General features: G+C 47.5%; 4 protein-coding genes and 1 long non-coding RNA gene across 9 annotated transcripts; 2 read left to right on the forward strand and 3 right to left on the reverse strand.

The window, feature by feature from the left end:
* Positions 1-948: 948 nt before the first annotated feature.
* Positions 949-10,978, forward strand: LOC144953558 (uncharacterized). Of its 3 annotated transcripts, XM_078884125.1 has the most exons (3): positions 953-994; positions 3,799-3,882; positions 8,558-10,978. In XM_078884125.1, exon 3 carries the CDS (start codon positions 8,568-8,570, stop codon positions 9,870-9,872), a length of 1,305 nt encoding a protein of 434 aa, XP_078740251.1. In that variant the 5' UTR covers positions 953-994; positions 3,799-3,882; positions 8,558-8,567; the 3' UTR covers positions 9,873-10,978. The 3 variants fall into 3 exon arrangements, with proteins under 3 accessions (XP_078740253.1, XP_078740252.1, XP_078740251.1); XM_078884127.1 differs by lacking the exon at positions 3,799-3,882 and having other exon boundaries at positions 949-994; XM_078884126.1 differs by lacking the exon at positions 3,799-3,882 and having other exon boundaries at positions 950-994; positions 8,528-10,978.
* On the reverse strand, positions 9,543-28,662 carry LOC144953579 (uncharacterized). 2 transcript variants are annotated; one of them, XR_013640839.1, is made up of 3 exons: positions 28,536-28,662; positions 9,726-9,826; positions 9,543-9,590 (listed from the first exon to the last, which is right to left on the reverse strand). It is a non-coding gene; the product is annotated as an uncharacterized LOC144953579 (long non-coding RNA). The 2 variants fall into 2 exon arrangements; XR_013640840.1 differs by having other exon boundaries at positions 9,726-9,829.
* A 13,641-nt stretch (positions 28,663-42,303) lies between these two features.
* LOC144953543 (uncharacterized) lies at positions 42,304-79,815 on the reverse strand. 2 transcript variants are annotated; one of them, XM_078884090.1, is made up of 2 exons: positions 79,755-79,815; positions 42,304-50,003 (listed from the first exon to the last, which is right to left on the reverse strand). In XM_078884090.1, exon 2 carries the CDS (start codon positions 49,961-49,963, stop codon positions 47,885-47,887), a length of 2,079 nt encoding a protein of 692 aa, XP_078740216.1. In that variant the 5' UTR covers positions 49,964-50,003; positions 79,755-79,815; the 3' UTR covers positions 42,304-47,884. The 2 variants fall into 2 exon arrangements, with proteins under 2 accessions (XP_078740216.1, XP_078740217.1); XM_078884091.1 differs by lacking the exon at positions 79,755-79,815 and adding an exon at positions 78,331-78,377.
* A 1,772-nt stretch (positions 79,816-81,587) lies between these two features.
* On the forward strand, positions 81,588-100,014 carry LOC144953563 (uncharacterized). Its single transcript, XM_078884144.1, has 2 exons — positions 81,588-81,629; positions 96,103-100,014. Exon 2 carries the CDS (start codon positions 96,116-96,118, stop codon positions 97,169-97,171), a length of 1,056 nt encoding a protein of 351 aa, XP_078740270.1. The 5' UTR covers positions 81,588-81,629; positions 96,103-96,115; the 3' UTR covers positions 97,172-100,014.
* Positions 100,015-139,315: 39,301 nt separating this feature from the next.
* On the reverse strand, positions 139,316-141,784 carry LOC144953583 (uncharacterized; the record flags this gene model as incomplete). The annotated part of the gene is given in 3 exon segments (XM_078884158.1): positions 139,316-140,078; positions 140,080-140,526; positions 141,780-141,784. Coding segments are annotated over 3 exon segments (1,215 nt in total), but the record flags the coding sequence as incomplete, so codon positions are not given.
* Between the last annotated feature and the right edge of the window lie 2,395 nt (positions 141,785-144,179).

The raw sequence follows: 144,179 nt of genomic DNA on the forward strand, positions 1-144,179 counted from the left end.
TACGACGTCTTGCTTGGGATACGACGTCTTGCTAGAACTTGTATGGGTCGGGATGAGTCACCGCGTACCCGCGTTTTCCCCGGAATGACTTCAGGAACATTCTTAGAAGAAGGCAAAAACAAACTTCAATGGACAGGTTTTTAGTAAAACTCAAACTTGGTGAGCCTCAACCAGGTCCAAGTCAAGAAAAAAGACTGAAAAGAGAATGAGAAAAAAACCCCAGAATGTCAGCTTCCTGAAGTTTTAATGGAAGGGGACTCTCCTCCAAAAAAATAACATCTCCTCCTCCTCCTTTTCCTCACCACCATCCTCGTAGGCTATCAACTCCTCTCAGCAAGGTAAAGTGATGTTACATTTTATTTTTATAACAATTTATTTTAATTTATTTATGTTTTTTTATTTATGTATGCATTTTAGTAATAAGTAGTGTCTAAATTATTGTATACAACCCCATTAATGTATACTATGCCATATAAAATATAATTTCTTATACTCTGGAATGGATTATTTCCTTTCCCTTTATTTCTTATGGGATAAATCGTTTGGTTTACGTCATTTTCGGTATAAGTCCTAACTTCTGGAACGAATTAACGACGGATACCGAGGTACCACTGTAAATGTAAGATCGGAGGGCGCCGTGAGGCCGTGGCTTTACCGAAAGACCCATAGAATGTATTCCTGCAGTCACGACAGCTTTATGTCAAGATTTAAATAAACTTAAACTCTAAACCCGCTCTCTGACATCACCAAGATGTTTTTTGTTCATGTTTTTGTTTTTTGTTTGTTGCGGTTGCACCCGATTCAAGAGCTGAATGGCTCACAGGGCTATACCTAATAAATGAACTTGAACTTGAACCACTGCATTGCGTAATCGGCGTCAGACGCGAGGGGTAGGTGTGCCCCGCTAGTGACGTCATGTCACTTGCTGCTGTCGCATGACGTCACGAGACACCAGGAAGCTGCTGCACCACGCGCGCTCTCACTGAGATCCGAGGTGAGAAGTTGACATCGTGGTGGTTGTTGTTGTTGTTTACCCGGGTAGAGCGTCGCACCTTCTCTCTCTCTCGTAGGGATATCAATTGAGTAGCAGCGAGTATGGAATCGATGTCCAGGTTGGAACATTACAACGCGGGGCCTTGCCATGCGGGGCCTTGCCTCCTGCCCTCGCCTGATTGCATTTGCTTTAATTCTCTGCTTAAGTTTAATTTGTCTTCATCTGGCTCACTACTTTGAAACTTTTTTCTTTTAAATATTAATACAGTTTTTGTTAACTTCACCAGGCATAGCCCACTTGAGCTATCCCGCTCTTTTTCAGAAGGAACCTGCCCACAATACAGTGGCTGAACGTGTGGAAATGTCTGTCGGTCAAATACTCTAAACGCGTGGTGATGTTGTCTTATTCTTAGGTTTTTTCGGTAAAGTCACGTAGGTAAAACATCAAAATTAATGAAAATAAAATAAAACAAAAAATCACGACGTTTCGGAGGCAACACAAGTCTCCGTCATCAGGTGGGACCGTCACAGCCGAATTAGCTGCATCAAGTGAGGCAATGATTCAAGATGTAATCCCTTATAAGCAAGTTGAAGGGGGGAGGAGAGGGGGGGGGAGCTCATCAGAATGTTAGTACAACTCATCGGGAGGGGGAGGGGGGGCCAAAAAATTGAAAGACGCCTTGGACGCGGTTGCTGCTGCACACGCCAACACAATGGACAGAGAGGGGGAGGGGAGGTCTGATACACATGATAGACAAAAGAACGAAAATGCCCATGTTTATACCAATGCTGGCTGAACAATGAAGAGGGTACTGTTAAAAAACAACTGGGGATGTTAACACTCGGTAAAGTAAAGTAAAATAGTGCCTGTCAGATAAGATGGTCCAAAAAAGTGTAATTAAGTCTTTTTTGCGTGGTTGATAACATCTTTCCAATGATTACTAAGTTTGTACCCATCATCACGGTTGAAATTATGTCTGTGTTTGTATATTTGTATGGCTTCGTGTACAAACCTTTGATGGTAGCCGGGAGGTTTGCAGAGAACCTTGGTCTCGGAAAAGACAATTTCATGAGAGCCCACCGAGTTGTAGCAATGATCGGCAACGGCAGAAGAATCAGTTCTGCCGTGTTTCAGATCTGACTTGTGCTCGCGGACACGATCAGAAACATGACGTTTCGTTTCTCCAATGTAGCAATCACCACAAATGCAACTCAATTTGTAGACTCCAGGATACTGTAAGTCAGGAACGACATCCTTCACAGATGGAATCAGATCACGGATTTTATGCACTGTACTGAATCGGACTTGGATCTTATGTTTGTTTAGAATTTTGGAGATCTTTTTGGTCACGCCTGCTATGTATGGTAACGTGATGGTTTTGGTCGGAGTTTCATGTGGCTGTTTCTGTGTGGTGGGAGAGACAGCTTGGCGGATAGTACGGTCAGAGTATCCGTTCATCCTGAGGGCCCGATGTAATGCCATGGGCTCTGTGGTATAGCGTTTTGATGAGAGAATTATTTTGAGATGGGTGGTGGTGGGAATCCGGTTTCAAGTAGGAATCTGTGTGGGTGGCTTTCCTGTAGACAGAATGTCCCAAGGATCCGTCAGGCCTCCTCTCAAACAAAATATCCAAGAATGGTAGTTTACCGTCTTTCTCCACTTCCATGGTGAATCTGATGGATGGGTGTCTAGAATTGATGTGGTCCAAGAAGTGGTTCAATGCTGGGAGGCCATGTGGCCAGATGACGAAAGTGTCATCCACATACCTCTTCCACAGGGAAGGACGCAGGGTGGATGTCTGGATGGCGTCTGATTCAAACTTTTCCATGAACATGTTGGCTATAACTGGTGACAAAGGGGAGCCCATAGGGGTACCCTCATTCTGTTTGTAGAAGGTGCCATTCCAGGTAAAATAGGTGTTGGTGAGGCAATGCCTAACCAGCGCAGGTTCATCAGAATTCAATCCATGTTGGACTAAGTCCTCAATTATTGTTAGGGTGTCCGGTACTGGGACTTTGGTAAACAAAGATACTATATCAAAGCTGACGAGGATGTCATCAGGAGATAGTACCATGTCCTTAACCATAGAGACTAATTGGGTTGAGTTGAGTACTGCCGAAGAGGTCTTGCCTGTGAAAGGGAGCAGAGTATCTGATAGAAAACGGGCTAGTTTGTACGTAGGAGAGTTTATCGTCGACACAATGGGTCATAGCGGGGTGCCTTCCTTATGGATTTTGGGAAGACCATAGAGTCTGGGAGGTCTTGCCGCCGATGGTTTTAGAGATGGACGTTTGCTTTGTTAACATCCCCAGTTGTTTTTTAACAGTACCCTCTTCATTGTTCAGCCAGCATTGGTATAAACATGGGCATTTTCGTTCTTTTGTCTATCATGTGTATCAGACCTCCCCTCCCCCTCTCTGTCCATTGTGTTGGCGTGTGCAGCAGCAACCGCGTCCAAGCCGTCTTTCAATTTTTTGGCCCCGCCCTCCCCCTCCCGATGAGTTGTACTAACATTCTGATGAGCTCCCCCCCCCCCTCTCCTCCCCCCTTCAACTTGCTTATAAGGGATTACATCTTCAATCATTGCCTCACTTGATGCAGCTAATTCGGTTGTGACGGTCCCACCTGATGACGGAGACTTGTGTTGCCTCCGAAACGTCGTGATTTTTTGTTTTATTTTATTTAATTTTCATTAATTTTGATGTTTTACCTACGTGACTTTACCGAAAAAAACCTAAGAATATGATTCCTTGCAGTCACGAAAGCTTCAAATCTAGAAGTGATGTTGTCTCTTAATGTGGAAGGAAAAACCCTGAGGATCCGGAGGAAAATCCACGCGACCACGGGGAGAGAGACACGCAAATTCCAAATATACATCCTTAATACAGGTTTGTTTGGGGTAGATCGTCTTAACTATGCAAATGTGTCGTTAAACCCGCCACCACCCGACACAGCCAACTATTAAGGGTTGGTCACATAAACAGCACGTGGCCAATTCGTCACTAGTGCAGCACTACACCGGTTGTGTGTTGGAGAGCCAAGCCACAACATTTACAATCTGAGTACGACGTTTGCCAGTAATCACAACCAGCTTCATCAGGCGACAGCCAAATGTTGTGGCTTGGCTCTGTGGGAATATAAATTAGGTCGCTGGGTTTATAGCGCAGCATGCTAACCGTTGTACTATCGCTCCCCACTCATGCACAAACATTATCATCGGAAGTATAGTATTTAATCGGTAATAACTAAGTTACCCGGCTTCGCACAGGTCTCAGTAATCAAATATTAAGAGTAATGTCTTTCAATGCTGGCTTTATTGGAATTATTGAATTCTGCCAATGAAGTCTGTGAATGTGTGTATATTGTCACGGTTTCTTGGTTGTGTTATACAATCGCAGGGCTTGTTTGTTTCATAATGGCAGCTTTTAAATTCGTTGCCCATGGAGAGCTTCAGGATAGACAATGTTGGATGTTTTGCCATCTGGTGGGTTTAATCGAATGAGGCTTCAATTTTTGCATAAATGTTGACAGCAGTTAAAGCTTGACTTAAAGCTATCGTGGCTGCAGGAATTCATATTCTTTGGGTCTTTCGGTAAAGTCACGTGGATAGAAAAAATAATAACAATAAAATAATAATAATGAAAACAAAGTGAATTAAAAATAATAAAATATCACGACGTTTCCATTGCAACACAAGCAATCGTCATCTCCGGTCACGTGTCCTCCGGGGTCACCCAGAGTGCCATGGCCCCTTGCAACCCTGTTCCGTGGCTGGCACCCTAGCACTCTATCCTGTAGGGGCTGGCACTGCACGCAGAGCATGATGCCATCCATTGCTCTCAGTCAGTGCTCCCCGAGCCCTGTTAGGACCGGTACTGCATCCACCTTCAGTTGTGTCTGCGATGTCAATACATCACGCGCCATGCCTCTCCCAGGCCGGCTTCACACGGTGACATCCAACGATGTCACTACACATAGCAGCTTCAATAATTATGTAGTTTGAGAAGCTCCCAATGGTCATATAAAACCATAGCATCTGTTACGGTTACAATGATACGCTAATTGATGCCTGGTTATAGTTAAAGGATTGTTCTCTGCTGGTCAACCATGTTAGATCTTACATCATTGGACCTCCTTTGCCAGTACCAAAATATAATAATAGGTTTTTCCCCCTTTTTTCTGGCAACAAAACTGAAACCTTTTTTACAAGGATTCATGTCTGTATTAACCACAATACTTGCAGTCAAAATGCAAACAAAAAACACACTCTGATAATATATGCATTGTCCGTGAAACTGATTGGTCCACACCAGAGACAGCTTTATTTAGAGCCTCATCTCAATTGGTGCTAGACCAGATGACGCCAAAAGGCATACAGCTCAAAGACAATGCACTATCAAAGTAATGAGGGCTCGGGGTAAGCATCTAACATCATTGGACCTCCTTTGCCAGTACCAAAATATAATAATAGGGTTTTTTCCCTTTTTTCTGGCAACAAAACTGAAACCCTTTTTTACAAGGATTCTGTGGCTTGATAATTCCATCATGAAATGTGGCCTTGCAAACGTTCCACGAAAAAAAATCACCTGCCTGGGAATTTAATGTCATACAACACTGCACCTGCTCAACTCTGCATTATGAACTCAACAATTAGAGTTTGTCTTCTTGGTTCTTTCGGTAAAGTCACGTAGAAGGGAAGTAATAAAATAATAAAAATAAAACATAATAAAACAATTCTCACGACGTTTCGGCCACAACGCAAGCAGCCGTCCTCAGGCGAAGAATGAGACATTATCAAGCTAGGAGCTTATATAGGTGTAGCGAGGAGGAGCGCCTTAACAAAAGAATGTGCATATGAAGAGGAATTTAGCATACCAATGGGCAATGCGTAGGAGGTGGGCGGAGGGGTTTCAACTCCCATTATGCCCATGCATTATGCAGGATCAACAGCACCACGGGGGGTATAGTAAGTATCAGTTTATATTTTAGTTTTTTAGGTAGTTTTTTACTTTGGTTTTCTACATGGTTGTTTGGTAAATGCAGCTACATATCATTAACATTCCTTTCGTTTATTAACGCTGTTCCTTGCGCCCCCCCGTGGTGCTGTTGATCCTGCATAATGCATGGGCATAATGGGACTTTGAAACCCCTCCGCCCACCTCCTACGCATTGCCCATTGGTATGCTAAATTCCTCTTCATATGCACATTCTTTTGTTAAGGCGCTCCTCCTCGCTACACCTATATAAGCTCCTAGCTTGATAATGTCTCATTCTTCGCCTGAGGACGGCTGCTTGCGTTGTGGCCGAAACGTCGTGAGAATTGTTTTATTATGTTTTATTTTTATTATTTTATTACTTCCCTTCTACGTGACTTTACCGAAAGAACCAAGAAGATGAATCCCTGCAGTCACGAAAGCTTTAAATCGAAAATTAGAGTTTGATTTTCGCCGACAGCAAACACGATTGATAAGTGAAAGCTGAACTAATTGTGGGCCTCTGCTATGTTGATTGATTTTTAATTAATTACATGGTGAAGTGAGGAAGCATTAATACTGAGCAGATGAAGGCGGCCACGCATGGTTCTGGACACACCACCACCTGTTTACCATGCCAGTGTGTGACAGTGTCAAGTTTGTATTTGCAGTAAAGTATATTAACTATTGAACAATGAGGTTAAATAAAAAAGTTTATCTCTGGAACTTTTTATAAGAATGGAAACCGGTAAGGAAAATATCTCGGCACATATGCAGCTGAAGTTAGATCTATTCAAGCATTCAAGCAAATCTGAGCCTGGCTTCACACCTCGAAGTTTTTATTGAACATTATATGCATCTTTACATAATACAAATATTATTATTTTCAACAGCCTTTGCTATGTTAGCTGATTTTTTCTTAAATATTCCTTTTGTGGCTAGACAGCCAAAATTGTGCGTGTGGAGTTTTGGGTAAACATTCATTTTGAAGATGCCAGGGCTTCCGGGCATGTTTCTGACCACTTGACCTCTCGTGTGCCTTAACAGCCCATGTGATGAATTGGGGAATATCTTGAAAATATGAATAAGTATAGACGTGTAATTCATGTGTGACTGTGTATGTATTCATTCCTCTTTGGTTCTTTCGGTAAAGTCACGTAGAAAGAAAAAATAAAATAAATATTAGAACACGGCGTTTTGATTACAACACAAGCAACCGTCATCAGGTGGGAACTGTATGTAAATGCATGCTCGGAGAGCGACATATATACAGACAGACACACAGGAGAGGCACACACAGACGCACAGAGAAACAGGGCCTCTGTGATGAGGTATATATAGAGAGAGTGGGGGGCAGAGAAATTTGCATTCAATGAGAGACGAGGGGGGGATGGGATCTGCAGCAGGGGACATGTAGAGCCAAGGGGGGGATGGAATCTGCGGCAGGGGGGGATGGAATCTGCGACAGGGGGAGAGAAATTGAAAGCTTGAGAAATCAAACCTCGTAAACTTAGAAATGTAATACAATGCAACACAGAGTCGGCTAACACAACAGTTAACACTTTACCTGGTTGATTACGTTCTTCCAAAGATTGCAAAATTTGAAGTTTTTAAGTATGAGTTGTGTGGAAATCTTCCCCGTAGAGGTGGTTCAATTTTGATTTGAAGCTTTCGTGACTGCAATAATTATTCTTTGGTTCTTTCGGTAAAGTCACGTAGAAAGAAAAAATAAAATAATTAATAGACACGACATTTCGATTGCAACAAGCAACCGTCATCAGGTGAGAACTGTATGTAAATGCAAGCTGGGAGAGAGACATATATACAGGGAGAGAGGTAAACACAGGCACAGAGAGCGACACATAGAGAGAGAGACGACCAAACCTAGATTTCCACACATCTCATACTTAACTTCAAATTTAGCAATCTTTGGAAGAACGTAATCAACCAGGTAAAGTGTTAACTGTTGTGTTAGCCGACTGTGTTACATTGCATTATATTTCTAAGTTTACTAGGTTTGATTTCTCAAGCTTCCAATTTCTCTCCTCCTGCTGCAGATCCTACCCCCCCCCCCCTCCTTGGCTCTACATGCCCCTGCTGCAGATCCCACCTCCCCCCTTGTCTCTCATTGACATGCTAATTTCTCTGCCCCAACCTCCCCTCTCTCGAAATATAATACCTCGTCACAGAGGCGTTGTTTCTCTGTGTGTCTCTATATGTGTCTCTCCTGTGTGTCTCTCTCTCTTTGGTTGTCTCTCTGTGTTTGTCTCTATATCTGTGTATGTCTCTCTCCATGTTTGTTTGTCTTTCTCTCTGTATATGTCTCTTTTCGAGCTTGCATTTACATACAGTTCTCACCTGATGATGGTTGCTTATGTTGCAATCGAAACGTCGTGTTATATTATATTATTTATTTTATTTATTATTTTATTTCTACGTGCCTTTACTGAAATAACCAAAGAGTAATTCCTGCAGTCACGAAATCTTGAAATCAAAGATTGTATTAATTCCTCTGTCTCGATACTGACGTAGATGGTATGGAATGTTTTTCTGTCTGCAGCTGATGCTTCTTCTGACGCTTCCTCTGCAGAATTGGTCTGATGGAGCGAAGGCACTCAGCGCAGCTCGGTACAAAAAGGACACATTGCGACCAGTATCCAAACAGCACGGATCGTACTGGAAAGTTGACACAGCACCAGAGAACTCACTCAGAAGAGAAACCCTTCAGGTGTAGTGTGTGTGGGAAGGAATTTTCTGATTCATCGACTCTTAAAAAACACCAGAGAACACACACAAGAGGAAAACCTTTCAAATGCACTGTGTGTGAGAAGGCATTTGCATGGGCAGCAGGTCTCCAGATCCACCAGAGAAAACACACAGGAGAGAAACCCTTCAGGTGTAGTGTGTGTGGGAAGGAATTTTCAGATTCACCGACTCTTAAAAAACACCAGAGAACACACACAGGAGAGAAACCTTTCAAATGCACTGTCTGTGAGAAGGCATTTGCATGGGCAGCAGATCTTCAGATCCACCAGAGAACACACACAGGAGAGAAACCCTTCAAGTGCAGTGTGTGTGAGAAGGCATTTTCACATTCATCAAATCTTAAAACACACCATAGAACGCACACAGGAGAGAAACCAAACAAGTGCAGTGTGTGTGGGAAGGCATTTTCAAGTTCATTTTATTTTAAAATACACCAGAGAATTCACGCAGGAGATAACCCCTTCAAGTGCAGTGTGTGTGAGAAGGAATTTTCACAGTCATCAAATCTTAAAATACACCAGGGAACGCACACAGAGAAACCAAACAAGTGCAGTGTGTGTGGGAAGGCATTTTCAAGTTCATTTTATTTTAAAAGACACCAGAGAATACACACAGGAGATAACCCCTTCAAGTGCAGTGTGTGTGAGAAGGAATTTTCACAGTCATCACATCTTAAAAGACACCAGAGAACACACACAGGAGAGAAACCCTTCAGGTGCACTCCGTGCGGGAAGGCATTTGTCCAGTCATCAGATCTTCATATACACCAGAGAACACGCAGGCATCAGAAGATCCTCAAGGAGTGTAGTCTGAAATCGACTTGTGAAAGTAAAAGTGCTGCAATGAGTCCATCCCTCCTGAAAAAAGAACCAGAAGTACATTCCAGCTTGGACACTATGAAATGTATCAAGGTGAAATTTGAAGAGGTGACAATGAAGCGCGAAGAAGTGAAGGTGAAATGTGAAGATGAAGATTCAACTCCAAAATCGGACCTTCACTTCGATGGAGGCAACGGGAAGCAGGAGGAGACTTCTGACTGTGAGGCAGAGCGAGGCAACTCCCAGCAGTTTGTGGACGTTGAGGTGTGGGTGGACTTCTTAGACAAAACAAAGTCAAATGGAGACACGGTAGATGTGTAAGCTTGAGACAATGAAGCCCCTGTAGATTGACCTTTGTCACAGGCCTTTAATGAAATAATGTGAAGTTGAACACTCAGTTCTTAGGTTCAACCTGCAGAGTAAGGGCAGCCAGTAATTGCGGACCTGTGGGTTGGGTAGATCTCTAACCAGGAGCCAGAGCCAATACGCTCCCAAGCATTCACTATGTTATAATATTAGCATTATAATGATGCTTGCTTCATCGCCTCAGCAGCTCGGAGTTTTGTATCATATTTCATCACAAACACTCGAAGAGCATGTTCTGCATATGCCTTTTCCAAAAATTTATATTAAGTAATTCTGCCTTTTTTGGTAATAATTTTGATCGGGATGTAGCGCTTGGGGCACGGAAAGGGTGAGTCGCCCTCCCCCCCGGCCTCCTGCCTTGCCACACAAAAGACAGCTGGAGGATAATTACTCACAAGCCTGCTTGGAAAGTCATAAAATGTAATAATAAAAACGGCAATCCCCAGTATACTTGAGAAGGCTGCCATAAAGGAAACAACCCACAATAAAGCAAACATAAGACAGAAACAGCAGGGGTCACGAACCTCCCTTGGACAGCGAAATCCACTCAAGAGCAGTTAATCATCATGAGCTGACTGGGGTTTTTTAAATACAACAGTAAAGTTCGAAGCTTAGCTACATCTTTAACCTCAGGATATCAAAATATAACTTGAGAATAAGAAGCACAGATCCCTGGCGATACAGACGGAACAAAGTTTAATAAAACCCTCGGAATATCCTCAGTAACAACTACGGTGTAGCATATCTTGGTTAAACATGAACCAAATAATAATTATGAAAGTATTAGATCTAGGTTTCGATTTAAAGCTTTCGTGACTGCAGGGATTCATCTTCTTGGTTCTTTCGGTAAAGTCACGTAGAAGGGAAGTAATAAAATAATAAAAATAAAACATAATAAAATAAAATAATTCTCACGACGTTTCGGCTACAACGCAAGCAGCCGTCTTCAGGTGAAGAATGAGACACTGCCGAGCTAGGAGCTTATATATAAGCTGGGTAGGAGGTGGAAGAAGAGCGCCTTAACAAAAAGAATGTGCATATCAAGAGGAATTTAGCATATTCATGGGAAATGCGTAGGAGGTGGGCGGGGGGGTTTCAAAGTCATATTATGCCCATGCATTATGCAGGATCAGCAGCACCAAGGGAGGGTGCAGGGAGTAGCATTAACAAAGGAAAGGAATGTTAATAGTATGTAGCTGCAGTTACTAAACAACCACGTAGAAAACTAAAGTATAAACTACATAAAAAAACTAAAGTATAAACTGCATAGCATCATCAGTATACTTACTATACTCTACAATAAGCTGAGTTACTAACAGCAAGTAATACATTACAATTCTACGTCGTAAAAATTATATAATATGCTTCCATCTAAACTTTATTCTCTTACATCACACGAGCATACACCGTACTATATACTGCCATAGACAAACCCAACATAAATTATATACTGTATTGCTATAAACCACCCTGTATTCTCCGCAGGGAATGGATTCTTTGCTCCGCTGCAAGTTTTCCCACCACGACTCACCCATTGACACGACGGTCAATGGTACAGTGTATAATAACAAATAGTATAACATTTATATGCTTAATACAACGTACAAAGTAATATATAGTATCGTAATTGTATAGTAAACATATAGCAGTGTGATACACATTAGGGTGGGTAGAATAATACATAGTGTTATATTAAAATATATAAGGTTTAGGGTGGTTTATAGCAATGCAGTGTCTCATTCTTCACATGAAGACGGCTGCTTGTGTTGTAGCCGAAACGTCATGAGAATTATTTTATTATGTTTTATTTTTATTATTTTATTACTTCCCTTCTACGTGACTTTACCTATTAGATCTAGGGTCATTCAGAAGAGATACAATGCGAAATATGCTAATCATACACGATCAAGATAATATGTATTCCACGGGCTCAGAGCCTCACCATCTGTCTTTGTCTTCCAGTAGCTAAGAGCACATGGTAGCAGTAAATTATGTATGCAGGGGGGCGTCTCCGCCTAATATAACAAATACCACGGAATAATTCCAAACCGCGACGTGAGTGCTGTGAACGCTGCTCAAAACGTATTTTTGAGTCGATTGGAGTCAAAACTGCGAAAAGTGGTACAGTACGAAGCTATAAGAGTTATAAAATATATGTTTTACTAACCCGTGATGAGAGGACCGAAAACATGGCGACAGCAAGCACACCCGTGCACAATAGGTCACGACTTCAAAGTCAGTGCCCCTTTTTGAGAGAGACTGCAAGTCTGATGCAAAAAATGTAACACTTCCAGCCCATGGTGGGAGTGTGGGGAACGCTGCCCAGAATGTGAACAGAAACATGGCGGTAGTAAAGACATCTGGACAACGAACAGCCCAAGCGACTTCAAAAGGAAAACAGCTGCCCCTTTATGAGAAGAAAAAGCCTGAGGTGGAAAAATTCAGATATAAGCAAGAACGCAAGAACAGAAAATCAGTACTGCTCAAAGAATCGCCCAACTGACCGTGGAGATATCCAAACCATCAAGCACATCACCGATGAATGCTCCATCCATGCACATCCTGGCGGTATCGCTGAAATCCACACTGCGTCAACCACATAATTGAACTGGATGAGGAACATTTGCATTCATTTAAGGTGATCATTAAAGATAAAAACTGTTGCTTTTCACAATGCCATACGAAATAAGTAATGTGAGCGATCATTAAAAAGAAAAACTGTTTCTTTTCACAATGCCATACGAAAGAAGAAGTTCTGCGAGTGGTAGGCTCTGGGGATTGCCCTCGTGACTGGCAAATTAATAGGGAGCTCTGCATCGACAGAAGCCAGGTTTTTATTTTTTTGCCTCATTGAGAGAAGCTGCCAGCCAAGGAAGAGTGCCGTAACATCACTATTCCCGGTTACGAGGTCGCTGTGTACAGTCAACACCATCAAAGAGTGACAATCGTTCCGATTGTGCTCCGATCAAAGTCAACCCTTGGAGGGAAAGCTGGTGCAACCACTATTTGTGAGAGTGCCCCTTTAAATCGCAACCCACAGGCGAAGTTTAATTGAGGGTCAAATCAGAGACTGACACGGAACGATATAACTTGATCTGTAGCGTGTCCTCTGTGCAGCATGAGTCGTACAGATAACTGGAAGAGGACTCTCTTGATGAGGGGGGGGGGGGAAATGACAGGCACTGTCTCTCTAAGTCGCTCCACAGTCTACCAGGATCAACAGTGTCTGGTGGCAAGGGGTGTGATGCGTGGCAACCAGCGGACGAGCTGCGAGCGCTGTCTGGCGACGGGATGATCGCGCACATCGACGCAGATGGAGCCGGACCCATCATCCCTGCCAGCACGGGCACCGCCGAAAGCGTGACCAGCGTGCTGACTCGGCAACCACCCCAGCGATGGAGAGAGACTGACGAAGCAGCCGAGAGCACCGTGTGTTCGACACATGCAGACCCAGCGCCCCTCCTGGGGACCTGAGGTGTTTTCGGTACAAGTGCAATGATTGTAGCATCACTACTGTGTCCACACACACACGTGTGACTTCACTATGCGGGGGAGCGTCACTACCACGCGGGTCTACACACACATGACGTCATCCCGGCTGGAAGCGGGAATGACGGCAGGGCTGGTTCTGGACTCGGGAGGCCACGTGGGTGGTGTGAGATTGTGGCACTCTGTGATCCCGGCTGGACACGTGACCGGATCCCAGTGAGGGCCGGGGGCACCTCGGGGGGCACGTGGACAGCAGGGGGGCTTTGAGAGGGTTCTCGAAGGGAGGCGTGGCCGGGGTGGGGCCCGGGCACGCCGAGACCCATATAAGCAGCCTCCTCACGAGGTTTGAGGCTGCCCGTATCAAGAATGAAGATGCATAGTGAAGACGCCAAGAAGAGTCGAGCCTCCAGTCAGCGGACTTGCTAGTAGCCCATCTGGCTGGGTCATGCTAGAGTATCTGAGAGAGAAGTGTGTGTTAGCTAGAGTAGGCTGGTGGTCACCACCCTATGTGTAATGTAAGAGTTAACTGTTGTGTTCAGTAATAAATAGTGTTGCCTCCCAATTAGTTGTGTGCGCCTAAATTCGAACCCATTACACAAGGAACGCTGCACCTCGGAAGCTGCTAACTCAACAGTTAGCAAGAAGACAACACACCCACACATACAACGCGCATATTAGAACGAATAAGATTGTTCCAAAAAGTTATCTTTGTGTTTTTACGAAAAGGGTTGCCATCCCAAGGTGGTGCGTTAACAATTAGTTGATCGTGGCAAGCATTGTTCTGTCCCTTGAGTTACATGAATACGGTCGTTTCGAAGTATTTTAGTCAATTGTTTTTGTTTATTGCATAACCTTACCAATGAATTCATTTACACACTAAAGATTGATCAGCATCTATGTTATCAATCTACACACACAGGAATACTATTGTGTTGAGATTTTTCTTTTTGATCACAGAATCTTGCCCGCGAATTCATTGATGTCCCATTAGCCAATTGATAAGCATCTGTTAGCCAAACAGGCACACGAGTACTCTCACTTGTTTCAGGACATTTCGCTAATTGCATAATCTTCCTAATGAATTCATTGATGTCTACTTTTGCCATTGGGCACATGTTTCTTTAGCACGTTTCATTTTTTTAAGGACTTTTCCTATCGCCGTGTATGGTCGCTGTATTCGGAGGAGTTAGCCGATTGTTCTGTTACTCAGTTTTAACAAACGTAACCATTGAGGGTTAATTGTACGGATCAATGAGTAGGACATCTTCAGGAGTATGGTTTTGACAATTCTGATCATAAGTGTGTTCGCATATTAGAGTGTTTTTAGATATTAAAGTTTTTTAACATAGAAAAGTCTGAGTGGTTCCTTCCTAAGTTCATGCATAATAATCTTAATTATGAGAACTGTATCCTGTGGTGAGGTCTGAATTCTGAGACCTGATAAAATGACACTAAAACATCAGTAAAATGAAAGCGAGAATCATTGTATTATCACGATTGGTAATGCACCCTTGGCAACGAAGCTGAGTATAATTTGCATACGTGCATACATTTACATAATTGCATATATTTGCATACTACCAACACGTGTTAACTGCCCCTTAACAGGATAACAACCTATGGTGTTGGACCACCAGGCTAACTGCACTCATTACACAGTAACTGTCTACACTGGACCGGACCCCATCTTGGGTCCCGGACCACGTGTTGGAGACTGGGACGGAGAACGTAGGTTTCAGGATTACAACAGCGCCGGTCCCTCTAGGGGACCCGGCTTATATGCTCTGCAGCATGGCCGGCTCTGCCCTTGGCCACGCCCACCCTCCAGACTCTTCGAGCAAGATCTCGACCACCCCTAGCCCCCACTTGGGGCCCCTGTGTAGGCTCAACCGGTCACGTGTCTTCTGGGGTCAACCAGAGTGCCATGGCCCAAAGTAACCCCATTCTTGTGGCCGGCACTCTCACACCCCATCCTATAGGGGTCGGCACTGTACGCCACGCGTGGTGCCATCCAGCGCTCACCGAGCCCCTCTAGGGCCGGTACTACACAGACAGTGACATCTGTGATGTCACTACATCACCCCCCCCCCCCCCCCTTCGTAGCACTCGGCCGTCCTGGCTGTCAACTCCCCCTTAAACAATTGAACAAGCCCTTCGCGTGCCTCAACAAATAAATACCCAAACCAATCTATAACACGCAAACGCTCGGAACCCCCTCCATCACCAACATCTCCCACCCTCACAGTGTAACAATACCCTCAAGCATAAAGGCCAGGTTCAGCCAATAACCGATACGGCCTGCCGAGTGCTACAACCAACCGACGGTGTGGGAATGCGCGTGCATATGGATCATGAAAACCGAAGAGTTTTTGATAGAGTCCTTGTGGCCGGGCCCCCAGGGGAGGTGGACTCACTCTCCCTGGAGGTCCCGGGGGGAACATGGAAATGTCCCGTTGAACCCGGCTCCTCACGAAGAGCAGTCGACCGGGCGGACGGGCTGTCCTCTCTCGAATCCAGTGGAGACGGCGCAGGTGGTGGCTCGGGGGACGTTAAACACGCGGCACCTGAGGACGGGATCACATGACTCCGCAGAGGACCAACCTCAGCGGGTACACACCTCAGCTCGCTGGACACATCTGACACGCAGCGCCTGCGGTGTGGAGAAGGAACGAACTCACATGGAGTGATGAAAGGTTTGAGGCTTGAGGGTTGTACAAACCAACCCAGCCGACCCAAGCGATCTGAACCCACTGTGGTCGAATGACCCGAATCACATCAACCAGCCCCCTCCAGGGTTTAAACAATTTGGGCGACGTACCCACCGGTACCTGTGGACAGTACAACCAGGCTCTGTCCCCTGGCACCCACTCATGTGCGGAAGTACGGGAACCCCTCAGCCGTTCAATTGCCAATTGGCATGAATTGGAATTTACTCTGGAAGCCTCCCGTGCTTCAGAAAGCTTTTGAAGGGTAAAGCACACGGAGTTAGACATTTTTTATTTAGCCTTGTTTGGAGCGGCCGACGGACCTCAACAACCTCGAACGGCCCCTGCCAGGGATGGTACAGTTTTGGGGATGTGCCTCGGGGCACCTGAGGGCAGTGTAACCACGCCCTGTCACCATTTTGCCAAGGAACCCCTGGCACCACCGACCCCTTCTTGAAAGGGCGCAAGCCCAACTGGACCTGTACCGGGGGTTTGGGCTCTCTCCTGTACATTAAAAAAGAATGGTGAGTAGCCAGTGGATGCGTGAGGAGCCATCCTATATGCAGCCAGGACTCCAGGAATATGCAAATCCCAGTCTAGTTGGGACTCGCTGACCTGATGGCTCAACGTGGAGGTCAGAGTCCTGTGCAGCCGCTCAACTATGCCATCCGTCTGCGGGTGGTATGGTGACGTGCGTACTTTCTTTGTTCCCAACAAATCGTACACCTCGCACAGCAATTTTAAATAAAATGTCTTGCCTTGATCGGTCAAAAGACGTTCGGGGAGCACCCTTGTCCATTACGTAGCCATTGAGGAATGCCTTAGTGATCGTCGCCGCCGACTGGTTGGGGAGCGGCCAGGCCCCCGGCCATCATGACTCCCACTAGCAAATACTTATTCCCATGACGAGTAGTGGGATATGGACCAAGGATGTTCAGAGCAACCAGTTCATATACGCAGGAGACCTGAATTGATTGCAACGGTAGACAACAGGGTTTCGACGGCAGTTTTAGCCACGTGCAACTGTATATACCCTTTCAACAAATTAGCGACACCTTCCGCCATGCCAGGCCAGAAGAAGTCCAGCTTAAGTGTGGCCAACTTCTTATGCACACCCAGGTGCAACAATCGTTTGTGTACCACCCAAATGACCTTACCCCGCAGGTCTGTGGGCACAACAATGTTATAACGGCGCAACCCTCTGTCCCAATGCATGAGCAATCCGCTTCTGAGAATGACAGAGGCAACACCCCCTCGACCATCTCAGGTTCCAACCTTGGCCGGCGCTGCAAGAGGATGGGGTGAATGCTCGTTGGGCGGCTTACAGCACCCAGAGCCCGAAAAACACGTGCACCCATCGCTCATTGGTAATCGCGACAGGGCGTCCGCGTTCGTATGTCGGGAGCCTTTGCAATAAGTAACATGAAAGGAATAGTCCTGGAGGACCTCCAACCAACGTGAAAGTTGGCCAGATGGCTGTTCAATATGCAGTGCGTACTGTAGCGATGCATTGTGAGAGCGCACCTCAAAGCATCTACCATACAAATAAGGGCGATACTATTGCACGAAAAACACGAGCTAACAGTTCCTGGCGTGTGACACAGTACCCTTGTTCGGCCGGAGACAGCACTCTGCTTCTATATGCGACAACACTCTCGACACCATTGACAACTTGAGACAGAACAGCTATTCCGGTGTTACTAGCGTCTGTATCAAGGACGAACTGCAAGGAAAAATCAGGGTAGTGGAGGGGAGGGGCGTTCACCAAGCCATCCCGGAGCGCAACAAATGCGGCTTCCTCCTCCCCCCAATGGAATTTCTTACCCTTTTCCGTCAAGGCGTGGAGATGTTTAGCAATGGAAGTGAACCTGGCGACAAAACAGCGGTAATAGGATGCGAATATTATGAAACTGTGCACCTCCCCCACTGACGTGGGGGTCGGCCAAGTAAGAACACACGTGCTTTTGTCCAGGTCAGTCGCAATACCAGATTTACTTACTACGTGGCAACGATACCGAACCAATTTCTGGAGGTGACACTTCTAAGGTTTAAAATTTAGGTTGGCCACACGCATTTTAAGAAAGACAGCACGTAACTGTTCAAGGTGTTCGTCAAATGTGCAGCTGAAGAAGATAACATCGTCGAGATATATCAGGCATGAGTCCCACTGAAAACCAGCTATAACCAGTTCCATCAATCGCTACAACATAGCCGGCGCAGTATGAAGACCCATCGGAAGCCGATTTAATTTGAACAAGCATTGTGGTGTAAGAAAGGCTGTTTTGGGCTTCGAGGCATCGTCTAGTGGCAACTGCCAGAATCCGGATAGAAGGTCACGAGTGGAAAAGAACTGTGCTCCTACTAGAGCATTCAGGGAGTCGTCCATCTGAGGTAGAGGGTACGCGTCAGCAACAGAGATCTTATTGAGCTTACGGAAGTCAACACAGAAGCGCAAGCTACCACCCTGCTTTTTAACAAGGACAATAGGGGCTTCCCACGGGCTGGTGGACAGTGAAATAATATATGCCGGATGGGAGCGGCGTCACCCGTATCGATGTGATGACTCAGAAGCGTAGTGCTGCCGATGTCAAATTTGCTGAAAACATCCGAGAATTCGCGCAAAAGCGCCCTCAACTTCCCCCTCTGGACCTCAGACAATTTCGCATTTTCCAAACAAAAACGCATCCATCTACCCCTCACCAGGACTTTTGTGTGGCCGCATATTGGATGTGGCCCCACTGCAAACGATGCTTCCAGCACGAAGCGCTGGCGACGCATGAGCTAGCATGGTACCCTCCTGAATGACCGACGTTTTTAACCCTGCGTTAAGGGCCTGAATGAAGGGTTCCTGATCATTGTATACCAAAGTCTGGGCCCCAACTAACGTTAACCCACGAACGGCTTCATTAGAAGGGCTCAAGAGTATTCCTCCTGCCATCGCTTCTGGTCTAGCGGCTTCCGCAATCGCAAGGGGACCAACATTTGTGCGCCAGGGGGAATCTTAACTGTTTTACGTGCAAGTGCGTGTATGGTAGCGTTGACTGTGCACAAGCGAGTGGTAGAAGGCAGAAATGCCATTTGATAGCCCGATGGTAATTCAAGGCACCCTTGGTCGATCAAAAATTTCAGGGGCATCCTTCCCAAAAAGCCGTTCCCAAGAAAGCAAGGAATAGCAAGGGACGTCGATACAAGAGCTGGTCCCTTCAATTTGACATCCGCAATGCACATTTCCGCTGTTATTCTCCCAATGATGCCCAATGCAGCAAAGCACAGAGCTTCGACAGGGCATAAGGTTTTACGAGGCAAGATGTTATAGATCAACTCTTAAATGATAGTTACTGATACACCAGTGTCAACGAGCATCCTGATTACAATCCCCTCTGTCAACCCAATAATGGCGGACGAACCTGCGGTCGCGGCAAGCACTCTATGGTCCAGCTCTGACCACTGACCCGGTCGGAGCGGCCGGTCGGCCCGATCAAAGTCCGAACCCTCTCGCACCGACGCACGACCGGAACGGAACCCGAACCAATGAGATGGGTGAGGTGGAATCAGGGGCCGAGTGTGTGATGTGTCGCGACTCGCTTTTGGGTGTAATGGAGAGGAAGACGGTCGGGCAGATGATGGTGGTGGTCCAGGGGGGCGTCGTTGCGGCACGCGGCAGCCCGACGAGACGTGTCCCAGCAGGCTGCAGTTGTAGCACAACGCAAGCCCGCTCCCAGGACGAGGAGATGTCTTTCGCCATCGTTATTCCACCCGTCGCACCATGCCATCCCCTCACCAGCCTCCGTCCTTGGTCGATGCGCAGGCTGGGACGGGCTTCACGTCTTCAGGTGTATCACACGCCTCATGAGGTACGATACATGTCGCCAACCCCTTATGCCGTTGCAAGAGCTGTTGCACCTGGATGCATCTTGCAACCTTGACGGACGATAGATTGTCGTCGTCGACAGCCGGCAGGACAATGTTGAGGTTCCTAGCCAAAGCCAGCAATTTCTCAAGGACCAGCGAGTCGACTCTTGTCATGGTCCATCTTCAGAAAGGCAGCCTTCGCTAGCGCCAAAAGTGCACCACGGAAGGCAAGGGGCGTCTCGTCAAAGGCTTGATTCAGCGTGGCCCTCTGACGGCGGGTTGGTGAGAAATGCCGCCAAGGCGTCGTCATCAAGAGCGGCGGGCAGTGTTCTCAAGGCCTCTGCCTCCGTCCACCTTGCCAAGTCGGCGTTCGTCAGGAACCGCTGCTTGAAGGCCACCCAGTCGCCTCTGGCGGCTACAATTCTTTTTTACGAAAGGCAGTCGTCGCCGGAGAGATGGTACGTCCACAGGTGAACTCGACACAGCTTCAAATTTGGCGGGCTCCGCGCTCTGCTCCTCCATCAAAATGGCAGCTGTAAGCGTGGGCTGCGCCATGGAGGTTCCTGGTTGGCAGGAAATGGCGGCGGGATCCACATTCCCGCTCAGCTCCATTGCTCTCCCCTCCACCGCTGGCTGTAGAACTCCGCGACGATGGACACCGCGCCTTGGAGGAGCTCTGTGAGGCTGGACTGTGCGGAACGGCGTTCCCTCTCCGACGGCGGTGAGCTGTCGCGTGCCCGTTCGTACGAGCTGCTCTGCCGACGGCGCCTCGCCTCCCTTTTCCATGGACGCCATCCCCTGAGCTGTTTGAGGGATGAGGTCTTCGTCCTCGTCATCTGACGTCCTGGTACATGGTCTGCTTTGAGTAAACAGAACCTAAGACGGTGGGCCACATAAGACATCGACTACCGCTATGGGACCGGCAGTTTCTCGTCGTCTCCATCATCCTCCGGCTTCAACACCTCTTCCCGCAGTACACAGGCAGGTCCGGACGCATCAGACACACTGCCGCTTTTGTCCCATCACTCATCTAGCTTAGGACGGGTGCGGATTCATCCTGTAAAAATTCATCCCGTCGCATCTCATACACAGAGTGCGGGGTTCCTGAACAATCATGGGGTTCATGCAGGGGATCCAGGTTCATCTGCTGGTAGACACAGGAGCCTCAGGGACCATGGTTTCCGAGGCTGTGTTTCACATGTTACCTTCGTCATCCAGTCATCTTGCCCCCGTAGAGAGTGCTTGTGTGGCGGCTAACGGGGAGAGCCTGGGCATAATGGGTCAGATGTTGGCCTCCGTGTAAATTTGGGAAATCACTTTGGAAGGACAGGTATTGGTTTCATGGACATTGGCCTTGCCCTGTTTGCTGGTCACCAATTTTTTATGCAGGATGCCTTTGAAAATTCTCGTCGACCAGGGGTGCGTTGAAATGCCATTGGGACAGCGATTGCTGTTTTTGAACTCCCCCAGCCGGGAGCCATCGCAGAACGCTGTCATTCAAGCGATGGCTAGCCAAACTGTTAAAGTTCCTCCGTGTGCCGAGATGCTCGTTCCGCTGCGATTGCACAAGGAATTGCCAATGATGGGCCCTGAGGAGGGTGTCCTGCTAACCCTTTCAAACGCCGTGGCGCGATTTCCTTTCCTGGCGGGGGCTATGACTTGTATCCGCCGAGCGGGTGCTGTTCCTACAAGTGCTTTATACAGGGCATCCACCGGTTGTAATTCAGGTGGGCACTGTTCTGGCGCACGCCACGGCCACCCAGTGTTTTTACTACGGAGTCAGCTACTGGTTTCGCGGGAAGCATTGAAAAGATTAACGAGCCGGACTCTGCATGGTTGGAAACTCTGTGCTCCGAGAACCCCGGATTGATGGAGGTTCAGCGAGCTCAGCTGCGCCGGCTCTTAGGCGATTTTTCCTAAGTCTTTAGTGCCAGAAAATTTGATATTGGTCGCACTCCTCTCCTGCAGCATCATATCGACACGGGCGACTTGCCCCCCCCCCCCCCCCCCATTCAGTTAAATTCACAGACAGCCCCGCGGAGAAGAAACAGGTACGCATTGCTGTGGATGAGATGCTGGCAGCTGATATTATTTTCCTGTCCAACAGCCCGTGGGGGCGCCCATAGTCCTAGTGAAAAAACGCGATGGTAACTTGCGATTTTGCGTTGATTTCCGCAAATTAAATAAGATCGGTGGCAGATGCATATCCCCTCCCTCATATGGACGACTCTCTAGATGCGTGAGCAGGCGCGCAAATTTTTTTTAACCTCGATTTGCTGCCCAGGTTTTGGCAATTGCCCCTCGATGATGAATCTATACCAAAAAACGCTTTTCGCACACCCCAGGGGCTCGACCAATTCAATTGCCTTCCGATGGGACTTTATTCGGCGCCAGCCACCTTTCAGCGATTAATGGAATTGGTCCTAGCAGGGTTTCAATGGGATTCTTGCCTAATTTATTTGGACGACATCATCGGTTTTAGCTGTATCTTTGACGAAAATCTGCAGCAGTTGCATTCAGTCTTTGAGAGACTGAACACATCCATGCGGCTAAAATGTAACTTATTTCAGACATCAGTGAAATATTTGGGCCATATTGTCAGTTGTTTATATAGGCCTTTTTCCAAAATTTATATTAAGAATTATTCTACCAATTTTTTTGTAATAATCAATCGGGGTGAGCATGGGGCAGGGAAGGGTGAGGCACACCCCCATCCCTAATACCCCAGCTGCCTTGCCATATTATAGTAACTGGAGATAGGAGGTCATACCGAGCCATTAAATAATAAACCCCAGGGCAAATGGAGGTTAATGACAATCTGGGAAATCTCTAGATTGTCAAAGGACCATATGACATGACCACAGACGTTTTGGAGAGTTTCACAAACAAATCTCAAGACTCCCTGGCGCGGGAGGAACAGCCTGGTTTCAAATCGAAATTTGCTGACACAGTCGTTATACCACCCCATTCAGATCTCCACGGATGCAGAGCAGGGGCAATTGGACATTACAACTGTTTTTTTTTACAACGATAAAGTTCGAAACTTAGCGACAAGAATACATCTACATAGGCTGCCATTACACTCTCAGATTAAGAACCAGACTGCAGTCTACATTAGTGGTTGTTATTATTACTTTATTTTACTCTTATTCACCGCATGTTGTTTTTTTATTGCATCTTTATATTACATGACTTTACCGAAATAACCAAAGAACATGAATTCCGGCAGTCACGAAAGCTTAAGTAAAAACTTAGTTACATCTCCAACCTCAGGATATCAAAATATAACTCGAGAATATAAAGCACGGATCCCTGGATACAGGCAGGGAACAAATGTTAATAAAACCCTTGGAATACCTGTAGTAACAACTATGGTCGATCCCAAATCTTGGTTAAACATAAACCAAATAATTATGAAGTATTAGACCGAGGGTCATCAAGAAGAAATACAATGCGAAACAGGTCAATCACACGACCAAGATAATATGTATTCTATAGAATCAGAGCCTCCCAACCGCCTTTGTCTTCCAACAGTAAATCGTGATGCAGGGAGACGCCTCCCCTTAATATATCAAATACAACGCTGTAAACATTGCCCAAAACACTACGCAAAACGTACTTTGAGTCACTTGCAGAGTCAAAACTGCGGAAAGTGGTACGGTACCAAGCTATAAGAGGTAAATCATATGTTTAACTTCCAACTGGTGCACGAGAGAACACGACTTCAAAGGCCACAGCGCCCCTCTTTGTGAGAGACAAGAAAATGTAACACCTACAACCGTGAGGGAAGAGGGGGAGGAACGCAACTGGACAAAAGGAACCCCCCCCCCTCCAGATTAATTGTTGCAGAAAGTAGAAACACTAGAAAAACACACTTAGGGGCAATTGAAAGCATCTGTTTCCATAGATGGCGAGATGGCTTGAGGAAGGGGAAAGGAACCAGGCCTTGATGAGACTTAACAGATTACTTACTTCAATAAAATTAGAACATATACACCAGACAAACAGCTGTTCCCACAGGCTGAGAGCAAAATCAAAGGAATTCCGGTCTTTTGTGAGAAGGCGAACCGAGGTGGGAGAATTTCAGATATAAGCAAGAATACAGCACACACAATTCAGTCTTGCTGCGGCAAGCTCCGGGGGTAGGCCCCGCAATCAACCATGGATGTCGAGTCTTGCAGAGAAGAAGGGCGATGTGTTGCTTGGTGCTGAGTTTGGCGCTGACTGACAGAGTATCGATGAAAGTTATGTTGTACATTTATCCTGATGTTTTGAGTCGCTTGCAGAGTCAAGGATTTCGATAAGTTGTATTGCACGAAGCGATAAGAGTTGGGATAATCTAAGAGGTGTGCAAATACAAATTATGAGTTCTGAGAGTAAGTGAGGAGCTACGACGAGCAGCTCACCGCAGGAGCCCTTAAGGAAGGGCTGGAAAGGCACCACAGGGGGCCCGCGCAAAGTTGGCAGTTGCCGCCGAGGGAGAGAGGATGGAGCAGCGAAAAAGAGCCTGAATAGCGTAGCCAAGAGGTAGAGTGTCAGCGCTAGCGAGAACACCGAGGGTTCGACTCACACACACCGACAAGCACCAGCTGGGAACCAAGACAAGAGTGAGGAACGGCGACCAGCGGACGAGCTGCGAGCACATTCATGCACCGCCGAAGGAGAGGACAGAGAAGGAGAGAGAGCGCATGACCGGCGAAACTGAGGAAAGTGTCGGCGCTGGCGAGCAGTGGACGAGCTGCGAGCGCAATCGGGCACCTTCAAAGACGAGCATCATGCCTGCAACAGAGTGGCCTGCAGCTGCCACCAAGAGAGCGAGAGAGAGCCTTGTGTATGACACACACGACCCACCACTCCTCGCCTAGCAGGGAATCCCCTTACAAAAATAGGTGGAGCATTTTTTTTAATTATGATTATTTTTCAAGACCGAATATATACAACACAGTGCAGCCGGAGTTGCCACAGATCCCGAAAAAACGCGTGCGTGCACACGTGGCAGGTGCGTCATATTACCGGCGTTTTGTCAGAGATTTTGCCACCATTGCTAAACCGTTCCACGCCCTCATGGCCAAGGGCCAGAAATTCCACTGGGAAAAGGCTGAGGATTCCTTCCTCGCTCTCTCGGCTGCCTTTGCCGATGCCCCTCCGCTCGTATATCCCGATTTCACCAGGCCCTTCATATTGGATATGGACGCCAGCAATACGAGCATTGAGGCGGTCCTTTCCCAGCTCGTCCAGGGCACAGAGAGGGTCGTGTCTTACGGCAATCGAGTCTTGTCTCCTGCTCAACAGCGCTATTGCATTACGCGCAGGGAGTTACTGGTCATGGTCCATTTATCCAGCTCTATTGTCCATACTTTTACGGGCAGCACTTTGTCAAACGCACGGATCATGCGGCCCTCCAGTACTCCCTGCGCATTGAACAGCCATCCGGGCAGCTGTCCCGATGGCTTGAAATCCTCCAGGGATTCTCATTTACTGTTGTGTACAGGAAGGGCACCCGGCACATCAACGCTGACGCAATGTCCCGCTTGCCGCTCCATATCGCATGCACGTGTGCATCGGGTGCATCGCGATGCAAACTCTCGCAAAAGGGTACACCCATGGTGCTTGCGGCGGCCGGGACAACGCGAATTGAGGGCACTCAGATGCCACGCGATTCTGTCTTGAATCTTGACCACGATGCGTGGGCCAAGCTACAGGTTGATGATGCCTCACTCCTGAGATTGCGCCGTCGTGCTTCTCGTGGGCCGGGCCCCGCGGGTCGGCCATCTATTGTGCTCCGCGAGGGACTCCTCATGCGGTGGGAAGGGGAGTCCGAGCGTTATTCCTTGGTTGTACCCATGGTCCTTAGAGGAAAACTTACCAAAGCCATACGTATGCACCTGGGCGTTCATAAAACGTTAGCGACGCTAAAAAAGGACTTTTACTGGCCCGGTATGGAAAACGATTTACTCCTCCTGATAAAAAGCTGTGCCGATTGTGCACGTCGTAAATCTCCTGCACAGCAACCACAGCTCCTGCTACAGTCCATTGTTGTGTCAGGAGTGAATTAATTGGTGGCATTTGATATTTTGGGGCCCTTTCCGGTCTCCCAGAGAGGACACAAATACCTCCTCATGGGGGTCGAATACTTGACCAATTGGCCTATGGCCTGGCCTTTGGTTGACCAATCGGCCGCGTCCATCCATAGCCAACGCCTTTTTATATGGCTACATTCTTGATAAGGGGGTCCCCCTGAGCAGCTCCTCACGGATCAGGGCAGGAATTTCTCTTCTAAGTTGCTTCAGGAGGTGTGTGACATTCTGGGTACACTCTCTGGGTACACAGGACCCTCACGACCATGCTATGCCAGCAGGTGACCACGCGCCAGTCGGACTGGGATCTTCACATTACAGGTGTTCTCGCTGTCGACAGGCTAGCTCCTCACGCCTCGACGGGGTTCTCACCATTTTACTTAATGTACATGAGAGAGCCCAAACCCCCAGTACAGGTCCAGTTGGGCTTGCACCTTTTCAAGAAGGGGTCGGTGGTGCCGGGGGTTCCTTGGCAAAATGGTGACAGGGCGTAATTACACTGCCCTCAGGTGCCCCGAGGCACGTCCCCTAAACTGTACCGTCCCTGGCAGCGGCCGTTCGAGGTTGTTGAGGTCCGGCGGCCGCAGTGTGTACGTATTCGTTTCGGCCAGCGGCAATGCTTTGTGCATCTGTCGCGGCTAAAAAGATATGTTTCGCCTAGTCCTGTTGATTCATCCCCATATCCTATGCGACCAATGTCTGATGTGTCTGGCGAGCCAACCGCCACGCCTTGGGAAATAGGACGTGAGGTGGATTGTTCTGTTCCGCCTACAGGACTAGAGTGCCTATCGTCTAAGGACGGGGCAGCAGGGACTCCCAAGGTGGACCACCCGGGGGGTGGTCGAACTGTTTACCCTGTCGTGGGGCAGAGGCCTTGCTCTACTGACCCATCAGACCATTCCTCAAACCCGGGCGATACCAGCTCTGCCTGCGGTGACGGACCTGCCGCAGTAGGTTTGTTTACCAAAGTTCCTGTGCCTGACACCATTGCTATAATTAAAGATTTGGGAAGTGGCAGGGCTTAATTCTATCAGGAAATTAACCAATGGAACGTGCCAAACAAGTTAGCATAATGATTGGTTGTCTGTTCGGGGAGCAAAGGCAAGCGATTGCAAGCAAGACTGGTATAGCAATTTGGGGACTCCCACCATACCTTCCCGTATGGGGAGAGCCTCGATGAGTCACAAGACTCCCTACGGTAAGTGGAAATGTTATGAAATGTAATCCCAATTGAGTAATATCTAGGTTATTATTTCAGACTGTGAGTGTATTATTGAGTTTCTGTGTGCATGTAAGAGTGTAATGTTGGGAGTAGTGGTGCAGTAGTTAACACAGTCTGCTACTAACTCCATGGGCAGCGTTTAATTCCCTCTCACGGCTATCAACAGTGGCAGTAAACATCTGAACCGTTCCTGTGCCCCACTGTATGATTACGTTTTGCAGTGTGAAAACATGCATCAAGATTATTTCGATTATTTTGCTGTGATAAATTTCCATATAAGCCACTTCGTTAAGCTATCATTTGTGGTCAGATCGCTTCTTAAAAAGAAACTTAGCTTAGTGAGTCGTTCCTGGTAAGAAAATTATCATTCAGTTTTTTTGGTATATGTATTTTTTAAGTGGTTTGTTTACCTTTGCTACACTTTTCAATGTGGGTTGTAATGTTCTCATCACTGGACATCTGTGAAAACAAGCTTTATAGCATGTCGGATTCTTCCAGTATAAATACATATTCTGATTCTGATAAGCCGGGCTTGGAGCTGTGTGGGGGCTGACGCCCACCTCCTCTTCCCCCTCCTCCTCGGCCACTTCTCGCCGGGCCCCTGCCGATCGGGTGATCGGCCCCCCCGCACCAGCGCCCTCTTTGAAGGACATGGCTAGTGGCTGGCTCACTACCGCATGGAGTTATCCCACACACTCCCAATGTACATGCGGAGGTGGCTGCGTGCACGTTGCGTGTCCGTCAGGCGCACGTCGCTCACCACGGCTCGTGCTAAAAATAGCCGTATGAATATGCACGCGCCCCTCCCCCCTCCTGTGGGTCGGCCTTAATCCGCTGTGCAAACACACGCGAGCGCAAGCACGCGACCACAATGACGGCCGTATTGATGATAATATACGCGCGCCTCTTACACCAACCGCGCGCTGAATTCCGTGCGTAAAACACGCAGCATAACGCCGGCGAATGGGTTTTAACTCATCCCTCCTTCGCCCTATTAATCGCGCGGCGCCGCTGTACGGATGCGGGAGCCGTTAATGAATTACTACCCGCGTGCCTCCCACACACACGCTCGAATTACGCACCACGCCGACTCTCTCCCCACACACACAAATCACGCTTGCGCCAGTACTCTGTGCTGAAGTTTATTAATGGCGCGCTTGAAGAAGAATCCTGTTCGGCCCAGAGTAAATATTCAGCGAGCAGCGCCTAGCCTATCCCTATTGAATCCCTGGGTGCGCCCTCACTCTACTTTTTACCTCGCAGCTGTACTCACGGAGTCGTACGGATGCGGTGGGAGTCGGAGGGACGAGGGTACGAGAGGTCTCTGCCTGGGGTCAAGTCGTAGCAGCACTCCCCGGCGTCCCTTAAACGCTGCGAGTGGCTGGGAGTCGGACCGAGCAGCTGAACGGCTCGGGGAGAACTGCCCCAACGTTTTTCCCCTCCCTCCTTTAATGCCCTCGGAATCTAAACAGCCAGGGTTACGTGGTGTTATCTGGCGCGGCCAATCGGGCGCTGTAACATGATACAATCAATCTGCGACAGAATGAATGAGTTTATATATTTTGAATACCTGGTGTGTCTGTGTATTAAAATGTCGTAGCTTGATTTATGCTCGACCACGTACACACAGGTATTCAAAATATCCGATCAAGCATGGATCAGGCTGTGATATTTTCAATGTCTGTTCGACCATAGATCAAGCAGTGTGCAAGCTTTGTATCATTAAATTGGTCGATTCACGTTTAATCGAGAATTGGATCGTTAAAAAATTAAAGTCCTGTTCCAGTATTGCTTATATAGACAAAGCCACGCTCAATTACTGCATATATGGTCCTAAAGATTAACACAATTTATCATTCACTCCATCGCAGCTTCATTATATCCGGCTATAGCGCCCTCTAGACGATTGCTTCAGAACCAGTAACGCGTGTGGAGTGTACACGTTGAGGCAGTGTGTTCATTGTCATGTGTTTGTGTATAATGCTGCAGTGGTAAGATTTTCACTACCGCGCCTGTATATTAGGAGTTTGCATGTTCTCCATGTGGTCACACTGATTTTTCTCCGGGTCCTCCAGTTTTCCCCTTCACATTTAGAAATATGTGGCAGCTATAAATGTCCACGTAATGAGTTACTTAGTTGCACTATAATTTGTGGTCAGGTTGCTTTTGAAAAATAGCTATATAGCTCGGTGGACCTTAACTGGTAAAAGAAAAATTGTGTGCTGAAAGGATTTTCCAGTTTAATGTCTTATTTAGCTGCAAGGTGTCCAACATTTATTTTTCAGGAGGGTCCTGTATTGGACTATTTGGCGAACACAAACTATATTTCATGAGTATAGTCTTAATTTTGGAGCTTTCGTGACTGCAGGAATTATTATTTGGTTCTTTCGGTAAAGTCACGTATAAAGATAAAATAATAAATTAAATAATAGCATACGACGTTTCGATTGCAACACAAGCAATCATCATCAGGTATAATGAAATAGCGACACAAAATCTAACCAGAAAACCACAGACAGACATATATGCAGACAGATATCACCAAGATACACAGAGAGGGCAACACAGGTACAGAGAGGGGTGATCGTCTCTGTGGGGTGGCCTTAAATAGACAGAGGGGGGGGGGCGGAGGCAGAGAGAGGGAGGGGTTAGAGGAAAAAATTTACATGTCAATGAGTACGAAGAGACGTGTAATAAAGTACGCAGGCTTAGAGGGAGAAAGAACACACTAAATTAAACAACCTAGCAAAGTATCGAAATGTTATGTAAAACGACACAGAGAGTCGGTCAACACACAATTAACGCATAGCCTGGTCGATTACGTATTTCAAAGATTGCTAAGTTAGAATTTAAGTGTGAAAATTCCAAAGAAAGACAAAACATAAAAACAAGAGGAACGGAGACACACAGACAGAGCAGAACACAAGAACGACAAAAAACGAGTGTAGACAGAAAAAATCACACCAAATATACAGGCAGAGAGAGAGAACAAAAACCCCAGAGAGAGAGAAAAAGGCAAACTCAGAACTTCCCCGTAGAAGTGGTTCAATCTTAATTTTGGAGCTTTCGTGACTGCAGGAATTATTCTTTGGTTCTTTCGGTAAAGAAACGGATGCGGCCAACTGGTCAGGCAGAGGCCGAGCCATCGGCCACCGGCAAAGATATTCCACCCCGACCAGGATAAATGTATTTCCCCTCTGAGTAGCGGTGAACGGCCCGAGAATATCCAGTGCCACTAGCCCGTTAATTCGAGACACCGTGATTGAATTGTAACGGAGGCTGGGACTGCCTCGATGGTGATTTGCGGCGTGCGCAGTCGGCGCATCCTTAACCAGGTGGTATAAGTCGCCCATCATACCCAGGCGAATAGAAGTTCCGCTTCAGCGTCAACAGCATTTTACGGACTCCAAGGTGCATTAGCTTCTCATGTACCAACCCGTGTCAGTTTACCCCGCAGGGTGGTGGGAACCACCGTACAATACATTTTGACTTGAAACTTTTGTGACTTCAGGAATTCACATTCTTTGGTTCTTTTCGGTAAAGTCACATAGATCGAAAAAAAAACAAGTTTCGATCACAACACAAGCGATCGTCATCAGGATGAAAAAGGGGCTTTTTCCATTTTTATTTTTACCCTTTTTCCTTTTCCTCCTGATGATGATCGCTTGTGTTGTGATGGAAACGTCTTAGTTTTTATTTTTATTGTATTTCTTTTATGTTTTTTATCTACGTGACTTTACTGAAAGAACCAAAGAACACCATACTATAGCGCTGCAGCTCCTCATCCCATCGCATCAAGAGCCGTTGCGAAGGACTACAAGGGAGACCCCTGACGGAACAGCTCTACTGCCCCTCTTTCCTATGCGGTGCCGCAATTTCATCAAGGAAATGTCCTCCATCTGCAGTCATCCCCACTCTGCACGCGTGAAGCTCAGCGCACCATCACTGGGCTCAGCCACCACAACTGGCGCTGCATCCCCGGACGCTGCCACCACCTGGGGCAGGCCAGGCAGTCAAGGTCTACACCGGCCCGCACCCATAAAACATGCGCACTGGTTATTTGGTGGCAGGCGAGAGAGAGTGCATTTGCGTTGCAGTGCCGTATGCCTTTCCTGTAAACGACAGTGAATGTGTATTCCTGCAGTACTTTGAGCCAGGAGGACAGCTGCCCGGAAGGCTGGTCAATGTGCAGGGAGTATTGAAGGGCCGCGTGGTCCTTGCGCACCACAAAGTCCCGTCCATAAAGGTAGGGCCGAAACTGTTGGACAAACTAAGAAATGGCCAACAGCTCCCTGAGCATTACGCAGTAGCGCTGTTCTGCGGGAGATAACACCCGATTACCATAGGCTATGACCCTCTCTGCACCGTTTACGACCTGCGACAGTATCGCTGGCGTCCGTGTCCAAAATAAAGGGCAGAGAGAAATCGCAGTAGCTGACAGATTGGCGAGGCCCTCACGTAGCGCAACAAAATCTCTGGCCTTTAGCGGCCAACGTGTGGAGCAGTTTGGCGATCGTTGCGAACCCCGGAACGAACTGGCGATAGTAGGACGCAAACCCGACGAAACTGCGAACTTCACCCACCGACTTGGGGGTTGGCCAAGTGCGCACGCACGCAGTTTTGTCGGGATCCGTGGCTAGCCAGGACGCACTAACAATATGGCCCAGATACCGCACCGATGTTTGTAAAAGGTGACATTTTTGTGGTTTGAATGAGATTGGCCGCCCGCACTCTAACACCGACTGCAATCGATGCAGATGTTCCTCAAAAGTACGTCTGAACACAATGACGTCATCCAAGTAAATGAGGCACGAGTCCCATTGGAGATCTGCCAAGACCAACTCCATTAGCCGCTGAAACGTTGCTGGGGTCGAGTGCAGCCTCATGGGGAGACAGTTAAATTGGAAGAACCCCTGGGGCATTCGGAACGCGGTCTTAAGCCTGGAATTCTCATCTAGGGGCAGCTGCCAGAACCTTGACAGCATGTCAAGGGTTGAGAAGAACCGTCTGCTTGACAACACGTCGAATGAGTCGTCCATCCGCGGAAGGGGATAAGCGTCAGCCACCGAAACCTTATTCAGTTTCCGGAAATCTAGGCAGAAATGCAGACTGCCGTCCTGCTTTTTAATCAAAACGATGGGCTGGTGGAGGGAGAGATGATGTCTGCGGCCAACATCTCGTCAACTGCCTGGCGAACATGGTCCTTCTCCCTAGGACTCTGTCTTCCAGGAGCCGAATTTCCCGTGTCGATGCGGTGCTGCAACAACGAAGTGCGGCCAATATCAAATTTACCCTGACTGAAGATGTCCACAAAATCCCGTAACAGGGAGCGCAGTTCCTTTTGCTGTTCCTGAGACAAGTCGGGATTTCCCGAGTATAAATTTTCAATCCACGCGTCATCCGACTCGCCTTTCTGTTCCACCATGCCAACAACCTCCTCGGCAGCAGCGTCATCCTCCGTGCAGCCAAAACCGTGCCGGCTTACACTATGGCGGGTCCCAGCTCCACATTAAGCACCTGTAAGAAGGGCTCCTGGTCCACCGTCTACTGTTGTCTGAGCACCCACCAACGTGAGACGCCGAGTGACTGTATTAGAGGGGTTAAAAAGATCCCCTCATCGGGACTCGCCAATTCCAGGTGCTTCCTAAAGCGTAAGGGCACCAGCATTTGCACACCTGTTGGGACTGTGACCAGATCCCTCACCAGGGCCTGAACCGTAGCGTTAGCCGCCTTCAGCCGAGTAGGAAGGGCAACCGCTGCCCCGACGGCATTTCTATACAGCCCCAATCCACTAGGGTCTTGAGCGCCATTTTCCCCATAAAGTTCGTGCCCAGAAGACAGGGCATCAGCAGTCAGCGTTATTACACTACACATATGCACTTTTAGGGAGTCAACTCTTCAGGAGCCCCGTGCACATGTCTAATGCACTGAAATATCACTTCTAAAATATGTTCAGCAGAATAGCACAATTACCCTAATGCCTGAGTGGAATTGTCAACAAGGCTGAGCAGGTGGCTTTGGTTATACTTGTGGTGTGTGCCCATTGGCCAGTTGATCCCATGGCCAGCACATGTGAAAAGGTGTCTAGGCAGATTTGTAACCAGGAGTGTAAGACAATGCGGTTGCATAGCATTCGCCTTATTCACAGGCTTCACTCATCCAATCAGAGATGAGCTTGCTGTATATATGACGTAATTGAGTGCAGAAGTTAAATAGTTGAAATGCAAAGTATTCTGGTGCCTTTTGAAAATATACATTTAGGATCGTGTTTTCATGGTTATGTGTAGTGGGCTCAACGGAGACTCAGTCGTTCGCTTTGGAGGCAACACATTTATTTTCACAAACATTTTAACACAAAGGGGTAACTGCCCCTTCATCAGAAAATAGGCTATGGTGGTGGACCACCAGGCTATCTCCACTAATTGCACGTAACTAGCGACAACGGACTGGACCCCAGCTCGGGTCCTGGTCCACGTGTTGGACTCTCACAGGACGTAGAACGTAGCACACCGGTTTCTTCAGGATGACGACAGCCCCCAGTCCCACTAGGGGCCCGGCTTATATCTTATGTGGTGGGGCTCGCTTCGCCCCTAGCCACGACCACCTTCTCGAATCCTCGAGGAGGATCCCCAACTGGACACGTGATCAGCCAGCCCCCTTTTGGGGGTCTCCGGGTAGACACCTCCAGTCACGTGTCCTCCGAGGTCAACCAGAGTGCCCTGGCCCCTTGAAACCCCGTTCCGAGGCCGGCACTCCCCGCACCCAATCTTGTAAGTGCTGGCACTGCACGCAGCGCGTGGTGCCATCTATTGCTCTAAGTCCGTGCTCCCCGAGGCCCGCTAGGGCCGGTACTGCATCCATCTTCAGTGACATCCAACGATGTCACTCAATATGCAATCTTATATATAAAAGTCTTCGCGTGCTCGCGCTTGCGGGGGATTTGGCTCTCGGATGGTGGGCTGAATGTAGAAAAGAATTTGACAGGCGGCATGCCCTAAGCCCCGCGGTGGGAATAGGCTATTCCGTTTTCCAATCCGTAAACTTTAAAGTAGTTTAATTAACACATTTGTGCCGTTTCTATGATTCATTATTTACTTATTGCGCCACATCGACCGTACCAAGTGACGCTAATTGCGTGGGGGGGGGGGACCCTGTCAAGTGGTGCGCGTTCACTCGAGCTCACTGGGACATTTTATTTTACGCGTTTAACAAGGAATAGATATACACATCACGCTGCCGATTTCTCTTCACAGTGTGATGTCCTCTTCCCCCCGCCACCCCAATGCGTGCAGTTACTGATATAAAGTCCTTAGATATTAATTTAATGTTATTAAAGCGGTTACATAGTATTATTCTGGCGAGGGCGGGGGGATGGTGGGGGGGGCGAGGGTAGTGGCCCAGCCCACAGCCTGGCAATATCTCACCTCCTCTGGCTTGCCAATCTGGCGAGGCCGCGGGCTCTGCACGGGACGAGGCGTTACTACGCCAATGTAAAGTACTATTTTATTCAATCTTTCGCTAAGAACTCAGGTTTATTGCTTTCTATTATTAAACAAATACATTTACAAATATTACAATGATAATGTTTGTGTACACATAACAACTCGGCTTCATTCTTTACTATTATTAAACTAATAAGTTGCTTAAAACTCTATTACTATTATAATGTTCGTGTGCAGAAACTACATGTGTGTGCCTAAAGTCGATGTCTGTGTGTGTGAGTCCATTTGTGTTTGTGTGCGTGTAAGTCGATGGGTTTCTACGTGTGTCTGTCCATGTCTGTGTGTAAGTCCATGTGTGTGTCTGTCTTTTTCAAACGGACAACGCCCCGTGTGTGTACGTACAATTGTTTGTGTGTGTGTGTGTGTCAGTCCATTTGTGTGCATATCTGTCGCTGTGTGTGTTTTAGTCCACGTGTGTGTAAGTCCATACGTGTGTGTTTCACTCGATGTGTGTGTGTAAGTCAATGCGTGTGTGTGAGTCGATGTGTGTGCATGGCTCCATCTGAGTGTGTAAGTCAATGTGCGTTTGTGTGTCTATGTGTGTCAGTCGATGTGTGTGTGTGTTAATCCATGTGTGTGTATCTAAAGTAGATGTCTGTGTGTCACAGTCCATATGTCTATGGGTGTGTAGGGAAATGTGTGTGTCAGTCTATGTAAGTGTGTGTAAGTCCATGTGTGTGTGTGTCTTAGTCGATATGTGTGTGTAAGTACATGTGTGTTTACATCAATGTGTTTGTGAGTCCACGTATGTCTGTGTGTGAGTCGATGTGTGTGAGTCATTGTATGTGTGTACGTCGATATATGTGTTTGTAACTCCATGTGTGTGTATCTGAAGTGCATGTCTATGCGTGTGTGAGTCCATATGTGTGTGTGTGTAAGTCCATGTCTTTGTGTGTGTGAGTCGATATGTCTGTGTGTCAGTCCATGGCCGTCTGTGTTAGTCGCTTTGTGTGCATGGCTCCATGTCAGTCAGTGTACGTCCATTTCTTTGCGTGTCTGTAGGTCCATGTATGTATGTGAGTGAATGTATGTGCTTTATTGACCTGCTCAAGGCCTATGATACCATCAGTAGGCCTGGCCTCTGGGTTGTTCTTCATGCTTTCGGAGTCCCTCAAACTTTGCTCACAATCCTTAAGGACCTTCATGTTGGTGAGCGGCCCCTCGTCAAACTACGTGGCCGTCAGTCAGAGCCATTCCCTCTACACCTTGGGGTGTGACAGGAATGTCCTCTGGCTCCACATTATTTAACATATCTTTTTACCACGTAGTTCGTGAAGACTTCAATGGCTGTTCCCGAGGAATTACCATATGGTACAGATACAATGGGAGGTTTATCGATGCCCGGGTGCAGTCAAGGGATGCCTCCCTATTGCTCAACCATGTTATGTATGCCGATGCTCTGGTGATTGCTGCTCACTGCGGCTGAACCTGGAGCATGCCACTAAGAGGTGGGGCCTTACCATTAGCCCCACCAAAACTAAGCACCTGCCTGCGTATTTTGTACCATCGAACAATCCACCCCCACAACTCACAATTGGTGATGCGGCAGTTGTGGAGAGATTGCCGAGATTCCAATACCTGCCCAGTGTGCTCATGACCGGCTCCGGTTTAACAGCAGAGGTCTCATTCCAAATCAGTGGAGCGGCATTATCTTTTCATCAGTTGCGTAATGCTGTGTGGAAGCTACCTGGTCTTTCGCTCCGCATGAAGCTCCAGGTCTTCTCGGCCACGGTAATTCCCTCTCTTCTCTACGCTTGCGAAACATGCACCCCCCTAATGGAACATCTTCGCCAGTTAGAAACATTTAGGCAGGCCTGCTAACGATCCTTTCCTGGATTTAACCATATATGTGTGTGTGTGCGTCTAAGTTGATGTGTTTCTATGTGTGTGGGTCAATGTATGTGTGTAAGTCCATGTGTGTATCTTCCTTTTTCGCCCGAGCAACGCCGGGTACTTACCGCTAGTGGTAGAGTATAACTGTTGAACATTACTAGTAGTGGTCGTCAGGTGTGGCCGTGCCTTTCTGTATGCTCCCAAGGTGTTTTTATCATTGTTTTTTTAACGCTTTATTTTTAAAAAGCAATTTTATACTTATATTATGGTTTATAAACTTTTACATTTTCAGAATTTAAAAACATGTAATGTCGGGCGTGATTGTTGCACTTGTTTGTTTTTAGTTCATTTGCGTATGATATAATTGGTCTTACCCTGACATTACTTTATACATTTCACATGATGATAATATTGGCAGGTTTCTCTGCAAGCCGACTGTACATCCCAGCTTCTGGCTGTACTAACACACATTACACGTAGTGTTTTTTTTTATTGATTATTGATAATTTCGCCTGCGTAGCTTAGGCCCCACATTTGATGTGAAGTAATGAGACAAAGACAAACTACACGAGAATCAAATACAATAACAGCAGTAAGTGTTGCAGACCAGTCCTGCATGGCTGGATGCCGCTTTGTAATATTTAAATGTTACAACCTGGACATGAAGGTTTATTGAGATTCTTAGTGAGCAGCCATTTTTGTTTATTTGGGACAGGTTGAGAAGAAATGTATTATGATTAGGTCCATGTAATCAGTGTAGTTGAGCAAAGTACAATACATGAGGATGACAGAGGATCTATTCGGGCTGTGTTTTTTCAGGTAATTGTCAGTTCTCTCCCTTTGAAGGGTTCAATATTCAAATGCGGCCGGCAGCTCTGGTTATTACTGCGACTGCAGTAACCTGAAAAAATATGCACCATCTGCTTCACAGTGGATGTTAAAATGCCTCAGATGTCATTCAAAAGAAATAAGCCATTCCATGCGAATGTAATTGTTAACATTTACCAAATTTTAACAAGTATCCAAAAGCTACCCATTTGAGATCAATCATCGCAGACGAAAGTCCACTTAGACCGCTGCTGAGTCAGCTCATGCGGCACAAGGACAGTTACACTATGGGAGTGACCGTCGACTGTTTGAGATGAGATTTGACACAAGCCACTTTAAATTGTTGAAGCAATTAAGCAAACGCCATATAAATACTTTTATTAGCATCCAAAGGTGCATGCTATTGAGCTTCCGTGCCTCAGCCTCCTGGTTATAGGATCTACCCAACACGTATAGCCACATATACTGGCTGCTCCTACTCTACATTATTAAAAAAAATTCCACCCAAACATACACATCGACAATCGGCTGGGATTTGTCCCAGGCTCCCTCACAGTCCAACCTCTCCTCCCGCTTTCAGCTGCCTTCATCGACGACCTTGAGCTCAAACCCTGGAGTCGTCATGTCACCTTTCCTCTTGTCCATGTATCCAAGCTAGAATTGTCTAATGGTTCTTGCACTTGGAATTTCACACCTCGAATGCAGGCTCCGTATTGATCTGCTTACGCGTATTTCAGATTCAAAACACTTCAAAGGCCTTCAAACACAGTATACTTGACAGGGTTTTTAATGTGTGTCCTCTGGCAGTTGTGAAAATTTGATGACCGTGCAAACGTCTTACCACACAAAGTGCACCTGATGGGCTCCTCTTGTGTGCGTGTTTTCTGTTGTTGGTCAAGATTTGATGACCGTGCAAATGAATTCCAAGACTCAGTGCACAGTCGTCACGTCCCGTGGACGAAGGGAGTGCTGCTCTTGGTGAGGTCACAAACCAGATAGGGAGGCAGGAGGCGCTGACATCACCCACTCGTGACTTTGAGGTGATGTCTCCAGAGGAGGCTTTGACATATCTAAGTAAGCAGCGGGATATCGATGGACATGGTTATTTAATTGTTATTTAAACATATTATAATCCAATAAAACCGAGGCTAGAATACAAATCTGTAACAAAAATCCATGATGTGCTTTTAAAATGTGCTTTTAAAATTATCTCAATGCAATGAAACAGATCAGCAGACACAACATCTCTTTCATTTATCGGTCTCTCCACGAAGCAAATAAATGTTTTACACAAACTATAAATAGCACAGCCTTCTGGGAGTGCATCATTTATTCAGTGCAAGCCACATGTGGACCGGTATTGGTGGACACTGTCTCAACAGGAGTCAGGCTGGCTTCAACCGATGGTAACGAACATCCAGATGTTAAACAGCAAGGAGCATTTCTAGTCCTAGTTCGACAAAATCTATAAAACACGTAATACAAAATTATAATTCGTGTTGTGGAGAATGTATCCGCTATACGTAACTTTTAAGTGGCATGCCTTGTAACTGGTGAATGATGCGAATGTTGCTTATTTAAAAGACAATGACTTGTTCCAGAGGCAGATGCTTCCTGAATCACGAAAAATACCAGTTGACCCGTATCACAAGAACAACAGCTCTCACTTGAGCTATCTGTACAGGTTACTTCCAAAACACACACTCCTAACAATCACGTATTCCATGTTTGACCCTTATAGACAAAATGTTTAATGTCCACACAAAATCAGACAAGTATTGATTAAATTATAATTCTAAATTATCGATAGGCATATTGACAAAATGCAATTACTGCACTGAAATATACTTCATCATGTTATATCGTATTTACAAGAAGTTTATATCTGTCGGATGAGGCCTACACCTACAGCACTCAGATTGAGGGAAGCCAAGTGGTCGTGCATTCTCTTTTTGTTGCAGAGGTTCAAGGTTCAAATCCGACAGGCATCCCTGGTTAGTCCAGGAACATTAATTATATATATGCACCGTCTTTTTAATATCTGATTCTAAAAATACTATATTGTCATTCAAAACGTGTATGCGATTGCATGCTGGCGTTGTGGTTAAAATTTGAAACACTACCCACAAATTACACAACTGAGATTACACATCAAGCATCGCCCCCTACGAACACTCATGCCCACATGCAGGCTGGTGCAGGACCACCTTATACCACAGGGGCAGCTGCCACTTGGGGGTGCTTGTTGTATCGTCTTGCGAAGAAAAAATTGTATTCAATTATGCTAGTTTAAATTAGGCTTGGCTTCGTTATCTAGGGGTGTATTAACAATCGTGATAATACAATGTAAAATGTGTAATTTTATGAAATTCTGTAAATGTATGCAATTACACCAATTAGGCTCAGCTTCGTTCTCTAGGGCGTATTACCAATCGTGATCATACAATTGAAAATGCGTAATTGTATACAATTATGCAAATTTATGGAATTATGTACATGCAATTATGCAATTTAGGCTGAGCTTCGTTGTCTAGGGCAGGGGTCCCCAACCCTCGGGCCACGGACCGATACCAGTCTGTGGCCTGTTAGGTACCGGGCCGCACAGAAGGTGGGCGAGCAAGCGAAGCTTCATCATCTGTATTTACAGCCACTCCCCATCGCATTGCCGTCTGAGCTCCGCCTCCTGTCAGATCAGTGGCGGCATTAGATTCTCATAGGAGCGCGAACCCTACTGTAAACTGCGCATGCGAGGGATCTAGCTTGCGCGCTCCTTATGAGAAGTCAGAATCCGACACTTATTTTAGTCCGCACGTGGCCCGCCCATTATTTTATTATTTACCACTTCCGTCCGCGCCTCTTTCCCGCACTGCGCACTTGTCTCAGTCACAGTTTTGGTAAGCCCACAAGCTAACCCTCGCCAAAATGAGTAAAAAACAAACATCGCTGGAGAGCTTCTTTGAAAAGGGGGAAAGACCCAATGAGACAGCAGAAGACTAAGACTGCCAACACGAACAGAAGCAATTATTCAAGGCGGCCACTTTATAAAATGCATCTGTACTGAGAGCATCATTCGTAGTGGCTAACCGCATTGCTAAAGCTAAGAAGCCCTTTACTATTGGTGAAGAGTTGATCCTGCCTGCTGCTAAAGACATTTGCCGTGAACTTTTAGGAGAGGCTGCAGTTCAAAAGGTGGCACGTGTTCCTCTTTCGGCTAGCACCATAACTAGACGAATTGATGAAATAGCAGAGGATATTGAGGCACAATTGTTAGAGAGGATTAATTAGTCACCGTGGAATGCAATCCAGGTTGACAAGTCTACCGATGTTGACAAGGCAACAATGCTTGTTTTTGTGAGATATATTTTTCAGGAGGATGTGCATGAAGATATGTTATGTGCACTTTTGTTGCCAACCAACACCACAGCTGCAGAACTTTGAATGACTACATATCAGGAAAACGGAATTGGTCATTTTGTGTCGGTATATGCACGGAGGGAGCGCCTGTCATGACTGGACGGCTTTCTGGTTTCACTACTCTTAAGTCAAGGAGGTCGCTTCTGAATGTGAGTCTACGCACTGTGTCATCCATAGAGAAATGCTGGCTAGCAGAAAAATGTCACCTGAACTTAACATTTTGCAGGATGTGATTAAAATTATCAACACATTAAAGTACATGCCCTTAACTCACGTCTGTTCGCGCAGCTGTGAGATGGACGCAGAGCACACAGATCATCTCTTATACAAAGAAGTGAGATGGCTTTCGAAAGGTAGATCACTGGCCAGAGTTTTTGAGTTACGAGAGCCACTCCAGAGATATCTTATAGAAAAACAGTCACCACTGGCAGCACATTTCAATGACAGAATGGGTCGCAAAACTTGCTCACTTGTGTGACATTCAGCCTGCTCAACGAACTCAATCTGCCATTTCAGGGGAGATCGACAACTGTGTTCAAGTCGGCAGATAAAGTGGCTGCATTCAAAGGCAAACTGGAATTATGGGGGCGACGAGTGAACATTGGGACTTTTGACATGTTTCAAACACTAGCAGAAATTTTGAAAGCGACTGAGCCAGGGCCTTCTTTCTCCCAGCTGGTGCATGATCACCTATCTCAGCTTTTACAAAGAGTTTGAGCATTACTTCCCGACCACTAAAGACCCCCGAACTGGGAAGGAATGGATCTGCAACCCATTTGTGAATAAGCCAGGTGAATCGACTTTGTCCGTGCTAAAAGAGAATCAACTGCTTGAGATCGCAAATGATGGTGGCCTTAAAGTATGTTTGAGACAAATTCAAATCTCCATATGTTCTGGATTAAAGTGAAGGCGGAATATGCACGGAGGGAGCGGCTGTCATGACTGGACGGCTTTCTGGTTTCACTACTCAAGTCAAGGAGGTCGCTTCTGAATGTGAGTCTACGCACTGTTATCCATATAGAAATGCTGGCTAGCCGAAAAGCACTGAAAAGCCTGCTTCCATTTCCAACATCCTATCTTTGTGAAGCAGGGTTTTCTGCAGTGACAGCAACCAAAACGAGATTATGGAGTATACTGGACATAAGCAACACACTTCGGGTGTCACTGTCTCCCATCACCCCCAGATGGGACCATCTAGTTACAGGAAAACAAGCTCAGGGCTCCCAATGATTCTGCATTATGGTGAGTTTTATAATTATTTCATTATATTACAATGTAATAATAATATAAATAAAGTGCACAATCAATGTAATGTGATTGAATCATCATGAACCCCCCCTCCCACCCCGGTTCGTGAAAACAATTCAATTGTCTTCCACGAAACCGGTCCCTGGTGCCAAAAAGGTTGGGGACCGCTAGTCTAGGGTGTATTACCAATCGTGATAATACAATGATTCTCGCTTTCACTTTTACGAATTATGTTTTAGGGTAATTCTATCAGGTCTCAGAATTCAGATCTCACCGAAGGATACAGTTCTTATAATTAAGATTATTATGCATGAACTTAAGAAGGAACCACTCGGACTCTTCTATGTTAAGCAACTTTAATATCTAAAAACACTCTAATATGCGAACACACCTATGATCGGAATCGTCAACACCGTACTCCTGAAGATCCGTACAATTAACCATCAATGGTTACGTTTGTTAAAACTGAGTAACAGAACAATTGGCAAACTCCTCCGAGGAGCGTGACCATACATGGCGATAGGAAAAGTCCTTAGAAAATTACAATATTCATACCAAACATGCTAAACAAACATGTGCCCAATGGCAAAAGTAGACATCAATGAATTAATTTGTAAGATTAAGCAATTCACGAAATGTCCTGAAACAATAGTGTGAGTACTAGTGTGCCTGTTAGCTAACAGATGCTCATCAATTGGCTAATCAGACATCAATAAATTTGCGGCAAGATTATGCGATCAAAAGAAAAAGCCTCAACACAATAGTATTCCTGTGTGTAGATTCGTAACATAGATGCTTATAAATGTTTAGTGTGTCATCAATGAATTAATTGATAAGGTTATGCAATTAATGAAAACATGACTAAAATACTTCTAAATAACCGTATTCATGTAACTCAAGGGACATAACAATGCTTTTCACGATCAACTAATAGTTAACGCACCACCTTTGGAAGGCAACCCTTTTCAAAACACAAAGATAACTTTTTGGAACAATCTTATTAGTACCAATATGGGCTTTATGTGTGTGGGTGTGTGTTGTCTTCTTGCTAACTGTTGACTTAGCGGCTTCTGAGGTGCTGCGTTCCTTGTACCGAAAATTCCTCAGGTCCCCAGCTTGGGCGCCGGGGTGGAGTGTGTGTGAACACATGGCGCTCTCGGCTGCTTTGTCAGTCTCTCTCCACCGCTGCGGAGGTTGCCGAGTCGGCACGATGGTCACGCTGTCGGCGGTGCCCGTGCTGGCAGGGATGATGGGTCCGGCTCCGCCTGCTTTGATGTACGCAATGATCTCGTCACTAGACACCGCTCGCAGCTCATCCGCTGGTTGACGCAAGTCACCCCCCTTGGCACCAGACACTTTTGATCCTTGTATACTGTGAAGCGACTTGGAGAGACAGCGCCTGTCGTCTCCCCCCCCCCCCTTTTCAAAAGTCCTCTTCCAGTTATCTGTACGACTCGTGCTGCACAGAGGACACGCTACAGATCAAGTTATATCGCTCCGTGTCAGTCTCTGATCCGATCCTCAACTAAACTTCGCCTTCTTGGTTCTTTCGGTAAAGTCACGTAGAAGGGAAGTAATAAAATAATAAAAATAAAACATAATAAAATAATTCTCACGACGTTTCGGCCACAACGCAAGCAGCCGTCCTCAGGTGAAAACCAGGTCTGTCGAGGCGACAGCGTCTTAATGAAACAGCACACGAGCTTGGAGCATATATATAAGCTGGGTTGGAAGGGGGGGAAAGGGCGCCTTGACAAAATAATTTACATATCAAGAGGAATTTTGCATATTTCTGGGAAATGCAGGTATGTGATTAGTACTACATATGCCCGTGCATTATGCAGGATTGATTGCTTAGCAATCATTGGAAGGACGTAATACACCATTTCGGATCTAAACTGATTGTGTTCACGTTTACGGTGACTTTCAGACCGCGTTCCACTCACTGGCATTGTAATCTCCGCAGGGAATGGATTCTTTGCTTCACTACTCTCCCATTGACATACTTCGTTGCTTCCTCTTAGTATCTTTTACACGACGGTCAATGGTACAGTGTATACTAACAAATAGTATAACATTTATATGCTTAATACAATGTACAAAGTAATATATAGTATCGTAATTGTATAGTGAATATACAGCAGTGTGATATACATTAGGGTGGGTAGAATAATACAGTGTAATATTACAATGTATAAGGTATAGAGTGGTTTATAGCAATACAGTATGTAATTTAATGTTGGGTTTGTCTATGGCAGTATATAGTACGGTGTAGACTCGTGTGATGTAAGAGAATAAAGTTTAGATGGAAGCATATTATATATTTTTTACGACGTAGAATTGTAATGTATTACTTACTGTTAGTAACTCAGCTTATTGTAGAGTATATTTAGTATACTGATGATACTATGTAGTTTATACTTTAGTTGTTTACGTGTTGGTTTTAGTTACTGCAGCTACATACTATTAACACTCCTTCCCTTTATTAATGCTACCCCTATCCCCTCCCTTTGATGCTGCTAATCCTGCATAATGCACGGGCATAAGTAGTACTAATCACATACCTGCATTTCCCATAAATATGCTAAATTCCTCTTGATATGCAAATTAATTTGTCAAGGCGCCCTTTCCCCCCCTTCCAACCCAGCTTATATATATATGCTCCAAGCTCGTGTGCTGTTTCATTCAGACGCTGTCGCCTCAACAGACCTGGTTTTAACCTGAGGACGGCTGCTTGCGTTGTGGCCGAAACGTCGTGAGAATTATTTTATTATGTTTTATTTTTATTATTTTATTACTTCCCTTCTATGTGACTTTACCGAAAGAACCAAGAAGATGAATCCCTGCAGTCACGAAAGCTTTAAATCGAAATTTAAACTTCGCCTGTGGGTTGCGATTTAAAGGGGCACACTCACGAATAGTGGTTGCACCAGTTTTCCCTCAAAGGGTTGACTTTGATCGGAGCACAATTGGAACGATTGTCACTATGATCGTATGTTTTGGCTGGACACAGCAACCTCGCCACCGGGAATAGTATTGCTACAGCACTCCTCCCCATGTTTGTATTGTAATACTGCGAGCACCAACCTTGGCTGGCAGCCTCTCTCAATGACGCAAAAAAAACTCTCCGTGATGCGTGGCTTCTGCCGATGACGAGCTCCCTATTAATTTGCTAGTCACGAGGGCGATCCCTGGAGCCTGCCACTCGCAGTACTTCTTTCGTATGGCATTATGAAAAGCAACAGTTTTTATTTGTAATGATCGTCATAAATTAATGCAAAGGTTCCTCATCCAGTCCAATGATGTGGTTGAAGCAGTGTGGATTTCAGCGATACTGCCAGGATGTGCATGGCGCATTCAACGGTGATGTGCTTGATGGTTCGGACTTCTCCACAGTCGCAGTTGGGCAATTCTTTGAGCAGTACTGATTTCTGTTTTGCATTTTTGTTTATATCTGAATTTTTCCACCTCAGGCTCTTTCTTCTCATAAAGGGTCAGCTGTTTTCCTTTTGAAGTCGCTTGGGCTGTTTGTTGTCCAGATGTCTTTATTACCGCCATGTTTCTGTTCACGTTTTGGCAGCGTTCCCCACGCTCCCATCACGGGTTGGAAGTATTACATTTTTTTCGCATCTGACTTGCAGTCTCTCTCAAAGGGCGCTGTGGCCTTTGAAGTAGTGACCTATTGTGCAAGGGTGCGCTTGCTGTCGCCATATATTCCATTCTCTCATCAGGCTTGGAAGCAAAACATTTTTTATTTTACACCTCTTATAGCTTGGTACTGTATCACTTTCCACAGTTTTGACTCTGCAAGTGACTCCAAGTACGTTTTGAGCAGCGTTCACTGCACTCATGTCACGGTTTGGAATTCTTGCATGGTATTTGATATATTAGGAGGCGCCCCGCTGCATACATAATTTACTGCTACCATGTGCTGTTAGCTACTGGAGGCCAAAGGCTGTTGATGAGGCTCTGATCCCGTGGAATACATATTATCTTGGTCGTGTGTGATTGACCCATTTCGTATTGTATCACTTCGGAATGACTCTAGGTCTAATACTTTCACAATTACTTGATTCATGCTTAACCAAGTGTTGTGGTATAACATTGTTGTTACCAAGGATATTCCAAGGGTTTTATTAACCTGTGTTCCCCGTCTGTATCGCCAGGGATCCGTGCTTAATCTCAAGTTATATTTTGATATCCTGAGGTTGAAGATATAGCTAAGCTTTGAACTTTACTGTTGTATATAAAAAAAAAGTCAGCTCATAATTATTAACTGCCCTTGGGTGGATTTTGCTGTCCATCTTTGTTTTATTGTGGGTTGTTTCCTTTATGGTGGCCTCTTAAAGTCAACTGGGGATTTCCCGCAGAATCTCATTAGCCCCTTCTTGGGTTTGCCGTTTTTTATTATATTTTATGACTTCCCAAACAGGCTTGTGAGTAATTATCCTTCAGCTGTCTTGTGTGGCAAGGCAGGAGGCAGGGGGGGGACTCACCCTTTCCCATGCCCTAGCACGACATCCCGATCAAAATTATTACAAAAAAATAGGCAGAATCACTCTTAATAAAAAAAATTGGAAAAGGCATACAGTAAAACCTTGGATTGTGAGTAACTTGGTCTGCGAGTGTTTTGCAAGACGAGCACATTTTTAAAGTAAATATGAATTTGATAAACGAGCAAGGTCTTGCAATACAAGTACTGTAGTACGTACAGTATACGCTTTGTCTGCCGAGCGTCACGTGATCACAACAGAGCCGATGGTTCTTCTACCTCGCTGCGGGATTGTGGGTAATCGTCTCCCATGCCCGGTCTGTCGGTGTGCCTCGTATAGTCAACATTCGTGTGAGCGTACAGTATACTGTTTACTATAGTGTTGTGATCACGAGTGTGTGCGTAAAGCATTTTTTATTGTGTTCAAGTGTAGTGACTATTCTTTAGTAACTGTACTGCAAGAGAAAGTCGTCCTACACAATAACCCTCCTCCTCTCCTATCTCTCGTCTCCCTCACACCAGCCACGATTAAATGTAACTAATAAATTCGATTACTTTATATTAAATTTAAATAATACAAATATAAAAATGTATTTTGTATTAATCATTTTTATATGAATACAGTATTTTTGGGTTGTGGAACGAATGATCTGAGTTTCCATTATTTCTTATGGGGAAATTTGCTTTCATATACCAGTGTTTTGGATTACGAACACGTTTCCGGAACGAAATATGCTCGCAATCCAAGGTTTTACTGTATATACACCATGCTCTTCAAGTGAGAATAGGTTTTCCCCTTTTTTCTGGCAAGATAACAGGTGTTGAGATGTTAAAACACCAAACTGAAACCTTTTACAAGGAATCATGTCTGCATTAACCACGATACTTTGGGGTCAGAATGCAAACAAAAAACATACTCTGATAATATATGCATTATCTTTGAAACTGATTGGTCCACACCAGAGACAGCTTTCTTTCGAGCCTAGTATCAAACCGTGTTAGACCAGAGGACGCCAAAAGGCGTGCTCTTCGAGTGTTTGTGATGAGATATGATACAAAACTCCGAGTTGCTGAGGCGAATAAGCAAGCACCATATACATGCTAATATTATTATTATAACATAGTAAAAGCTTGGGAGCATATTGGCTCTGGCTCCTAGTTAGAGATCTACCCAACCCACAGGTCGAAAATACTGGCCGCTCTTACTCTGCAGGTTGAACTTAGGAATGGAGTGTTCAACTTCACGTTCTATTCATTAAAGGCCTGTGACAAAGGTGAATCTATTGGAGCTTCATTGTCTCAAGCTTACACATCTACAGGGTCTCCATTTGACTTTGTATTGTCTAAGAAGTCCACCCACACCTCCACTTCCACAAACTGCTGGGAGTTGCTTTGCTCTGCCTCACAGTCAGAATTCTCCTCCTGCTTCACGTTGCCTCCATCGATGTGAAGGTCCAATTTTAGAGTTGAATCTTCATCTTCACATTTCACCTTCACTTCTTCGCTCTTCACTGTTGCCTCTTCACATTTCACCTTCGCCTCTTCAAATTTCACCTTGATACATTTCATAGTGTCCAAGCTGGAATTCACTTCTGGTTCTTTTTTCAGGAGGGATGGGCTCATTGCAGCACTTTGACTTTCACAAGTCGATTTCAGACTACACTCCTTGGGGATCTTCTGATGCCTGTGTGTTCTCTGGTGTTGATGAAGAACTGATGACTGTGCAAATGCCTTCTCACACACGCTGCACTTGAAGGGTTTCTCTCCTGTGTGTGTTCTCTGGTGCCTTTGAAGATATGATGACCGTGTGAACGCCTTTCCGCACACAGTGCATTTGAAGGGTTTCTCTCCTGTGTGTGTTCTTTGGTGTTTTTGAAGATCTGATGTCTTTGCAAACGCTTTATCGCACAAAAGGCAGCTGAAGGGTTTCTCTCCCATGTGTGTTCTCTGGTGGATCTGAAGACCTGATGACCATGCAAATGCCTTCTCACAGACAGTGCACTTGAAGGGTTTCTCTCCTGTGTGTGTTCTCTGGTGGATCTGAAGACCTGATGACCAAGCAAATGCCTTCTCACAGACAGTGCACTTGAAGGGTTTCTCTCCTGTGTGTGTTCTCTGGTGGATCTGAAGATCTGATGACCATGCGAATGCCTTCTCACAGACAGTGCACTTGAAAGGTTTCTCTCCTGTGTGCGTTCTCTGGTGTTTTTTAAGATGTGATGAATCTGCAAAGTGCATCCTGCACAGAGTGCACTTGAAGGGTTTCTCTCCTGTGTGCGTTCTCTGGTGTTTTTTAAGATGTGATGAATTTGCAAAGGGCTTCCCGCACAGAGTGCACCTGAAGGGTTTCTCTCCTGTGTGTCTTCTCTGGTGCATTTTTAAACAAAATGAACTTGAAAATGTCTTCTCACATGAACTGCACTTGAAATGTTTTTCTCCCGTGTGTGTTCTCTGGTGGATCTGAAGATCTGATGGCCATGCAAATGCCTTCTCACAGACAGTGCACTTGAAGGGTTTCTCTCCTGTGTGTGTTCTCTGGTGCCTCTGAAGATTTGATGACTGTGCAAATGCCTTCTCACACAAAGTGCACTTGAAATGTTTCTCTCCTGTGTGTGTTCTCTGGTGTTTTCTAAGATTTGATGAATCTGCAAAGGGCTTCTCGCACAGAGTGCACCTGAAGGGTTTCTCTCCTGTGTGTCTTCTCTGGTGAATTTTTAAACAAAATGAACTTGAAAATGTCTTCTCACACAAACTGCACTTGAAATGTTTTTCTCCCGTGTGTGTTCTCTGGTGGACGTGAAGACCTGATGACCATGCATATGCCTTCTCACAGACAGTGCACTTGAAAGGTTTCTCTCCCGTGTGTGTTTTCTGGTGTGATTTAAGGGCGAATGAATCTGAAAAGTCCTTCCCACACACACTACACCTGAAGGGTTTCTCTCCCGTGTGTGTTCTCTGGTGTTTTTTAAGAACAGATGAATCTGAAAATGCCGTCCCACACACACTACACCTGAAGGGTTTCTCTCCCGTGTGTGTTTTCTGGTGTTTTCTAAGAACAGATGAATCTGAAAATGCCTTCCCACACACACAACACCTGAAGGGTTTCTCTCCCGTGTGTGTTCTCCGGTGTTTTTGAAGAACTGATGACTCTGTAAATGCCTTCTCACACACAGTGCACTTAAAGGGTTTCTCTCCTGTGTGCGTCCTCTGGTGTTTTTTAAGATATGATACTGTAAATGTCTTCTCACACACAGTGCACTTGAAGGGTTTCTCTCCTGTTTGAGTTCTCTGGTGCCGTGTCACGCTTCCAGCATAATCCATGCTGTTTGCATCCTGGCCCCATTGTCGTTTTGTTCCAGACTGCGCTGAGTGCCTTTGCTCCATCAGACCAATTCTGCTGAGGAAGCGTCGGAAGAAGCGTCAGCTGCAGGCAGAAAAAATATCCATACCATCTACGTCAGTATCGAGGCACAGAGGAATATATATATATATACATAGTCACATGACTTACACGTCTATATTTATTCATATATTCAAGATATTCCCCAATCCATCACACGGGCTGTTAAGGCACACAATGAGAGGGCAAATGGTTATAAATATGCCTGGAGGCCCTAGTATCTTCAAAATAAATATTAACCCAAAACACTGTTGTGTCTATACCCCTTTTTTATTAATATTAAGAATAATTCTGCCAACATATATAATATTTTTTTAATAGACACGGGGCAACTTGGGAGCAAACAAAGACGAGCGGAAAACCCGTTCCCCCACTTCCACAGATGCGTGCACACCTCGCTTCAAAGGCCAGAAGGCAAGAAAGGGACAGCCATCAAATGTCATAAATTCCACAGGAAGAAAAGGGGAGGGGGGGGGGAATTGCAAGCGGGTGTTAGGATAACACACATTCTTCAAAAGCCCCTTTTTACAATACAAAAAAACCAGGCGCCACGAAGAATATATATAATTATACTCTTAACAAAAAATAGCATTGACAACAAGAAAGCACAGACGGGATTTGAACATATTAGTTAAACGAAGTTACCAACTTAACCATGAAGATTAAGCAAACATTATCTATCCTCGCTCCAATTGGAAACCAGACTACAGTCTGCACCAGGGTCGCGATTCATCATTTGTTAATTTAATACGGACATTATTTACCCTTAATAATTTCTACGCGGCCGGGCCGAAGCATCAAAGAATAATTATGGCAGTCAGGGTCGCTCCTAAGCAAAAAACAAAAAACAAATTCCCTAGCCCCGGGATATCAGATAAAATAATAACAGGAAGTCAAACAATAAGTACGAAATTAGAGTGGATCTCCTAGGAAAGTTAAGGGCGGAGAAGTCTATCATGATTAACCAACATGCAACACTCCAGGGGAAGCAAGCAGCTCACAGCCGTCTTTGTCTTCCCGAGAGAAACGGCCAGAGCACACAAAGCGCCGGGAAATGGCCCTCATAAAGTTTGTGGCGAGCGGGCGACGGCTTGAGAAAGGGAAGCAGATGCTCTTAAAAAAAATAAACACACGCGCAGGGTGCTCCAATGACGGAGCACAGCCGTCTTTGTCTCCCCACAGCACGGACAGCAAGATTTGCGCACGCGAGCAAATAACATTTCCCCATAGGGAGATCAAACCACGATGAAATACCGTGAACATGGCTACGGCATGCATTGAGTCACTTACCGTCAAATCACAATACTACTAAGCAGCAAAAGTTAGTCATTTTAACTTCCAAACCAAACGAAGCGATGAGAGACAAAGGATAAACGCCCAGAGCGAGGGAAGGGATTATAAGACTGGCTTAACGCGTAGGCTTTCGCGACCAATATTATTCATAATCAAAAACGTGGATTAGCTGCACGAACAAAGGAAAGCACGGAGAAGAGAGAGTGACGAGGACAACAAGCAATCAACCTGTAGAAAGGGCGGAGATCGACAAACGACCAAGCGAGCAAAGCAAAGAGCACAAAGCAGTGGAGAAAGCCTGATCGAACGGCCGTGAGGAAGAGGACAGCGCCAGCGCATGCGTCGTGTGTTCAATACGCACACACAGATCAACCAGCACCAACGAGAACCGACTCGTCATCCAACAGTGGAGAGAGAGAGTCAGAGCTGCAGAGAACGCCACCGCGTCGCCAGCTGCAGAGAACGGCACCGCGCCGTCAGAATCACACAGTACGGGTGCCTGCGCCAAGCAACACCCAGCGGGCAAGCCTCTCCGCGAACGGCAGCGGACCGACGCCGTTCATCATCTCCCTGCGGAGAAAGTCGCGGCTGCAACCCGCACGGGCGAGAGGAATCTCTGAACCAGGGTCGTATCACCTCCCCCACTCACAACCTCCAGGAGAGAGAGAATATCTTGTCAAACCTGTTTCTTTGTCATAGAGTCTCGCCGAAGAATTAATTAAGGCAGAGCCAAACACACGCCCTCAACCACCAGTCTCAAACATTTCATTAACAGATATAATCTTGCCAACGAATCGATTGACGTATGCTTCACCTTCGGGGTACAATAAGTGCTTTTATTGCCGTCATATGAATATCGTCGCATGCTTGTTTTAAAACTCGGCCGGTCGCCGGTGATGCTCGATACATGGGGAACTAATGAGATGTCTGGTGGAAAAGTAGAAATTACGATTGTTAGAAGAATGTTAGCCTTCAGTTTCGTTAATTGCATAATCTCGCCAAATAATCTATTGACGTATACCTTGCCTTTGCATGTTAAGAGTATCACATGTTTGTTTAGAATAAAATTGTTAACCCAGAAGTATCTCGAGTGTTTCTTTCCAAATCCATGCAAAACTGTCTTATTCATAAGAACTGTTACCTGCGAGGAGAAAGAATTTGGAGACCTAACATAACATAAACACACTAAGATAATCAGTAAATGTTCAATCAAAGATAATCGTTTTATCCCGATTGATACAACTCTGGATAACGAAGCTAAGCCTAATTATCATAACTGCACACATTAACATAATCACAAGCATCTGCAAAAATTACTACGATTATCTCCATGATTATCATATTTTATGCATATAATTACACACATTAACATAATTTATGCGATTTGCGCATTTTTCGGAACTTACATTAATTTTTATTATTTTTATCTAAATTTCATAATCCGGCATATACAACAACACCAAGCACACAATTTCAGCTGCCTGGCTACAAAAGCAATATTTATAAAAGCAAAATTCAGCTAACATAGCAAAGGCTGTTGAAAATAATACTATTTGTATTATGCAGAAATGCATACATTAATGTTCAATTGCAACTTAGAGGTGTGAAGCCAGGCTCAGATTTGCTTGAATGCTTGGATGAACAGATCTAACTTCAGCAGCATATATGCTGTGTTAATTTCCTGACTGTTTCCATTCTTACAAAAAGTTCCAAAGGAAAACTAAAATAAGCTATTGTTTTGATTTAACCTCCATGTTCAATAGTTAATATACGTTACTGCAAATACAAACTTGACACTGTCACACACCCGCATGGTACAAAGGTGATGGTGTGTCCAGAACCATGCCTGGCCACCTTCATCTGCTCAGTATTAACGCTTCCTCACTTAACCATGTAATTTATTTAAGGTCAATCAACATAGCACAGGACCACAATAAGTTCAGCTTTCACTTATCAATTGTTTGCTGTCGGCAATAATCAAACTAATTGTTGAATTCATAATGCAGTGAAATAACTGCGCCAAAGCTCCCCACAAAGATAAACTCTTAAATCCACATACATTTCACATGGATCATTACATCTTACCTATACAAGTCATTTTTGTCTGTTTTTCTGTCCGTCTGTCTGTATACGAAACTTCTGACGGATTTGACTCACGAACCGTGGGGTTGATGTTTAAAAAAGTACCCGGGTACCATTCAATAAGCCCCATGGTGAGCCAGCGTTAATCGTATTTTGCGTCCGTCAACTTTAAAGTAGTTAAAGTAACAATTTAGTATAAGAATAGGTTTTTCCATTTCTTTCTGGCAACAAAACGGGTGTTAAGATATTAAAATACCAAACTGAAACCTTTTGCAAGGAATCATGTCTGCATTAACCACATATACTTGTTGTCAAAATGCAAAAAAAAACATGCTCTGATAGTATATGCATAGTCATAATAATAGGGTTGTTCCCCTTTTTTCAGGCAACAAAATTGAAACCTTTTTACAAGGAGTCATGTTTGCATTAACCACAATACTTGCAGCCAAAATGCAAAAAAAATCACTGATACTATATGCATTGTCCTTGAAACTGATTGGTCCACACCAGACAGCTTTCTTTCGAGCCTAGTCTCAAACAGTGTTAGACCAGAGGAAGGGAGAATTTTTAATTCGCGTTCAAAATGAAAATAAGAATACACAGGACTGAGGTAAAATTTTCACACTGTGATGTCCCCCCCCCATCCCAAGGGGATGGTGGGAGAAGGGGGGACGGGGTAGCAGCCCAGCCCCACCCTGCCAAGGTGCCACCTCGGCCGGCTGGGAAATCTAGGTGAGGCCGGAGCCCCTGCATGGGACTAGGCCTTACCACGGCACTGTTAAGTCAGTACTATATTCTTGGTTCTTTCGGTAAAGTCACGTAGATAGAAAAATATTAATAAAATAAGTTAATTAAAATAGAAATAGTAAAAAATAATTTAAAAAGCACTAATGTAGATAGGCCTGGTTCTTAATCGGAGTTAAGTGTACTGGCAGTCTATAATGTACACTATGTTTAGGGCCAGCCTAGCTCTAATCTCAGAGAGAATAAGATTGCTCAGATTGTAACTTGATCATTTAGACAAGACTCTTTATAATCACACTTAGCATTAACAGATAAAATACCCACATCTGATTGGGACCATGTAGATAACATGACAGTTTCTTCAGCTACTTCAATGTCAACTAAATGTAAAGTTAACTTGATTGCTAAATTCAACCTCCTGTCAAAAAAGAAGCCCAAGCCACACGTTAAAAAGTCAGATGTTAACAAGATTTTAATCAATCAGAGTAACAGCCCAATCTCCGACAGCATAAAATCGGTACTAGCTAAAGGGTTTAATTGCACAGTCTCCCCTAAACACATCCCAGTGTGTGATATCATTGCCAAGGTCGACATAGCCCTCAAAAGGTTTGCGACACATCCCGGCAGGCGTTGCAAGTAGGCCGCTGTACGTGAGCTGTATCGTTCAGTTTCGTTCCGACAAACGGGGCACTACTTTTTCTTTTGCTCAATATGTTCAACGTTAATAAAAGGTATCCAAGCAAAAAGTTCTCCACGCATTATCCTGCAGTTAATGAGAAAAGTGTAATTTATTGGCGCACTATATTGACTGCGTATTGAGACATATAAAACTATTGAGCTAGATTTTCAACCAATCAGCATCGAAAAGTAAGTAGGTCAGAGCCAAAATCAAGCCAATATCACTACGCACATGTAAACATGGAGGAGGACTTAAGCAGCGCAGCTTCATCTGATAGCGGCGATCAAGCTCGATTAACACAGGTATGTTTACTCACTTGAATTGAATGTTATGCAAGTTAATATATTGCCAACTGGGTTTATAATGTATTCTTCATATCTTTAATATAGGACTTTTTCGTTAGGCAGCTCAAATGAAATCAGAGAGCATTCTGACACACATTCGTCGGAAAGACTGCATTGCAATCGAGGTCCGATACCACAAATCCTGCTATCGAGATTACACAAGATTTCTCAGCAAAACTGAAAAACATATAGGTAGGTACAAAAAAATGTTTGTTCACAAATCTGTGGGGTCACTCCAATTACATTTACATATTGCGTGTGAATGCAATGTAATTCCATAATCAAATTATTTCTCTATAGAAGGTAGGGCTTTAAATATACATGTCCTATCTAATGCTCTGACTGGAACCTTCACTTAGCAACAGTGAGACGTATGCTGGCATGGTATTTTGCATATGACCGCCAAAATTATGCAAGGTACCTATCAGCATATTGTGTCGAGATGATCAATCTTCCAAAGACTCATCCACACTGCTATGAAGAAGTTACTGCAAAAGGAAACTGGACAGTACAGCGTAAGGATGCTAACAGGTTCTCATCCATAGCTTGTGACCAAGCAATAGAACAAACCTGCAACCGTGATTCAAAGACCAAAGGCGGCATAACTGGGATAACATTGAACAGAGGTGCCGTCCAGCGATGGATACTGTCTCATCCTGAACGTTCTGCAATCACAAGGCAGTATGAAATGATGGCTGGAATGCAACATGAAGAGAGGGGTCATAAAGAGTTGGATGCAACAAGAATTGCAAAAGACAATGCTGCTGTTATATCTTTGGTTTCAGCGGTTGAGTCTATGATCAATCCCTTGCTGCCTCGTGAAGATCTTGTATGTATTAGCTCTGGTGTTGTTGCTACAAAGACTGTCAGAGATGACATACATCGTGCTTGTGATAAAGGTGAAACAGCTCTGAAAATTTTCATCCAAGATCGAGTCCAGTCATCAAAAACAGACGTCTTCTCTCCAATAAAGTCCTTGAAGCTCACTACGTTTGGGGATCAAATGAAGAAATCATCCAAGACAAAAGATGGAAATCAAGTCATTCTAAAAAATGACAGGAGACTCTTTGCACGACTGTTAGTGATAAGTCAATCCCTGTCTGTAAACTTGAAAGAGATTCTGACATATTCACTTGGCAATATCTCATCCCCACTAGCAAGCACTGATGGTTCATTAGCCAAAACAAATAAGGCTGCTTTTCTAGCTTGTTTAGAATCAAAGAACAAGGACTGTCATGTGAACAAGACTGTTGGTGATAATGGTGCCCTACTGATAGATGGCATGGCATTGATCAGGAGTTTCAAGAATATACCAGACACATTCGGTAAGCTTGCTGATGATCTTCTTCAACTTATGATTAAGATGGGTAGAAAGTTCAGTTGTCCAAGGGTCGATTTTGTCATTGATCGCTACTCGGCAGTGAGCATCAAAAATGCTGAACGATCAAGACGTGCTGTTGCTGGACAACAATTACTGCAAATATACAGCATCAAGCAGAAGACTCCAAGTCAGTGGACCAAGTTTCTAGCCAGTGGTGAAAATTAAAAAGCCTTGACAGACTTTCTCTTTGAGACATGGAGAACTGTGCCTTTACAAGCAGCTGGAAAAGACATAGCTATCTTTGTGGCACACAGAAATGTATGTCATCAACTCACTCTTAAAGATGGCATTATGTCTGTCAAAGAGGTAGAATCTTTGACTTGTGACCATGAAGAAGCTGACACGAAGCTCCTACTTCATGCAAAACATGCCTGGAGTGAACTTTATAATAAGATAATCATCCAGAGTCCTGACACTGATGTTGCTATCATTTCACTTTCAATAATGGCTAAGCTTCCCTCAGCAAAGATGTATTTTCTGACAGGAACAAAAGACAGGCAAAGAATGTTAGATCTCCAGGCTATTGGTTCTGCTTTGGGTCCTTCACTAACAGAGGCACTGATAGGACTACACACATTCACTGGCTGTGACTCAACTAGTTCCTTTTATGGGAAAGGAAAAGAGAAACCACTAAATATAGTCTGGAAATGCAGAGTACATCCGTGCATTTGTTGCTCTTGGAAGGCAATTTGAAATGGACAGCACCACATTTGTGACCATAGAACGTTTTGTGTGTGAGCTGTATAGAGAAAAGGTATCAGATGTTAATTTGGCCAGATACAATAGGTTCTGTGTCCAGGCCTCTTCCGAACAGGCATTACCTCCAACAAAAGATGCACTTACAGAGCACTTCAAGCGTGCTAACTACCTAGCTGCAATCCACAGGAGAGCATTGGATCATTTTATGAATGCTCCCAGTCCAGACGGCTTTGGATGGATTGTCAAGGATGGTGATCTCATCATATCATGGATGACTAAAGATCCAGCTTCTCAACAGATTTTGGGGTCACTCCACTGTGGGTGTAAGTCTGGTACTTGTACAGGTGGAAGGTGCTCATGCCACAAGGCTGACCTGGCCTGCACTGACCTATGTAAATGTGTTCATTGTGACAATGTGAGATTAACTGAGGATATTGTTTCATGTGAATCTGATAGTGAGGACAGTGATCTTGATATTTAGTGATGTGTATATGATAATAAAATTAATATAGGATATATATATCTTATATATAAAAGTCTCCGCGTGCTCGCGCTTGCAGGGGATTTGGCTCTCGGACGGTGGCCTTCACGTAGAAAAAAATTTGCCAGGCGACACGCCCTAAGCCCCGCGGTGGGAATAGGCTATTCCGTTTTCCCATCCGCAAACTTTAAAGTAGTTTAATTAACACATATGTGCCGTTTCTATTTTTTATTATTTACTTATTGCAAGACGTCGACCGTACCAACTCACGACAATTTCTTGGGGGGGGGGGGAAGGACCCTGCCAAGTCATGCGCGTTCGGTCGAGCTCACGGGGGACATTTTCTTTTACGCGTTTTACAGCCAACACATACATCACGCTGCGGATATTTCTTCAGTGTGATGTCCTCTTCACCCCCCCTTCCCAACACGATGTGTCCAGTTTATACTACAGACTTCGTAGCTAATAATATTTTACTGCTTACATAGCATTCTTCTTGCATGGCCGAGGGATGCTGGGGGGGTGTGGGGGTCGCGGCCTAGCCTGGCAATGTGCCAACTCCGCCGCCTTGCCAATGTAGGCCAGGACGGAGGCTACGCATGGCACAAGGGCTCAACACGCCTATGGGAAGTACACATTTCCTAGCTTCTTACGCTAACAACTCAAGTCCATTGTTTACTATTGTTAAACACATTAGTTGACAAAAATTACAATCATAATGTTTGTGTGCTGATAAAAAAATACGCTTCATTGCTTACTATTATGAAACATACGTTGCCAGACATTACAATATTTATCTTTGTCTGCACATACCAACTCTGCTTCATTGTTTACTATTATTAAAGTAATCAGTTGGCAAATCTTACTATTATGTTTGTGTCCACATAACTCGCGTTCATTGCTTACTATTATGAAACAAGTAAGTTTGCAGATATTACAATAATTATGTTTGTACAGATAACAACTCAGGTATCAGTGCATTGCCAACCTATCATCTACACTGCTAATTTTCATTTTCACCATTTACAGTGTATGCCAGTCTATAATCTATTGCCTGCTTCACCTCACTCGGTGTACTGCCAGCCTTTCATGTCGACTGTAGCAATGCTCATGTCATTGAGTCGGCGTACTGGCAGTCTATAATCTCGACTGTAGCCTGCTTCTCAACTTACTTGTGCGTACCGCTGCTCTTTCATTTACGCTTATTTCTGCTTATTTCTTCAATACATTTCTATTGTTTCCATCGCTCACGTCACGCTATTTACTCATACGTAGTACTGCGATACTGATAGCTGTGCCATCATCGGGGATTGCTGTGCCCATCGATGTGTGTGCGTGAGTCGATGTGTGTGTCTTTTAGTCCATATGTGTGTGCGTGTAGAGCCATGCGTGTCTTTAAGTCCATGTGTGTGTCTGTCTTTTTTGAACGGACAAAGCCCCATGTGTGTGTGTCAGTCCAAGTGTGCGTGTCAGTCCATTTGTCTGCGTATCAGTCACTGTGTGTGTGTGTGTGTTAGTCCAAGTGTATGTGTCAGTCCATTTGTCTGCGTATCAGTCACTGTGTGTGTGTTAGTCCATGTGTGTGTGTTAGTCCATGTGTGTGCATGGCTTCATCTGAGTGTAAGTCAATGTGCGCTTGTTTGTCTATGTGTGCGTGTACGTCGATGTGTATGTGTGTGTCAGTCCATATGTGTGTCAGTCCATATGTGTGTGTTAGTCCACATGTGTGTATAAGTCTACACATGTGTGTGTCACTCTGTGTGTAAGTCAATGCGTGTGTGTGAGTCGATATGTGTGTGCTAATCCATGTCTGTGTATCTAAAGTAGACGTCTGTGTGTCACAGTCCATATGTGTGTGTAGGGCTATGTGTGTCAGTCGATGTATGTGTGTCTAAGTCCGTGTGTGTGTCTTAGTACATGTGTGTGTGTGTGTAAGTACATATGTGTGTTTACGTCAATGTGTGTGTGAGTCCACGTATGTCTGTGTGAGTCGGTGTGCGAGTCGCTGTATGTGTGTACGTCGATATGTGTGTGTAACTCCATGTGTGTGTATCTCAAGTGAATGTCTACGTGTGTGCGAGTCCATATGTGTGTGTAAGTCGATGTGTTTGTGAGTCGATATGTGTGTGTGTATCAGTCCATGTGCTTGTGTGTTAGTCGCTGTGTGTGCATGCCTCCATGTTAGTCAGTGTAAGTCCATTTCTTTGCATGTCTGTAGGTCCATGTGTGTGTCTTAGTCCATGTGTGTGCTTTATTGACCTGATTAAGGCCTATCATACCATCAGTAGGCCTGGCCTCAGGGTTGTTCTTCGTGCTTTCCGAGTCCCTCACCCACTGCCCATCCTTAAGGACCTTCATGATGGTGAGCGGCCATGCGTCAAACTATGTGGCTGTGAGTCAGAGCCATTCCCTGTACACCTTGGGTGCAACAATGATGTCCTCTGGCTCCCACATTATTTTACATATATTTTGACCACGTCGTTTGTGAAGCCTTCAATGGCTGTACCGGAAGATTTCTCATCTGGTACAGATACAATGGGAGGCTGATCGATGCCCAGGTTCGGTCAAGGGATGGCTCCCTATTGCTCAACCACGGTATGTATGCCCATGATCTGCTAATTGCTGCTCACTCGGAGGAGTTCGAGGTGCCGCTGCTGAACCTGGAGCTTGCCACCAAGAGGTGGGGCCTTACCATCAGCCCCACCAAAACTAAGCACCTGCCTGGGTATTTTGTACCACCGGACACTCCACCCCCACAACTCCCAATTGGTGATGGGGCAATTGTGGAGACAGTGGAGAGTTTCCCATACCTTGCCAGTGTGCTAATGACCAGCTCCGGTTTAACAGCAGAGGTCTCACTCCGAATCAGTCGAGCCGCATTATATTTTCATTGGTTGTGTAACGCTGTGTGGAAGCTACCTGCTCTATCACTATGCACGAAGCTTCAGGTCTTCTCGGCCACGGTCATTCCCTCCCTTCTCTACGCTTGCGAAACTTGGACCCTCCTAATGGAACATCTTCGCCAGTTAGAAACATTTGGGATGGCGGCCTACCTACGATCCATCCTGGGTTTAACCAGGCTGCATTGTGTGAGGAGCTCACAAATCGTTAAAAGATGTGGACAAAGTCCCATCGGTGAGCTCCTCCGGCAGGCAAGGAGGCGTTGCCTGAGTCATGTAGCCCGCATGGCCAGCCACCGCATGCCTAAACAGCTTTTGTTCGGCCGGATCGAAGGGGCTAAACGGGCGCGGCACGGGCTAGAGATGACATGGAGTGATGTGGTACAGGAGGACGTGGAGCTGAGTCGACTTGCCGATGACTGGTACCAGCCATGTCAAGATCGCCCTTTGTGGAGGAGGCTCCTGAAGGACGCTACTGGGGAGTTGGAGGCAGTCGCCCTCCAACAACAACGGAGGGCGGAGGAGCGATGCTCACAACAACGAGCGGAGCGCCGGGTGGCTAAAGCACAACAAGTTGCCACAGTAGGGGGCACAGGTGCTGCATCAGCCAGTCGTCTCAGTCGACCTGTGCCATCTGGGTCTGCCCCGTGACCTCCTGCCAGCGGGCGTTCGACACTTCACGTGGCCTCAAGGTGCACATAGCCTGGCACAAGCGTTGTGGTGACGTCACCGCCACTTTCTGGCGAATGGTGGTTGTTGTTGTTCAGTCTATGTATGTATGTGTGAGTCCATATGTGTGTGTAACTCTATGTGTGTGTGTGTGAATCGATTTGTGTGTGTAACTACGTGTGTGTCTGCCTTTTTTGCCCGGGCAACGCCAGGTACTTACCGCTAGTTTAATATAAATCAATCAAAATTCAATCTTGTTTACAATAATCATTGCTGTGAATATGTACATGTAGTGCAGTTGCTGCTGATGTATGCGAATTGACAATTAACCATTAAATGTCTTATTTTGAAAAGTGCTTTTTTATATATTAAATTTTGTCTTAATTCTATTTGTTATTCAGATTTTACCTAAAATATTACCTTTCAATTGGAACAACATAATGAGAAGTAATTGGGATGTTAATGCTACAGCAGAAGTTTTCTTGATAATCTTATCATGTTTACTGTGCATAGATAGCAACTTCAGGTATATCACACATTTCAAACTGGTTTATTTTGTACTTCAAGTGGTAATTCTGCATTTTTGGGTTTATATGATAAACAGGTTTAAAAGTGCAAAATTCCCTATGGTTTCCCTTTTTTCAAAATGGGCACCTTTAGCATCATTTTTCTCAAAAACTGCAAGGTTGTGTGCGGAGAACTTTTTCCTAAGGAATCTCTATATATTTCTGATGTTAAATATTAAAAAAGTAGGTAGTGCTCCACTTGGTGGAACGAAACCCTATTTCTAGGCCTCTTTTAGGCTACCGACAGCGGCCTAAAGATCCGAGATCTTAAATCGCTGCTATCCTCAAAAACGCTAAGAAACCCATTAGCATCAGCAAGGACGAGCGTTTTGAACTCGCTCAATTAAAAAAGAGAGATGACATTGTCATCCTCTCAGCCGACAAAGGCAATGCCACTGTCATCATGGATAAAACCACTTACAACAAAATTCAGGACCATCTTAATCATGGCAGCTATACCAAAATCAAGAGATCCCACCAACTGCCTAGCCACGAAAACCAACAACATCATCACTAATTTGACTTCTCTAATCGAACCGACCAAGCAGCTCTCTCTAACACCTTCGGCTGCTAGACCACCCAGATTTTATGGCCTTACAAAAATCCACAAAGTAGGTACCCCAAATACTGCGACAGTCAGTAGATACTACTATACAGTCCATATATACTACTATGATCAGTAGATACTACTATAGAGTCAGTAGATACTCCTGTATAGTAAGTAGATACTACTGTCAGTAGATACTACTACAGTCAGTAAATACTACTAGTCAGTAAATACCAGAGGTGTGGACTCGAGTCATGTGACTTGGACTCGAGTCAGACTCGAGTCATGAATTTGATGACTTGCGACTCGACTTGGACTTGCATAACAATGACTTTGTCCCACCTATGAGATGTGGACTCGAGTCATGTGACTTGGACTCGAGTCAGACTCGAGTCATGAATTTGATGACTTGCGACTCGACTTGGACTTGCATAACAATGACTTTGTCCCACCTCTGGTAGATACTACTATAAAGTCAGTAGATACTACTGTAGAGTTAGTAGTTACTACTATAGTCAGGATATACTATAGTCGGTAGATACTACTATAGAGTCGGTAGATAGTACCGTAGAGTCAGTAGATACCACACTAGTCAGTATACTGCTATAGTTTACAGATACTACCACACAATCTGTAGTTACTGCTATAGAGTTAGTAGTTACTACTACAGATTCAGTAGATACTTTCTTCATATTCTTTTGGTCTTTCGGTAAAGCCACGTAGATAGAAAAATAATAAAAAATAATCTCAATATCACGACGTTTCGATCGCAACATAAGCAATCGTCATTAGGTGAGAGTTGCTGAAGCAGGAAAAAATATATGTCGGGAACACTGCTAAGACAGGGAGTTATAAAATTTTAAGATGGGTGTAGCCCAAAGGTCAGTGGGTGGGGCTAGAGATGAAATTTGCATGTAGATGTAAGATAGGAAAAATCTTGATAAATGAAGCTGTGGGGGTGGCCATTGTATTGTGAGAGATTAGCATGTCAATGTAAGAAATTTGCTTGTAAATGTAATCTAGAGAGAGCTCCGATAGTAACATCGCCACATGGAGGTGGAAAAGGATGGCAAGCCGCCATTTACTAATACAGCTAACGGTGGCTGTGTTAGTGAATGTATCTCGAGAGTGGAAAATAACTGCTAACATAGGTAGGTAAGAAGGGAACAACACAGCCAGTTATGACCTAAACAAGTTAATAACGTCTATAGAGTCAGCAGATACTACTATAGAGTCAGCAGATACTACTTTCCAGTTAGTAGTTACTACAATAGACTCTGTAGATACTATTGTTGAGTCAGTAGATACTACTGGAGAGCCAGCTACTATTGTAGAGCCAGATACTATTATAGATTCACTCGATACAACTCACTCTATTGTATGTAGGGTGTGTAGGTTTTTATGCCTACAGCGGGGTAAACATCTTTTTGGAGGTTGACAATTTTCAGGAACCTTTTAAATCAACTATTTACCTGCCACTTTCTATTAGTTTTGGATTCAGGACTTCTTCAATGCTCTGATAATTTTGTTGATGGACAAATGGACAGACAAACGGAACACCGGGCACTGTCCCAGAGGGAAAAAGTTTTTGATCCCCTGCTGATTTTGTACGTTTGCCCTCTGACAAAGAAATTATCAGTCTATAATTTTAATGGTAGGTTTATTTGAACAGTGAGAGACAGAATAACAACAAAATACAGAAAAACGCATGTCAAAAATTGTATATGTTTGATTTGCATTTAATGAGGGAAATAAGTATTTGACCCCTCTGCAAAACATGACTTAGTACTTGGTGGCAAAACCCTTGTTGGCAATCACAAAGGTCAGACGTTTCTTGTAGTTGGCCACCAGGTTTGCACACATCTCAGGAGGGATTTTGTCCCACTCCTCTTTGCAGATCTTCTCCAAGTCATTAAGGTTTCGAGGCTGACGTTTGGAAACTCGAACCTTCAGCTCCCTCCACAGATTTTCTATGGGATTAAGGTCTGGAGACTGGCTCGGCCACTCCAGGAACTTAATGTGCTTCTTCTTGAGCCACTCCTTTGTTGCCTTGGCCGTGTGTTTTGGGTCATTGTCATGCAGGAATACCCACCCACGACCCATTTTCAATGCTCTGGCTGAGGAAAGGAGGTTCTCACCCAAGATTTGACGGTACATCGCCCCGTCCATCGTCCCTTTGATGCGGTGAAGTTGTCCTGTCCACTTAGCAGAAAAATACCCCCAAAGCATAATGTTTCCACCTCCATGTTTGACGGTGGGGATGGTGTTCTTGGGGTCATAGGCAGCATTCCTCCTCCTCCAAACACGGCGAGTTGAGTTGATGCCAAAGAGCTCCATTTTGGTCTCATCTGACCACAACACTTTCACCCAGTTGTCCTCTGAATCATTCAGATGTTCATTGGCAAACTTCAGACGGGCATGTATATGTGCTTTCTTGAGCAGGGGGACCTCGCGGGCGCTGCATGATTTCAGTCCTTCACGGTGTAGTGTTACCAACTGTTTTCTTGGTGACTATGGTCCCAGCTGCCTTGAGATCATTGACAGGATCCTCCCGTGTAGTACTGGGCTGATTCCTCACCGTTCTCATGATCATTGCAACTCCACGAGGTGAGATCTTGCATGGAGCCCCAGGCCGAGGGAGATTGACAGTTTTTTTGTGTTTCTTCCATTTGCGAATAATCGCACCAACTGTTGTCACCTTCTCACCAAGCTGCTTGGCGATGGTCTTGTAGCCCATTCCAGCCTTGTGTAGGTCTACAATCTTGTCCCTGACATCCTTGGAGAGCTCTTTGGTCTTGGCCATGGTGGAGTTTGGAATCTGATTGATTGATTGCTTCTGTGAACAGGTGTCTTTTATACAGGTAACAAGCTGAGATTAGGAGCACTCCCTTTAAGAGTGTGCACCTAATCTCAGCTCATTACCTGTATAAAAGACACCTGGGAGCCAGACATCTTTCTGATTGAAAGGGGGCCAAATATTAATTTCCCTCATTAAAATGCAAATCAATTTATAAAATTTATGACATGCGTTTTTCTGTATTTTGTTGTTATTCTGTCTCTCACTGTTCAAATAAACCTACCATTAAAATTATAGACTGATCATTTCTTCGTCAGTGGGCAAACGTACAAAATCAGCAGGGGATCAAATACTTGTTTCCCTCACTAGCTCATCCTGGGGAATTCCCAAGCGTTCCCAGGCCAGCCGAGCGACATAGTCCCGCCAGCGTGTTCTGGGCCAGCCCTGGGGTCATCGCCCAATGGGACGTGTCTGGTAGAGTTCCAAGGGGAGTCTATTCCGGGTGCATCCTTACATATATTCTATATTGATATCACCCCTCGAGCCAGACCCAGGGGTTGTGTTCGCCAACAAGCGCCTCGTGGCTGCGTAACCCACGTAACTCGTCAGGCCAGCTCGAAATGGCTAAGTGGTGCCATCCTTTGCTTCAGAAATCCGCAGGATTAAGGGTGAGGGGCGGGTGCGATGCCAGTATGGCAGGGAGAGGGATGGTCTCAGATGGACTAGACCTTGGCGATGGACACTCAAAGCTTTATATAGAGCAAAAGTCCAGGCACCTTCCACACAGTGTTATACAGTCTAATTAAAGAATGCTGCTCGACTAATTTTAAGTGAGACTTTGGCTGCCAAACCAGAGCTAGTCGTGAACACATTAACCAGTTATGGGAGCTCCTCCAACACTTGTAGAACTGCCTGATTATTCATGGAGAGTTGACCAGGTGCAGTGTTGTATGACATGACATTCCCAGGCAGGTGATTTATTTTTGTGGAACATTTGCAAGGCCCCATTTCTTGATGGAGTAGCCATTACCAAATCATCAGCAGATGTAACATGGTTGACTAGCAGATAATAATCCTTTAACTATAACCAGGCATCGATTAGCATATCATTGTAACTGTAACGAATGCAATGGTTTTTATATGACCATTGGGTGCTTCTCAAACTACATAGTTATTTTAGATGCTATGTAATGTTATGCATGGGGCCAGAGTGAATTTTTGTCACAGACCAAGTTGAACAAAAAATGGCGACACCTGGTCACGCAGCTTAAGACCGTCCTGCCCAAAATCATACAAATCCTCAAATAATGTGAGCAGAGGCATAGCTTTGAAAACAAATAACAACCCAAAGACCCAAGCCTCTTTATGTTACTACTAGCGGTAAGTACCCGGCGTTGCTCGGGCGAAAAAGGAAGATACACACATGGACTTACACACATACATTGACCCACACACATAGAAACACATCAACTTAGACGCACACACACACATATATGGTTAAATCCACGAAAGGATCGTTAGCAGGCCTGCCTAAATGTTTCGAACTGGCGAAGATGTTCCATTAGGGGGGGTGCATGTTTCGCAAGCGTAGAGAAGGGAGGGAATTACCGTGGCCGAGAAGACCTGGAGCTTCATGCGGAGCGAAAGACCAGGTAGCTTCCACACAGCATTACGCAACTGATGAAAAGATAATGCCGCTCCACTGATTTGGAGTGAGACCTCTGCTGTTAAACCGGAGCCGGTCATGAGCACACTGGGCAGGTATTGAAATCTCGGCAATCTCTCCACAACTGCCGCATCACCAATTGTGAGTTGTGGGGGTGGATTGTTCGATGGTACAAAATACGCAGGCAGGTGCTTAGTTTTGGTGGGGCTAATGGTAAGGCCCCACCTCTTAGTGGCATGCTCCAGGTTCAGCCGCAGTGAGCAGCAATCACCAGAGCATCGGCATACATAACATGGTTGAGCAATAGGGAGGCATCCCTTGACTGCACGCGGGCATCGATCAACCTCCCATTGCATGTGTACCATATGGTAATTCCTCGGGAACAGCCATTGAAGTCTTCACGAACTACGTGGTAAAAAGATATGTTAAATAATGTGGAGCCAGAGGACATTCCTGTCACACCCCAAGGTGTAGAGGGAATGGCTCTGACTGACGGCCACATAGTTTGACGAGGGGCCGCTCACCAAAATGAAGGTCCTTAAGGATCGTGAGCAAAGTTTGAGGGACTCCGAAAGCATGAAGAACCCAGAGGCCAGGCCTACTGATGGTATCATAGGCCTTGAGCAGGTCAATAAAGCACATACATTCACTCACATACACACATGGACCTACAGACACGCAAAGAAATGGACTTACACTGACTGACATGGAGCCATGCACACAAAGCGACTAACACAGACGGCCATGGACTGACACACAGACATATCGACTCACACACCCAAAGACATGGACTTACACACACACACATATGGACTCACACACGCATAGACATGCACTTCAGATACACACACATGGAGTTACAAACACATATATCGACGTACACACATACAATGACTCACACACATCGACTCACACACCGACATACATGGACTCACAAACACATTGATGTAAACACACATGTACTTACACATATCGACTAAGACACACACACACATGGACTTACACACACTTACATAGACTGACACACACACATTTCCCTACACACCCATAGACATATGGACTGTGACACACAGACATCTACTTTAGATACACACACATGGATTAACACACACACACATCGACTGACACACATAGACACACAAACGCACATTGACTTACACACTCAGATGGAGCCATGCACACACATCGATTCACACACACGCATTGACTTACACACACACATCGAGTGAAACACACACGTATGGACTTACACACACGTGGACTAAAACACACACAGCGACAGATATGCACACAAATGGACTGACACACACACATAAACAATTGTACGTACACACACGGGGCGTTGTCCGATTGAAAAACACACACACACATGGACTTACACACAGACATGGACCCACACACGTAGAAACCCATCGACTTACACGCACACAAACACAAATGGGCTCACACACACAGACATCGACTTTAGGCACACGCATGTAGATTCTGCACACGAACATTATAATAGTAATAGAGTATTAAGCAACTTATTAGTTTAATAATAGTAAAGAATGAAGCCGAGTTGTTATGTGTACACAAACATTATCATTGTAATATTTGTAAATGTATTTGTTTAATAATAGAAAGCAATAAACCTGAGTTCTTAGCGAAAGATTGAATAAAATAGTACTTTACATTGGCGTAGTAACGCCTCGTCCCGTGCAGAGCCCGCGGCCTCGCCAGATTGGCAAGCCAGAGGAGGTGAGATATTGCCAGGCTGCGGGCTGGGCCACTACCCTCGCCCCCCCCCACCATCCCCCCGCCCTTGCCAGAATAATACTATGTAACCGCTTTAATAACATTAAATTAATATCTAAGGACTTTATATCAGTAACTGCACGCATTGGGGTGGCGGGGGGAAGAGGACATCACACTGTGAAGAGAAATCGGCAGCGTGATGTGTATATCTATTCCTTGTTAAACGCGTAAAATAAAATGTCCCCGTGAGCTCGAGTGAACGCGCACCACTTGACAGGGTCCCCCCCCCCCCCACGCAATTAGCGTCACTTGGTACGGTCGATGTGGCGCAATAAGTAAATAATGAATCATAGAAACGGCACAAATGTGTTCATTAAACTACTTTAAAGTTTACGGATTGGAAAACGGAATAGCCTATTCCCACCGCGGGGCTTAGGGCATGCCGCCTGTCAAATTTTTTTCTACGTTCAGCCCACCGTCCGAGAGCCAAATCCCCCGCAAGCGCGAGCACGCGAAGACTTTTATATATAAGATAGGCCTTTATTAAATAAAGAATGCAGAGATGTAGTTTCTGTTGAAAATCCGTATGCCTCTGCTGTAATTAATAGACACAAATTACAGCAGCCCCTTGCATATCGCGGAGTTATGTTCTTGGAAATTGCCATGCGAATGCTAAAAGTGTCATATTAAATACTTAAGCCTTACCTAAGTAATGGCGTTAGGTAAACGTAAACTAAAATTGACAACATTAAAATTGAAATAAGTACTGTACTGTATTCCAAATAAACTAAACTATTGAAACAAACACGGATAAACTGTATACAAAAATATTCCAAGATAAAAAATAGTATATATCTATGAAGATAAAGCAGACTTTGTGCTTGTGTAGATTTTTTGTGAACAAAATTGCACCAACACAACCCAAACTTTCCACGCGTACTCACGGATGACTTAGTGTGTTTTTCTCACTACTTTTATCTCACCTGCTCACCTTCCAACACCTGTACCACCTGCACCCACCCTGCTCCTCACCTCGCCCCTCTCTTTCTCTTGCCATGTGTTAAAGCCCAAGGCATTCTCACTACTTCCGGTTTGCCACACATGCAAACACATTATGACATTTCATATGTAGAGGTGTAATTGTGTATGGGAGCGGATGGCAAACAAACACAAGGGGCGTGGTTAGGGCCGTACACATAGGAGGTGGCCACACCGACGTCCGCACCTGCATCCCCCACGGGCCCCTCCCGGGGGGGCCGCGGACTATAAGAGGGGGTGAGCCGGAGGGCTCGAGGTCGAGGTATCAGCTTTAACCAGCGAAGACGGAAGACCAGCTAGAATAGGCCCCGGAGCTCCCCTGGCTCGCTGTCCTTATCAGGGCCGACCAGGGCAAGCCGGTGGCGTGGCCCCGAGAGCCCAGACTGACGAGCAGGTCTGGGAACTCAGGGGGTCGGATCCCAGCTTGACCAGGGCTGGGACAGGTAGCCTCCCCTAGCTCCCTAGTGGAGGACTTGGGCTTAGGTTAGCGGGGCTTAGATGTTGTGTCTCCCTGTTAGCCGAGTAAGGGGACGTTACCCCTTAGGTCCTGTGTATACTCGCTAACTGTATACAAGTTGTGTTAATAAATAAGTGTGCCTCCGATCCCGTCGTCAAGCCTCCTGAGTAATTACTACATCTGGTGTCAGAAGTAAAACGTCCAAAGATGGACACACGAGGGACGACACGTACCAGGGAGTCGGAGAGGGAGGACACCGCGGCCGAATCACCACCAGAGATGGCCGAGGTCGGATCGGAGCAGCCGGGGCCGAGTACACCCGCGCCGCTACGACAGGAGGGGGGGGATGCGTCGGCCGAGGGACTTCGGCTGGCTCACTCCCGCCTGGCGGAGCTGCTCTACGCCGCGGCCGCCGTGTTGGAGGAGATCACGCGGCTGGGAGCTGGAGGGGCTGCGCGGGAAGACGGCAGCAGCCGACGCACGCCGGCATTTCCCGCCACCCCGACGCGGCTCGCGGTTAAATTTCCCGCCATCACTACAGTGCGAGCAGAGGGCGGGGCCGGCCTGCGTCAGGTGACTGCTGAGGGCCAAGCACGAGCCGTGACATCATCAACGCCGGCCAGCGCGTCAACAACGGAGCGACCGGCGATGCCATGCTCACAGCCCGCCCACACTGTAACGTCGGCTGGGAACGAGGGAGCGAGATCCGCAGCCACGGACGTCGCCTTACAACAGCGACTGCCGCCTCTCAAGGAGTTCGTGGGAGCGGCTGGAGATTGGGGCGGCTTCAAAAGGCGGTTCATCGCTCATCAAGAGATGGCGAACTGGACGGACGCCGAGGCACTATGCGCGCTGCCGGCGATGCTGGACGACGACGCCCTGGCTACCCTCACCTCGGCGCCTAAGGAAAAGCGCGCCACGCTGCACCTGGCGCTGCAGCTGCTGTCAGCCGTCTATGGGCCGCCTTCGGACTGCAGGCAGCTGTTCCACGATCGGCATCGGGGCGCCAACGAATCGCCCCTGGCCTTCCGAACGGCTCTCCTGGCCCTGGCAAAGGCAGCTTTCCCGCGGATGGACGAGGAGGGAGTGGACGCCATGGTGGCTGAAAAGCTGCTGCTACTCGCCGATGAGCTGGACATCGCCGTCTTGGCTCAAGACGACGGAGAGATGTCGTCCCTGCTGGTCGCGCGCCACATCCACGGGGGCTTGCGGTCCCTGCGTCGCAAGGCTGCCAAGGGGGTGGCCGGCCATGCCATGGCGGCCACCGCCCTCCCATCAGAGGAGGTCTGCGGGGTGGAGCGGCGGGGGGAATGGAGATCGGCGGCACCGCAGGCTCGGAATGGACCGAGCCGCCAGGAGCAGCCCAGGCCATCTGGGGCGCTCACACGCTGCTACAACTGTGGCCTGCAAGGCCACGTTGCGTCAGGATGCCGGGCTCCCCGTCAGAGCGGAGCGACACCTCGTCAGGACGCCACGCCGTCTCCACCCAAGCTCCAGCAGAGAAATACGGCGAGTCGTGGCACCTCACACGTTTGGCCCATGCACACATCCGACACACACTCACGCGCTCAACTGAACAGGGTTCGAAAATCGCCGCCCATCGCGCGCGATTGTTCTGAAATGCGGCGAGCGCTCCAACCGGGTCAGTGGTCGGAGCTCGCCCATCGTGTCGTTGCTGCGTCGGCGGGATCATCGGTTGTGGTCGGTCATATTGATGGGGTAGAGGTGCGGATTTTAATTGACACAGGGGCATCGGCGACCATTATATCTGATTTGATTTATAACATCCTTCCCGTTCAAAGTCGTCCCTTGCTCCCTGTTGACGTGCCATGCTATGCTGCTAACGGGGGCTCGCTGGGCATTATTGGGCAAATCCGCGCCAAAATTTGCATTGGAGACATTAAATTATCCGGGCCTGTTTTGGTTTCCTCCTCACTCGCGGTTCCGTGCCTGTTGGGGACGGATTTCTTGGCCAAAATGCCCATCCGTATCTTGATTGACCAGGGGTGCATCGAGCTCCCATCGGGCCGACGTGTTACATTTTTGTCTTCCCCCACCACGGAGCGTCGGGCGTTTGCCACCGTGCAGGCGCTCGTGACAAAAACTGTGCGCGTACCCCCGGGGGCTCAGATGCTCGTCCCTCTTAGGTTGCGTCGGCCGTTTGCTAAAGGGGTTGCGGATCGGGGGGTCTTGTTGGGACCATCTCGGGCCGGGGTCAATGGACCCGATTTGCTAGCGGCTCAGACCATGGTGAAAGGGGATGGGGACCCCTTCATTGCAGTCCTTAATGTAGGATCGCGAACGGCCGTGGTTCCTCAAGGGACCGTGCTTGCACACGCAACGCCGGCGCCCTATGAGGAACCACTCGTGGGTCAGGTAACCACCGATCCTCCGTCGCGACCGCATTCGGACTGTGATGACGGATGGCTGGATGCACTTTGCGCGGGATCTGTGGATCTGTCCGACACGCAGCGTGCGCAGCTGCGAGTTCTCCTGAAAGAATTTGCCGACGTTTTTAGTAAACACAAATTTGATATTGGTTGTACTAAATTGCTGCGACACCATATTGACACGGGTGACAGCGCGCCAATCCGCCAAAATCCCTTTCGGCTCAGTCCCGCCGAAAAGGATCATGTCAAATCGGCTGTTGATGACATGCTAGCCGCCGATATCATTTCCCCTTCCAACAGCCCGTGGGGCGCACCGATCGTTTTGGTGAAAAAACACGACGGCTCACTGCGGTTTTGTGTCGACTTTCGGCGATTGAACAAAATTTCTGTGGCAGATGCGTACCCGCTTCCTCGAATGGATGAGTCGCTCGATGCCTTGGCGGGGGCGCGATTCTTTTCCACCCTCGATTTACTATCTGGATTCTGGCAGCTTCCTCTGGATGACGAATCAAAACCTAAAACTGCTTTTCGGACACCGCAAGGTCTCTTCCAATTTAACCGCTTGCCGATGGGCTTACATTCTGCGCCGGCAACTTTTCAGCGGTTAATGGAACTGGTCTTGGCAGGCTTGCAATGGGATTCGTGTTTAATTTACTTGGACGATGTCATCGTCTTTAGCAAATCCTTCGAGGAACACCTCCAGAGGCTGCGTGCTGTTTTTCTCAAAATGCGGGCTGCCAATTTAAAATTTAAACCGCAGAAGTGCCATTTGCTCCGCGAATCGGTGCGGTATTTGGGTCACATTGTTGGGCGCTCGGGGATATCCACTGATCCCGCCAAAACGGAATGCGTCAGCTCCTGGCCGACTCCCACCTCGGTGGGAGAGGTCAGGAGTTTCATTGGGTTCGCGTCGTACTATCGACGGTTTGTGGCTGACTTCGCTACGATCGCGAAACCATTGCATGCCTTGACGTCCAAGGGAGTCAGGTTTCATTGGGGGCTGGAGGAGGAGGCTGCTTTTCACGCCCTCCGGAATGCCCTGGTGGGGGCTCCGCCGTTGAATTACCCCGACTTCTCACAACCCTTCTTGCTCGATACAGATGCAAGTAACACGGGCATCGGGGGCGTGCTGTCCCAACTCATTGGGGGCGTAGAGCATGTGGTGGCTTACGGTAGTCGGGTACTGTCTCCAGCGGAACAACGGTACTGCGTTACCCGTCGGGAATTATTGGCAATTGTTTATTTCATTCAGCAGTACCGCCCATATCTGTACGGTCGGCGTTTCACCGTCCGTACAGATCATGCGGCCCTACAGTACGCTCTGCGGGTTCAACAACCATCGGGCCAGTTGTCTCGATGGTTGGAGATTCTCCAGGACTACGACTTTGTCACCACATATCGTAAGGGCGTCCGCCACACGAACGCTGACGCCCTGTCACGGTTGCCACCCACTTCGGAGTGCGCTTGCCTCCTGGGTTCGAGGCGTTGTAGGCCCCCGAACGTCACCACCGATTCGGTCCTCGTGGCCGCCGCCGATGCGCCTTTGGCTTCGGGTCCTATCGAGCAAGAAGGGAGGGATTCGTTGCTGGGGTTGTCGGTCGCGGAATGGGGACGCCTCCAAATGGAGGACACCTCCCTCCTCGCTCTGCGCCGTCGCGCAGGGGGGGTTGGGCAGGGGGTGGCGAACATTGACTCGTGGGGGTTGTTCCAGGGTCTTTTAATGCACTGGGACGAAAAAACCCGCCGCCAGCAGCTCGTGGTGCCTGCAGCATTGAGGGGTAAGGTGGTATGGGCTGTTCATGAGCGGCTTCTGCACTTGGGGGTTCACAAGACCTTTGCCACGCTCCAGCTCGATTTCTTCTGGCCGGGCATGGCAAAGGACGTGGGGGATCTCCTGGGGTCGTGCACGCAATGCGCGCAGCGAAAGCCACCAGCTAGGGGGTCCAACCCTCCGCTGCAGTCCATAAAGGTTTCCCGGGTTAACGAGCTCGTTGCGCTAGACATACTCGGGCCATTTCCCGCTACACCCAGGGGGAATAGGTATTTATTGACAGGGGTCGAATACTTCACGAGATGGCCTATGGCCTGGCCCCTGGCCAACCAGTCGGCAGCAGCCATCGCGGAGGCCTTTGGCCAGGGCTATGTCCTCGACAAAGGTGCTCCGGAACGGCTGCTTACTGACCAGGGTAAGAATTTTTCGGGAAAACTCCTCCGCGAGGTGTGCGACCTCTTGGGTACGGAGAAAATTCGGACCTCCCCGTATCACCCTCAAACTGACGGGATGGTGGAACGGCTACATCGGACCATCACGTCTATGCTGTCCCAACAGGTGTCCGAATCCCAGACAGATTGGGACCTTCGCATAGCCGGTGTGTTGCAGGCCTACAGGATGGCTCCCCATGCGGCCACCGGATTTTCCCCTTTCTTTTTAATGTATGGCCGCGAGGCTAACCCCCCTGTGACGACCCAGCTGAAGCTCTCGGCGCCTCAGGCGAAGTCTACCTTGTCCGAACACGTTAAATTTAACATCAGCAAATTGTCTGAGGCGCGGGAAGCGGCCGTGCAAAATTCTGAACTCCGCCAGAAGGCGAACGAGAGGCTTCGGCTGGGGCGGGTACATGTGTTCAAATGGAAACCAGGGGACAGGGCATGGTTGCACTGTCCCCAGGTGCCACTGGCAACCTCGTCAAAGTTGGTACGGCCGTGGCGGGGGCCAGTGGAGGTCGTACAGGTCTTACGGCCGCAATGTGTTCGCGTCAAATGGGGGAGGCGTCGGTGGTACGTGCACCCCTCAAGGTTGAAACCGTTCATTGCGCCGGCCCGTGGTTCACACACACACACGCATGGCCAAACGTGTGAGGGGTCCGCCGACTCCCCGACGTCGCTGCTCTCGCCTAACATGACATCAACTGTTCCATCTCCAGGTGCAACAGGAGTGACGGGTCCACGCCCGCCAACCCCTCCCGGAGGGGTCGGGGGTCACTCGGCAGCGACGCCAGACTCTCTTGCACCCGGACCGTCACCAACCACCACTGAGCGTGCCGGGTCGAGCCCTTGTGACGGGCCCGCCGCGAGAACGCGCGCCAAAACGCGCAGACTATTGTGAGGTCGGCCGTTGGGGGGCCCTTGCGGACAGTGGGGGAGGGGCATCCGGAGCGCGTGTATATATGTTGGGTTTGCGGAATGGGGTATTTATTCGGGAGGGTGCGCCGGGTTATTTTTTTCTCTTTCTTCTTCTACCTGTTCCTGTTGTCGTTGTTATGACTGTTATCGTTCTTGTTAAATTTACGCGAGGCACACACGGTTTTGGGGAGGCATGCACCTTTATTCTGGTTTTGTTGCAGCCGGGGACGGCTGCGAGCTGTACAAGGGGGGGTGATGTAGAGGTGTAATTGTGTATGGGAGCGGATGGCAAACAAACACAAGGGGCGTGGTTAGGGCCGTACACATAGGAGGTGGCCACACCGACGTCCGCACCTGCATCCCCCACGGGCCCCTCCCGGGGGGGCCGCGGACTATAAGAGGGGGTGAGCCGGAGGGCTCGAGGTCGAGGTATCAGCTTTAACCAGCGAAGACGGAAGACCAGCTAGAATAGGCCCCGGAGCTCCCCTGGCTCGCTGTCCTTATCAGGGCCGACCAGGGCAAGCCGGTGGCGTGGCCCCGAGAGCCCAGACTGACGAGCAGGTCTGGGAACTCAGGGGGTCGGATCCCAGCTTGACCAGGGCTGGGACAGGTAGCCTCCCCTAGCTCCCTAGTGGAGGACTTGGGCTTAGGTTAGCGGGGCTTAGATGTTGTGTCTCCCTGTTAGCCGAGTAAGGGGACGTTACCCCTTAGGTCCTGTGTATACTCGCTAACTGTATACAAGTTGTGTTAATAAATAAGTGTGCCTCCGATCCCGTCGTCAAGCCTCCTGAGTAATTACTACACATATACTGTACTATCATTCTACGCACTCCCCATAACAAGGTGTCTTCACTGCACGACAATATTTGTTCTCATATTTACCACGTTATCCTTCTCTATTATCAGTCCTGCGCTTTTGCCACCAAATTCATCCATTTCCGGCTTCTTACTATCCTCTCTGCACGTGCACGGCTCACCTCCAACACACACTGCAATATGTATTTTAAAAACATGTCCTATTCTAAAATATTTACATCTACGTATCAACACTACCGACCTCCTTCTACATAACATAGATGCTATACAACAGCTATGACTAAAAAACATCAAGTCTATATCACCTGGTAAGGAATAAAAAGCATGCAAATACACGCACTGGCATTAAAATAAATATATATATATAAACACACCACCACACACATACTATTAATAGCCACATCAAGCACTACAAACAATTACTTCGTTCCTTTGCGGCTTATGTCTCCACATTCCTACAACGATTACACATTCAACTATAATTTCCCTAACAATCTCTAAATAGCATTCACTCAGACACTCACTATTTACTCTTTTTTTTATGCTTATTACCTTTGACCTCCACCTATAATGTTCCTCGCAGAAAACGTGCACTTCTCTTCACCAAAGCCGATTACAATAATTGATGCGATTCGCACAAGTGTTGCAATGGCTGCACCTAGAGCTAATGAAACTCATACTTTTGGTTTTTCGGTAAAGTCACGTAGGTTAAAAGAAAACAAATAAATTAAATCACGACGTTTCGGAGGCAACACAAGCTTCCGTCTTCAGGTGAAACACTTGATACAGCAATTTTGCTGTGACGGTTTCCCCTTAAGACGAAAGCTTGTGTTGCCTCCGAATCGTCGTGATTTAATTTATTTGTTTTCTTTTAACCTACGTGACTTTACCGAAAAAACCAAAGAGTATGAATCCTTGCAGTCACGAAAGCTTCAAATCTAGAGCTAATGAAACTCCTTAACACAAAGTTAGACAGCATGCTGCCTGAGCTGCACCTACAGCTAATGAATCTCCTGAACACTAAGAAGCAAGAGCATGTTGCCAGGGCTGTGATGGCTGCAAGCAAGAGCATGTTGCCAGGGCTGTGATGGCTGCACATATTGATAATCACACTCCTGAACACCAAGAAGCAAGACGGCATGCTGCCAGTGCTGCTATGCCTGCACCAACAGCGAATGCAACTCCTCAACAGCAATGAGCTTCACAAAAAACCAACACAACACAAATGGCTGCTGCCACAGCTAATCAAACTCCAGTCAACCAACAAGCAAGGCAGCTTGCAAACAGCACAACAATGGCTGCAACCCTGCTGCCAAAAGGAAAAGTCTTTCCTTTCCTCACATTCCTCACTTCATTTACACTTCTGATTCAGTAGTTGCCATTGGTTCCATGTCTACTTCTTGCAGCTACTGCCATGCAATGACATGAAAAGGAGACCATCCAGGGCTATGCTGTAACTGTACCAATTAATGACCATCCCAAACCAATTCATGTATTGATACCTGGAAACACTACCTATGCAAGCCAATTCCGAAACAACAACATAAGATAAAACTCATGCTTCCAAATTACATGTTTTAGGTACAAACCAATTCATCCCGACATCTGGCTACATGCCCACATTTAAAGTGCAGGGCCAGGTACATAATCGCATTAGCAGTCTGCTGCCACTACCTAATGACCTACCTACATTACCACAGATCTACCTGCATGTCTGACAGTTCTAGACAGGCTCACCAGCATCGCTAAAATGTCATCAACACCAAGATGCAAGTCGTATTGCTGTGGCAAAACATGATCCATAAGGAAAACTCTGATGTTCACAATCTTAAGGTGACAGTTTCAAGTTTGCCATGGAAAAGATGACTTCAGAGTACAATGTTGTCATTCATGCCGAGTAAACGCCACATGGTCAACATGAGTGCCGCTTAAATGCACTCACAACATCTGAAGTCGCTGTCATTCTGACAGCTGAACAACATGTCACTCGAGGCATCGTCTTGCAACTGCGGAGCAATACCCTACACAGAAATGAAACACACCGATCCAATAATGCTCTTCAATGTCTACTGATTTTTTGGCAAGGTGATGATGGCTACAATTTCTTACTTCGCCAAACTAACCCAGCAACAGGCTTGGCAACACAAAATACGATTTCCGCCATGGACTTCTTTGCCTTCAGGATCATGGTGCGAAACGGCAGCTTTAATCTCTTCTTGAGATGCAAAGAGCTCTTCCACCAATTTGCTATCGATTAGCATGCGAAAATTGAAGCTTTATTCGATGAAACCTACCAGATGGCAAAACATCCAACATTGTCTATCCCTGAAGCTCTCCAAGGGCAACGAATTTAAAAGCTGTCCTCATTATGAAACAAATAAAAGGCCTGCAATTGTATAACACAACCAAAAAAACATGACAATATACACACTCTTTGGTTATTTCTGTAAATTCACGTAGGTAGAAAAATAAAAGTGATCTATTCTTTTTCTACCTACGTGACTACTGAAAGAACCAAAGAGTATGGATTCCTGAGATTCATGAAAGCTTAAAATCAAGAAACAATATACACACATTTACAGACTTCATTGGCAGAACTAAATAATTATAATAAAGCCAGCATAGCAATACATTACTCTTAATGTTTGATTATTGAGACCCTATGCAAAGCCAGGTAACTTAGCTAGTATTGAATAAATACTATACTTTCGATGTTTGTGCATGAATGGGGAGTGGTAGTGCAACGGTTAGCATGCTGAGCTATAATCCCAGTGAGCCGATTTATCTTCCCACAGAGCCAAGGCACAAACGTCGTACTCAGATTGTAAATGTTGTGGCTTGGCTCTCCAACACACAACCGGCGTAGTGCTGCACTAGTGACGAATTGGCCACGTGCTGTTTACGTGACAAACCCTTACTAATTGGCTGTCGGGTTTACCGACACATTTAGAGTCAACATCACCACGCGTTTAGAGTATTTGACCGACAGACATTTACCCACGTTGATAAGCCACTTTGTTGTGGGCTGGTCGCTTCTGAAAAATAGAAGTATAGCAGCTGAAGTGGGCTTGGCCTGGTAAGATAAAAAAAAAACTGTAGAAACATTTAAAAGAAACAAAGTTTAAAGGTAGTGAGCCAGGTGAAAACAAATTAAACTTAAGCAGAGAATTAAAGCAAATGCAATCAGGCGAGGGCAGGAGGCAAGGCCCCGCATGGCTAGGCCCCGCGTTGTAATGTTCCAACCTGGACATCGATTCCGTACTCGCTGCTCGTCAATTGATATCCCTACGAGAGAGAAGGAGCGAGGCTCTACCTGGGTAAACAACTACAACCACCACAACAACAACCACGATGTGAGCTTCTCACCTCGGATCTCAGTGAGCGCGCGCGCAGATCGGCACCTTCCTGGTGTCTCGTTACGTCACGCAACAGCAGGAGGTGACATGACGTCACTAGCGGGCCACAGCTACCCCTCGCGTCTGACGCCGATGACGCAATGCAGTGGTGACGTCAGAGAGCGGGTTTAGAGTTTAAATTCATATATAAATCTTGACTTAAAGCTGTCGTGACAGCAGGAATACATTATATGGGTCTTTTGATAAAGCCACGGCCTCAGGGCGCCCTCCGATATTACATTTACATGCAAATGCCGTCTCTAGCCCCGCCCACTTACCCTTGGGCTGCACCCATCTCAGGCCTATTTCACGTCCTGCTTCAGAAGCTCTCTCGCTGTATTTTTTTACATCTGAAGACGATCGCTTGTGTTGCCATCGAAACGTCGTGATAATTTTTAAATTATTTTTTAAAATTATTTTTCTATCTGCTTGGCTTTACCGAAAGACCCATAGAATGCCACGTGTAGACACACACACAATAGTGTTCATGTGGTTGTTGAGCTCACGCACCCAAGCAAGGGGTCTCTATTCAGGAGAGAGGGAGCAATGGAAAAGGAATCTAAATAAACTCAAACAACCGCTCTCTGACGTCACAACTCCGCATTACCTCATCGGTGTGAGACGCAGACGCCCGGGGGAGGTGGACCTCGCTAGTGACGTCATGTCGCCAAGGTATTCACCCTCCCCTCCAACCCCCCTCCCCTCCAACTCCCCTCCAACCCCCCTCCCCTCCAACCCCCCTCCCCTCCAACCCCCCTCCCCTCCAACCCCCCTCCCCTCCAACCCCCCTCCCCTCCAACCCCCCTCCACCGCGAGTTCACTCACATATGGGCCTAGGTCATTAACATAATTTATTAAGTTAAGACCGCCGCACATTGGGTAGGGGAGTGTGTTGTACTCGTTTTTTTCGGTAAAGTCACGTAGATAAAAAAAATGAAAACTAAACTAAATCATGACGTTTCAGGCGCAACACAAGCGTCCTTCATCAGGTGGGAAAGCATGGCCTGCTGCTGATGCAGACTGTTTTATTTTAATTTAATTTAGTTGTTTTCATTTGTTTTATTTCTTACCTACGGGACTTTACCGGAAAAACCAAAGAGTATGAATCCTTGCAGTCACGAAAGCTTCAAATCTATTGTGGAGTTGTACACCCCGAGCTGCCAGTGCTATTCAGGGGCCTCAAATCAAATGTTTCGCTCCGGATAATCGCTGCAAAGTATGACCTGTGTTTTGATTTAGTGTGCTGATCTTAAAGGTGCATTGAAAAATTATAATACTCCGATTGATGCTCCTGCTGTTGTGGAGTGACTCATGCAGCCAGCTATGGCTGCAGGGTTTTGGTAGTACATGTTGTTTATGTCATATTGTGAAAATTCCGTCACAGTTCCTATGATCACTGTTTCATTGCTTTCATGGCTTTATTTTGGTGATTTCGAAAAGTTTATTGGTTTAGCCATGTTTGTTTGTTGGAGTACAGAGTAAGACTAATGGCCTTAATCTAAGTTGTCTTGTGGTTGTTGTTGTTTGACTTGTATCCCACTGGAATTTTTGCACACAGCGTTGGTGTACGGTGATTTCTTTTTTCTGCAATATTTAGCTGTCTTTTCTTGGATTTTCTGTTTGCACTTAGTCACATATTTACTTTAAGATGTTTTCTTGTTCCTGTTTTTTTTTTGTTGCGGTTGCACCCGATTCAAGAGCCGAATGGCTCACAGGGTTATACCTAATACATGAACTTAAACTTGTGTTGTACCCCGCTAGTGACGTCATGTCATCTCCTGCTGCCGCGTGACGTCACGGATACCAGGAAGCTGCCGATCCGCGCGCGCTCTCACTGAGATCCGAGGTGAGAAGTTCACATCGTGGTTGTTGTTGTTGTTGTTTACTCAGGTAGAGCCTCGCTCCTCTCTCGTAGGGATATCAATTGAGTAGCAGCGAGTATGGAATCGATTTCCAGGTTGGGACATTACAACGCGGGGCCTTGCCTCCTGCCCTCGCCTGGTTGCATTTGCTTTAATTCTCTGCTTAAGTTTAATTTGTCTTCACCTGGCTCACTACTTTGAAACTTTGTTTCTTTTAAATATTTCTACAGTTTTTTTATCTTACCAAGGCCAAGCCCACTTCAGCTGCTATACCGCTCTTGTTTTCAGAAGCGACCTGCTCACAGCAAAGTGGCTTATCAACGTGTGGAAATGTCTGTCGGTCAAATCTTCTTATATATAAAAGTCTTCGCGTGCTCGCGCTTGCGGGGGATTTGGCTCTCGGACGGTGGGCTGAACGGAGAAAAATATTTGACAGGCGGCATGCCCTAAGCCCCGCGGTGGGAATAGGCTATTCCGTTTTCCAATCCGTAAACTTTAAAGTAGTTTAATTAACACATTTGTGCCGTTTCTATGATTCATTATTTACTTATTGCGCCACATCGATCGTACCAAGTGACGCTAATTGCGTGGGGGGGGGACCCTGTTAAGTGGTGCGCGTTCACTCGAGCTCATGGGGACATTTTATTTTACGTGTTTAACAAGGAATAGATATACACATCACGCTGCCGATTTCTCTTCACAGTGTGATGTCCTCTTCCCCCCGCCACCCCAATGCGTGCAGTTACTGATATAAAGTCCTTAGATATTAATTTAATGTTATTAAAGCGGTTACATAGTATTATTCTGGCGAGGGCAGGGGGATGGTGGGGGGGGGCGAGGGTAGTGGCCCAGCCCGCAGCCTGGCAATATCTCACCTCCTCTGGCTTGCCAATCTGGCGAGGCCGCGAGCTCTGCACGGGACGAGGCGTTACTACGCCAATGTAAAGTACTATTTTATTCAATCTTTCGCTAAGAACTCAGGTTTATTGCTTTCTATTATTAAACAAATACATTTAGAAATATTACAATGATAATGTTTGTGTACACATAACAACTCGGCTTCATTCTTTACTATTATTAAACTAATAAGTTGCTTAATACTCTATTACTATTATAATGTTCGTGTGCAGAAACTACATGCGTGTGCCTAAAGTCGATGTCTGTGTGTGTGAGTCCATTTGTGTTTGTGTGCGTGTAAGTCGATGGGTTTCTACGTGTGTGGGTCCATGTCTGTGTGTAAGTTCATGTGTGTGTCTGTCTTTTTCAAACGGACAACGCCCCGTGTGTGTGTGTACGTACAATTGTTTGTGTGTGTGTGTCAGTCCATTTGTGTGCGTATCTGTCGCTGTGTGTGTTTTAGTCCACGTGTGTGTAAGTCCATACGTGTGTGTTTCACTCGATTGTGTGTGTAAGTCAATGTGTGTGTGTGAGTCGATGTGTGTGCTTGGCTCGTCCGGCAAAACAACCTCCTACCTCCTCGCGGTGCCGGACGGGCAACACTGTCGTGGGCAGTGCTGTGGGGGGAGGGCCAATGCCCATTGGCCTCTCCCCTCATGGCGTCTGTGACCACCACAGTGGCTAAACGGGGGCTCTGGACGGGTGCGAGGGGCTGGTAACCCCTCCACCTTCAATTAACCACCACTAAACTACGAATTAAACATAAACCTGTAATTAATAAGCTTGTGCCGGAGGCCCCGGGGGGTCAGGCTTTTATGACGTCTCCTGGCCAAACCCCATTTGGCGGAGCCAGGAGATTGAATTTTAACCCTCGGGGCTTCTCCAGAAACAACGAAAAACCATTGCGGATGGCCACGTGGAATGTTCGAACGCTCACTGCGGAGGAGAGGCTGCCACTCCTCTGTCGGGAGCTGGACCGGTACCGCCTGGATCTCTGTGGCATTCAGGAGGTCCGGTGGACCGGTTCTGGCTCCTGCCACCATGAGGGGTGGACAGTCCTCTACTCGGGGCAGGAGACTGCCAAACAACAGGGTGTGGCTCTTCTTCTGAACAAAAGAATGAAGGGGGCGTGGGAGCGTGGCGGTGAGGTGTGGGAAGCTGTAAGCCCCAGGATACTTTGGGCTCGCCTTCCCATCAACCAGAGGCGAGGAGTGGTGGTCGTGGTTACTTATGCCCCCACCGAAGACGAACATCCGTGGAGGGATGCAGGCAAAGCCGATGAGTCGGACGCTTTCTATGACCTCCTGTCACAGGTGCTGGCTAAAGTGGCCACTCGGGACAGAGTCATCTTGTTGGGTGACTTCAATGCCCGAGTTGGTCATGATGCTGGCACCTGGTCTGGAGTGATTGGAAGGCATGGGCCAGATCAGCTCAATAATAACGGTAGGAGGCTGCTAGATTTTTGTGCAGCCCATGGGCTTGTAATTACCAACACGCTCTTCCGGCATCGGCGCATCCACACAACATCATGGATGCATGCCGGGTCCAAGCAAGAACATCTGCTGGACTACATAGTGACGGACCAGCGGATGCGAGCCCATGTCCTTGACACCAGGACCTACCGTGGAGCGGATCTGCCCTCTGACCATCGACTAGTCATCTGTAAGATGCGCCTGCCACTCTTCCACTCCGGTGGTGGGTGTACACCCAGGATCCCATTCCAACCAAAAGTGGCCTGGTCTAAGTTAGCTGATGAAAGTTGCAAGCGAGAATTTCATCATCGCTTGCAGCTGGGGTTGGCATCGTCCCCCACTCCACCTGATGTCGAGGGTAAATGGGCGAGGTTTAAGACTGTGACTCATGCAGCTGCAATGGCTGCTTTGGGTACGCGGTCCAGACCTCCCCGGGAACCCTGGCTGACGGAGGAGGTGTTCAGGTTAATTGAGAAAAAGCGACAGGCCCACTCTCATCGCCTACAGCATCCCACGTCAGAGAATGAGGAGGTTTACCGCAGCCTTCGCTCGGAGGTTCGGAGAGCCGTAAGGCGCTGTAAGGATGGGTGGTGGTCGCGGGTTGCTGAGGAGATGGAGTCTGCCTCAGTGGCCCGCGATCACAAATCACTATTTAACTCCATCAAAAAAGTAACCTGCAGCGCCACACCTATTACCATCATTAGAGGAAAAAACGGTGATCCAATCTCCGACCCCCAGGAACTGGTTTGCAGATTTGCTGAGCATTTCTGTGAGGTCCTGGGGGAGGGAAAATCTCTCAGCCAGGAAAACATCATGGCACAAAGTGGGGATAACCCTGCTGAGGCTGCGGTGCCTCAAATATTGGAAGAGGTCACCCCCTGTGAGTGGCTGGCTGAGGTGCCAGCTGTTGAGGAAGTACTGAGGGCGATCCGGAGTCTGAGACCAGGGAAGGCACCGGGCAGAGATGATCTCCCAAGCGAAATGCTGAGGGAGGGTGGCGTTTGTGCACAGACTGCCCTATATGACATCATAACAACAGTCTGGACCACTGGACGGGTTCCGCAGGACTGGAAGGATGCCCTGGTGGTCCCCCTCTTTAAGAAGGGGGACCGTACCGACTGTAACAACTACAGGGGCATCTCACTCCTCAGTGTGCCGGGTAAGGTCCTGGCAAGGATTATTCAACATCGCCTTGCTAGGCACGCTGAGGAGAGGCTTGCGGAGCCCCAATGCGGTTTCAGGAAAGGGCGGTCCTGCACAGATGCCATATTTTCTGTCCGTCTGCTACAGCAGAGGTGTAGGGAATTCCAAAAAGACCTACATCTCTGCTTTATTGACCTGGTCAAGGCCTATGATACCATCAGTCGGACTGGGCTCTGGGTTGTTCTTCGTGCTTTCGGAGTCCCTGACCCTCTGCTCACGATCATTAAGGACCTTCATGATGGTGAGCGGGCCCGGGTAAAACTACGTGGCCGGGAGTCGGAGCCTTTCCCTGTACACCTTGGGGTGCGACAGGGATGTCCTCTGGCTCCCACATTATTTAACATCTATTTCGACTGCGTAGTTCGTGAAGCCTTCAATAGCTGTACCGGGGGAATTACCATTTGGTACAGATATAATGGGAGGCTGATCGACGCCCGGGTGCGATCAAGGGATGGCTCCCTATTGGTCAACCACGTTATGTATGCCGATGATTTGGTAATAGCTGCTCATTCAGAAGAGGAGTTGGAGACGCTGCTGCTGAGACTGGAGCGTGCCACTAAGAGGTGGGGCCTTACCATCAGCCCCACCAAAACTAAGCACCTGCCTGGGTATTTTGTACCATCTGGCACTCCACCCCCACAACTCCCAATCGGTGATGGGGCAGTTGTGGAGAGAGTGGAGAGTTTCCCATACCTGGGCAGTGTGCTTATGACCGGCTCCAGTTTATCAGCAGAGGTCTCACTCCGAATCAGTCGAGCGGCAATATCTTTTCATCGGTTGCGTAACGCTGTGTGGAAGCTACCTGGTCTGTCGCTCCGCACGAAGCTTCAGGTCTTCTCGGCCACGGTCATTCCCTCCCTTCTCTACGCTTGCGAAACGTGGACCCCCCTAGTGGAGCATCTTCGCCGGTTGGAAACATTTAGGCTGGCCTGCCTACGATCCATCCTGGGTTTAACCAGGCTGGATTGTGTGAGGAGCTCACAAGTCCTTGAAAGATCTGGGCAAAGTCCTATCAGTGAGCTCCTCCGGCAGGCAAGGCTGCGTTGGCTGGGTCATGTAGCCCGCATGCCCAGCCACCGCATGCCTAAACAGCTTTTGTTCGGCCGGATCGAGGGGGCTAAACGGGCGCGGCACGGGCTAGAGAAGAGATGGAGTGATGTGGTACAGGAGGACGTGGAGCTGAGTGGACTTGCCGATGACTGGTACCAGCGGTGTCAAGATCGGCCTCAGTGGAGGAGGCTCGTGAAGGACGCTACTGGGCAGTTGGAGGCAGTCGCCCTCCAACAACAACGGAGGGCGGAGGAGCGACGCTCACAACAACGAGCGGAGCGCTGGGTGGCTAAAGCACAGCAAGTTGGCACAGTAGGGGGCACAGGTGGTGCATCAGCCACTCGTCTCGGTCATCTCGGTCAGTCGACCCGTGGCACCTGGGTCTGCCCCGTGACCTCCTGCCAGCGGGCGTTCGACACTTCACGTGGCCTCAGGGTGCACATGGCCTGGCACAAGCGTCGTGGTGACGTCACCGCCACTTAGTGGCGAATGGCGGTTGTTGTTGTTGTTGTGCTTGGCTCCATCTGAGTGTGTAAGTCAATGTGCGTTTGTGTGTCTGTGTGTCAGTCGATGTGTGTGTTGATCCATGTGTGTGTATCTAAAGTAGATGTCTGTGTGTCACAGTCCATATGTCTATGGGTGTGTAGGGAAATGTGTGTGTCAGTCTATGTAAGTGTGTAAGTCCATATGTGTGTGTGTCTTAGTCGATATGTGTGTGGAAGTACATGTGTGTTTACATCAATGTGTTTGTGAGTCCACGTATGTCTGTGTGTGAGTCGATGTGTGTGAGTCACTGTATGTGTGTACGTCGATATATGTGTTTGTAACTCCATGTGTGTGTATCTAAAGTGCATGTCTATGCGTGTGTGAGTCCATATGTGTGTGTGTGTAAGTCCATGTCTTTGTGTGTGTGAGTCGATATGTCTGTGTGTCAGTCCATGGCCGTCTGTGTTAGTCGCTTTGTGTGCATGGCTCCATGTCATTCAGTGTAAGTCCATTTCTTTGCATGTCTGTAGGTCCATGTGTGTATGTGAGTGAATGTATGTGCTTTATTGACCTGCTCAAGGCCTATGATACCATCAGTAGGCCTGGCCTCTGGGTTGTTCTTCATGCTTTCGGAGTCCCTCAAATTTTGCTCACGATCCTTAAGGACCTTCATGTTGGTGAGCGGCCCCTCGTCAAACTACGTAGCCGTCAGTCAGAGCCATTCCCTCTACACCTTGGGGTGTGACAGGAATGTCCTCTGGCTCCACATTATTTAACATATCTTTTTACCACGTAGTTCGTGAAGACTTCAATGGCTGTTCCCGAGGAATTACCATATGGTACAGATACAATGGGAGGTTGATCGATGCCCGGGTGCAGTCAAGGGATGCCTCCCTATTGCTCAACCATGTTATGTATGCCGATGCTCTGGTGATTGCTGCTCACTGCGGCTGAACCTGGAGCATGCCACTAAGAGGTGGGGCCTTACCATTAGCCCCACCAAAACTAAGCACCTGCCTGCGTATTTTGTACCATCGAACAATCCACCCCCACAACTCACAATTGGTGATGCGGCAGTTGTGGAGAGATTGCCGAGATTCCAATACCTGCCCAGTGTGCTCATGACCGGCTCCGGTTTAACAGCAGAGGTCTCACTCCAAATCAGTGGAGCGGCATTATCTTTTCATCAGTTGCGTAATGCTGTGTGGAAGCTACCTGGTCTTTCGCTTCGCATGAAGCTCCAGGTCTTCTCGGCCACGGTAATTCCCTCCCTTCTCTACGCTTGCGAAACATGCACCCCCCTAATGGAACATCTTTGCCAGTTAGAAACATTTAGGCAGGCCTGCTAACGATCCTTTCGTGGATTTAACCATATATGTGTGTGTGTGCGTCTAAGTTGATGTGTTTCTACGTGTGTGGGTCAATGTATGTGTGTAAGTCCATGTGTGTATCTTCCTTTTTCGCCCGAGCAACGCCGGGTACTTACCGCTAGTACTCTAAACGCGTGGTGATGTTGACTCTAAATGTGGAGGGGAAAACCCTGAGGATCCGGAGGAAAATCCACGCGACCACGGGGAGAGAGACACGCAAATTCCAAATACACATCCTTAATACAGGTTTGTTTGGGTTAGATCGCGTAAATATATAAATGTGTCGGTAAACCCGACACAGGCAACTAGTAAGGTCACGTAAACAGAATATGGCCAATTCGTCATTAGTACAGCACTACACCGGTTGTGTGTTACAGAGCCAAGCAACAACATTTACAATCTGAGTAGGACGTTTGGCAGTAATTACAACCAGCTTCATCAGGCGACAGCCAAATGTTGTGGCTTGGCTCTGTGGGAAGTTAAATCGGGTCGTTGGGTTTATGGCGCAGCACGCTAACCATTGCACTACCGCTCCCCACTCATGAACAAACATCATCGAAATTACAGTATTTATTCAATACTTGCTAAGTTACCTGGCTTTGCATAGGGTCTCAGTAATCAATCATTAAGAGTAATGTCTTGCCATGCTGGCTTTATTAGAATTATTGAATTCTGCCAATGAAGTTTGTAAATGTGTGTATATTGTCACGGTTTTTTAGTTGTGATATATAAACGCAGGGCCTATTTGTTTCATAAATGACATCTTTTAAATTCGTTGCCCTTGGAGAGCTTAAGGATAGACAATGATGGATGTTTTGCCATCTGGTGGGTTTAATCGAATGAAGCTTCAATTTTGGCATTGGTGTCGACAGCAAATTGGTGGATGAGCTCTTTGCATCTCAAGAAGAGATTGAAACTGCCGTTTCGCACCATGATCCTGAAGGCAAAGAAGTCCCTGGTGGAAATATTTTTTTGTGTTGGCAAGCCTGTTGCTGGGTCAGTTTGGCGAAGTAGGAAATTGTAGCCATCATCACCTTGCCAGAAAATCAGTACACATTGAAGAGCATCATTGGATCGGTGTGTTTCGTTTCTGTGTAGGGTATTGCTCCTCAGTTGCAAGACGATGCCTCGAGTGACATGTTGTTCAGCTGTCAGAATGACAGCGACTTGAGATGTTGTGAGTGCATTTAAGCAGCAGTCATGTTGACCATGTGGAGTTTAGTGGGCATGAATGACAACATTGTACTCTGAAGTAATCTTCTCCATGGCGCACTTGAAACTGTAAACATAAGAGTGTTACTTGTAGAGCATCTCTTGCCACAGCAATAGGACTTGCGTCTTGGTGTTGATGACATATTAGCAATGCTGGTGAGCCTGTCTAGTACTGTCAAACATGCAAGTAGATCTGTGGTAATGTAGGTAGGTTATTCGGTAGTGGCAGCAGACTGCTAATGCGATTGTGTACCTGGCCCTGCACTTTAAATGTGGGTATGTAGCCAGATGTCGGGATTACCGTATTTTCCCGCATATACAGTGAGGGAAAAAAGTATTAGATCCCCTGCTGATTTTATACGTTTGCCCACTGACAAATAAAGTCTATAATTTTAATGGTAGGTTTATTTGAACAGTGAGAGACAGAATAACAACAACAAAATCCAGAAAAACGCATGTCAAAAATGTTATATATTGATTTGCATTTGAATGACTGGTGCCAGGAGTGTAGATCGGCCTCTGTGGAGGAGGCCCATGAGGTATGCTGCAGGGCAGTTAATAGATATTTGCTCTGCAACAACAATGAGGTTGGAAGAGTGACGCCCACATAAATAGGTGGAACGCTGGGTTCCTAAAACCCAGCCAGACGGTGGGGAGCACAGCTGGTTCATCTGTCAGTCATCCCTTGACACCTGCATCATTCCCATTACCTGCTGAGGAATCCACACTTTAATGGCCTTAAATGGCACCGATCATGGCATGAGCAATGTGATAAGATTACTTGCAATTCATCATGAATGGTGGATGTTTTGTTCATATAATATTAGCGGGAAGTACCTGGCGTTGCCCGGGGATAAAATCTATTTCAAAACTTCTCTTAAAAACATAACATATACATACACAAGTACTAAGCTGTTGTAAAAGCCCGGTGTTCTGTTTGTCCATTTGTCCATCAACAAAATTATGAAAGGCTTGAAGTCCTGAATCCAAAAGTAATAGAAAAGTGGCAGGTAAATAGTTGATCTATAAGGTTACTGAAAATTGTCGACCTCAAAAAATATGTTTACCCCTCCGTAGGCATAGAAACCTACACACCCTACATACAATAGAGTGAGTAGTATCGAGTGACTCTATAGTAGTATCTGGCTCTACAATAGTAGCTGGCTCTACAGTAGTATCTACTGACTGTATAGTCGTATCTTTTGACCCTACAGTAGTATCTACTGACTCTACAGTAGTATCTACTGACTCAACAGTAGTATCTACCGAGTCTATAGTTGTAACTACTAACTGTATAGTAGTATTTGTCGACTTTATAGTAGTAAAGACTGACTCTACAGCATTATTTAATGATGATAGTATACCATAGAGCTCTATACCATAGAGCTTGTTGTTTTTCAGATCATCACCACCTAGCCAGTGAACTGGAACACGTACACCAAGCCAAGATGAATGGATATTCAGACTACACAATCCGTAAAGCTATCACCCCAACCGTTGGGAAAGAACCATCTCAGGACCAAATCAAAACCATCACCTTGCCATATATAGCAGGGGTCACCAATTTTGTTTCCAAAATCATGAGCAAACACAAGCTCCATGTTCGATTTAACACAGTACATAACATTTGTGATCTGATCCCATCTGTGGGATCAGATCTAAAATACCCCGGCGGCTACAAACTAAGCTGTGCCTGCGGCAGCAGTTGCATTGGGGAAACTAAGCGACATGTCTCGGACCGGGTTCGTGAACATAAGGCAGATCTGAAACACGATAGGAGCAATACCTCAGCTGTGGCTGATCATTATTTTAACGCTGTGGGCATACACTAAATAGATTTTGCCAAGACGACGGTACTCTGCAAACCCACTGGCTATCAGCAAAGATTTGTCCATGAAGCCATCCAGATATATAAAAACAGACACAATTTCAAACGAGAAGATGGGTACAAACTGAGTAATCACTGGAAGGACATTATTAACCAGTGTAGGTCATAACTGGCGGTGTTGTTCCCTTCCTACCTACCTATGTTAGCAGTTATTTTCGACTCTCTGAGGTACATTCACGACCACAGCCACCATTAGCCGTGTTAGTAAATTCCGGCTTGCCATCCTTTTCCACCTCCATGTGGTGATGATCCTTTCCGAGCTCTCTTTAGCTTGCATTTACAAGCAAATATCTCACAATACAATGGCCACCCCCACAGCTTAGTTTATCAAGATTTTTCCTATCTTACATTTACATGCAAATTTCATCTCTAGCCCCGCCCACTGACCCTTGGGCTACACCCATCTCAAACCTTTATAACTCCCTGCCTTAGCAGCGCTCCCGCTATATATTTTTTCCTGCTTCAGCAGCTCTCATCTGATGATGAATGCTTGTGTTGCGATCGAAACGTCATGAAATTGTGATTATTTTTTTATTATTTTCCTATCTATGTGGCTTTACCGAAAGACCCAAAGAATATGACTAGTAGTATCTACTGAATCTATACTCGTATGTATTGACTGTATAGTAGTACAGTGATACCTTGGTTCACGAACTTAATTCGTGAACTGACTCTGGTCGCGAACCGAATTCGTCGTGAACCGAGGCGCATTTTCCCATAGGGTTCAATGTAAATCCGGTTAATCCGTTCTGACCTTTTTTTTTTGGTTTTTGAAGCACAAAAATATGAAACAAATTACAATACACATTAGTACTGTACAGTATAGTAATGTATAAAGAGAGAACACTAACCTTGCTTGAGATGACTTCAGTAAGCACTCAAACGGGTGAACTGTACAATACAGTAAGTACAGTATTGTACAGTACAGTAGTACAGTACTGTATGTGCTAAAAAGCACACCAAAAAGCAAAAAGTCACTCAAAGTGTCTTCACAGTACTCACAGTACTTCTTTCTGTGTCTCTTCTTCTCTCCACGATCTTCCTACAGGAAGTCACGACCATGTGACAGCCTGGAAATAGCATTAAAATGGCCACGGCTCCTGTTCGTGAACCGAAGCGGAGTTCGTGAACCGGAGAATATTTTTATGAACTTTTCTGTTCGTGAACCGAGTTGTTTGTGAACAGAAGCGTTCGTGAACCGAGGTATCACTGTAACTACTGCATCTATAGTCATATCTATTGACTCTATAGTAGTATCCACTGACTATAGTAGTAACTAATAACTCGACAGTAGTATCTGCTTACTCTATAACAGTAGCTTCTATCGACTTTGCAGCAGTATCTACCAACTCTACAGTAGTATCTACCAACTCTATAGTAACTACTGACGTAGTATATAGTAATTCTACAGTAGTTTCTAATGACTGCAGTAGCATCTCCCGACTCGATAGCACTACTATCACTACAGTAGTATGTACTGGCTGTAGCAGTAGCTACTATCACTACAGTAGTATGTGCTGTCTGTAGTAGTAGCTACTATCACTACAGTAGTATGCCCTGGCTGTAGTAATAGCTATACTGACTATAGCAGTACGTATTGGCTGTAGTAGTAGCTATATTAACTCTATAGCAGTGTCTACTGGATGTAGTAGTAGCTATACTAACTTTATAGCAGTGTGTACTGGCAATAGTAGTAGTGTAACTAACTCTATAATAGTAATCTTTGCTTCTTTCGATTAAGTCATGTAGATAGAAAATAATAATAAAAATTAAGTGAATAATAACGTAAATAAAAAAAATAACCGTTAATGTTAACTGTAGCCTGCTTATAAAATTTTGTGAGTGTACTGGCAGTCTATAACGTAGACTGTAGAAATGGTTATTAAGAACCAATAATAAGTCTACATTATAGACTGCCAGTACACTCACCCAGCTTAATAACCATTGCTACAGTCTACATTATACACTGCCAGTACACTCACCCAGCTTAATAACCATTGCTACAGTCTACATTATAGACTGCCAGTACACTCACCCAGCTTAATAACCATTGCTACAGTCAACATTATAGACTGCCAGTACACTCACCAAACTTAATAAGCAAGCTACAGTCTACATTATAGACTGCCAGTACACTCACCGAGGTTAAGAACCATGCTACAGTCTACATTATAGACTGCCAGTACAATCACCCAACTGAATAATCATTGCTACAGTCTACGTTATAGACTGCCAGTACGCTCACCGAGGTTAAGAACCATTGCTATAGTTTACATTATAGACTGCCTGTACACTTACTCCGATTAAGAACCAGGGTAGTCTACATTAGTGTTTTTTGGTTTTTATATTTTTACTATTTCTATTTTCATTCACATTTTTTTATTTTTCTATTTACGTGACTTTAACTAAAGAACCAATAATATAGTACTTAACAGTGCCGTGGTGAGGCCTAGCCCCCAGCCTCGCCGAGATTTCCCAGCCGTCAGAGGTGAAACCTTGGCAGGCTGGGGCTGGGCTGTTACCCCACCTCCCCCTCTCCCGCCATCCCCCTGCCCGCGCTACAGTAGTTATCTATGGACTATAGTAATATCATCTACCGATTCTATAGTAGTAACTGCACACATTGGGGTGGCGGGGGACATCACAGTGTGAAAATTTTACCTCAGTCCTGTGTATTTATTTTCATTTTGAACGCCAATGAAAAATGCCCCCCTCCACCGTTAGCGTGTGTGCATTGCTAGGGGCAACCACGGGTCAGCTGTCTTGCGCATGCGCAGATGTGTGCTTTGGTGCGTGCTCAGCGTAGTAATATAATAATTCACCTTCTTGGTTCTTTCGGTAAAGTCACGTAGAACGTGACGGTAAAGTCACGTAGAACGTGACTTTACCGAAAGAACCAAGAAGATGAATCCCTGCAGTCACGAAAGCTTTAAATCGAAATTTAATATAATAATTAATAGTACTACTAAATTTTTATATCATGGGACCTCCTTCGCCTTTTGACGTCCTCTGGTCTAACACTGTTTGAGACTAGGCTCGAAAGAAAGCTGTCTCTGGTGTGGACCAATCAGCTTCAAAGACAATGCATATACTATCAGAGCATGTTTTTTTTGCATTTTGACCACAAGTTTACGTGGTTAATGCAGACGTGATTCCTTGCAAAAGGTTTCAGCTTGGTGTTTTAACATCTTAACACCCGTTTTGTTGCCAGAAAAAAGGGGAAAACCTTTTCTCATACTAAATTGTTAATTTAACTACTTTCAAGTTGACGGACGCAAAATACGAATAGCGCTGGCTCACCACGGGGCGTGGTTCCCAGGTACTTTTTAAAACGTTCACCCCACGGTTCGTGAGTCAAATGATCCATGTGAAATGTATGTGTATTTGAGAGTTTATCTTGGGGATCTGTGGCACTGTTATTTTACTGCATTATGAACTCAACAATTAGTTTGATTATCGCTGACAGCAAACATGATTGATAAGTGAAAGCTGAACTTATTGTGGGCCTCTGCTATGTTGATTGATCTTAAAATAATTACATGGTGAAGTGAGGAAGCATTAATACTGAGCAGATGAAGGTGGCCCGGCATGGTTCTGGACACACCACATCTTTTTACCATGCCAGTGTGTGACAGTGTCAAGTTTGTATTAGCAGTGAAGTATATTAACTATTGAACACGGAGGTTAAATCAAAACAATAGTTTATTTTAGTTTTCCTCTGGAACTTTTTGTAAGAATGGAAACAGTCAAGAAATTAACACAGCATTTTTGCTGCTGAAGTTTGATCTGTTCATTCAAGCAAATCTGAGCCTGGCTTCACACCTCTAAGTTGCGATTGAACATTAATTTATGCATTTCTGCAGAATACAAATAGTATTATTTTAAACAGCCTTTGCTATGTTAGCTGAATTTTACTTTTATAAATATGTAGTGACTGTGATTGTCACTGTGGTGCCGGGCTTACGAAGCCACGGCGGATAATGTGTTTACATTATGTGTAGCCCGCTTACGGTGCGTAGTTCCAGCCCTAGCGGGGCTCGGAGGAGCGCTAATCAGTGCGGAGGCACCGCGAGCAGTGTGCGGTGCGGGCTCCCGGTGAGGGAGCGAGAGGGAGTGTCAGCCAGCCAGGGTTACGTTGGGGCATGATAAGTTGGTTGACCTGCTGACACGTGACCGTATGATAGTGGAGGGGGGGCACTGGTGGACGGGGGCCGCTGGGCAGTCACATGGTCTAAAAGAGCTCTCGGGAGCCTTCGAGAAAGAGCCGGAGAGATCTGGAAGGTGGGCGGGGCAAAGGGCGGAGCCAGCCCCAGCCCAGGGGGATATAACGGGGCCCCGTGAGGGGCTCGTGGTTCTTCGTGTGCTGGTGTGAAGAAGATCCACGTCGTGGAGAAGAAGCCTCGAGCCACGCGTTCCGGGACCCAGCTTTTGGTCCGGGCCGGGATAGCGAACCGTGTCTAGTTCTGTCATAGCGTGGCTAGATGGGCATTCAATACCCGAGTGTAGGTTGTGTGATGTTATGTTTAAGTTGCTGGAATAAATAGTGTTGCTCCCAAGAAAACTTCTGCAACTCATTTGGACTCACTACAAATATTCCTTTTGTAGCCAGGCTGCCGAAATTGTGTTTGGTGTTTTGGGTTAACATTTATTTTGAAGATACTAGTGCCTCCAGGCATATTTATAACCATTTGCCCTCTCATTGTGTGCCCTAATAGCCCGTGTGATGAATTGGGGAATATCTTGAATATATGAATAAATACAGATGTGTAAGTCATGTGTGACGGTATATATATTCATTCCTTTGTGCCTTGATACTGACGTAGATGGTGTGGATATTTTTTTCTGTCTGCAGCTGACGCTTCTTCTGACGCTTCCTCAGCAGAATTGGTCTGATGGAGCAAAGGCACTCAGCGCAACTTGGTACAAAAAGACAACAATGGGACCATTATGCAAACATCATGGATTGTGCTGGAAGTGTGATATGGCACCAGAGAACTCAAAGAGGAGAGAAACCCTTCAAGTGCACTGTGTGTAAGAAGGCATTTTCATGGTCATCAGTTCTTCAAAAACACCGGAGAACACACACGGGCGAGAAACCCTTCAGGTGTAGTGTGTGTGGGAAGGCATATTCAGATTCATCTGTTCTTAAAAGACACCAGAGAACACACACAGGAGAGAAACCCTTCAGGTGTAGTGTGTGTGGCAAGACATTTTCATATTCATCTGCCCTTAAAAGACACCAGAGAACACACACGGGAGAGAAATCCTTCAGGTGCACTCTGTGCGGAAAGCCCTTTGCAGAGTCATCACATCTTAAAGAACACCAGAGAACACACACAGGAGAGAAACCTTTCAAGTGCACTGTTTGTGAGAAGGCATTTGCACAGTCATCACATCTTAACATACATCAGAGAACACACACCGAAAATAAACATTTCAAGTGCACTGTGTGTGAGAAGGCATTTGCTCAATCATCAGGTCTTCAGATCCACCAGAGAACACACACAGGAGAGAAACCCTTCAAGTGCAGTGTATGTGGGAAGGCATTTGCACAGTCACCACATCTTCATAGACACCAGAGAACACACAGGCATCAGAAGATCCCCAAGGAGTGTAGTCTGAAATCGACTTGTGAAAGTCAAAGTACTGCAATGAACCCATCCCTCCTGAAAAAAGAACCAGAAGTGAATTCCAGCTTGGAGACTATGAAATGTATCAAGGTGGATTTTGAAGAGGCGACAGTGAAGAGCGAAGAAGTGAAGGTGAAATGTGAAGATGAAGATTCAACTCTAAAATCGGACCTTCACATCGATGGAGGCAACGTGAAGCAGGAGGAGAATTCTGACTGTGAGGCAGAGCGAAGCAACTCCCAGCAGTTTGTGGAAGTGGAGGTGTGGGTAGACTTCTTAGACAATACAAAGCCAAATAGAGACCCTGTAGATGTGTAAGCCTGAGACAACGAAGCTCCATTAGATTTGCCTTTGTCACAGGCCTTTAATGAAAGAATGTGGAGTTGAACACCCAATTCCTAGGTTCAACCTGCAGAGTAAGAGCTGCCAGTATTTGCGGACCTGTGGGTTGGGTAGATCTGTAACTAGGAGCGAGAGCCAAAAAGCTCCCAACCATTCACTATTTTATAATAATATTAGCATTCATATGGTGCTTGCTTAATCGCCTCAGCAACTCGGAGTTTTGTATCATATCTCATCACAAACACTCGAAGAGCACGCCTTTTGGCATCCTCTGGTCTAACACGGTTTGATACTAGTATCGAAAGAAAGCTGTCTGGTGTGGACCAATCAGTTTCAAAGACAATGCATATATTATCAGAGTGTTTTTTGTTTGCATTCTGACCCCAAGTATTGTGGTTGATGCAGACAAGATTCCTTGTAAAAGGTTCAGTTTGGTGTTTTAACATCTCAACACCTGATTTGTTGCCATAAAAAGGGGACAACCTATTCTCACTCGAAGAGCATGTTGTATATATGCCTTGTGTATTGTTAGGGGCAACCACGGGTCAGCTGTATCGCGCATGTGCAGATGTGTGCTTTGGCGCGCGCTCAGCGTAGTAATATAATAATTAATAGTACTAAATTGTTATATCATGGGACCTCCTTCGCCTTTTGGCGTCCTCTGGTCTAACACTGAGACTAGGCTCGAAAGAAAGCTGTCTCTGGTGTGGACCAATCAGTTTCATTATCAGAGTATGTTTTTTGTTTGCATTCTGACCACAAGTATTGTGGTTAATGCAGACATGATTCCTCAAAAGATTTCAGTTTGGTGTTTTAACATCTCAACACCTGTTTCCAGAAAAAAGGAGAAAACCTATTCTCACTCAAAGAGCATGTTGTGTCTATGCCTTTTCCAAAAATGTATATTAAGAGTGATTCGGCCTATTTTTTTGTAATAATTTTGATCGGGATGTAGCGCTGGGGCATGGAAAGGGTGAGTCCCCCCCACCCCTGCTGCCTCCTGCCTTGCCACACAAAAGACAGCTGGAGGATAATTACTCACAAGCCCGTTTGGGAAGTCATAAAATGTAATAAAAAACGGCAAACCCAAGGGGGGGCTAATGAGATTCTGCTGGAAATCCCCAGTTGACTTCAAGAGAAGGCTGCCATAAAGGAAACAATGGACAATAAAACAAACATAAGACGGAAACAGCAGGGGTCACCAACCTCCCTTGGACAGCAAAATCCACCCAAGGGCAGTTAATCATTATGAGCTGTTGGGTTTTAAAAATACAACAGTAAAGTTCGAAGCTTAGCTCTACCTTTAACCTCAGGATATAAAAATATAATTTGAGAATAATAAGCACGGTTCTCTGGTGATACAGACTGGGAAAAGTTTAATAAAATCCTCGGAAAATCTTTGGTAACAACTATGGTTGTCCACAAATCTTGGTGACACATGAACCAAATAGTAATTATGAACGTATTAGACCTAGAGTCATTCAGAAGAGATACAATGCGAAATATGTCAATCACACACAACCAAGATAATATGTATTCCAAGGGATGAGAGCCTCACCAACCGCCTTTGTCTTCCAGTAGCTAATAGCACATGTTAGCAGTAAATTATGTATGCAGGGGGGCGCCTCCCCCTAATATATCAAATACCACGCCAGAATTCCAAACCGCGACGTGAGTGCTGTGAACGCTGCTCAAAACGTGCTTCGAGTCACTTGCAGAGTCAAAACTGCGGAAAGTGGTACGGTACCAATCTGTAAGAGGTGTAAAATATGTTTTGTTTACTTCCAACCCTTGATGAGAGGACGGAATACATGGCGACAGCAAGCACACTCGTGCACAATAGGTCACGACTTCAAACGCCACAGCGCCCCTTTTTGAGAGAGACTGCAAGTCTGATGCGAAAAAAAATTTACACTTCCAACCTGTGGTGGGACCGTGGGGAACGCTGCCCAAAACTTGCACAGAAACATGGCGGTAATGAAGACATCCAGACAACAAACAGCTCAAGCGACTTCAAAAGGAAAACAGCTGCCCCTTTGTGAGAAGAAAAAGCCCGAGGTGGAAAAATGCAGATATTAGCAAGAACAGAAATCAGTACTTCTCAAAGAATCGGCCAACTGCAACTGTGGAGAAGTCCAAACCATCAAGCACATCACCTATGAATGCTCCATCCATGCACATCTTGGCGGTCTGGATGAGGAACCTTTGTGTAGTGACATCGGGGATGTCACTGTGCGATGTCCTTACATCGCGGACAGCACTGGGAGGGTTTGCTGTGTGATGCCAGGTCTCGCACAGCACTGCGTGCGATGCACCGTCATCGCGTACACCCCGTAGGCGGGTGTAGTACCAGCCCTAATGGGGCTTGGTGTGCGCTGGGATAGCGCGGGCACCACGCAGAGCGTGTAGTGCGGGTCCCCAGAAGGGGGAGTGGGAGAGTGTCAGCCCAGGGGCAGGGTTGCCCTGGGCCATGGCACTCTGGTTGACCCCGTAGGCACGTGATCCGATGTGTCCATAGAGAGGCCCCCAGGTGGGGGGGGCTAGGGGGTGATCACGTGTCTGGGGAGTGCTCTCGAGGGGGATCGATAGGGCACTAGAACGCTCGAGAAGGCAGGCGAGGCCGAGGATGGAGCTGGCCCCGACCCGGGAGGATATAAGGTGGGTCCCTGAGAGGGACCTGGGTCGCTGCATTCTACATGCAGCAACATCCACGTCCTACAAGCTGGAAGCTCTACGTGGTCGGGACCCGAGTGAGGGTCAGACCCTTTGTAGCTGTAACTCCTGCATATAGGGTAGTTAGCTGGGTGGTCACCACCCGAGGTGTATCTGGTAAAGGGGCAGTTACCCCTTTTGTGTTACGTGTTGATGTTACAATAAATGTGTTGCCTCTAAAGAACAACATCTGCGACTCAGTTGGACTCACTAGATTTGCATTCCTTTATGACGATCATTAAAAATAAAAACTTGCTTTTCACAATGCCACACAAAAGAAGAAGTACTGTGAGTCAGGCTCCAGGGATTGCCCTCATGACTGGCAAATTGATAGGGAGCTCTGCATCAGCAGAAGCTGCGCATCACAGAGTTTTTTTTTATTGAGAGAGACTGCCAGCCAAGGCTGGTGCTCGCAGTATTACAATACAAATGTGGGGAAGAGTGCCGTAGCATTACTATTCCCGGTGACGAGGTCGCTGTGGACGGCCAACACGATCATAGAGTGACAATCGTTCCGATTGTGCTCTGATCAAAGTCAAACCTTAGAGGGAAAACTGGTGGAACCACTATTCGTGAGAGTGCCCCTTTAAATCGCAACCCACAGGCGAAGTTTAATTGAGGGTTGGATCAGAGACTGACATGGAACGATAGAACTCGATCTGTAGCGTGTCTTCTCTGCAACGCGAGTCATACAGACAACTGGTTACAAACGCCATGAGGGGAAAGGCCAATCTAAATTGGCCCTCCCCCCCACGGCACTGCCTACCACAGCATTGCCAGCACCACGAGGAGGTAGGGGGTTGTTTTTTCGCAAGAAGATGACAACACACCCACAACACGCATATTGGTACTAATAAGATTGTTCCAAAAAGTTATCTTTGTTTCAAAAAGGGTTGCGCTTAACTATTAGTTGATCGTGAAAAGCATTGTTCTGTCCCTTGAGATACACGAATACGGTCGTTTAGAAATATTTTAGTCACATGTTTTCATTCATTGCATAACCTTGGCAATGAAACACTAAACATTTATAAGCATCTTCTTGGTTCTTTCGGTAAAGTCACGTATCTTTCCGACAGCCCTGTTCTTCACCTGAGGACGGCTGTTTGCGTTGTGGCCGAAACGTCGTGAGAATTGTATTTTATTATGTTTTATTTGTATTATTTTATTATTTCCCTTCTACGTGACTTTACCGAAAGAACCAAGAAGATTAATCCCTGCAGTCACGAAAGCTTTAAATCGAAATTTACAAGCATCTTTGTTACGAATCTACACACTTGTATATGTCAGGTCTTAAAAATTAATAAAAATTTAAATAGAATGAAAATTGGGAAATATGTAATTATCCAAATGTATTTAATTGTGCACATAATTTATGCTAATTATTGATGTGTAATTGTATTGAACTATGAAAATGTATGCGATTATGCTAATGTGTGCAGTTATGATAATTAGGCTCTGTCTTGTTGTCTAGGGTCGGGAGCTGGCACTCAGTGTAGAATAACTTTGAGGGATACTTTTTCTGTCAGCGCCGGACTCGTACTCGGTGACGTATTTTATGGCTACCATGTGTTGTCAAATTGTTGGAAGACAAAGGCGGCCGGGGAGGCTCTGATTCCGTGGAATACATATTATCTGGTCTTGTGTATTTTACCTATTTTTCTTGTAGTCCTTATGAGTTACCCCCGGTCTAATATCTCGTGGTTATTATTTAGTTTATGTTTAACCAAAATTCGTAATACCCCTCGTTACCACCACTATTCCGACGGTTTTGCTAAGCTGTGTTCTCAGTCCGTGTCACCAGGTATCGGTGTTTTATTCTAGAGTTATATTTCGATATCCGGATAGCTTAGTTTAGACTTAAGCTTTCGTGATTGCCGGAATTCATATTCCCTGGTTCTCTTGGTAAAGTCACGTAGATAGAAAGATACAATCTTTTTTCTTTCTTTCTTCTTTTCTTTCTTCTTATACATAAAAGTATCCACGCGCGCGCTTGCGAGGGATTTGGCTCTCGGACGGTGGGCTTCACGTCGAAAAAAAATTGCCGGTCACGTCCGTCACCTTTAAATTTGTTAAATTAGCGAGTTTGTGGGGTTTCGACATATTTATTTTTTGCACGACATTGACCGTACCAACTCACGCCAATTGCGTGGGGGGGGGGGCAGACCCTCATGCAATCAATATACACAACGCTGCGGCTAATTCTTCACAGTGTGATGTCCTCTTCGCCCCCCCCCCCCCCCCAACACGATGCGTGCAGTTACTGCTATAAAGTCCTTAGATATTAATATTATTACAGTGCTTACATTGTATTAAAAGGCTCGATTTAGTTATTTATTGCGCGACATCGGCCGTACCAACTCACACCAATTGGGTGGGGGGCCGACCCTGCCAAGTCATGCGCGTTCGGTCGAGCTCACTGTACTGCCAGCCTTTCATGTCGATTGTATTCTGCTTTTTCAGCTGCTGCCTGTATTGCCAGATTTTTTATATCCACTGGAGCAATGCTTACGTCATTGAGTCGGCATACTTGCAGTGTATAATCTAGACTAGCCTGCTTCTCAACTTACCTGTGCGTAATGCTGCTATTTCATGTACACTTATTTCATATTTTTTTCTTCTATGCATTTCTATTATTTCGATTGTTCACGTCCCGCAGTGTACTGATAAGTAGTACTGCGATGCTGATAGCTGTGCCACCATCGGGGATTGCTGTGCACGTCGATCTGTGTGTGTGTGTGAGTCGATGTGCGTGTTTGAGTCCATATGTGTGTGCGTGTAGGTCCATGCATCTATGTGTAAGTCCATGCGTGTGTCTTTTTAGAACGGACAACGCCCGATGTGTCTGTGTTTACGTCGATGTGTTTGTGTGTGTCAGTCCAAGTGTGCGTCTCGGTCCATGTGTGTGTATCAGTCGCTGTGTGTGTAAGTCGACGTCCGGCAAAACAACCCCCTACCTCCTCGTGGTTCTGGACGGGCAATTCTGTCGTAGACAGTGCTGTGGGGGGAGGGCCAATGTCGATTGGCCTCTCCCCTCATGGCGTCTGTGACTACCACAGTGGCTAAACGGGGGCTCTGGACGGGTGCGAGGGGCTGGTAACCCCTCCACCTTCAATGAATTACCACGAAACCAGAAATTAAATATGTAACTGATAAGCTTGTGCCGGATGCCTCGGGGGGACAGGCGTCTATGATGTCTCCTGGCCAACCCCCAATTGGCAGAGCCAGGAGATTGAATCTTTACCCTCGGGGCTCCTCCAGAAACAACGAAAAACCACTTCGTGTGGCCACGTGGAATGTTCGAACGCTCACTGCGGAGGAGAGGCTGCCACTCCTCTGTCGGGAGCTGGACCGGTACCGCCTGGATCTCTGTGGCATTCAGGACGTCCGGTGGACCGGTTCTGGCTCCTGCCACCATGAGAGGTGGACAGTCCTCTACTCGGGGCAGGAGACTGCTAAACAACAGGGTGTGGCTCTTCTTCTGAACAAAATAATGAAGGGGGCATGGGAGCGTGGCGGTGAGGTATGGGAAGTTGTAAGCCCCAGGCTACTTTGGGCTCGCCTTCCCATCAACCGGAGGCGAGGAGTGGTGGTCGTGGTTACTTATGCCCCCACCGAAGACGAACATCCGTGGAGGGATGCAGGCAAAGCCGATGAGTCAGATGCCTTCTATGACCTGTCATAGGTGCTGGCTAAAGTGGCCACTCGGGATAGAGTAATCTTGTTGGGTGACTTCAATGCCCGAGTTGGTCATGCTACTGGCACCTGGTCTGGAGTGATTGGAGGGCATGGGCCAGATCAGCTCAATAACAACTGGAAGGAGGCTGCTAGATTTTTGTGCAGCCCATGGGCTTGTAATTAACTACACGCTCTTCCAGCATCGGCGCATCCACACAACATCATGGATGCATGCCGGGTCCAAGCAACAACATCTGCTGGACTACATAGTGATGGACCAGCGGATGCGAGCCCATGTCCTTGACACCAGGACCTACCGTGGAGCTGATCTGCCCTCTGACCATCGACTAGTCATTTGTAAGATACGCCTGCCATTCTTCCACTCCGGTGGTGGGTGTACACCCAGGACCCCATTCCAACCAAAATTGGCCTGGTCTCAGCTGATGAAAGTTGCAAGCGAGAATTTCATCATCGCTTGCGGCTGGGGTTGGCAACGTCCCCCCCTCCTGATGTCGAGGGTAAATAGGCGAGGTTTAGGACTGTGACTCGTGCAGCTGCAATGGCTGCTTTGGGTACGCGGTCCAGACCTCCCTAGAGACCCTGTCTGACAGAGGAAGTGTTCAGGATAGTTTAGAAAAAGCGACAGGCCCACTCTCATTGGCTACAGCATCCCACGTCAGAGAATGAGGAGGCTTACCGCAGCCTTCACTCGGAGGTTCGGAGAGCCATAAGTGACTGCAAGGATGGGTGGTGGTCGCGGGTTGCTGAGGAGATGGAGTCTGCCTCAGTGGCCCACGATCACAAATCACTTTTTAACTCCATAAAAAAAGTAACCTGCAGCGCCACACCGATTACTATCATTAGGGGAAAAAACGGTGATCCAATCTCCGACCCCCAGGAACAGGTTTTCAGATTTGATGAGCATTTCTTTGAGGTCCTGGGGAAGGGGAAATCCCTCAGCCAGGAAAACATCATGGCACAAAGTGGGGATGACCCTGCTGAGGCTGCGGTGACTCAAATATTGGAAGTCACCCCCTGTGAGTGGCTGGCTGAGGTTCCATCTATTGAGGAAGGCGATCCAGAGTCTGAGACCAGGAAAGGCACCGGGCAGAGATGATCTCCCAAGCGAAATGCTGAGGGAGGGTGGCGTTTGTGCACAGACTGCCCTATATGACATCATAACAGCAGTCTGGACCACTGGACGGGTTCAGCAGGATTGGAAAGATGCCCTGGTGGTCCCCCTCTTTAAGAAGGGGGACCGCACAGACCATAACAACTACAGGGGCATCTCACTCCTCAGTGTGCCGGGAGAGGTCCTGTCAAGGGTTATTCAACATCGCCTTGCTAGGCACGCTGAGGAGAGGCGTGCGGAGCCCCAATGCGGTTTCAGGAAAGGGCGGTCCTGCACAGATGCCATATTTTGTGTTTGTCTGCTACAGCAGAGGTCTAGAGAATTCCAACAAGACCTACATCTCTGCTTTATTGACCTGGTCAAGGCCTATGATACCATCAGTAGGTCTGGGCTCTGGGTTGTTCTTCGTGCTTTCGGAGTCCCTAACCCTCGGCTCATGATCATTAATGACCTTCATGATGGTGAGCGGGCCCGGATAAAACTACGTGGCCGGGAGTCAGAGCCATTCCTTGTACACCTTGGGGTGCGACAGGGATGTCCTCTGGCTCCCACATTATTTAACATCTATTTTGACCACGTAGTTCGTGAAGCCTTCAATAGCTGTACCGGGGGAATTTCCATTTGGTACAGATATAATGGAAGGCTGATCGATGCCCAGGTGCGGTCAAGGGATGCCTCCCTATTGCTCAACAACGTTATGTATGCCAATGCTCTGGTGATTGCTGCTCACGCAGAGGAGGAGTTGGAGGCACTGCTGCTGAGACTGGAGCGTGCCACTAAGAGGTGGGGCCTTATCATCAGCCCCACCAAAAACTAAGCACCTGCCTGCGTATTTTGTACCATCGGACACTCCACCCACACAACTCCCAATTGGTGATGGAGCAGTTGTGGAGAGAGTGGAGAGTTTCCCATACCTGGGCAGTGTGCTTATGACCGGCTCCAGTTTAACAGGATAGGTCTCGCTCCAAATCAGTCAAGCGCCATTATCTTTTCATCGGTTGCGTTACGCTGTGTGGAAGCTACCTGGTCTGTCGCTCCGCACGAAGCTTCAGGTCTTCTCGGCCACAGTCATTCCCTCCCTTCTCTACGCTTGCGAAACGTGGACCCCCCTAATGGAGCATCTTCGCCGGTTAGAAACATTTAGGCTGGCCTGCCTACGATCCGTCCTGGGTTTAACCAGGCTGGATTGTGTGAAAAGCTCACAAATCCTTGAAAGATCTGGGCAAAGTCCCATCGGTGAGCTCCTCTGGCAGGCAAGGCTGCGTTGGCTGGGTCATGTCGCCTGCATGCTCAGCCACCGCATGCCTAAACAGCTTTTGTTCGGCTGGATCGAGGGGGCTAAACGGGCGCGGCACGGGCTAGAGAAGAGATGGAGTGATGTGGTACAGGAGGACGTGGAGTTGAGTGGACTTGCCGTTGACTGGTGCCAGCGGTATCAAGATCGGCCTCTGTGGAGGAGGCTCGTGAAGGACGCTACTGGGCAGTTGGAGGCAGTAGCCCTCCAACAACAACGGAGGGCGGAGGAGCGACGCTCACAACAACGAGCGGAGCGCCGGGTGGCTAAAGCACAGCAAGTTGGCACAGTAGGGGGCACAGTAGGGGGCACAGGTGGTGCATCAGCCAGTCATCTTGGTTATCTCAGTCGACCCGTGGCACCTGGGTCTGCCCCGTGACCTCCCGCCAGCGAGCATTGAACACTTCACATGGCCTCAAGGTGCACATGGCCTGGCACAAGCGTTGTGGTGACGTCACCGCCACTTAGTGGCGAATGGCGATTGTTGTTCAGTCTATGTATGTATGTGTGAGTCGATATGTGTGTGTGTAACTCTGTGTGTTTCAGTCGATTTGTATAACTACATGTGTCTCAAGTCGATGTCTGTGTGTGAATCCATATGTGTGTGTGTGCGTGTAAGTCCATGTGTTTTTATGTGTGTAGGTCCATGTCTGTGTGTAAGTCCATGTGTGTGTCTGCCTTTTTCGCCCGGGCAATGCCGGGTACTTACCGCTAGTTTTTTTTATATATAAAAGTCTCTGCGTGTGCGCGCTTGCGAGGGATTTGGCTCTCGGACGGTGAGGTATACTTGGAAAAAAATTAGCACACCCTAAGCACCGTGGTGGGAATAGGCTATTCCTTTCTCACGTCCGTCACCTTTAAATTACTTAAATGATCGATTTTGTGGGATTTAGATGCATTTATTTATTGCGCGGCATCGACCGTACCAACTCACGCCTATTGGGAGGGGGGGCGGACCCTGCCAAGTGATGCGCGTTCGATTGAGCTCACGGGCGACATTTTCTTTTACGCGTTTCACATGCAATAAATCTACACACAACGCTGCGACTATTTCTTCACAGTGTGATGCAGTTACTGCTATAAAGTCCGTAGATATTAATATTATTATAGTGCTTAGATATCATTTTTGTAGTATTATTGTTTACTATTATTAAACAAATACGTTGGCAGATATTACAATAATGTTTGTGTGCACAAAACTAATTTTTAATTATTAGGTTGCTAAATATTCCCTTTTTTAGCTGTGCTTTTATGACGGTCAGTGCTGTGGACTGCTGCCTGCTGATTAATTAACGTCAGTGCACTGCCACTATTATCTACACTATCTATAAAATCTTGCCTGCTTCTTTACCTCACTCGGTGTACTGCCAGCTTTTCATGTCGACTGTATCCTGCTTCTTGGTTCTTTCGGTAAAGTCATGTAGAAGGGAAATAATAAAAATAAAACATAATAAAATAAAATTCTCACGACGTTCCGGCCACAACACAAGCAGCCGTCCTCAGGTGACAGAGCTGTCTGAAAGACAGCGCTCCAATGAACACTGCTAAGCTTGGCAGCGTATTTTTGTTCTTCTGTTGATATTAAACTCCTTTGTCAAGGCGTTCTTCTCCTCCCACCCAACTTAAAATAGTACTTGGTGGCAAAACCCTTGTTGGCAATCACAGAGGTCAGACGTTTCTTGTAGTTGGCCACCAGGTTTGCACACATCTCAGGAGGGATTTTGTCCCACTCCTCTTTGCAGATCTTCTCCAAGTCATTAAGGTTTCGAGGCTGACGTTTGGCAACTCGAACCTTCAGCTCCCTCCACAGATTTTCTATGGGATTAAGGTCTGGAGACTGGCTAGGCCACTCCAGGACCTTAATGTGCTTCTTCTTGAGCCACTCCTTTGTTGCCTTGGCCGTGTGTTTTGGGTCATTGTCATGCTGGAATACCCATCCACGACCCATTTTCAATGCCCTGGCTGAGGGAAGGAGGTTCTCACCCAATATTTGATGGTACATGGCCCCGTCCATCGTCCCTTTGATGCGGTGAAGTTGTCCTGTCTCCTTAGCAGAATAACACCCCCAAAGCATAATGTTTCCACCTCCATGTTTGACGGTGGGGATGGTGTTCTTGGGGTCATAGGCAGCATTCCTCCTCCAAACACGGCGAGTTGAGTTGATGCCAAAGAGCTCCATTTTGGTTTATCTGACCACAACACTTTCACCCAGTTGTCCTCTGAATCATTCAGATGTTCATTGGCAAACTTCAGACGGGCATGTATATGTGCTTTCTTGAGCAGGGGGACCTTGCGGGCGCTGCAGGATTTCAGTCCTTCACGGCGTAGTGTGTTACCAACTGTTTTCTTGGTGACTATGGTCCCAGCTGCCTTGAGATCATTGACAAGTTCCTCCCGCGTAGTTCTGGACTGATTCCTCACCGTTCTCATGATCATTGCAACTCCACGAGGTGAGATCTTGCATGGAGCCCCAAGCCGAGGGAGATTGACAGTTCTTTTGTGTTTTTTTCCATTTGCGAATAATCGCACCAACTGTTGTCACCTTCTCACCAAGCTGCTTGGCGATGGTCTTGTAGCCCATTCGAGCCTTGTGTAGGTCTACAATATTGCCCCTGACATCCTTGGAGAGCTCTTTGGTCTCGGCCAAGGTGGAGAGTTTGGAATCTGATTGATTGCTTCTGTGAACAGGTGTCTTTTATACAGGTAACAAGCTGAGATTAGGAGCACCCCCTTTAAGAGCGTGTTCCTAATCTCAGCTCATTACCTGTATAAAAGACACCTGGGAGCTAGAAATCTTTCTGATTGAGTGGGGGTCAAATACTTATTTCCCTCATTAAAATGCAAATCATATTCTTAGGTTTTTTCGGTAAAGTCACGTAATTAAAACATCAAAATTAATCAAAATAAAATAAAGATCACGACATTTCGGAGGCAACACAAGTCTCCGTCATCAGGTGGGACCGTCACAGCCAGATTAGCTGCATCAAGTGAGGCAATGATTCAAGATGTAATCCCTTAAAAGCAAGTTGAGGGGAGAGGAGAGGGGGGGGGGCTCATCAGAATGTGGTAGCCAATGAATATATACAATTTTTGACATGCGTTTTTCTGTATTTTGTTGTTGTTATTCTCTCTCACTGTTCAAATAAACCTGCCATTACAATTATAGACTGAACATTTCTTTGTCATTGGGCAAACGTACAAAATCAGCAGGGGATCAAATACTTTTTTCCCTCTGTAGCTACTACTACAGCCAGTACACACTGCTATAAAGTTAGCATAGCTACTACTACAGTCAGTACACACTGCTATAGAGTTAGTATAGCTACTATTACACCCAGTACACACTGCTATAAAGTTATCATAGCTATTATTACAGCCAGTACACGCTGCTATCTTGAAGAGGCAGCAGCGCAAATCTACCAAGGAAGGACTTGTGGCTGCACCTCAGAGCTCTACATCCTCCCTGACCTGTCCAGTGTGCCACAGAGAATTCCGGGCACGGATTGGCCTGTTCAGCCATCTGCACACTCATCAAAACCCAACAAAATGACAAACGTGCCATGGTCATCATCAACTATGATGGACGAACAAGAGAGAGAGACACGCTGCTATAGAGTTAGTATAGCTACTATTACAGCCAGAACACACTGCTATAGAGTTAGTATAGCTACGACGGCCAGTACACACTGCTACAGAGTTAGTATAGCTACTATTACAGTCAGTACACACTGCTATACAGTTAGTATAGCTACTACTACAGCCAGTAGACACTGCTATAAAGTTAGTATAGCTACTACTACAGCCAGTACACACTGCTATAGAGTTAGTATATCTACTACAGCCAGTACACACTGCTATAGAGTTAGTATATCTACTACGGCCAGTATACACTACTACAGAGTTAGTATAGCTACTACGGCCAGTACACACTGTTATAGAGTTAGTATAGCTACTATTACAGCCAGTACACACTGCTATAGAGTTAGTATAGCTACTATTACAGCCAGTACACACAGCTATAAAGTTATCATAGCTATTACCACGGCCAGTACACACTGATATACAGATAGTATAGCTACTACTACGGCCAGCACACACTGCTATAGAGTTAGTATAGCTACTGCAGCCAGTATACACCGCTATAGAGTTAGTACAGCTACTGTGGTGCGACAACAACGGACCAACTCCGCCGGCGCTGCCATCCCCTCGCACCCCTCCACACTAACGCACGCACACCCCCACTAAACACACACACGCGCCCACGTAGGGTATCGTGGAGGGGGTCACCTGGTACCATGGGTTTTTACCCAAGGGGCCCCTAGCGGGGATGTCCCACGGTTTCCCAGTGAGAAGGGGCCAGGGGGGAGTAAATGTTACGCGGGCAGCACAGAGTCTCAGGGTTTCCACCCACAAATGGCTTGGCTTCACTGCCCCCAGGTGCCCTTGTCTACGTCGCCAAAACTTTTGAAACCCTGGAGGGAGCCCGTCGATATCGTTAAGGTCGTTCACCCTCAATGTGTGAAGGTCCGCCATGGGAAGCGCTGCTGGTTTGTGCACCCATCGTGCCTGAAACCCTTCCTTACCTCACTACATCTACTCCACGCGGGGGCCAAGGGCGTGACGTGTCCGACGAGCCGAGTCGTGCGATCGCCGGGCCTAACCTTCAGCCCAGCCGTGTGCTTGCACCCTCAGACACCTCGGGAGTAGCGCCTCCACGGCGCACTGCTCCGGCCACGGGGAGTGCCTCATACTCGGCTGCCGCGTCTCCTCAAAGCCGCCATCCTCCACTTCATGCGACACCAAGGCCACGTCTTCCACCCGCTGCTTATGATGGACCGTCGACCAGGACCCGGTCGAACTCTATACCTTTTCATGAACGTTTCCATGCTCGTCCGTCATCCGCTTTCTCGGCCGGTTTGAGTGGCTCGCGTCCGCGGGGGGGGGGGGGGGGGAGAGGTGTGTTGTCTAGGGTGTATTACCAATCGTGATAATCCATTGATTCTCACTTTGACTTTTACTGATTATGTTTTAGTGTGTTTGTCATGTCACAAAATTCAGATCTCTCCGCAGGATACAGTTCCTATAATTAATATTATGCATGAACTTAGGAAGGCATCACTCAGATTCTTCTGTGTTAAGCAACTTTAATCTAAAAAAAAAACATAACATTATAATATGCAAACTCTTATGCTAGGAATGTCAACGCAGTACTCCTGAAGATGTCCTCGGTGATCCGTACATTAAACCCTCAATAGTTGGGTTTGTTAAACTGGGTAACAGAACAATCTGCTAATTCCTCAGAGTAAATCGACCGTACACGGCGACAGGAAAAAAGTCCTTAAAAATGAATGTGACAATATTCATACGAATGGTAATAAAGGAAAATGTGCCTAAGACAAAGGTAGACCTCAATGAATTCACTGGTAAGATTATGCAATTAACGAAATGTCTTGGAACAATGTTTATCAATTGGCTAAGGGCTCTAATACATTCGCGGGCAAGATTATGTGATCAAAGGATATATTTTAACACAATAGTATCCCTGTGTGTGTGGAGATTCGTAACATAGATGTTTATAAATGTTTAGTTTCAGCAATGAATTCATTGGTACAGATTATGCAATTAACAAGTGTTACTCAAATACTTTTAAGCGACCGTATCTACGTAACTCAATGAGCAGCAATGCTCTATGGGAACCTCATTTGCCAGTAAAAATATGATAATTGGTTCTTTACCCTTCTATCTGGCAAAGGTGTCAGTTTTGTTGCCAGATAGAAGGGTAAAGAACCAATTATCAGCAGCAATGCTATCCACGATCAGATAATAGTTGACGGACCCACTTTGGATGACGACCCTTTTTGAAATACAAGGAGAACTTTCGGAGCAATCTTATTAGTCTCGATATGCGCGTTGTGTGTGTGAGTGTTGTTTCCCTGCTCCACCTTTTTTTGTAAGGGGATTCCCTGCTAGGCGAGGAGTGGTGGGTCGTGTGTGTGTGTCATACACACGGATCTCTCTCTTGCTCTCTTGGTGGCAGCTGCAGGCCTCTCTGTTGCAGGCATGATGCTCGTCTTTGAAGGTGCACGATTGTGCTCGCAGTTTGCACGCCAGCACCGACACTTTTACTCGGTTGCGCTGGTTATACGCTCTCTCTCCTTCTCCGTCCTCTCCTTCAACGGTGCACGATTGTGCTCGCAGCTCGTCCGCTGGTCGCTGTTCCTCACTCTTGTCTTGGTTCCCAGCTGGTGCTCGGTCTGTGTGTGTGTGGGTCGAACCCTCGGTGCTCTCGTAAGCGCTGACACTCTACCTCATGGCTACGCTATTCAGGCTCTTTTTCGCTGCTCTGTGCTCTCTACCTCGGCGGCAGCTGCCAGCTTTGCACGGGGGCCCCCTGTGGTGTCTCTCCCGCCCTTCCTTCATTGGCTGCGCTGGTTCAGGCTCTTTCCACTGCTTCGTGCTCTCTCCTTTGGCGTGCAGCTGCCAGCTTCACGCGGGCACCGAGTGATGCTTCTCCCGCCCTTCCTTCAGGGCTCATGCTGTGAGCTGCTCGTCATAGCTCCTCACTTACTCTCAGAACTCATAAATTGTATTTGCACACCTCTTAGCTTCTCGCAACTCTTATCGCTTAGTGCAATACAACTTTTCGAAATCCTTGACTCTGCAAGCGACTCAAAACATCAGGATAAATGTAGAATAAAACTTCCAGCGATACTCTGTCGGTCAGCGCCGAACTCAGCACCTAGCAACACATCGCCCCTCTCCTCTGCAAGACTCGACATCCATGGTTGATTGCAGGGCCCACCGCCGGAGCTTGCCACAGCAAGACTGAATTGTGTGTACTGTATTCATACTCTTAGTTCTTTCGGTAAAGTCACGTAGGTAAAAAATGAAATTAAAATAAAACAATAAAAATCACGACGTTTCGGAGGCAACACAAGTCTCCGTCATCAGGTGGGACCGTCACAGCCAGATTAGCTGCATCAAGTGAGGGAGGGATTCAAGATGTAAGCTCTTAAGTACCAGTTAAGGGAGGAGGGGGGGAGGGGCTCATCAGAATGTGGTAGCCACAAAGGACATTTCCTTTGATTTTGCTCTCAGCCTGCGGGAACAGCTGTTTGTCTGGTGTATGTGTGTGTGTTCTAATTTTATTGAAGTAAGTAATCTGTTAAGTCTCATCAACGCCTGGTTCCTGTCCGCTTCCCCAAGCCATCTCGCCATCTATGGAAACAGATGCTTTCAATTGCCCCTAAGTGTGTCTTTCAACTTTCTTGCAATAATTAATCTGGAAGGAAGGGGGAGGGGGTTCCTTTTGTCCGATTGCGTTCTTCCCCCTCTTCCCTCACGTTTTGGAGCGTTACATTTTCTTGTCTCTCATAAAGAGGGGCGCTGTGGCCTTTCAAGTCGTGTTCTCTCATGCACCAGTTGGAAGTTAAAAATATTATTTACCTCCTATAGCTTGATACTGTACCACTTTCCGCAGTTTTTACTCTGCAAGTGACTCAAAGTACGTTTTGCGTAGTGTTTTGGGCAATGTTTACAGCGTTGTATTTTATATATTAAGGGGAGGCGTCCCCCTGCATCACGATTTACTGTTGGAAGACAAAGGCGGTTGGAAAAACATTATCTTGGTTGTGTGTGATTGACCTGTTTCGCATTGTATTTCTTCTGGATGACCCTCGGTCTAATACTTCATAATTATTATTTAACCAAGATTTGTGATCTACCATAGTTATTACCACAGGTATTCCGAGGGTTTTATTAACCTTTTCCCCCGCCTGTAGCCAGGGATCCATGCTTTTTATTCTAGAGTTATATTTTGATATCCTGAGGTTGGAGATTTAACTAAGTTTTTACTTCAGCTTTCGTGACTGCCGGAATTCATGTTCTTTGGTTATTTCAGTAAAGTCACTTAGATAGAAAGATACAATAAAAAAAAATATATGCAGAGAATAAGAGTAAATAAAGTAATAATAAAAGCCACTAATGTAGACTACAGTCTGGATCTTAATCTGAGAGTGTACTGGCAGCCTATAATGTCGATGTATTCTTGTCGCTAAGTTTCTAACCTTACCGTTGTAAAAAAAAACAGTTGTAATGTCCGATTGCCCCATTTCTGCATCCGTGGAGATCTGAATGGGGTGGTGCAACGACCCCGTGTCAGCAAATTTCATTTGAAACCAGGCTGTTCCTCCCGTGCCAGCAAGTCTTGAGATTTGTTTGTGAAACTGTCCAAAACGTCCGTGGTCGTGTCATTTGGTCCTTTGACAATCTGGAGATTTCCCAGATTGTCATTAACCTCCATTTGCCCCGGGGTTTATTATTTAATGGCTATTCATGACCTTCTCCCTCCAGTTGCTATGATGTAGCAAGGCGGCTGGGGTGTGAGGGGTGGGGGTGTGCCTCACCCTTTCATGCTCCATGCTCACCCCGATCGATTATTACAAAAAATAGGCAGAATCATTATTAATATACATTTTGGGAAAAGGCCTATATATACAACTGACAATATGGCCCAAATATTTCACCAATGTCTGAAGTAAATTACATTTTAGCCGCACGGATGCGTTCAGTCTCTCAAAGACCGAACGCAACTGCTGCAAGATGTTCGTCAAAGATACAGCTAAAACCGATGACGTCGTCCAAATAAATTAGGCAAGAATCCCATTGAAATCCTGCTAGGACCAACCGCTTGGTCGAGCCCCTGGGGTGTGCGAAAAGCGTTTTTTGGTATAGATTCATCATCGAGGGGCAATTGCCAAAACCCGGGCAGCAAATCGAGGGTTGAAAAAAATTGCGCGCCTGCTCACGCATCTAAGGAGTCGTCCATATGAGGGAGGGGATATGCATCTGCCACCGATATCTTATTTAATTTGCGGAAATCAACGCAAAATCGCTAGTTACCATCGCGTTTCTTCACTAGGAGTATGGGCGCCCCCCACGGGCTGTTGGACGAGGAAATAATATCAGCTGCCAGCATCTCATCCACAGCCCGTGTCGATATGATGCTGCAGAAGAGTGCGACCAATATCAAATTTGCTGGCGCTAAAAACATAGGAAAAATCGTGTAAGAGCCGGCGCAGCTGAGCTTGCTGAACCTCTGTCAATCCAGGGTTCTCGGAGCATAGAGTTTCCAACCATGCGGAATCTGGCACGTTAATATTTTCAATGCTTCCCGCATTGAAAATATTGGGAGCTGACTCCGTATTGTCAAAACACTGGGTGGCTGTGGCGTGCACCAGGACAGTGCCCGCCTGAATCACAACCGGTGCATGCCCCGTATTAAGCACTTGTAGGAACGGCACCCACTCGGCGGATACAATAGTCATAGCCCCCACCAGGAAAGGGGATCGTGCCATAGCGTTTGAAAGGGTTAGCAGGATACCGTCCTCAGGGCCTATGAATGGCAATTCCTTGTGCAATCACAGCGGAACGAGCATCTGGGCACACGGAGGAACTTTAACAGTTTGGCTAGCTATCGCTTGAATGACAGCGTTCTGCGATGGCTCCCGGCTGGGGGAGTTCAGAAACAGAAATCGCTGTCCCGATGGCATTTCAATGCACCCCTGGTCGGCGAGAATTTTCAAAGGCATCCTGCATAAAAAAAATCGGTGCCCAGCAAACAGGGCAAGGCCAATGTCCATGAAACCAACGCCGGTCCTTCTGACCCATTATGCCCAGACTCCCCCCGTTAGCCGCCACACAAGCACTCTCTACGGGGGGCAAGATGACTGGACGACGAAGGTAACATTTGAAACAGCCTCGGAAACCATGGTCGCTGAGGCTCCTGTGTCTACCAGCAGACGAATCTGGATCCCTTGAATGAACCCCATGATTGTTCAGGAACCCACTACAGCGCCTACTACGCGATGAGCCAGTGCGTTCCACTGCTCAGCGCCGTGCGGCCAACACTCTACCGACCCCGCACTCTGTAATTGAGATGTGATGGGATGAGTTTTTACAGGATGAATCCGCACCCGACCTAAGCTAAATGAGTAATGGGACAAAGCAGCAGTGTGTCTGATGCGTCCGGACTCGCCTGTGCACTGCGGGAAGAGGTGTTGAAGCCAGAGGATGATGGAGACGACGAGAAACTGCCGGTCCCATAGTGGCAGTCGACGGCGATGTGGCCCGGCTAGCTGCACCTATAGCAGGTCCGGCTGGCCAAGTTTGGAGCACCACTCCAGTGACGGTGGACGTAGCCCAGCGCTCCTTCCCTCTGGCCGCCGAGCGAAGGAGGCATACGCTCGTTCATCCACGGCCGGCTCCGTTACGCTGGCCGCTACCGCCGGCCAGTCCTTGAGGTTGAGGTGTGCTTGGATGCTGCGGGCCACCCTCAGAGAGGTCAGGTCATCTTCCTCCGACACCGAGAAGGCAACCACCAACTCATGAGCCAAGGAGAGAAGCTGCTCCACGGCGAGGGAATCCAGGGCAACCCTGTCTATGCGAGGGTAGGCTGCGTGCCCCAAGGCAAGAAGTGCACTGCGATAAGCCAGCAGCGTCTCGTTCTCTCCCCGTCGCCTCAGCATGAATCTTCTTTGAACATTAGAAAGTGGATAAAAAACAACGGCAATCTCGGCGCAGGCGCGCTCGAGGGTCGCTCTATCCGACTCGGGGATGGCCAAAAAAGCGGCCAAAGAGTCGTCATCGAGGGCCGTGGGAAGAGCTTGGAGCGCCTCATGGGATGTCCATCCCACAGAGGTGAGGCAGCCTCGAATCGACGACGAAAAGCTATCCAATCTCCTCCTGCAGCGGTGAACTGGCGAACCAGTGGCAGTCGCCGAGACTTGGAAGTGCCCAGCAAGAGTGATAAGGTGGCTTCAACCTTAGATGTCGGCAGCTGCTGCTGCGGGGAGGAGATGGCGGCTGGCTGCTGCGGTGCGGGCGGATCACTCGAAACGGCGGACGAGCAGAGCGTGGCTGCGGCCACAGAAATGGCGGGAAGGTCCAGCGCCCATCACCTCGGCCGCGACAGCAGCGGGAATTGCGTCTTGATGTCCCGCGGATGTTGCAGCGGTCATTCGCTCGAAGAGATGAGCGGCGGCTTAAGCAATTTTCCAAGGTGACCGGCGATGTCCAGCCAGCTTTGCGGAGGTGGCTGGGCTGGGGCCACCACGCACTTTTGGGCAGATGGCAGCGCGTCGTCGGAACGGGTGATCAGGGCCCCGGCACCGGAGCTGTTGGAAGAACGACGTCTTGCTCGGCATCGTCGGAAGATGCAACAGATGGTTTTCTGCAATTTACCGCTGCCTTGGACATGACGGCGAAGGATCTTCAGCACTTCTGACACCAAATGTAGTGTATGTGTAGTGACATCGTGGATGTCACTGTGTAATACCGGCCCTAGAGAGGCACAGCGTGTGATGTTTTGACATCGCGGACACCACGCATATGTGGGTGCAGTACCGGTCCGAGAGGGGCTCGGTGAGTGCTGACTGACAGTGCTAGATGGCATCACGTTCTGCGTGCAGTGCCGACCCCTAGAGGATAGGGGGTGAGAGTGCCGGCCACAGGAATGGGGTTACTATAGGCTGTGGCACTCTCATTGACCCCAGAGGACACGTGGCCGGTTAAGTCTACACAGAGCCCCCAAGTGGGGCTAGGGCGGGTCACGTGTCAGGGTCGAGATCATGCTCGAGGATTCTAGAAGGTGGTCATGGCTAAGGGCAGAGCCAGCCACGCCACAGAGGATATAAGCTGGGTTCCTGAGAGGGACCGGCTGCTGTTGTTCATCCTGAAGAATCTACGTTCTACGTCCTACAGAATTACCAACCTGTGGACCTGGACCCAAGCTCTGGTCCGGTCCGTTGTAGCTAGTTATGGTGTAATTAGTGCAGTTAGCCTGGTGGTCTACCACCATAGGTTATCTTAAGGGGCAGTTACCCGATGTGTTGGCCGAGGCTCGTGAAGGGATTGCATGGTGCGACGGGTGAAAGAACGATGGCAAAAGACATCTCCTCCGACCGGGTCAATTGTCGGAGCTGGCCCATAGAGTGGATGCCGCGACCGCAGGTTTGTCCGCCGTTATTGGGTTGATAGGATTTAAATCAGGATGCTCGTTGAAATTGGTGCATCAGCGACTATCATTTCAGAGTTTATTTATAACATCTTGCCTCGTAAATGTCGTACCTTATGTCCTGTCGAAGCTCTATGCTTCGCCGCAAAACGGTGGCTCATTGGGCATCATTGGGAGAATAACAGCGGGGGTGTGCATTGCGGATGTCAAATTGAAGGGACCAGCTCTTGTATCGACGTCCCCTGCTATTCCTTCTTGCCCGGGAACGACTTTTTGGGAAGGATGCCCCTGAAATATTTGATCGACCAAGGGAGCCTTGAATTACCATCGGGCCATCAAATGGCATTTTTGCCTTCTCCCACTCGCTTGTGCACAGCCAACGCTACCATGCAAGCACTTGCACACAAAACAGTTAAGATTCCCCTTGGCGCACAAATGTTGGTCGCCTTGCGATTGTGGAAGCCGCTCGACCAGGAGACGATGGCAGGAGGAATTCTCTTGGGACCCTCTAATAAAGCTGTTTGTGGGTTAACATTAGTTGGGGCCCAGACTTTGGTATACAATGATCAGGAACCCCCTTCATTCAGGCTCTAAATGCAGGGTTAAAAACGTCGGTCATTCAGGAGGGTACCTTGCTAGCTCATGCGTCGCCAGCGCTTCGTGCAGAAAGCATCGTTGGTAGTGTCCAATATGCGGCCACACAAAAGTCCTGGTGAGGGGTAGATGGATGCGCTTTGTTCGGAAAATGTCCAGAGGGGGAAGTTGAGGGCGCTTTTGCACAAATTCTCGGATTTTTTCAGTAAATTTGACATCGGCCGCACTACGCTTCTGAGTCATCACATCGATACGGGTGACGCCGCTCCCATCCGGCATATATTATTTCACTGTCCACCAGCCCGTGGGAAGCCCCTATTGTCCTTGTTAAAAAGCAGGATGGTAGCTTGCGCTTCTGTGTTGACTTCCGTAAGCTCAATAAGATCTCTGTTGCTGATGCGTACCCTCTACCTCGGATGGACGACTCCCTGGATGCTCTAGTAGGAGCACAGTTCTTTTCCACTCTTGACCTCCTATCCGGATTCTGGCAGTTGCCACTAGACGATGCCTATAAGCCCAAAGCAGCCTTTCTTACACCACAAGGCTTTTTCAAGTTCAATCGGCTTCTGATGGGTCGTCATTCTGCGCCGGCTACGTTCCAGCGATTGATGGAACTGGTTCTAGCTGGTTTCCAGTGGGACTCATGCCTGATATATCTCGACGATGTTATCGTCTTCAGCCGTACGTTTGACGAACACCTTGAACGGTTACGTGCTGTTTTTCTTAAAATACGTGTGGCCAACCTAAAATTTTAACCTCAGAAGTGTCACCTTCTCCAGAAATTGGTTCGGTATATTGGCCACGTAGTAAGTAAATCGGGTATTGCGACTGACCCGGACAAAAGCAGTGTGTTCTTACTTGGCCGACCCCCGTGTCAGTAGGGGAGGTGCACAGTTTCATAATATTCGCGTCCTATTACCGCCGTTTTGTCGCCGGGTTCGCTTCCATCGATAAACCTCTACACGCCTTGAAGGAAAAGGGTAAAAAATTCCATTGGGGGGAGGAGGCCGCATTTGTTGCGGTCCGGGATGGCTTGGTGAACGCCCCTCCCCTCCGCTACCCACATTTTTCCTTGCCGTTTGTCCTTGATACAGACGCTAGTTGTCAATGGCATCGAGAGTGTTGTCACATATGGAAGCAGAGTGCTGTCTCCGGCCGAACGGTACTGTGTTGCACGCCAGGAACTGTTAGCTCTTGTGTTTTTCGTGCAACAGTATCGCCCCTATTTGTATGGTAGACGCTTTGAGGTGCGCTCTGACCATGCAGCGCTATAGTACGCACTGCATATTGAACAGCCATCTGGCCAACTTTCACGTTGGTTGGAGGTCCTCCAGGACTATTCCTTTCATGTTACTTATCGCAAAGGCTCCCAACACACGAACGCGGACGCCCTGTCGCGATTACCAACGAGCGATGGGTGCGCATGTTTTTCGCGCACCCATGAAAAATGGGGGCACCTCCAGGCTGAGGACGCTTCCCTGCTTAAATTACGACGCCGTGTTGGGGAGGCTGATGGGGGCGTGGATCGACGGGGTGTTGCCTCTGTCATTCTCAGAGGCGGATTGCTCATAAATTGGGATGGAGGGTTGTGCTGTTATAACATTGTTGTGCTCACTGCCCAGCGGGGTAAGGTTATTTGGGCGGTACACGAACGATTGTTGCACCTGGGTGTGCATAAGACGTTGGCCACACTTAAGTTGGACTTCTTTTGGCCTGGCATGTTGGAAGGTGTCGCTAATTTGTTGAAAGGGTGTGTACAGTGAGCGTGGCTGAAACCGCCATCAAAACCCTGTTGTCTACCGTTGCAATCGATTCAGGTCTCCCGCGTAAATGAACTGGTTGCTCTGGACATCCTTGGTCCATATCCCACTACTCGTCATGGGAATAGGTATTTGCTAGTGGGAGTCATGATGGCCGGGGGCCTGGCCACTCCCCAACCAGTCAACGGTGACGATCATTGAGGTATTCCTCAATTGCTGCGTAATGGACAAGGGTGCTCCCGAACGTCTTTTGACCGATCAGGGCAACATTTTTTTCCGAAATTGCTGTGCGAGGTGTGCGATTTGTTAGGTATGCACGTGACCATACCACCCACAGACGGATGGCATGGTTGAGCGGCTGCACAGGACTCTGACCTCCACGTTGAGCCATCAGGTCAGCGAGTACCAACTAGATTGGGATTTGCATATTCCTGGAGTCCTGGATGCATATAGGATGGCTGCTCACGCATTCACTGGCTACTCACCGTTTTTTTTTATGTACAGGAGAGAACACTACCCCCCGATTGATGTCAAATTACAAGCCGCTCCAAGCAAGGCTAAATAAAAACATTCTGACTCCGTGCGCTTTACCCGTCAGAAGCTTTCCGAAGCACGGGAGGCTTCCAGAGTAAATTCCAATTCACGCCAATTGGCAATTGAGCGGCTGAAGGGTTCCCGTACTTCCGCACATGAGTGGGTGCCATGAGACAGAGCCTAGTTGCACTGTCCACAGGTACCGGTGAGTACGTCGCCCAAATTGTTTAAACCCTGGAAGGGGCTGGTTGATGTGATTCGAGTTGGTTTCTACATCCCTCACGCCTCAAGCCTTTCATCACTCCGCGTGAGTTTGTTCCATCTCCACACCACAGGGGCTGTGTGTCAGATGTGTCCGGTGAGCTGACGTGTGTACCCGCTGAGGTTGGTCCTCTGCGAAGTCGTGTGATCCCGTCCTCAGGTGCCGCGCGTTTAACGTCCCCCGAGCCACCTGCGCTGTCTCAACTGGATTCGGGAGAAGACAGCCCGTCTGCCCGGCCGACTGCTCTTCGTGAGGAGCCGGGTTCGACGGGACATTTCCATGTTCCCCCCGGGACCTCCAGGGAGAGTGAGTCCTGGGGACCCGGCCACGCACACTCCCACATCGTCGGTTGGTTGTCGCACTCGGCAGGCTGTATCAGTTATTGGCTGAACCTGGCCTTTGTTGTGCTTGTGGGTGTTGTTACACGGTGAGGATGGGAGATATTGCTCACTTGATAATTAACGAGTTCTATCTACCAATGGCTCCCGCCACCTTGGAGGTCCAGTTCGTATCCCTTACTACTAACAACGAGTGCTTTTCCATCATTTCCATCTATCGCCCTCCAGATGGCAGCATCAACACCTTCTTAAATGAGCTTTCGGAATTCCTTTATCTGATTCCTAACCCATCTCACAGGCTCGTGCTTACAGGTGACTTTAATTGCCCCGGCAATACCCCAGCCTCCATCGATAGTCACCTTGAGTCAACTTTGGCCTGCCATAACCTGGTCATCACAAACTCAGGCCCCACCAGAGCTTCGTCAACAAATGTTGAGAGCATGCTTGACCTGGTTCTGGAACCTGACCAGCACCGATGCATCATCGCACTGGGAGTTTTCCAAACTGGTTACTCTGACCACCGCCTCATACTTTTTTCCCTCCAATTTCCCAAGCCAATAACCATGAAATTCACCCGCAACTTGCGTAATTTTAAGGGTATCGAATTTTCTGCTTTTCGTCACCTTGCAAATTCGCTTTCAATGTTATCCCCATCATCGGATCCAACCATCTGCGCTCTCCAACTAGAAGCTGACATGAGGGCGGCGTTGGACAAACTAGCTCCATTAAAATCACGAACCGCTAGGCAGTCTTCTCACGACACTCACTGGCTCTCAAGAGATGCCATCATTGCTAAGCGAACCAGGAGGCGCCTTGAAAGTATCGCATCCCGCAGTGGTCTACCTGCTGATCGACTTGCTTACAGAGTCGCCTGCAGGGAAACTAACAAACTGATCCTAGTCTCACGTTCCTCCTACATTGAGGAACGCATCAAAAAAGCAACCCGAAAACCGCGCATTCTATGGAAAACCCTCAAAGATCTTCTACATCCTGGTAGCACCATGGTCCCTCACCTTAGCGATCCCCTTGCCTCACTGAAACTTGCCACCTCTTTTAATACTTACTTCACCAAGCTAATCACCATCGCAAACTCGTGCACGTTTACCGACACATCACACCATTGTACCCCGCTCATGGTACCTAAAATTGTAAACACTAACCCAGACACTCTTCTAATTACGCTAAAGCCGGTGTCTACAAAAGACGTTTTCTCTTTAATTGAATCACTTCATTTGAAGTCATCTCCACTCGACGTGCTCCCAGGTTCCTTGTTCAAGCAATGTGCTCCGGAACTCGCCATCATGATCAGGAACATCGCAAATGCCTCCTTCACTTCGGGGTGTTTTCCGTCCAACCTCAAACCTGGCCTGGTTTCTCCCTTGTTAAAGAAACCAAGTCTAGATCCGGATGACCCATCTAGTTATCGTCCCATCACTAACCTCTCGAACCTCTCTAAACTCCTTGAACGACTAGCCCTCGCCCAGCTAAAACCACACATCACCTCCTCCGCAAACTACTGCTGCTTCCAGTCAGCTTACCGTCAAAACTATTCCACAGAAACAGCACTCACTAGAGTGCTCGATGACATTTTAACGATCATTGATTCCAGCTCAACTGTTGCATTTGTAAGTCTGGACATTTCGTCAGCCTTCGACACCATCAACCAATCGCTCCTTACTTCCCTCCTGAAATCCGACTTCGGTATATGCGGCTCAGCACTCAAGTGGATAGTTTCGTACCTTTCTCACCGGCAATCTTCAGTCAGGGTGGGCATGTCCACATCGCCTGAAACAACAGCATTATGCGGAGTTCCCCAGGGCTCTGTTCTAGGTCCCCTGCTCTTCACAGCCTACACTTCCCCGATCAGCCAGCTCATTGCAAGCTTCGGTGTTAAGCATCACTCATATGCGGATGACACGATTCTATTCACCGCCATCGATTCTAGCAATGCATCTGGATTCGAGAAGCTCTCGGAATGTACCACTGCCGTGCAACAATGGTTCACTGCACACAACCTAGCCCTTAATCCGAAAAAGTCAGTGGCCATCATGTTAGGTACCAAGCAACGTCTCAATTCAGCAGCACTCCCCACACACATACACATCTTCGGTCACAGCATCAAGTTCACCGACCACTTCAGCTACCTCGGTGTCATCCTAGATTCAACTTTATCCTTCGACCGTCAAACCAACCATATCATCAGCTCATGTAACTTTCACCTGAAGGCTCTTAGACACATACGTCCTCTCATCTCTACTGAAATTGCCAACACATTGGCATGTTGCATAGTTGGGTCTCGCCTTGACTATTGTAACTCCGTCCTAGTCCGGACCTCCGCTGGCAACCTAAAGAAACTTCAAAGACTACAAAATAACCTAGCACGCGTCATTGCCCACACTCATCCCCGTCTCGACTCACTAGCTTGTCTCCGTGCTCTCAACTGGCTACCCATCGCCAGGAGGGTCACATACAAGACCGCCTGCCTCTGCCACAATGCCTTCATATCCGCCTGCCCGCCGTACCTTTCTTCATTATTGACAACTTGCAGCTCAGCACACGGCAGATGCCTGCGTAGCGCGACTCACGACCTCCTCTTGATACCAAGATCCAGGATGGTCATGTCTATGTGCCGCTTCTCGGTGGCAGCCCCAACAGTCTGGAACGATATCCCTCTGCACATTCGCAGCATCACCTCAATCGCCTCCTTCAAGAGACACTTAAAAACTCACCTCTACAATCATGCTTTTGAGCGACTCTGAGCTTGGCTCCGCGCCTCTGAGTTGCGGCCACTACGTCTGCAAATTTGCGCGCGTTACAAATTGAACTATTATTATTATGGAGGGGGTTCCGAGCGTTTGCGTGTTACTGCGTTTTGTTTGATTTCTCTCTCTTACCCTGTTGCATATTCTGTAATTTCGTCCCCTTTCCCCGTTAGTTACTATATAATTGTATATAGAGCACATATTGTATAGATTGGCTTGGATATTTATTTGTTGAGGCAGGCTAAGGCTTTGTTCAATTGTTCATTGTTTAAGGGGGAGTTGACAGCCAGGACGGCCGAGTGCTACGAAGGGGGGGGGGGGGTGATGTAGTGACATCACAGATGTCACTGTGTAGTACCGGCCCTAGAGGGGCTCGGTGAGCGCTGGATGGCACCACGCGTGGTGTGCAGCGCCGAACCCTATAGGATGGGGTGTGAGAGTGCCGGCCACGAGAATGGGGTTACTTTGGGCCGTGGCACTGTGGTTGACCCCAGAAAACACGTGACCGGTTAAGTCTACACAGGGGCCCCAAGTGGGGGCTAGGGGTGGTCGAGATCTTGCTCGAAGAGTCTGCAGGGTGGGCGTGGCCAAGGGTGCAGCTGGCCATGCCGCAGAGCATATAAGCCGGGTCCCCCAGAGGGACCGGCGCTGTTGTCATCCTGAAATCGACGTTCTATGTCCAACGTCCTAGAAAGTCTCCAACACGTGGTCCGGGACCCAAGCTGGGGTCCGGTCCAGTGTAGCCAGTTACCATGTAATGAGTGCAGTTAGCCTGGTGGTCCAACACCATAGGTTGTTATCCTGTTAAGAGGCAGTTACCACGTGTTGGTATTATGCAAATTTATGGAATTATGTACATGTATGCACTTATGAAAATTAGGCTCAGCTTCCTTGTCTAGGGTGCATTACCAATCGTAATAATACAATGATTCTCACTTTAAATTTTACTGATTATGTTTTAGTGTAATTCTATCAGGTCTCAGAATTTAGATCTCACCGCAGGATACAGTTCTTATGATTAAGATTATTATGCATGAACTTAGGAAGGAACCACTCAGACTTTTCTATGTTAAAAACACTTTAATATCTAAAAGCACTCTAATATTCTAATGTAATGCGGGTGTAAACGGCTGCGCGGATATGACGTCATGGGGGGGAGGAGTTAGGTCACGTGTGAGAGAGGGGTGAGGTCTTAAGGGAGAGATACCGGAAGAGACGGGAGAGTGTGGGAGATAGAGTTAGAGTGAGGCCACGCATGGCGGAGGTCGAGGAGTGGCGAGATCGCCACACACACGGAGAATAAGACTTGGCACCGTCGGCCAGCGGTGACCAAGCACGGAGGAACGATGGGCAGCGGTGGAGCTGCAGTGAGGGCAGCGGTGGAGCTGCAGTGAGGGCAGCCCGAGGACTGCACAGGGGATCTGCAGCGGAGCTGCAGAGGTGTGGAGGCTACGGGAGCGAGGGCAGCTATGGAGCTGCCAAGGGGAGAGCTCTGAGCGAGGGCCGTGTGGGAAAAGTGTAAGAACCCGAATAAAGGACAACGGAGACAGACCCAGGATCGAGTCCTTTATTACACTGGTGTCAGAAGTTAAACGGCATGTCAAAACAGCTCAGAAGAAAGAATATTCCTGCGCCATCATCTGCTACATCATCCGACGACGACGACCTTCCTCGGGCGGTCGACCTGCCTGCGATGGAGGAGGAGATCCGTGCGGGAACAAGTGCGGGTCCGGGAGTCCAAGATGTCGCCGCGTCGGTGGACCCGTCTGCACCAGAGGACGCGGATTGGCGATGGACGCAGATGGCGGCGCAGCTGGAGACACTGAAAATCGTGCTCGCGCAATTGTGCGAGCTCGTCACGCCGAGGACGGCGTTGGGGAGAGCCGATGGAGGTCCGCAGGTCGCTGCCTTGCCTCCGCTGTCGGCGCCATTGGCCACGCGGCAAGAAGACGCCATCTTGGGCGTGGCAGGAGAAGAACGGCGGGAAGCCGCCATCTTGCGCTCTCCGCGGCGAGAGGCCGCCATCTTGAACACGTTGCGATGCGACGCCATTTTGAATATGCCGCCTGGTGACTCATCGGCTGAGGACGGTGCAACAAGGAGTCGCAGTCGTCATCTCACGACCATCAAAGAATTCTCCATCGGGGGTGATTGGAGTGCTTTTGCCTGCAGATTTCTGGCGGCGGTACGCTCAGCAAGATGGACGGACGCTGAGGCATTGGAGGTTTTACCGACTCTTCTCGATGACGAGTCGGTGAGATTCTTCCGCTCTACAAAGGCCGAGAAGAAGAAAACATTGAGAGGAGTTTTCGACGAGATGGCAGATGCATATGAGCCACCGGATGATGCTCATCGCCGGTTTGTTCAACGTCAGCGAGCACCCGAGGAGTCGCCGGTGGCATACAGGGGTGCAGTATTGGAGTTGGCCATGGCTGCATACCCGGAGACGGAGCCTGACCTGCTCGAACCTCTCATCTTGGGTAAGATGCTCGAGCTGTCCCAGGGGTGGACGTACGTGTGTTAGTGGATTCCGGGGCGTCCGTGACCATTATATCGGATGTCATTTTCCATCTGTTGAACATCCCACCTGAGGCCATGCGTCCGGTTTACGATTCCTGTGTCGCTGCCAACGGGGGTAGCATGGGCATTGTGGGCCAGGTGGACGCTACAATATCTATCGGGGGAGTGTCGGCCTCGGGAATTGTGTTAATTTCGAGGTCCCTCGCGGTTCCTTGCTTGTTGGGTACTGACTTCCTGGCCAAGATGCCCATTCTAATTCGAATTAATCAAAACTGCATTGAATTACCGGGTGGGCGAAAAATTACATTTCTACCGTCGCCCTGGGGGCGACCTCCTCCGGTCGCCCAGGTGCAGGCGCTGTCCGAGGTATCTGTTGATATTCCACCTGGCTCACAGATGCTTATCCCCTTGCGATATCGGAAGCCTGTACCTGGTCGTCAGGGTGCAATTGGGATTTTGTTGTCGCCGTCCGCCACTATAACGGGCGGAGCGGCGCTCGTTGGGGCGCAAACTATTGTCCGGCATGACCAGCAGCCGTTTCTGCAGGTGCTTAATGCAAGTACCGAAAATGTGTGTGTGCCGGCTGGTACGGTTGTGGCACATGCCACTACGGCGTTTACGGCACAAGATCATCTGGGCAGCCAGGTCGTGGTTTGTGGTGTTTCAGGTCCTGCTGCCGCTGATAATCGCTGGATCGCCGAATTGTGTGGGGAAAATTCTTCCCTTTCCGGTGAACAACGTTGTGCGCTTCGTAAATTATTATTGAGTTATTCTGATGTGTTTAGCTCCGACGATTTGGACTTGGGACGCACCTCCTTGCTTTACCATCATATTGACACAGGGGACGCTGCCCCTATTCGGTTGAACTCGCATCGGATGAGTCCGGCGGAGCGAGATCAGGTTCGAGGGGCAGTGGATGACATGTTGGCTGCGGACATAATATCTCCATCTAACAGCCCATGGGGCGCGCCTGTTGTTTTGGTTAAAAATAAGGATGGCAAATTGCGATTTTGTGTCGACTTTCGAAAATTGAATAAAGTGTCTGTGGCAGATGCGTACCCCCTGCCGCGTATGGACGAATCCCTCGATGCCTTGTCGGGGGCGAAGTTCTTTTCAACGCTAGATCTCTCTTCGGGATTCTGGCAGCTTCCCCTTGACGAGCCCTCGCGGGAGAAGACTGCTTTCCGTACGCCGCAGGGGTTATTCCAATTTAATTGTCTTCCGATGGGGCTGAATGCTGCCCCTGCCACATTTCAAAGGTTGATGGAGTTGGTGTTAACGGGGTTGCAGTGGGAGACATGTCTGATATATGTAGATGATATTATCGTCTTCAGCCGCACATTTGATGAGCATTTACTGTGGTTGGAGGCGGTGTTCGCCAGGATGCGTTCCGCAAATTTGAAATTTAAGCCTAAGAAATGTCACCTACTGCAACGGTCCGTGCGCTATTTGGGGCATATCGTAAGTGCGGACGGGGTGGCCATGGATCCGGACAAGACAGCATGCGTCCGTGACTGGCCAACCCCGGCCACGGTGGGGGATGTACGTCGCTTTTTGGGGTTTGCCTCATACTATCGGAGGTTTGTTCCGGATTTCGCGACGATCGCGAGGCCCTTGCACATCCTTACGGGTAAAGGAAGGAAATTTGCTTGGGGACCGCCGGAAGAGGCGGCGTTTCAGGGCCTGCGCGATCGACTGGCTACGACACCGACGTTAGATTATTCTGATTTCGATCACCCCTTCATTCTGGATACGGATGCGAGTGACACGGGCATTGGGGCCGTGTTGTCTCAATCAAAAGGTGGTGTGGAACGCGTGGTGGCGTATGGTAGCCGGGTTTTGTCTCCCGCAGAAACTCGCTACTGCGTCACACACAGGGAACTTTTGGCTATTGTTTTCTTTCTCCGCCAATTTCGACCGTATCTCTACGGTCGTTCGTTTATTGTTCGCACGGATCATGCGGCCTTGCAGTATGCTCTTAAGATGGACCAGCCATCCGGCCAGTTGGCGCGGTGGTTGGACACGCTGCAAGAATTTTCCTTCCAAATTCACCATCGGAAGGGGGTGCGTCACGCGAATGCGGACGCGCTTTCTAGGTTGCCGCAGCGATCCCCTTGCGCGTGCGCGTCGGGGACGCATAGATGTGCGCCGATTCAGCAACCCCCTCAGCCTGTTGCGTTGGCGGTCGACGTGCCTGAAGCTCCAAAGGAGCCGGGACCGGCTGATGGGATTCTGAATCTTCCAAGGGCTGTGTGGATTCGGGAACAAATGTTGGATGGTTCATTGGTCTCGTTACGGAATCGGACTGTGAAGAAGAGTGGGGGACTGGGTACGGGGTGTATGCCAGAAACCGCTCTCCGCGATGGTCTGCCAGAAACCGCTCTCCGCGATGGTCTGCTGATGTGGAGGGAAGGGTTACAGGAACGCTGGCGTCTGGTTGTACCGGCATCCTTGCGGTACGAGTTAATTAGGACTCTGCATGGGGACACGCTTTTACATCTGGGGGTGCAGAAGACCCTATTGACGCTGCAGCGAGACTATTTTTGGCACGGCATGACAACGGATGTCGTCAGTCACGTTCGCGCGTGTCCCGATTGTGCCCGGCGAAAACCAGCTAAACAACCATATGTGCCGCCCATACAGTCTATTCAGGTGTCTAGAGTTAACGAATTGGTGGTGTTGGACATTTTGGGACCCTTCCCGCCATCCGCTAAGGGAAATAAATACTTGCTAGTTGGGGTGGAGTACCTCTCCCGCTGGCCGATGGCCTGGCCTTTGCCTGACCAGTCAGCGGCGTCTATCACAGACGCCTTTCTATTCGGGTACGTTATGTACAAGGGGGCGCCGGAGAGGCTCCTCACAATTGTTGGGGGAGGTGTGCGCAGCTCTTGGAACTAAAAAGATACGGACATCTCCCTACCATCCGCAAACGGATGGTATGGTCGAACGGCTAAATCGGACATTGTCCGCCATGTTGTGTCACACCGTGAGTGAAAAACAATCGGATTGGGATTTGCATATCCCTGGGGTACTTTCGGCATACCGAATGACGCCGCATGCGGCTACAGGATATTCGCCGTTTTTCCTTATGTACGGTCGCGAGAATGTGCCGCCAATGGATGTGCAGTTGGGAACTGGAGTGAGGGGACCTGCTAAGCCTCTTCCTGATTACATTCGGGATACCGTTCGCCGGGTTACTGAGGCACGGGAGGGGGCCCGCATGGCTACTGCCAAAGCCCAGGCCCGGAACGAGCGGTGTGCTCGACGCTCGAAGGGGGAGTGCCCCTGGAAGGTGGGGGACATGGCCTGGCTCCATTGCCCGCAGGTGCGGCCAGGTACCTCTCCTAAATTACACAAACCATGGCAAGGGCCGGTCCGCCTCATCGAGGTTCCCAACCCACAGTCTGCGCGTGTTCGGTTTGGATCTCGGCGTTGGTTCGTTCACACGTCGCGCTTGAAACCATATGTGGCCCCTCGAGACGATGCGTCATCTCCCGATGTTGCCTTGCCGGGGTCTGTGGCTGCCGACTCATCCTTGCCTGTGCCTGTTGACCTTGCAAGAGCGCCTGTCGTGCCTTTTACAGACAAGCCGGCCGTGACATTGCTGGAGACAGGAGACTCTGCTCGGGGTGTGCCTACCACGGCTGCGGGGACTCCGAGCCCCGCCGCCCTTCCGACCCCGTCGCAGACACGATCGCGACGCACTCCTGATGCTGGGTCTTCAGGGACACGGGACCGGGATGTTGACGGGCCTCCAATAGCGACAGGAGGACTTCATCCTGTCGCTCCTAAAACCCCGTCACGTTCCCGGTCTGCTGGAGGGCCGCCGCCCGTCCGGGACGGACCGGCGACCCGAACGCGCTCAAAGTCCCTTACATTTCGTAGATTTTTACTGTTGTGTTTTGTTGTTGTTATATTTATTGTATGCTTCGTTGTCCTTGAATGTGTGATGGTTGTGTTCGCTCGCATTACTTGTCTCGTTATTGTTCAGCCGAGGTCGGCTGGATTTTCTCTACAGGGGAGGGTGGTGTAATGCGGGCGTAAACGGCTTCGCGGATATGACGTCATGGGGGGGAGGAGTTAGGTCACGTGTGAGAGAGGGGTGAGGTCTTAAGGGAGAGATACCGGAAGAGACGGGAGAGTGTGGGAGATAGAGTTAGAGTGAGGCCACGCAGGGCGGAGGTCGAGGAGTGGTGAGATCGCCACACACACGGAGAATAAGACTTGGCACCGTCGGCCAGCGGTGACCAAGCACGGAGGAACGACGGGCAGCGGTGGAGCTGCAGTGAGGGCAGCGGTGGAGCTGCAGTGAGGGCAGCCGGAGGACTGCACAGGGGATCTGCAGCGGAGCTGCAGAGGTGTGGAGGCTACGGGAGCGAGGGCAGCTATGGAGCTGCCAAGGGGAGAGCTCTGAGCGAGGGCCGTGTGGGAAAAGTGTAAGAACCCGAATAAAGGACAACGGAGACAGACCCAGGATCGAGTCCTTTATTACACTAACATACTTATGATCGGAATTGTCAACACCGTACTCCTGAAGATGTCCTACTCATTGATACGTACAATTAACCCTCAATGGTTACGTTTGTTAAAACTGAGTAAGAGAAAAATCGGCTAACTCCTGCGAGTAGAACGACCATACACGGCGATAGGAAAAGTTATTTAAAAAATGACAATATTCACATGAAACGTGCTAAAGAAACATGTGCCCAATGGCAAAAGTAGACATCAGTGATTTCATTGAGAAGATTATGCAATTAACGAAATGTCCTGAAACAATAGTGTGAGTACTAATGTGCCTGTTTGGCAAACAGATGCTTATCAATTGGATAATGGCCCATCAATGAATGTACAGGCAAGATTCTGTAATCAAAAGAAAAAATCTCAACACACTAGTATTCCTGTGAGTGTAGATTGATAACAAACGCTTATCAATGTTTAGTGTGTAAATTAATTCATTGGTAAGGTTATGCAATAAACAAAAACAATTGACTAAAATACTTCGAAACGACCGTATTCATGTAACTCAAGGGAAAGAACAATGCTTTTCACGATCAACTAATAGTTAACGCACCACCTTGGGATGGCAACCCTTTTCGAAAAACACGAAGATAACTTTTTGGAACAATCTTATTCGTTCTGTGCGTTGTGTGTGGGTGTGTCGTCTTCTTGCTAACTGTTGAGTTAGCAGCTTCCGAAGTGCAGCGTTCCTTGTACCGAAAACACCTCAGGTCCCCAGGAAGGGCGCTGGATCTGCGTGTGTCGAACACACGGTGCCCTCGGCTGCTTCCTCAGTCTCTCTCCATCGCTGGGGTGGTTGCCGAGTCAGCACGCTGGTCACGCTGTGGGCGGTGCCCGTGCTGGCAAGGATGATTGGTCCGACTCCGTCTGCGTCGATGTGCGCGATCATCCCGTCGGCAGACAGCGCTTGCAGCTCGTCCGCTGTTTGCCACGCGTCACCTCCCTTGGCACCAGACACTGTTGATCCTTGTAGACTGTGGAGCGACTTGGAGAGACAGCACCTGTCGTCTCCCCCCCCCCCGCCCTCTTCAAGAGAGTCCTCTTCCAGTTGTCTCTACGACTCGTGCTGCACAGAGGACACGCTACAGATCAAGTTATATCGTTCCGTGTCAGTCTCTGATCTGACCCTCAACTAAACTTCGCCTGTGGGTTGCGATTTAAAGGGGCACTCTCACGAATAGTGGTTGCACCAGCTTTCCCTCGAAGGGTTGACTTTGATCGGAGCACAATAGGAACGATTGTCACTCTATGATCGTGTTGGCTGTACACAGCGAACTCGTATCCAGGAATAGTAATGTGTAAAGTAGTAACTCGGCGGGAGACGACTTCACGGGTAGCACACTCTTTATTTCACCAACTTCGTTCCACAGGTGACTAACACCCACTGTAGTATCTCGGGTGACAAACACCCACTGTAGTATCTCGGGTGACAACCACCCACTCAGCTACTCGGGTGACCAACACCCACTTAGCTACTCTGGCGACTAACGCCCACTGAGCTACTCGGGTGACCAACACCCACTTAGCTACTCTGGCGACTAACGCCCACTGAGCTACTCGGGTGACCAACACCCACTTAGCTACTCTGGCGACTAACGCCCACTGAGCTACTCGGGTGACCAACACCCACTTAGCTACTCTGGCGACTAACGCCCACTGAGCTACTCTGGTGACCAACACCCACTTAGCTACTCTGGCGACTAACGCCCACTGAGCTACTCGGGACACACCCTGCCGGGGTGTCCGTCTCGACTGTGGGTCCCCCAGTCCCAACCCACGTGGGCGTCGGACCACGGGTCCCACAGTCTCGCCTCCGAGCCACACAGGGCCCCGGTCCCTTCAAGGACAGCGGGACTAGGGGTCTCGGGGCACTATGTCTTCAACTCCGTCTTCGATCTTCAACTGGTTAACAACCCCGAGTGCTCTCGCGCGTCCCCCTTTATACCCCACCTGCGGACGTCGCTGAGAGCACCCATCCTATTTGACCAATCACTGGGCGCTGGCTACGATCCTGTTTTCCCACATCTCAGCGTGCCTCACCACCCACGCCGCGCCGCCCCGTCATCCGTCACTTCCGGCGCGCGCGTCCATACCACGCCCACAACGCGTGCCCAACCCCGCACCCCGTGCCGCCCCGTGATCCATCACTGTCACAGTCGGCGCGCGTCAACACCACCACTACATCACCCCCTACCACATAGCTCGCAGCCGACCCGGCTGCTATAAAAATATACAACACCCCCTCCCCCCTGTGTGCCCCGTAACACAACAACAAGAACAACAACCAACGTAACAACACAACACAACGCGAACACTGCCATCCGCAACCATCAACCAATGCCACTACAACAACAGAACAATATATACAATGCGGCGAGTGACAATACCAAATGTGTATGCAGAAAAGAAAAATAAAAAAATTAAAAAAAATTTCCATTTTATTTTTTTTCTTCTCTTCCGACTCATGCAGCGTCCCATTCTTTCCGAGCGTCCCTAGAACGGGACATTACCCCGGCAGAGGGGGAACACCGGGCGAGCTCGGTGTTGAAAAATGTCTTCATGAAAAGTGTTGTGCCCTAGCCCGAGTCCGCCTTGCCGGTCCGTCGTACGGCACCAGACGCGGTTGACCGTCCAGTGGTGCCGGCAGTTCAGGAAGACATTGGCCAGGCATCGGGGACCCGCGCGTGCCGCGGGGTTCCGGTTCCCGACGGTCAGCAGCCGTCAGGCCCGAGACACCTGGGGGTGGGTCAGGTGGAGACACGTGAGGATCAGCCTGCGACACATCCCTCCCCGAGTCGACGGTCACATCACACGCCCGGTCGTTACGGCACAGAATGGGGTCACACGGTGCCGCATAGGGCTTCAGTCGGGAGGGGTGCACGTACCAACGGCGTTTTCCCCATTTAATCTGTATACTCTGGGGTCGTGCAACCCGCACAATTTCCACCGGTCCCCTCCAAGGTCTCAACAATTTGGGGGACGTAGCCAACGGTGCATGTGGACAATGCAGCCAGGCCTTATCGCCTGGTTTCCAATCGTGCGTATGCACCCTCCGTCCATGCAATCTCTCGTTCGCGATTTGCCGAGACCGCGAATTCAATCTCGCCGCCTCCCGCGCTTCAGCCAATTTGGCGATATTAAATTTGATGTGGTCTGCCAATTTTGATTTTGCACGTGGCTGGGAAATCCCCAGTTGGACGTCCATGGCCGGATCGGCCTCCCGCCCATACATAAGAAAAAATGGGGAAAACCCCGTCGCCGCATGAGGGGCCATTCGATAGGCCGCGAGTACCCCCGGCACCTGTAAGTCCCAATCAACCTGATCGTCGCAGACCTGTTGGCACAGCATAGACGTAATCGTCCTGTTCAGACGCTCAACCATCCCGTCAGTCTGCGGGTGGTACGGGGAAGTACGCACTTTCTTTGTACCCAACAGGTCGCACACCTCGCGCAACAAAACGCTCGAAAAATTATTTCCTTGATCCGTCAGCAAGCGTTCGGGGGCGCCCTTGTCCAAAACATAACCCTGGACGAAGGCGTCCGCCACCGCTGCAGCCGACTGGTTGGCGAGTGGCCATGCCATGGGCCATCGGGTGAAGTACTCTACGCCAACCAGCAGGAACCTATTTCCCCTCGGTGTAGCAGGAAAGGGCCCCAAGATGTCTAACGCAACCAATTCGTTTGTGCGCGAAACTTGAATGGATTGCAGCGGTGGATTAGCCGCCAATGGTGGCGGTTTTCTTTGGGCGCACCCTACGCATCCCTTAAGAATGTTCGCCACGTCGTTACCCATCCCCGGCCAATAATAGTCTCGCTGGATTAGGGCGAGCGTTTTGTGAAAACCCAGATGCATGAGTCGTTCATGAGCAGCCAGAACGACCCTACCCCGCATAGCAACAGGCACAACGAGCACGTGACGCCGGGACATGTTGTCCCACTTCATCAAGAGGCCCTGTCTGCACACCCAGGAACCGACCCGCGCATCCCCTACCTCGGGAGCGTCAACTTTTCGACGTAGCGTAAGTAGGGAGCTGTCGGACATTTGGAGACGACCCCACTTCTGACACCAGTTGTAAAGTAGTAACTCGGCGGGAGACGACTTCACGGGTAGCACACTCTTTATTTCACCAACTTCGTTCCACAGGTGACTAACACCCACTGTAGTATCTCAGGTGACAAACACCCACTGTAGTATCTCGGGTGACAACCACCCACTCAGCTACTCGGGTGACCAACACCCACTTAGCTACTCTGGCGACTAACGCCCACTGAGCTACTCGGGTGACCAACACCCACTTAGCTACTCTGGCGACTAACGCCCACTGAGCTACTCGGGTGACCAACACCCACTTAGCTACTCTGGCGACTAACGCCCACTGAGCTACTCGGGTGACCAACACCCACTTAGCTACTCTGGCAACTAACGCCCACTGAGCTACTCGGGACACACCCTGCCGGGGTGTCCGTCTCGACTGTGGGTCCCCCAGTCCCGACCCACGTGGGCGTCGGACCACGGGTCCCACAGTCTCGCCTCCGAGCCACACAGGGCCCCGGTCCCTACAAGGACAGCGGGACTAGGGGTCTCGGGGCACTATGTCTTCAACTCCGTCTTCGATCTTCAACTGGTTAACAACCCCGAGTGCTCTCGCGCGTCCCCCTTTATACCCCACCTGCGGACGTCGCTGAGAGCACCCATCCTATTTGACCAATCACTGGGCGCTGGCTACGATCCTGTTTTCCCACATCTCAGCGTGCCTCACCACCCACGCCGCGCCGCCCCGTCATCCGTCACTCCCGGCGCACGCGTCCATACCACGCCCACAACGCGTGCCCAACCCCGCACCCCGTGCCGCCCCGTGATCCATCACTGTCACAGTCGGCGCGCGTCAACACCACCACTACAAATGTTACGGCACTCTTTCCCACGTTTGTATTGTACTACTGCAAGTACCAGCCTTGGCTGGCAGCCTCTCAATGACGCTAAAAAATTAAAACCTCTACGTGATGTGTGGCTTCTGCCGATGCAGAGCTCCCTATTAATTTTCCAGGCACGAGGGCAAACCCCGGAGCCTACCACTCGCAGTACTTCTTCTTTCGTATGGTATTGTGAAAAGCAACAGTTTTTATTTTTAATGATCACCGTAAATGAATGCAAAGGTTCCTCATCCAGTTCAATGATGTGGTTGACGCAGTGTGGATTTCAGCGATACCGCCAGGATATGCATGGATGGAGCAATCATCGGTGATGTGCTTGATGGTTTGGATTTGTCAGTTGGGCGATTCTTTGAGCAGTACTGATTTGTGTTCTTGCATTCTTGCTTATATCTAAATTTTTCCACCTCAGGCTTTCTTCTCATAAAGGGGCAGCTGTTTTCCTTTTCAAGTCGCTTGGGCTGTTTGTTGTCCAGGTGTTTTTATTACAGCCATGTTTCTGTTCAAATTTTGGGCAGTGTTCCCCACACTCCCATCACGGGTTGGAATTGTTACATTTTTTTCGCATCAGACTTGCAGTCTCTCTCAAAAAGGGGCGCTGTGGCCTTTGCAGTCGTGACCTATTGTGCACGGGTGTGCTTGCTGTCGCCATGTTTTCCGTCCTCTCATCACGGGTTGGGAATTTTTTTTTTTACAACTCATAGCTTGGTACCATACCACTTTCGGCAGTTTTGACTCCAATCGACTCAAAAGTACATATTTTTGCAGCGTTCACAGCACTCACGTCGCAGTTTGGAATTATTGCGTGGTATTTGATATATTAGGGGGAGACGCCCCCCCCCCTGCATACATCATTTACTGCTACCATGTGCTGTTAGCTACTGGAAGACGAAGGTTGTTGGTGAGGCTCTGATCCCGTGGAATACATATTATCTTGGTCGTGTGTGATTAACATATTTCGCATTGTATCTCTTCTGAATGACCCTAGATCTAATACTTTAATAATTATTATTTGGTTCATGTTTAACCAAGATATGCTACACCGTAGTTGTTTCCAAGGATATTCCGAGGGTTTTATTAATCTTTGTTCCACGTCTGTATCGCCAGGGATCTGTGCTTATCAAGTTATATTTTGATCTCCTGAGGTTGAAGATGTAGCTAAGCTTCGAACTTTACTGTTGTATTATAAAAAACTCCAGTCAGCTCATTAACTGCCCTTGGGTGGATTTCAAAGTCCAAGGAAGGTTCGTGACCCCTGCTGTTTATGTCTGCTTTATTGTGGGTTGTTTCCTTTATTGCAGCCTTGTCTTGAAGTCAACTGGGGATTACCCGCAGAATCTCGTTAGCCGCCCCCCCTTGGGTTTGCCATTTTTAAAATTACATTTCATGACTTCCCAAGCAGGCTTGTAATTATCCTCCAGCTGTCTGCGTGGCAAAGTAGGAGGCAGGGGGGGGACTCACCCTTTCCGTGCCCCAGCGCTACATCCCGATCAAATGTATTACCAAAAAAGGCAGAATCACCTAATACATTTTTTTGGAAAAGGCATATGCACAACATGCTCTGAGTGTTTGTGATGAGATATGATACGAAACTCCGAGCTGCTGAGGCGATGAAGCATCATTATAATGCTGATATTAGATTTCAAGTTTTCGTGACTGCAGGGATCCATACTCTTTGGTTCTTTCGGTAAAGTCACGTAGGTATAAAATAAAACAAGTTAAATTAAATCACGACGTTTTGGGCGCAACACAAGTGCCCGTCATCAGGTGGAACAACCACAACAATAAACAATTGCTGAAGTGGGCAAGAGGAGGCTGCTTGTAACAAGAGGCTATATATAAGTAAGAGAGGGGGGGGGGAGGAGCCAGGGAGGAGAGATAGAGAGGGTGGGGGTGTGGGGTAGGGGGAGTGCAAGCTCCGACACGAGTGCGACAAAATGCCGGGGCTGGGAAGTGAGCGGGGCTGGGGGGTAGGAGGCTGAAGAAACTGGAGATGCGGATATGAAGGAAAACTATAAAGCAGTTAAGGTTTTACCTGGTTAATAACATCCTTCCAATGATTGCTCAATTTGTATCCATCTTCTCGGTTTAAGTTATGTCTATGTTTATATATCTGGATGGCTTCATGAACAAACCTTTGATAGTAGCCCGAAGGTTTGCAGAGCCCCTTGGTCTCAAAAAAACAATATCATGAGAGCCCACAGCGTTATAGCAATGGTCAGCCACGGCGGAGGTATTAGTCTTGCCGTGTTTCAGATCTGCCTTGTGCTCGCGAACACGGTCCGACACATGCCGTTTTGTTTCCCCAATGTAACAATCACCATAGGAGCAACTTAGTTTGTAGACTCCCAGATATTGCATGTCATGATCTGCAAACCTTGCCCACTTCAGCAAGTTTATTGTTGTGGTTGTTCCACCTGATGATGGGCACTTGTGTTGCGCCCCGAAACGTTATGATTTCATTTATTTTATTTTATACCTACGTGACTTTACCGAAAGAACCAAAGAGTATGAATGCTAATATTATTGTAACATTATGAATGCTTGGGAGCATATTGGCTCTAGCTCCTGGTTATAGATCTACCCAACCCACAGGTCTGCAAATACTGACCTCTCTACTCTGCAGGTTGAACCAAAGAATTGAGTGTTCAACTTCACATTCTTTCATTAAAGGCCTGTGACAAAGGTGAATCTACTGGGGCTTCATTGTCTCAAGCTTACACATCTACCGGGTCTCCATTTGACTTTGTTTTGTCTAAGAAGTCCACCCATACCTCCACTTCCACAAACTGCTGGGAGTTGCCTCGCTCTGCCTCACAGTCAGAATTTTCCTCCTGCTTCACGTTGCCTCCATCGAAGTGAAGGTCCGATTTTGGAGTTGAATCTTCATCTTCACATTTCACCTTCACTTCTTCACGCTTCATTGTCGCCTCTTCAAATTTCACCTTGATACATTTCATAGTATCCAAGCTGGAATGTACTTCTGGTTCTTTTTTCAGGAGGGATGGGCTCATTGCAGCACTTTGACTTTCACAAGTCGATTTCAGACTACACTCCTTGGGGATCTTCTGATGCATGTGTGTCCTCTGGTGTCTATGAAGATCTGATAACTGTGCAAATGCCTTCCCGCACAGAGTGCACTTGAAGGGTTTCTCTCCTGTGTGTGTTCTCTGGTGTCTATGAAGATCTGATGACTGTGCAAATGCCTTCCCGCACAGAGTGCACTTGAAGGGTTTCACTCCTGTGTGTGTTCTCTGGTGTTTTTTAAGATACGATGACTGTGAAAATTCCTTCTCACACACACTGCACTTGAAGGTGTTATCTCCTGTGTGTATTCTCTGGTGTCTTTTAAAAGAAAATGAACTTGAAAATGCCTTCCCACACACACTGCACTTGTTTGGTTTCTCTCCTGTGTGTGTTCTCTGGTGGATCTGAAGACCTGATGCCCATACAAATGCCTTCTCACAGACAGTGCATTTGAAAGGGTTATCTCCTGTGTGTATTCTCTGGTGTCTTTTAAACGAAAATGAACTTGAAAATGCCTTCCCACACACATTGCACTTGTTTGGTTTCTCTCCTGTGTGTGTTCTCTGGTGTAGCTGAAGAACCGATGCCCATGCAAATGCCTTCTCACAGACAGTGCATTTGAAAGGGTTATCTCCTGTGTGTATTCTGTGGTGTATTTTAAAATAAAATGAACCTGAAAATGCCTTCCCACACACACTGCACTTGTTTGGTTTATCTCCTTTGTGCGTTCTTTGGTGTATTTTAAGAGTTGATGACTGTGAAAATGCCTTCTCACACACACTGCACTTGAAGGGTTTCTCTCCTGTGTGTTCTCTGGTGGATCTGAAGACCTGCTGCCCATGCAAATGCCTTCGCACAGAGAGTGCATTTGAAAGGTTTCTCTCCTGTGTGTGTTCTCTGGTGTTTTTTAAGAGTTGGTGAATTTGAAAATTCCTTCCCACACACACTACACCTGAAGGGTATCTCTCCTGTGTGTGTTCTCTGGTGGATCTGAAGACCTGCTGCCCATGCAAATGCCTTCTCATAGACAGTGCATTTGAAAGGCTTCCCTCTTGTGTGTATTCTCTGGTGTTTTTTAAGAGTCGATGAATCTGAAAATTCCTTCCCACACACACTACACCTGAAGGGTTTCTCTCCTGTGTGAGTTCTCTGGTGCTGTGTCAAATTTCCAGTACGATCCGTGCTGTATGTACACTGGTCGCAATGTTTCCTTTTTGTTCCGAGCTGCGCTGAGTGCCTTTGCGCCTTCAGACCAATTCTGCAGAGGAAGCATCAGAGGAAGCGTCAACTGCAGACAGAAACACATATTCGATACCATCTACGTCAGTATCGAGACATGAATGAATACAATCTTTGATTTCAAGATTTTGCGACTGCAGGAATTACTCTTTGGTTATTTCGGTAAAAGTCACGTAGATATCAAATAAAAAATAAAATAAATAATGGAACACAACGTTTCGATTGCAACACAAGCAACCATCATCCGGTAAGAACTGTATGTAAATGCAAGCTCGGAGAGACACATAAATAAACTCTTACACGCACATACATTTCACATGGATCATTAACATCTAACCTATAAAAGTCATTTTTTGTCTGTCCGTCTGTCTGCGTATGCGCGCTTGCAAGGAATTTGGCTCTTGAACAGTGGGGTTAACGTCGAACAAAATAATTGACAGGCAGCACACCCTAAGCGTCGCAGTGGGAATAGGCTATTCCATTTTTCAATCTATCAACTTTAAAGTAGTTTAATAAACGATTTAGTGCGATTTATATGTATTTCAGTATTTCCCAGCCCCGCGAGCGACACAGCACGCATTTGCGCATGCGCGAAACTGACAGGAGTTGCCCCTGGCAACACACACACGACATCCTGGAGAGTGGGGGGGATTTTTCATTCGCGTTCAAAAGGCAAAACAATGTACACGCAACGCTGAGATAAATTTATCAAAGTGTCATGTCCTCTTCTCTGCCCCCCTCCACCCTGTGTGCACTTACTATTATAGGGGCGGTAGATACTAAAATTACAACGCTTAGACAGTGTTATTGTAGAGGGGGGGCGGGGTAGCGGCCCAGCCCCCAGCCTCACCCGGCTGGGCAATCTAGGGGAGGCCCGGAGCTCTGCACAGGACTAGGCCTCACCACGGCACTCTGTCAGGTGAGTATTTTGTGATATAGAGTCGAAATATACTGCCACTAGCGGGAAGTACCTGGCGTTGCCCAGGGGAAAAATATATTTAAAAACTTCTCAAAACTTAAAAACATAACTTATACAAATGAAAAGAAAAACTTTGATCATTACCTCACCGATTAAAAATAAAATAAAATCCAACGCGCGGTGAAAAAACAAGAACTAACGCTCGCGTGCCATGATTCAATTCTTTAAATCGCACAAAGGAATCGAAGGTTGTAGATTTCTTTAGAATCGGCCTATTCCCGTTTAATCAATACCACAAACGCTCACCAGATATTGATTCTCGCTAGTTCTGTATGCGGGTCGACGATACACACTTCATGGTCATTTCCCCCCGCCCCCCCCCCCCCCAAAATACAAAAGTCTATTTTTATACGTTTTACATTGTGTACAGTCTGGAAGCTACCCAAATGCCAAATTTCAAGTTTTTTGCATGTTGGGAAGTATGCTAAACATTTCGAACAAACACACATTCACAAATGTCCCTTATATATATACAATGAGGGAAAAAAGTATTTGATCCCCTGCTGATTTTGTACGTTTGCCCACTGACAAAGAAATGATCAGTCTATAATTTTAATGGTAGGTTTATTTGAACAGTGAGAGACAGAATAACAATAACAAAATCCAGAAAAACGCATTTTAAAAATATAAATTGATTTGCATTTTAATGAGGGAAATAAGTATTTGACCCCTCTGCAAAACATGACTTAGTACTTGGTGGCAAAACCCTTGTTGGCAATCACAGAGGCCAGACGTTTCTTGTAGTTGCCACCAGGTTTGCACACATCTCAGGAGGGATTTTGTCCCACTCCTCTTTGCAGATCTTCTCCAAGTCATTAAGGTTTCGAGGCTGACGTTTGGCAACTCGAACCTTCAGCTACCTCCACAGATTTTCTATGGGATTAAGGTCTGGAGACTGGCTAGGCCACTCCAGGACCTTAATGTGCTTCTTCTTGAGCCACTCCTTTGTTGCCTTGGCCGTGTGTTTTGGGTCATTGTCATGCTGGAATACCCATCCACGACCCATTTTCAATGCCCTGGCTGAAGGAAGGAGTTTCTCACCCAAGATTTGACGGTACATGGCCCCGTCCATCGTCCCTTTGATGCGGTGAAGTTGTCCTGTCCCCTTAGCAGAAAAACACCCCCAAAGCATGTTTCCACCTCCATGTTTGATGGTGGGGATGGTGTTCTTGGGGTCATAGGCAGCATCCCTCCTCCTCCAAACACGGCGAGTTGAGTTTATGCCAAAAAGCTCCATTTTGGTCTCATATGACCACAACACTTTCACCCAGTTGTCCTCTGAATCATTCAGATGTTCATTGGCAAACTTCAGCCGGGCATGTATATGTGCTTTCTTGAGCAGGGGGACCTTGCGGGCGCTGCAGGATTTCAGTACTTCACGGTGTAGTGTGTTACCAACTGTTTTCTTGGTGACTATGGTCCCAGCTGCCTTGAGATCATTGACAAGATCATCTCGTGTAGTTCTGGGCTGATTCCTCACCGTTCTCATGATCATTGCAACTCCACGAAGTGAGATCTTGCATGGAGCCCTAGGCCGAGGGAGATAACAGTTCTTTTGTGTTTCTTCCATTTGCGAATAATTGCACCAACTGTTGTCACCTTCTCACCAAGCTGCTTGGTGATGGTCTTGTAGCCCATTCCACCCTTGTGTAGGTCTACAATATTGTCCTTGACATTCTTGGAGAGCTCTTTGGTCTTGGCCATGGTGGAGAGTTTGGAACAAGCTGAAATTAGGAGCACTCCCTTTAAGAGTGTGCTCCTAATCTTAGCTCGTTACCTGTATAAAAGACACCTGGGAGCCAGAAATCTTTCTGATTGAGAGGGGGTCAAATACTTATTTCCCTCATTAAAATGCAAATCAATTTATACAAATTTTGACATGCGTTTTTCTGGATTTTTTTGTTGTTATTCTGTCTCTCACTGTTCAAATAAACCTACCATTAAAAGTATAGACTGATCATTTATTTGTCAGTGGGCAAACGTACAAAATCAGCAGGGGATCAAATACTTTTTTCCCTCACTGTATGTAGATATCCATTATTGCGCCCCCCCTCCAAGAATATATAGAAAAGTATGTTTTTATACTTTTTGCATTGTGTACAGTCTGGAAGCACCCCACATTCCAAATTTCAAGTTTGTTGCATGTCAGGAAGTATGTAAAACAATTCGAACAGACACACATTCACAAATTTCCCTTTAATATATAACATAGAAGATAGAGTCAGCATGTGTAGTGGCATAAGAAGGGAGGGGCTGCTGGGGGCTCTGGGTTCCCGGGCGGGTCCAGACGCTTAAGCCTCTGGGCGCCAGGCGTTGGGTTCCCAGGAGGTCCAGACGCTTAAGCCTCTGGACGCCAGGCGTTGGGTTCACAGGCGCTTAAGCCTTTTGGCGCCGCCAACGGGGGGGGGGCTGTGTGTGCTCTGTGGCATGTCTGGTGGCGCACACGGCCCCACCTCTCCTTGGACTAGGCATAAAAAGGGGAGCTCCATAGACGATCGGGGCCAGTTGCAACTCAAGACCCAAGACCCACAACCAGCCATCTGAAGACCCTGGGATGTTGTGAGAGCGAGTGGTGGGACTCTGGAACTCCCGACTCGACGACCTTGTGAGGGCGAGTTTCAGAGCGTAGCCAGAGTAGAGTATCTAGGCTGTGTACCTAGGCTGTGTACCTAGGCTGTAACAGAGTATCAGGA

This window comes from Lampetra fluviatilis, chromosome 78 (assembly GCF_964198595.1).
Source record: "Lampetra fluviatilis chromosome 78, kcLamFluv1.1, whole genome shotgun sequence".
Taxonomy (NCBI): domain Eukaryota; kingdom Metazoa; phylum Chordata; class Hyperoartia; order Petromyzontiformes; family Petromyzontidae; genus Lampetra; species Lampetra fluviatilis.

What these genes read in the sequence shown, in the direction of transcription:
- LOC144953558 (XM_078884127.1), top strand. Translation starts at nt 8,568, where the DNA reads ATGGAGCGAAGGCACTCAGCGCAGCTCGGTACAAAAAGGACACATTGC.
- LOC144953543 (XM_078884090.1), bottom strand. Translation starts at nt 49,963, where the DNA reads ATGGAGCAAAGGCACTCAGCGCAGTCTGGAACAAAACGACAATGGGGC.
- LOC144953563 (XM_078884144.1), top strand. Translation starts at nt 96,116, where the DNA reads ATGGAGCAAAGGCACTCAGCGCAACTTGGTACAAAAAGACAACAATGG.